Source organism: Melanerpes formicivorus, unplaced genomic scaffold, assembly GCF_026170545.1.
Source record: "Melanerpes formicivorus ecotype bairdi unplaced genomic scaffold, bMelFor1.0.p_v2 SCAF_67, whole genome shotgun sequence".
Classification (NCBI taxonomy): Eukaryota; Metazoa; Chordata; class Aves; order Piciformes; family Picidae; genus Melanerpes; species Melanerpes formicivorus.
Genome location: NW_027142419.1, coordinates 3,605,456 through 3,740,996, shown reverse-complemented (window position 1 = coordinate 3,740,996; position 135,541 = coordinate 3,605,456). Strand labels below are relative to the sequence as shown.

The 135,541-nt window shown below is 54.0% G+C and overlaps 7 protein-coding genes and 1 pseudogene across 13 annotated transcripts; 4 read left to right on the top strand and 4 right to left on the bottom strand.

Annotated features, from left to right (window-relative positions):
- Positions 1-5,795: 5,795 nt before the first annotated feature.
- Positions 5,796-5,948, bottom strand: LOC137453541 (5.8S ribosomal RNA; annotated as a pseudogene).
- An 8,179-nt stretch (positions 5,949-14,127) lies between these two features.
- PPIH (peptidylprolyl isomerase H) lies at positions 14,128-30,377 on the top strand. Of its 2 annotated transcripts, XM_068162837.1 has the most exons (10): positions 14,128-14,228; positions 14,872-14,936; positions 15,846-15,869; positions 16,347-16,391; positions 16,787-16,829; positions 20,791-20,883; positions 24,325-24,412; positions 26,544-26,584; positions 28,698-28,777; positions 30,191-30,377. In XM_068162837.1, the coding sequence occupies exons 1-9, from the start codon at positions 14,163-14,165 to the stop codon at positions 28,764-28,766; spliced, it is 534 nt and encodes a 177-aa protein (XP_068018938.1). In that variant the 5' UTR covers positions 14,128-14,162; the 3' UTR covers positions 28,767-28,777; positions 30,191-30,377. The 2 variants fall into 2 exon arrangements, with proteins under 2 accessions (XP_068018938.1, XP_068018939.1); XM_068162838.1 differs by lacking the exon at positions 20,791-20,883.
- Positions 30,378-35,846: 5,469 nt separating this feature from the next.
- Positions 35,847-45,438, top strand: YBX1 (Y-box binding protein 1). 3 transcript variants are annotated; one of them, XM_068162833.1, is made up of 8 exons: positions 35,847-36,166; positions 36,530-36,593; positions 40,174-40,207; positions 42,061-42,150; positions 42,341-42,643; positions 43,020-43,102; positions 43,199-43,475; positions 45,068-45,438. In XM_068162833.1, the coding sequence occupies exons 1-7, from the start codon at positions 36,010-36,012 to the stop codon at positions 43,443-43,445; spliced, it is 978 nt and encodes a 325-aa protein (XP_068018934.1). In that variant the 5' UTR covers positions 35,847-36,009; the 3' UTR covers positions 43,446-43,475; positions 45,068-45,438. The 3 variants fall into 3 exon arrangements, with proteins under 3 accessions (XP_068018934.1, XP_068018935.1, XP_068018933.1); XM_068162834.1 differs by having other exon boundaries at positions 35,848-36,166; positions 43,211-43,475; positions 45,063-45,438; XM_068162832.1 differs by having other exon boundaries at positions 35,848-36,166; positions 45,063-45,438.
- Positions 43,469-53,329, bottom strand: LOC137453519 (claudin-16-like). Of its 2 annotated transcripts, none has more exons than XM_068162836.1 (6): positions 53,173-53,329; positions 50,543-50,664; positions 49,642-49,744; positions 48,620-48,784; positions 48,295-48,486; positions 43,469-45,052 (listed from the first exon to the last, which is right to left on the bottom strand). In XM_068162836.1, the coding sequence occupies exons 2-6, from the start codon at positions 50,654-50,656 to the stop codon at positions 45,030-45,032; spliced, it is 597 nt and encodes a 198-aa protein (XP_068018937.1). In that variant the 5' UTR covers positions 50,657-50,664; positions 53,173-53,329; the 3' UTR covers positions 43,469-45,029. The 2 variants fall into 2 exon arrangements, with proteins under 2 accessions (XP_068018937.1, XP_068018936.1); XM_068162835.1 differs by lacking the exon at positions 43,469-45,052 and adding an exon at positions 47,493-47,746.
- Positions 53,330-57,913: 4,584 nt separating this feature from the next.
- Positions 57,914-63,594, bottom strand: CLDN19 (claudin 19). Its single transcript, XM_068162830.1, has 5 exons — positions 63,330-63,594; positions 62,057-62,221; positions 61,751-61,838; positions 60,407-60,553; positions 57,914-58,269 (listed from the first exon to the last, which is right to left on the bottom strand). The coding sequence occupies exons 1-5, from the start codon at positions 63,550-63,552 to the stop codon at positions 58,221-58,223; spliced, it is 672 nt and encodes a 223-aa protein (XP_068018931.1). The 5' UTR covers positions 63,553-63,594; the 3' UTR covers positions 57,914-58,220.
- Positions 63,595-65,209: 1,615 nt separating this feature from the next.
- On the bottom strand, positions 65,210-73,617 carry P3H1 (prolyl 3-hydroxylase 1). The gene is made up of 15 exons (XM_068162828.1): positions 73,107-73,617; positions 72,456-72,608; positions 72,057-72,246; positions 71,439-71,570; positions 69,782-69,921; positions 68,308-68,397; positions 68,144-68,196; positions 67,673-67,794; positions 67,382-67,509; positions 67,193-67,288; positions 66,911-67,061; positions 66,319-66,436; positions 66,034-66,109; positions 65,741-65,881; positions 65,210-65,667 (listed from the first exon to the last, which is right to left on the bottom strand). Exons 1-15 carry the CDS (start codon positions 73,590-73,592, stop codon positions 65,557-65,559), a joined length of 2,187 nt encoding a protein of 728 aa, XP_068018929.1. The 5' UTR covers positions 73,593-73,617; the 3' UTR covers positions 65,210-65,556.
- Positions 73,618-73,694: 77 nt separating this feature from the next.
- CUNH1orf50 (chromosome unknown C1orf50 homolog) lies at positions 73,695-79,272 on the top strand. Its single transcript, XM_068162829.1, has 4 exons — positions 73,695-73,837; positions 74,733-74,819; positions 76,857-76,988; positions 77,932-79,272. Exons 1-4 carry the CDS (start codon positions 73,712-73,714, stop codon positions 78,112-78,114), a joined length of 528 nt encoding a protein of 175 aa, XP_068018930.1. The 5' UTR covers positions 73,695-73,711; the 3' UTR covers positions 78,115-79,272.
- Positions 79,273-82,934: 3,662 nt separating this feature from the next.
- On the top strand, positions 82,935-118,554 carry CDC42 (cell division cycle 42). Of its 3 annotated transcripts, none has more exons than XM_068162826.1 (6): positions 82,935-83,010; positions 99,312-99,452; positions 107,689-107,761; positions 109,804-109,913; positions 110,019-110,216; positions 117,135-118,554. In XM_068162826.1, the coding sequence occupies exons 2-6, from the start codon at positions 99,348-99,350 to the stop codon at positions 117,222-117,224; spliced, it is 576 nt and encodes a 191-aa protein (XP_068018927.1). In that variant the 5' UTR covers positions 82,935-83,010; positions 99,312-99,347; the 3' UTR covers positions 117,225-118,554. The 3 variants fall into 3 exon arrangements, with proteins under 3 accessions (XP_068018927.1, XP_068018926.1, XP_068018928.1); XM_068162825.1 differs by having other exon boundaries at positions 82,950-83,032; XM_068162827.1 differs by lacking the exon at positions 117,135-118,554 and adding an exon at positions 115,738-117,098 and having other exon boundaries at positions 82,950-83,032.
- Positions 118,555-135,541: the final 16,987 nt, after the last annotated feature.

The following is a 135,541-nucleotide window of genomic DNA, read 5'->3' as shown; positions in this document are numbered from 1 at the left end:
CTCATCCACAGGCTGCGGCCTCAATCAGAAGGACTTGGGTCCCCCAAGAATGCCGCCAGGGAGGGGGGCTTCTGTATGCCACATCCCACGCCCCACTGTGAAGTGGGTGTTCAGCGCTGGGCTCTTCCCTCTTCAGTCACCGTTACTGGGGGAATCCTCATTATTTTATTTTCCTCCACTGAGTAATATGCTTAAATTCAGCGGGTCAGCATGTCTGATCTGAGGTTGCAAGCCCAAAGCCATAGACAGCCAACACCACAAACGCACGCCTGGCAGCACTGCAGCATGAGATAGCCATGTGGCTGCTCGCCACAGATGCGGTCAAGACAGCGAGCGGGTCTCACCAGCCTCTGCATGGCAACACACACGCATGCAGGGACAAACGATTTTTCTCCCGTTTCAGCGGTAAGCTCCACTGGGAACACACTGAGACCAGGAGCCTCGGAAAAGCACAAGCTGCTCCCTTTTCAACCTGCGGGAACCGCGCAGAATCTCTACACTCGGCTAGGATTGGCTCTCGCCGTTTCTCCACATGCTCGGGATCATTCGGGCTCCCTGCATGCCATGGCAGTTTAAAAGCCGGCAGCAGCTTGCGGGTGGTTCCGTTTCAGCCCGGCTGCTTGCTCGGACACGCGCGCTGCCACACTTTTTCTAAAACTTTCTCCAGTAGGTCCCGTGGGCAGGGCTAGCCATGGTGGTAACTCACCGCAATAACTCCTTTAAAAAGTCAGTCTCGACTCAGACTGAGGGGGAATATAAGCAGGTAGGTAGGTGTCATAAGCAAGAGGTAGGTGTCCAGGCATCTAGCTGCAGATGTGTAATGGGTTGGGGCACACGCCCTCCCCACCACGCGCAGAAATAACAACTCAGACAAACGGATTGCAAAAGTGATGAAAAGTTTAAATAGAACAGTGAGTGCGTGCAGAAAACTAGAAACACAGTGACAAGAGAGAGAGAGAGAGAGACCCAAAAACAGACCCAGAGAAATCCCATCCCCACCTGGGGGTGCACCCAAACCCCCAGGGCTCCTCCTTTCCCCCCCCCACTGCTAGGCTAGTCTCAGCTGGCCAGATCTGAGACTGCCCATCCCCCCGTGGCCTTGGGCCTAACCAGGCCCATGGCCGGGAGATCTCTCCCCCCGTTACCAGGTGGCGAGGAGGAAGGAAAGAGGAAGTGCCAGACCCCGCTGTGAAACTTATAGTGGTGCAAGGGATCGTGGTAGGAAATAACCTAATTTCCCGTGTCCACCCACTGGGCTGGACTTCTGGACACAGGAAACACCCCTGTAGCAGAGGACACCCAGCCCAAACTACGACAAGATGGTGCTGGAGCCTGGCACTTGAGATGCAGGGTAGTGGAGACAGCTCCTGCATAACATGTGAGCAGATCGACTGTCTGCTTAGCCTGCTGGCCGGACTGAAGCAACCTAAGTCTAGGTTGCTAGATTTAGAGATGTAAGCGATTGTAGAAGGGTGACGAACCTGAGTAACCAGGCTCTGCAGGCCCCCCCAGCAGAGGCTGGTTATCCAAAAAGAAGAGGGGAATGGACGCAGGTTCCTCTCAAAAGACACAAGGTTAAACCTCCTTGCCTCCCCTCACCCCCCCCACTGCCCTTGGAAAACAAGTACAGGGCACTGGAGGTTGAGGGTGAGGTGATTCTGATATCGGAGGACACACCATCTGGGGTTTTCCTTGTGGCAAAACAGCCTAAGGTTAAACAGCCTAAGGTTAAACAGCCTTCCCCCGGCATCAGGACTTACTCCCTTAAAAAAAAGAGAAGGGTAATTGTTATTGGCGATTCCCTCCTGAGGGGAACAGAGGGCCCCATATGTCGGCCAGACCCTACACACAGGGAGGTTTGTTGCCTTCCAGGAGCCATGGTTGGAGATGTTACCAGAAGACTGCCTGGTATGGTGCAGCCCTCTGACTATTATCCCTTGGTAGTTATGCAGTTAGGGAATGATGATGTTGCAACCAGATCTCCCAGGGCTATCAAAGATGACTTCAGGGCCCTGGGAGATCTGGTTGAGGGGTCAGGTGCACAAATAATTTTTTTGTCTATACCCTTAGTTGCAGGAGGGAATACCATAAGGAACAGGTCAGCAGCTGCAGTCAACAAGTGGCTTAGAGGCTGGCGCAGTCAAAAGAATTTTGGGTTTTTCGATCTTGAAAAACTTTCTACTGCACCAGGCCAGCTGGTAACAGATGGAGTACATCTGTCCCAGAGGAGGGGTAAGATCAGAGTGTACGAGAATGGCCTGTCCCTCAAAGGGAAAAAGATTCTAGGAAGGGAATTGGCAGGTCTCATAGATAGGGCTTTAAACTAGTTTTGAAGGGGGAAGGGGCTGAAACCAGTCCCCCCAGGCAGGAGTCTGGGGGTGATAAGCCAGAGCTAGGGGTGAAACCAGCAGCCTGGCTGAAGTGCATGTACACTAATGCACAAAGCATGGGCAACAAACAAGAAGAGCTGGAAGACTTGCTGCAGCAGGAAAGTTATGATGTAGTTGCCATCACAGAGACGAGGTGGGACAATTCACATGACTGGAGCACTGCAATTGATGGCTACAGGCTCTTCAGGAGAGACAGGCAAGGAAGAAGGGGTGGAGGGTGACCCTTTACATCAGGAAGGCACTAGATGCCATTGAGCTGGAGATCAGGGACCATCAGGTTGAGTGCCTGTGGGTGAGAATTAGAGGGAAGGCCAACAGGGCTGACATCCTGGTTGCAGTCTGTTATCGACACCCAACCAGGAGGAAGATGTTGATGAGTCATTCTATAGGCAGCTTGAGGCTGTCTCAAGATCGCCTGACCTTGTTCTCATGGGCGACTTCAACTTGCCTGATATCTGCTGGGATCTTAACATAGCAGAGAGGAGGCAATCTAGAAGGTTCTTAGAATGCATGGAGGACAGCTTCTTATACCAGGTGCTGCATGAGCCTACCAGGGGTAAGGCTATGCTTGACATCCTCTTCACCAATAAGGAAGGGCTGGTGGGGATGTGGTGGTCGGGGGGTGTTTAGGGGCCAGTGACCACGAGATAATTGAGTGTTCAGTATTCAGTCAAGCTAAGAGGGGCAGCAAGAAGACCTCCACTCTGGACTGCCGCAGGGCAGACTTCAGGCTAGTCAAGGAACTAACTCAGAGGGTTCCTTGGGAAACAGCCCTTAAAAACAAAGGGGTCCAGGAGAGCTGGACCTGCTTCAAGGAAGAATGGTTGAAGGCGCAGGGACAGGCTGTGCCAATGTGCCGGAAGATGAGCCGCCGGGGCAGACGGCCAGCCTGGATGGGCAATGAACTTTTAATAGAACTAAGGGAAAAAAAGAGGGTGTATCACCTTTGGAAGAAAGGTGAGGCAACCCATGAAAAATCTAAGGATGTTGCTAGGTCTTGTAGGAAGAAAATTAGGGAGGCAAAAGCACATTTGGAGCTTAGACTGGCCTCTGCTGTGACGGAAAACAAAAAGTCCTTCTACAAATACATTAATAGCAAGAGGAAGGGCAAGGACAACCTCCACTCCTTGGTGGACACAGAGGGGAACGTTGTAACGTGAGGAAAAGGCAGAGATACTTAACACCTTCTTTGCCTCAATGTTTACTAGCAGGACAGAATGTCTTCCAGACAGCTGGCCTGCAGAGCTGGCAGAAGGAGCCAGGGAGCAGCATAGTTTTCCTCTGTTCCAGAATGGGGTAGTTGGTGATCTGCTCAGCCGCTTGAATCCCCACAAGTCCATGGGACCAGATGGGATCTATCCTAGGGTGCTGAGGGAACTGTCAGAGGAGCTGGCCAAGCCGCTCTCCATCATTTTTCAGCAGTCCTGGCTCACTGGAGAGGTCCCAGAGGACTGGAAGCTGGCCAATGTGGTGCCCATCCACAAGAAGGGCCGGTTGGATGAGCCAGGGAATTACAGGCCTGTCAGCCTGACCTCAGTGCCAGGCAAGATCATGGAACAGGTCATCCTGAGTGCAATCACACAGCACTTACAGGATGGCCAAGGGATCAGGCCCAGCCAGCAGGGATTTAGGAAGGGCAGGTCCTGCCTGACCAACCTGATCTCCTTCTACGATCAGGTGACCCACCAGGTGGATGTGGGGAGGCCTGTGGATGTAGTCTACCTGGACTTCAGCAAGGCCTTTGACACTGTCCCCCATAGCAAACTCCTGGCCAAGCTGTCAGCCCATGGCTTGGACGTGAGCACGCTGCAATGGGTTAGGAACTGGCTGGATGGCTGAGCCCAGAGAGTGGTGGTGAATGGTGCCACACCCAGCTGGCGGCCAGTCAGTAGTGGAGTCCCCCAGGGATCAGTGCTGGGCCCTGTGCTCTTTAACATCTTTATTGATGATCTGGATGAGGGCATTGAGTCGATCATCAGTAAATTTGCTGATGACACCAAGCTGGGCGCAGGAGTTGATCTGCTGGAGGGTGGAGAGGCTCTGCAGAGAGACCTCGACAGGCTGGACAGATGGGCAGAGTCCAACGGCATGAGGTTTAACACATCCAAGTGCCGGGTTCTGCACATTGGCCACAACAACCCCAGGCAGTGGTACAAGCTGGGGTCAGAGTGGCTAGAGAGCAGCCAGGCAGAGAGGGACTTGGGGGTGCTGGTTGATGGTAGGCTGAACATGAGCCTGCAGTGTGCCCAGGCGGCCAGGAGGGCCAATGGCATCCTGGCCTGCATCAAGAACAGTGTGGCCAGCAGGAGCAGGGAGGTCATTCTGCCTCTGTACACTGCACTGGTTAGGTCACACCTCGAGTCCTGTGTCCAGTTCTGGGCCCCTCAGTTTAGGAAGGATGTTGACTTACTGGGGCTTGTCCAGCAAAGGGCAACGAAGTTGGTGAGGGGCTTGGAACACAGCCCTATGAGGAAAGACTGAGGGAGCTGGGTTTGCTCAGCCTGGAGAAGAGGAGACTCAGGGGTGACCTTATTGCTCTCTACAATTACCTGAAGGGGGGTTGTAGACAGGCAGAGGTTGGTCTCTTCTCCCAGGCAGCCAGCACCAGAACAAGAGGACACAGTCTCAGGCTGTGCCAGGGGAGGTTCAGGCTGGAGGTCAGGAGGAAGTTTTATACAGAGAGAGTGATTGCCCATTGGAATGGGTTGCCCGGGGAGGTGGTGGAGTCACCATCACTGGAGGTGTTCAGGAGGAGACTTGACAGGGTGCTTGGTTGCATGGGTTAGTTGATTAGGTGGTGTTGGATGATAGGTTGGACGCGATGATCTTGAAGGTCTCTTCCAACCTGGTCTATTCTATTCTATTCTATTCTATTCTATTCTATTCTATTCTATTCTATTCTATTCTAAATGGTTCCATCCTGGTGGAGGCCTGAACATGAAACGGCACACACTAGGAGAAGGCCCCCTAGGGAACGATGCCAACTGACACACAATGCAGGGAACCCAGGGAGGTGAGATAAAAGAAGGACAAGGGGAATGGGAACCCCCACCGCTCTTGGCAGACATGAACATGGCACAGCAGCACGGCACGGTACCACTGCAGTACCCACCCGCAGACTGCGTGGGAGTGCTGGGGGGGGCGAGGCTCACACCTCCTCCCCCCACCAGGCTCTCTCTTCCCCCCCAGTGCCCTACTGGGTGTCACTGGACCAACAGGGAACCCTGCCAGGAAAGTTCTGGCAGGACAAACTCCATGAGAGAGGGTGTTCTAGGAGCGGAGAGCTACAGGGTGCTCCCCGAGTCTGCCTTTAGGGGGACAAAGGCCCTCCTGCAAACGGAGAGCCTGCAAGGCAACCCCAGCGGTGCTGCTCGGCAGGTGCCAAGGAAGCAATTGATTGTCAAGTGACGCTCAGACAGGCGTAGCCCTGGGAGGAACTCTGGGCTGCAAGTATGTTCAAAGTGTCGACGATCAATGTGGCCTGCAATTCACATTAATTCTCGCAGCTAGCTGCGTTCTTCATTGACGCATGAGAAGAGTGATCAACCGAAGCGGGACTGGCACATTTTCCCTTTCTGTCCCAGCACCGCTGCACCATCAACTTCACACGCTCGACCCTTCCGTGGCACCACAGCCAGGCAGACAGCAGACAGTGGCCCCCACTCTCCCCGTTTCCATGCGGAGACAGGGGGAGGGACACCCCCAGCTGCCTAACAATCCCCCACCCAGCATGTGCTGGGAAAATGAATGGGGAAGCCCACAGGCAGGGCCTGGGACCAGGACACTCTGGCAAGGGACCAAAGCCAGAGACACCAAGCAACGCTCACCGCCGCTTGGACACTGTAATTCCACCATAACTGGCCTTGGACAAAGGAAGCCAGCGGCACAAGACCACCAAGAGTGAGAGCTCACCAGGGCCCCACTCTGGGGCCTGGGCAAAAGGATTAGGAGGCCTGTAGCAGCAGTGCCATAGAAGCACTGCCTCAGAGGCGTGGCATACCCCTCCACACTAGGGGCAAGTGCCTGGCCAGCCCCCACTGTGGGGGCTTGCCACCCCAGCCCACAAGAAGCCTGTGCTTGAATACACCACTGGGGACGCCCGTGCCAAGGCGATGCACAAGCTGGGCCACTGCTGACCTTGTGTGGGGGCTCTCCAGCCAAGACCAGAACACAGAGAGTGGGGGGCAGCAGAGTGCCCTCCCCAGCCTGGTGGGCCTCCAGAGGACCGTGAGCGTGATGACAGTGGACCTAGCCAGAGGCATCATGAGGGCAACCCCTGCCCCTCAGAAGGCACCCACCCACCCTGCACTTGTCCCCGCATCCTGGGGTCGCACTGAGCTGCCCAGGTCTTTAAACCACCGCCCAGCTTCCTCCATGGCAGGGCACACTGCAAACAAAGGCATGAAATGCTAGGTACCTGACCCTCAGGTGAGGGAAACAACCTTAAGGCCCCATGGGGGTACCTCCCCCTACTTTCACCCTTTGGGAGAGCATCCGCCCACGGGGGCCATGCCCGACGTCCGCCGCCACCACCACGCCCCTGGCCTGGCTCGAAGCCCGGGGTTTCCTTCAGTGACCCAGTGCTGCTCTCGGGAGCAGGGACGTGGCTGGGGACGTCCATCCTGTGCACTCGCAAGGTGCGGGTACGTCACCCTGGATGGCAGACCAGCGCAGGGCCGGCGATGACAGTAGGACATGGTTGGACCAATGGCTGGGTGCCTGCTTGAAGTCACCTGTGCAGACCAGGACAACCCCTTGTCATCCCTGCCCATCCAATGGACAACTGAAATAGGAGGGGTGGGAAGGCTGAGGTGAATGCAGCACCCACATGGGTGGGCAAGTGCGCCCCCTCCCAAAGAACCTGCTGGTCCCAACTGGCCACCCCATGCCAACCCACTTTTCCCTGCATGCCTGCCAAGAGGGGGCTCCCACTTTTCATCTCACCTGTCAGGCATGCAGTGCCCCAGAGGGGGCTCTGGGAAAGGCATGCCTGGTGCCGTGGCCTGGAGGGGGCCTGTGTGCACAAGGCCCCCCAACTTTGGTGCACAGGCATCCGGGTAGGAGTGCTCAAAGTGAAGCTGCCACCACACCACGCAGCATGGTGCACGGCTTTGTCAGCCCTTAGTAGTGATCCTTCAGCAGGTTCACCTACGGAAACCTTGTTACAACTTTTACTTCCTCTAGATAGTCAAGTTCTACCGTCTTCTTGACGGTCCAGCAGGGCTGTGGCCGACCCCGCCAGGGCCGATCCAAAGACCTCACTAAACCATCCAATCAGTAGTAGCAACAGGCGGTGTGTACAAAGGGCAGGGACTTAATCAAAGCGAGCTTATGATCTGCACTTACTGGGAATTCCTCGTTCACGGGGAACAATTGCAATCCCCGATCCCCATCATGAATGGGGTTCAACAGGTTACCCACACCTGCTGGTGGAGGGTAGGCACAAGCTGAGCCAGTCAGTGTAGTGCGCAGGCGGGTCCCAGACATCTAAGGGCATCACAGGCCTATTATTGCTCAATCTTGGGTGGCTGAATGCCACTTGTCCCTCTAAGAAGTTGGACACTGACCGCTCAAGGGTCATGTAACTAGTTAGCATGCCAGAGTCTCGTTCGTTATTGGAATTAACCAGACAAATCGCTCCACTAACCAAGAATGGCCATGCACCACCACCCACAGAATCGAGAAAGAGCTCTCAATCAGTCAATCCTGTCTGTGTCTGGGCCGGGTAAGGTTTCCCGTGTTGAGTCAAATTAAGCTGCAGGCTTCACTCCTGGTGGTGCCCTTCCGTCAATTCCTTTAAGTTTCAGCTTTGCAACCATACTCCCCCCAGAACCCAAAGACTTGGGTTTCCTGGGAGCTGCCTGGTGGGTCATGGGAATAACGCCGCCGGATCGCCAGTCGGCATCGTTTATGGTCGGATCTACGACAGTATCTGATCGTCTTCGAACCTCTGACTTTCATTCTTGATTAATGAAAACATTCTTGGCAAATGCTTTCACTCTAGGCCATCTTGTGCTGGTCCAAGAATTTCACCTCTAGCGGCACAATACGAATGCCCCCAGCCGTCCCTCTTAATCATGGCCCCATTTCCGAAAACCAACAAAATAGAACCGAAGTCCTATTCCATTATTCTTAGCTGCAGTATGCCGGTGGCCGGCCTGCTTTGAACACTCTAATTTTCTCAAAGTAAATGTTTAGGGCCCCGCAGGACACTCAGCTAACAGCATTGAGGGGGCACCAAGAGGCAGGGGAGGCAGGGGCTGGGACAGGCTGGCCAACATGGTGCCCATCCATAAGAAGGGCCGGTTGGATGAGCCAGGGAATTACAGGCCTGTCAGCCTGACCTCAGTGCCAGGCAAGATCATGGAACAGGTCATCCTGAGTTCAATAACACAACACTTACAGGATGACCAAGGGATCAGGCCTAGCCAGCATGGATTTAGGAAGGGCAGGTCCTGCCTGACCAACCTGATCTCCTTCTATGATCAGGTGACCCGCCTGGTGGATGTGGGGAGGCCTGTTGATGTAGTCTACCTGGACCTCAGCAAGGCCTTTGACACTGTCCCCCATAGCAAACTCCTGGCCAAGCTGTCAGCCCATGGCTTGGACGGGAGCACACTGCGATGGGTTAGGAACTGGCTGGAGGGCCGAGCCCAGAGAGTGGTGGTGAATGGTGCCACATCCAGCTGGCAGCCAGTCACTAGTGGTGTGCCCCAAGGATCAGTGCTGGGCCCTGTGCTCTTTAACATCTTCATTGATGATCTGGAGGAGGGCATTGAGTCCATCATCAGTAAATTTGCCAACGACACCAAGCTGGGGGCAAGAGTTGATCTGCTGGAGGGTAGAGAGGCTCTGCAGAGGGACCTCGACAGGCTGGACAGATGGGCAGAGTCCAACGGCATGAGGTTTAACACATCCAAGTGCCGGGTTCTGCACATTGGCCACAACAACCCCAGGCAGTGGTACAAGCTGGGGTCAGAGTGGCTAGAGAGCAGCCAGGCAGAGAGGGACTTGGGGGTGCTGGTTGATGGTAGGCTGAACATGAGCCTGCAGTGTGCCCAGGCAGCCAAGAGGGCCAATGGTATCCTGGCCTGCATCAAGAACAGTGTGGCCAGCAGGAGCAGGGAGGTCATTCTGCCCCTGTACACTGCACTGGTTAGGCCACACCTCGAGTACTGTGTCCAGTTCTGGGCCCCTCAGTTTAGGAAGGATGTTGACTTGCTGGAACGAGTCCAGAGAAGAGCAACAAAGTTGGTGAGGGGTTTGGAACACAAGCCCTATGAGGAGAGGCTGAGGGAGCTGGGGCTGCTTAGCCTGGAGAAGAGGAGACTCAGGGGTGACCTTATCACTCTCTACAACTACCTGAAGGGAGGTTGTAGACAGGCTGATGATGGTCTCTTCTCCCAGGCACCCAGTACCAGAACAAGAGGACACAGTCTCAGGCTGCGCCAGGGGAGGTTCAGGTTGGATGTTAGGAAGAAGTTCTATACAGAAAGAGTGATTGCGCTATGGAATGGGTTGCCCGGGGAGGTGTTGGAGTCGCCGTCATTGAAGGTGTTCAGAAGGAGATTTGATGGGGTGCTTGGTGCCACGGGTTAGCTGTTTGGGTGTGTTGGATTGGTTGATGGGTTGGACACGATGATCTTGAAGGTCTCTTCCAACCTGGTTTGGTTTATTCTAATAAAGGTTTATTCTAATAAAGGCGGTGGCTCGCCTCACAGCAGACTGCCAGCTTGATCCCAAGATCCAACTGCAAGCTTTTTAACTGCAGCAACTTTAAGATGTGCTATTGGAGCTGGAATTACCGCAGCTACTGGCACCCTCCAATGGATCCTCGCTCAAGAATTTAAAGTGTGCTCATTCCAATTACAGGGCCTCAAAAGAGTCCTGTATTGTTACCTATCATCACTACCTCCCCGGGTTGGGAATGGGTAATTTGCGCACCTGCTGCCTTCCTTGGATGTGGTAGCCATTTCTTAGGCTCCCTCTCTGGAATCAAACCCCAATTCCCCATCACCCATGGTCACCACGGTAGGCACAGACAGTACCATCGAAAGTTGATAGGGCAGACATTCGAATGGGTCGTTGCCACCATGGGGGCATGCAATCGGCTCAAGGTTATCTAAAGTCACCAAAGCTACTGGGCAGGCGCAGGTTGGTTTTGGTCTGATAAATACACACGTCCCTGGAGGTCGGCACTCATCAGCATGTATTAGTTCTAGAATTACCACAGTTATCCAAGGAGTGGGAGAGGAGCGACCAAAGGAACCATAACTGATTTAATGAGCCATTTGCAGTTTCGCTGTACGACCCACCTGTACACACACATGGCTTAAGCTTTGAGACAAGCATATGCTACTGGCAGGATCAACCAAGTAGCTGCAACCCAAGGCACATGCGCATACACCCGGCACACCGGCGTGCCCTGCCAACTCGTCTATCTAGAACACAATCCGCCACAGTCCCCCACTCTCTCCTGCTGCTGTCGACTGGCTCTGACCCACAGGAGCAGCATCATGGATGCAGCCATGGTGTCATGGCAATGATGCTACCAGTGGCAGGGAATGAGAACCAGGCACCTTGGGCAGGGCAGATGGCACTGGTGTCCCCTGAGGTGATGGTGCCTCTCCAACCCTGGCAGGCTGGCTCCTCCCACAATACCATGGATAAGGCAGCCAGCACCCACTGACACAGCTAGTTCCTTCATGTGTGCATGCAAGCCACGTGGTGACAGTGTCTGGCTGGGGCTCACCTATCCCCAAGGCTGGTCCTTGGCCACCAGATCTCAGGCATAATTCAGGCAGCAGCAGCAGAAGCGAGCAATACCGACATGCCCGGCAGGGAGAAGGCCTTCTTCTCTTTCCCTGACTTGCCACAGGAGCACCAGGACGTGCTAGAGGAGACAGGGACCTGTGGAGATGGGGCGTGACCCCAGCAAGCAGGACCCTAGCCAGGGCAGTTTGCTCAGCAGTGGGCAGTGGTACAGTGAAATAGCCACCGCTATTACAACAGAAAACCATCAGGACCCCACCAGGGCAGGTGAGGCCTAACGCATAGCTCATCTTTTGGTGCTTTTAACTCCTACTTTTGCAACAAAGCCACTGCTCTCTCAGCTCAGCCAACCCCTGCTGCACGCGGCTGGCACCCATGGGTACCCACACCAAGGACAATGCCAGTGCCTCGCACGTTTTAGGACTCCTGAAAACTCGCGGGGCAGCACAACAGTCACAAAACCAGTTTCAGTAGACAAGTCCAGAACCCTGCCCCAGCACCAGGGGAGAGGGTGGAAACGGGAGGATGTGGTGAGGCACGCACACTGCTGCCAACACCACAGTGTCCCACTGTAACCACTCAGGACTGGGAAGAGGACAACACATCACACACAACGGGAAGTGAATTGGAAAGGAAGACGCCCTTGCCCTGCTGGCTGGGGACCCTTTCAGATGCAACTCAAAAGGCCTCATTGATCACAAGGACAGAAGGAGAAAAGAAAGCAAGCAGAGGCCCCACAGCTTTCGTTTCTGGGACAGCAACAGCCACGCACATCCTCCACCACCCTCTAGAGCAGCCAAACAGGCACGGGGCACAGCATGCAGGCAAGACATCAAACCCTGTGGAGGTGGCCCCTACAGCTGGGCAGCCACGGGTCACCTTCCAATGCACCCGGGGACGCCCCCAGGGTGCGCTACCAGATAGGTGGAAGGGAGGAGTTCGAGGAGCTCATCGGCCACCCAGCTCCACATGAGCAACATTCTTTCCTTCAGAGTCCAAATCAGGCGAGAACTGAGAAGCAGAGCCACGCAAAGCTCAAACACCTCACTCCCTGGCCTCCAAGCATTTTAGAGTGCCGTCAGATGCCAGGTTCGGGAAGCGAAAAAAATACAGAGGACCCACACCTCCCAAAAGCCAACATCGTGGGGGCCAGGCAGAAGACAATGAAGACTCCACGCAGCCTCAGCCACCCAGCGGTCAGCTGCCATCTCACAGGGACTGGCAGGGCAGCTGCCAACCATGCGGTTCTGGCCCACTTCATAGGCTCCAGCTCTTATCTGCAGAGAGGAAACCAAAGGGCTCCAAGGCTCCACCACCTTAGCCCGTACAATCCCATCACCGAGCCCTCCGACACCAGAGAAGCCGCGGGGGCAGGCCCGACATAATGGGCACTCAACCCCCACAAAAAAGAAAGGCTTCACGCTGGCAGAAACAAATGGATGAGGTGATGCCACCTCATCCGTGCCATCCCAGGGCCCTAGGGAGCTGGGGGGACAGCCATGATAGGCTGGTGGAGTCTCCCCAGGGCCCCCCAAGGTAATACAGAACACAGCTGGAGAGAGAGAGATCATCTTTGCAGGCCTCAGATAAGGAGAGGATGAAGAAAAGGTGATAAATTGTGAAGTCAGAAATTTTCTTGAAGACAAGAAAGAATAGAAACTCTAATAGACAATTAAGACTTTCACTAATGAGTCCACCCCTCTCTGAGCATGCATGAACCTCAGGATCAGCTAGTGGACAGAGTGATGGGGAACATTGGAGCATCAGAAGGGAAGGAGGTCAGGGGGATTCAAGACCCCAAAATTTGCCAGAGGCTGGAAGTGCACATGCAGAAGAGACATTTGCAACCATTAGCATGAGCTCCGAGAGACTGATGAAGAGGTTAAAGATTTCTGGGTAAAGTAATGAAATGCATCGATGTGTGCTTCAAACGCTGTAACCAAGCCCTCTTCGGCAGGTGCAGACTTTGCTGGGAGACCCCTCTGCACCTCCCAATCTGAAATCAAGCCTCCCTAAACGTTCAAACCAGTCTTGGAGCATTTGAATCCCAGATTTTCAGTACCAGAACCACCCCGGCTCAGGCTGCTTGGGGCTCTGAGCAACCTGCTCTAGTTGCAGATGTCCCTGCTGACCGCAGGCCGTCGCCCTGGATGAGCTACTAAAATACTTCCCACCCAAATCACTCTGTGCCGCTCCAACCCTCTACAACTACCTGAAAGGTGGTTGTAGCCAGGAAGGGCCTGGTCTCTTCTCCCAGGCAACCAGCACCAGAACAAGAGGACACAGTCTCAAGCTGTGCCAGGGGAGGTTTAGACTCGAGGTGAGGAGAAAGTTCTTCACCGAGCGAGTCATTCGTCATTGGGATGTGCTGCCCAGGGAGGTGGTGGAGTCCCCATCCCTGGAGGTGTTCAAGAAGAGATTGGACGTGGCACTTGGTGCCATGGTTCAGTAATGAGGTCTGTGGTGACAGCTTGGACTTGATGATCCTCGAGGTCTCTTCCAACCTTAGTTATACTGTGTGATACTGTGATACTGTAACCACACAAGGCCGGAGCGCTCCGGGCCCCGCAGCAACCCCGAACGCACGGCGCCACCGTCCCCGGTCCCCCCTACCACCGCCCCCCGGCCCCGCCTGCCGCCGCTCCCGGCCCCGCCTGCCTCCGCCCCCCGGCCCCGCCTGCCACCGCCCCCGGCCCCGCCTGCCGCCGCTCCCAGTCCCCCCTGCCATCGCCCCCCGGTCCCCCCTGCCACCGCCCCCCGGCCCCCCCCTGCCACCGCCCCCCGGTCCCCCCTGCCACCGCCCCCCGGTCCCCCTCTGCCTCCGCCCCCCGGCCCCGCCTGCCACCGCCCCCGGCCCCGCCTGCCGCCGCCCCCGGCCCCGCCTGCCACCGCCCCCCGGCCCCGCCTGCCGCCGCTCCCGGCCCCGCCTGCCACCGCCCCCGGCCCCGCCTGCCACCGCCCCCGTACCGCCGCGTCACTTCCTGTGCCGGAGCGGGTGCCATGGCCGTGCTGGCCTCCAACCCTAACAATCCTGTGGTCTTCTTCGATGTCACCATCGGCGGGCAGGTGGGCGAGGCGCGGCCCGCGTGCTGCGGGGCTGTGCTGGGCTGGAGAGGGGCTGGAGAGGGGCTGCAGTGGAGCGCCGAGGGAGGGGAGGGGAGGCGAGGGGAGCTCTACGGAGTGGGGTCGGCAGGGTGCGTGGCGGGGGAGAGGGGGCTGTAGAGGTTAATTGAAGGTGTATGAGCACAGCGGTTGTGGGGGTGCATTGGGCAGGGTCTTGTAACTGGAGGGGGTTGGAGGGGAGCACTTAAGGGCATGGAGGGGGTCTGCAGTGGCCATCTGGGAGCACTTTTGCAGGGCTGTATAGCTCAGGTTTCTGTAGGGGTTTAATTGGGCAGGTGGGAGCGCAAAGGAGGTGCAGCTGGGAGGGGGAGCGGCCCAAGAGTTCATTGCGCGGCTTGCAGGGGGCCAACCGGAAGAGCTTCGAGGGGTGCAGCAAGAGGGAGCAGCAGGCACCTGTACGGTGATGGGATGCATGGGAAAGGGCTTGTGGTAACTGCTACAGGGGAGGGATCCAGAAGTGTTTTGTGAGGGACTCACAGGGAGGTGAGGGTGCAGCAGGAGGTTGAGTATGGGGAAGAATGCTAGATGTGGACCCTGGTGTGTGTGAGTAGGGCCCAGAAAGCTCACCTGGCCACTGTCTCCCCAGGAGGTTGGGCGCATGAAGATTGAGCTGTTTGCTGATGTTGTACCCAAAACAGCTGAGAACTTCAGGTATGGAGCAGCCAGTGTTCCTGCAGCTCAGCCTGGACCCATGCTGCAGAGGAATGTTCAGGAATGTCTCTGGAAGCAGAGTGACTACTTGCCCCCTGCAAGCACTGCACCCTCTTTGTTCCTCTCTCTGTTCCCAGAGAGGTGTGACCTTGCAGCTTCCTAATCTGCTGGGGGAGTCTGTGTGGCTGGAAGGCAATGGGCCCCTGTTTCTCTCTGCTCCCTCTGTGGAGCTTTTGATACACTTGGTGCATTTATAGAATCATACAATTACAGAGCTGTGGGGGTCGGTAGGGACCTCTGGAGGTCATCGAGCCCAACCACCTGCTAAAGCAGTTATGCCAGGGGCAGGTTGCAAAGGAACACGTCCAGGAGGGTTTGGAAAGTCTTCAGAGAAAGAGACTCCACAACCTCCCTGGACAGCTTGCTCCAGGGTTCTGTCATCCTCCAAGAAGTTTCTTCATAAGTTCAAGTGAGACCTCCTGTGTTCCAGTGTGCACTTGTTGCCCCTTATGCAGTCACTGGCCACCTTCTGCCTTTTATAAGAAGCAGTCCCTCAATACCATGGTGGAGTTCTCCTGGCACTGGCTGAAAGATGTACTGCTTGGACATCCCACTTCCACAGAATACCCATGGAGATACCTTATTCATTGTGAAAGATGGTGCCTGCTCCCCATTCACTTTCTCTCAATATCCTCAGTGTTACATATCTGCCCCTCTCAGCTGTAGAAAGCAAAGAAGTTTGGTTTGAAACAGCAGTGGGGAGGCATTGCTGCCTGTTCCTGTGTCACTGGGGAGGTCCCCAGTACAGTAAGGAAAGCCCTGTACAGTAGGCAATGCATGGTGAGTGAGCCTATGTGTCCTCAGAGTTCATCTCTAACCTCACACTCTGCTCTTGTTTTTGTTTTCCAGGCAGTTCTGCACGGGGGAATTCAGGTGAGTGGGTTAAGGTGCTCTTTTAAGCAGCCTACTCAGAGAAACAGGGCTGGGTGAGGAGGAATAAGGCTCTAAGATTTCTCTTACTACAATAGCACAACCTGCAAGGGTTACAGAAGTCTGCTCTGAGGAAGTTGTGCCAGGCTCAGTCAGTCACAGACAAGGCAGGCTTCCCCTTCTGGCCATGGCTTTGGGCTCAGGTTGCTCTAAAAATCCCTTTCTGCAAACCTCCCTTGCTGATGCTGCACACCATGCTGGGATCCCATGAAGACAATGGTGCACATGTTGTAGGGAAGCATGTTAATGAGCATGCAGAGCCCATTCAGAGTGGTGTCCCTTGTCTTCTGATGGCACCAGGCTGGAGCATTTGGCTGTGTAGCAAGCAGCTGATAACATACAGGGAGCTTCGTTCCTGGAAAGCTTTTGTGTGGGGATAGCCAGTAAGGGGCAATGATTTTCCTTTTTGTTTCCCTGCAGGAAGGATGGTGTGCCCATAGGTTACAAAGGAAGCACTTTCCACAGGTAATTCATCTACTTAAACAGCAGCCTGAGCTAGAGGTGGTTTTGAGAGCTGCCTCAAGGGCCTTAGTGGTCTAAGAGTCATTTTGTAGGTCAGTGATAATGTCATCCCTCTGGGGATTTGTGGGCTTCAGGGATGTTCTCAGATGTGCATTTTGGGATCACTGGGAGGGATCCCCTGTACCTGGTGTGCCAGGTCAGAGATGGTTTCCTGGCATCAGTCACCTAATCACTGTCCCTGTTTGAGCAGCAGGTCCCAAACTACCTGTGGATTGTAGATTGTGGCATTTGTAGACCCTGATAACTTTGGTTGTGCTGCAAAGCAGAGCTCCTTTTTACCACGTTAAGCTTCTTGAGGCATTTGTCTGCTGAGGACTAAGTAGTGTTTTACTTTTTAGGGTTATAAAAGATTTCATGATCCAAGGAGGTGACTTTGTAAACGTATGTACTTCTCTATTCCTTTTACACTTGTACTGTGTGCTCTAATGTGCAGCTCCTTCCAAGGACTGGTGACATCTGTTGGCTCTCAGCAGTGGCAGGAGGTTTCCTCATGGCACTGCTGCCACTTCACTGCAGCAGGGCAGAAAATCCTTGAAAACAAATGTGGAGTCTCAGCTGACCATACCTTCTGCATCCCAAAGTATTTCCTCTCTACAGAGGTGTGGCACCGCATCTGGAGGCTTTCAAATGGCCAAAAATGTTTATACTCTGTTGTTAGAGAATCCTGGAGTGGCTCAGGTTGGAAGGGTTTGCGATGACACCAAGCTGTGTGGTGCAGCAGGCAGCTGGAGGCCATCGAGACAGGCTGGAGAGGTGGGCACAAGCCAACCTCATGAGGTTCAACAAGACCAAATGCAAGGTCCTGCAGCTGGGTTGGGGCAATCCCAAATATCAATATAGGCTGGGCAGGGACTGACTTGAAAGCAGCTCTGAAAAAAAGGTCTTGGGGGTGCTGGGGGAGGAGAAGCTCAGCAGGAGCCAGCAGGGAGCACTTGCAGCCCAGAGAGCCAAGCAGAGCCTGGGCTGCAGCAAGAGAAGTGTGGCCAGCAGGGCCAGGGAGGAGATTCTGCCCCTCTGCTCCACTCTGCTGAGACCACAGCTGGAGCTCTGTGTCCAGTTCTGGAGCCTCTGTGCCAGGAAGGCTCTGGAGGTGCTGGAAGATGTCCAGAGAAGGGCCAGGAGGAGGAGCAGAGGGCTGGAGCTGCTCTGCTGTGAGCACAGCCTGAGAGAGTTGGGGTTGTGCAGGCTGGAGAGGAGAAGGCTCCCAGGAGACCTCATTGTGGCCTTCCAGGATCTGCAGGGGGCCCCAAGAAAGCTGGGGAGGGACTTTGGAGGGTGTCAGGGAGTCATAGGACTCGGGGGTGGGGGGGGTGGAGGGGATGGAGCAAAACTAGAAATGGGGATATTGGATGTGAGTAAGAAGTTGTTCCCCATGAGGGTGGTGAGAGCCTGGCACAGGTTGCCCAGGGAGGTGGTGGAAGCCTCCTGCCTGGAGGTGTTTGCAGCCAGGCTGGAGGTGGCTGTGAGCAACCTGCTGTAGTGTGAGGTGTCCCTGCCCATGGCAGGGGGTTGGAGCTGGCTGAGCCTTGAGGTCCCTTCCAACCCTGACAGTTCTGTGATTCTATGATCTCAGAGCTCATCTGCTCCAACCTCCCTACCACAGGCAGGGTCACCTCTCAACCAGACTCAGCTGCTCAAGGCCTCATCTAATCTGGCCTTAAACACTCCCAGGGAGAAAGCAGCCACAGCCTCCCTGGGCAACCTGTTGCAGAGTCTCACCACCCTCACACTGAACAACTTCTTCCTCAGATCTAGTCTAACCCTGCTCTGCCTCAGCTTCAAACCATTCCCCCTTCTCCTGCCTCCAGACACCCTCAGGAAAAGTCTCTCTGCAGCCTTCCTGCAGGATCCCTTCAGGTACTGTCAGGCAGCTCTAAGGTCCCCCTGGAGCCTTCTCCTCTTCAGGCTGAATACCCCCAGTTCTCTCAGCCTGTACTCACAGCAGAGCTGCTCCAGCCCTTGGATCTGATCTTCTTTGTGGCCCCCTCTGGACTCCCTCCAACTTTGGTTGAACCTCATGCAGTTAGCCCTAGCCCACTTCTCAAGCCTGCCAAGATCCTTCTGGATGCCATCCCTGCCCTCTAGTGAGTCCATTGCTCAACCCTCAAGCAAAAGGACAGGGTCAAACTCCACCCAAAATGGATGTAGAGCCATTTATATCCACCAGCAACAAACACACTTCATGTTTCGTGCATGAGGAGGAGCAGTGACTGGTTTCTGCCTACACAGTGCAGTGTTAAGTCACCCAAACGTTGGCAGAATCCTCAAAGCCGGTAAAGATCAATTCCAAGCCTCCTGGAGTGAGATGGAGGCAGGGAAAAGGGAGGTGACTAAGGGCTGGTGTGATGAGGAAAGCAGAAGTGGTTGTGCAGAAACACTCAGCTGATGGGATGGTTGCTTCTTTAAGCTTATTTGCTGTCATTCCACTGAAAACAAGGAAGTGATCTCTGTTCAGCAAGAGCTGACCTAACAGGAAAATGAGATGTCAGCAATATCCTGTGTGCAGCTCCACACCTTCTGCTCTTCTTGCCTTGCCCTCGCTTCTGTTCCTGGTGTTCTCTGTACTCCACTGAGCTGCCAGCTTCTAGCCAGGCACAGGCTGGCTGAGCAGTCAGGCTGTTCTGGCTCCTCAAGTGGCTATCCAAGAAGTCTGATTTATAGAACTGTAGAATCACAGAATGGTTTGGGTCAGAAGGGACCTCCAGTAGTCACTTAGTTCAGGCCCCCTGCAGTCACCAGGGACATCTTAGCTCAGCTTGCTTTGTCAAGCCTGACCTTGAATATCTCCAAGCACAGGGCCCCAGTTAACCTCTGAGCAACTTGTAGTGTTCCACTGTCCTCATGGTGCTGAACTTGTCCTCACATCCAGTCTCAATCTGCTCTGGTTCAAAGCCATTGTCCCTGCTCCTGTCCCTGCAGGTCTTTGCCAGCAGTCCCTCTGCAGCCTTCTTGCAGCCCCTTCAGGTACTGGAAGGTTGCTCTGAGGTCTCCCTGGAGCTTACTCTTCTCCAGGCTGAACACCACCAGCTCCCTCAGCCTGGCCCAGAGCAGAGCTGCTCCAACCCCCTGATGGTTTATATTGTCCTCCCCTGGACTCTTTCCATCAGGTCTGTGTCCTTCCTGTGTTGAAGGTACCAGAGCTGGATGCAGCATTCTAGAGCAGAGGAACAGAATCACCTCTCCCATCTGCTGGCCACACTGCTTTTGATGCAGCCCAGGATGCCATGTCCACTTCCCATCCACTAGAAGTCCCAAGTCCTTTTCTTCAGGGTTGCTTTTCTATCACCTTCTCCCCAGCCTGTACTGACAATGAGGATTGTCCTGGCCTGGGTGCAGGGCCCTGCACTTGCTCTTGTTGAACCTCATGAGGTTCACCTGGGGCCACTCTCCAGCTTGTCCAGATCCTTCTGGATTACATCCCATCCCTCTGGCATATCCCTCAAGCTGTGTGATGTGCTGGACTCATTGTACATCAGAGGTGGCATCCAGAAGGATCTTGATAGGCTTGAGAAGAGTGCCAGTGCCAACAGCATGAGGTTGAACCAGTCAAAGTGCAAGGTCCTACAGCTGGATCAGGCCAATCCCAGGCACAATCCAAGCTGGGTGCAGAGTGGGTTGAGAGCAGCCCTGAAGACAGAGACTTGGGGGTCTTGGTTGCTGAGCAGCTCCCCAGGAGCCAGCAGTGCCCTCATGCAGCCCAGCAGGCAGCTGTGTGCTGGGCTGCAGCCAGAGCAGTGTGGGCAGCAGGGCAAGAGAGGGAATCTTGTCCCTTGACTCTGCTCTGCTGAGACCCCACCTCCAATCCTGCCTCCAGTTCTGGTGTCCCCAACAGAAGGAGGACACAAAGCTGCTGGAGAGAGTCCAGAGAAGGCCACAAAGATGATCCAAGGGCTGGAGCAGCTCTGCTGTGAGCACAGGCTGAGGGAGCTGGTGGTGTTCAGCCTGGAGAGGAGAAGGCTCCAGGGGGACCTCAGAGCTGCTTGCCAGGACCCGAAGGGATCCTGCAGGAAGGCTGCAGAGGGATTTTGCCTGAGGGTGTCTGGAGGCAGGACAAGGGGGAATGGTTTGAAGCTGAGGCAGAGCAGGGTTAGAGTGGAGCTGATGAAGAAGTTCTTCAGTGGGAGGGTGGTGAGCCTGGCACAGGCTGCCCAGGGAGGCTGTGGCTGCCTCCTCTCTGGGGGTATTCAAGGTCAGGTTGGATGAGGCCTTGAGCAGCTGAGTTGAGACATGTCCCTGCCCCTGGTGGGGAGGTTGTGAGCAGTTGTGGGATGATGATGATGAGTTTAATTTTCTGCAGTAATTGCTCCAGAGCAGTGGCTGGCTGGGCACCTTTCTCTTGCAGGGAGATGGCACTGGAGTAGCCAGTATATACAGGGGACCTTTTGCAGATGAAAACTTCAAGCTGAAACACTCTGCTCCTGGGCTGCTCTCCATGGTGAGTGTAAAATGATGACATGGTGAAGCTACACAGCTCTTCACTTTTCTTAACTTATTTGCCAGACCATAGACATCTCCACCATTAGATCCAAGATCTGAAAGACCTGCTGTGTAACTCCTTGCCAGAAGGCTCCTCAGGGGTTAATGTCTTGAGTGCCACAAAAGTCCTGATCCTGCAGCATCCTTTCTTTGTTAAGGGTTGGAGGGCTGAGGCAGGCTCTGATCAGCTTTTGGGATAGCTTGATTCCATACAGTGGCAAGGGGTGGTGTTTTCTTCTTCCCTGATACCACCACTGACCCTGAGGTGGAAACCAAGAAGTTTGGGGTTTTGAAAGCCATGGCAGTTACTGTGGTAGCTTCCTGTTCATTGTTGTAGGACAAACTACAACCTTTGCATGTTCTCTGGCCATGCACTGACTTCTGCAGTAGAGAACAAGTGGAGCCAGTGTTTCAGTGTTCCTGTCCACAGCTGCTGCTTGCCCACTTCTTCTCAGCTGTCCTGGTCTTCCAACCGTTTGCATGGGGCATTCACTCTGTGGGTTAACCATGAAAGACATCATACAAAGAACACAGAGCTATTGGAGCAAGTCCAGAGGAGGCTGCAAAGATGCTCCAAGAGCTGGAGCAGCTCTGCTGTGAGCACAGGCTGAGAGAGCCAGGGCTGTGCAGCCTGGAGAAGAAAAGGCTCCAGGGGTCCTTGGAGCTGCCTTCCAGGACCTGAAGGGATCCTGCAGGAAGGCTGCAGAGGGACTTTTCCTGAGGGTGTCTGGAGACAGGAGAAGGGGGAATGGTTTGAAGCTGAGGCAGAGCAGGGTTAGACTAGATCTGAGGAAGAAGCTCTTCAGTAGGAGGGAGGTGAGACTCTGGCACAGGCTGCCCAGGGAGGCTGTGGCTGCCTCCTCCCTGGGGGTATTCAAGGCCAGGTTGGATGAGGCCTTGAGCAGCTGAGGATAGTTGGGAGGCATCCCTGCCTATGGTGGGGAAGTTGGAGTAGATGAGGTCTGAGGCCCCTTCCATGCTGAGCCATGCTGTGATTCTGTGATACTCTGATCCTCTTCCAAACATGGCCCAGGCAGAGGTATTGTTACACAGTTAATAAGCAGTGTTCCACAGTGTGGGAGGAGGGATGCATGCTGGCATTACCAGCTTTGTGTTAGTGTGGACATGGCCCTGCAGTTGTTCTGCTGGGCCAAACCATGGCCTGCCCCAGCTGGATCCTTCCAGAGCTGGCTGGACAGATCTTTGTAGAGCTGTTTTCTCAGCAGATGTAAATGCACTCAGATAGGAATTAAATTCCCCATCTTCTTCACACTGTTCCTGATTTGTTATTTTTCCTATCCTGGTCATCACAACAGACACACTTCTTTGTTTTAATTATTCCCAGTAAACCTTCCAAAGAGCAGACACCAGCTGTTGGTTTTGTCTTTTTCATAGTTTCATAGTTTCATTCAGGGTTGGAAGGGACCACAAGGATCATCTAGTTCCAACCCCCCTGCCATGGGCAGGGACACCCCACACTAGATCAGGCTGGACAGAGCCTCAGCCAGCCTGCTCTTAAACACCCCCAGGGACGGGGCCTCGACCACCTCCCTGGACAACCCATTCCAGGGTTTCACCACTCCCATGGTGAAGAACCTCCTCCTCACATCCAGCCTGAATCTCCCCACCTCCAGCTTCATTCCATTCCCCCTAGTCCTATCACTACCTGAGATCCTGAGAAGTCCTTCCCCAGCCTTCCTGTAGGCCCCCTTCAGATACTGGAAGGCCACAATTAGGTCTCCTCAGAGCCTTCTCTTCTGCAGACTGTACAGCCCCAACTCCTTCAGTCTGTCCTCACAGGAGAGGTGCTCCAGCCCTCTGATCATCCTTGTGGCCCTTCTCTGGACACCTTCCAGCACCTCCACATCCCTCTTGTAATAGGGGCTCCAGAACTGGACACAGTACTCCAGTACTGCCTGGGTTCCCAGGACAATGCTGCAGCCAGTAAGTAATGAACAAAATGTTCAGCCTTTTATCAGGAGCATGCTCTAGAACCCAGATTTCAGCATGGTCTAGTGCTGGGCATGCTGTTGGAGAATTATAATAAGGTGGCACCATGGCCCCTGTGCATGTTGGCATGAGCAGGTGTGGTGGTGTGCCACATCCCAGCACAGAGCACTCCTGCAGCTGGCTGTTTGGCTTGCTTTGGGTTGTGCAGCAGTTGGGTAGAAAGGAGCTAGGCTATGCCTAGAGCAACAGCTCTTTCCTGTGAGAGATGAGTCTACCTTCCAGTTTGGAAAGGCTCATGGGGGGACCTTAGAGCAGCCTTCCAGTACCTGATGGGGGCTGCTGGAGAGCTGGGGAGGGACTTTTGACAGGGTTGGGAGTGACTGGACCAGGGGGAGTGGATTGAAGCTTGAGGAGGGGAGATTGAGACTGGAGATTAGGAAAGAAGCCTTTAGAGTAAAGGGTGAGGAGGCACTGGCACAGGCTGCCCAGGGAGGCTGTGGATGTCCCCTCCCTGGAGGTGTTCAGGGCCAGGTTGGATGAGTCCTTGAGCAGCTTGGGCTGGTGGAAGGTGTCCCTGCCCATGGCAGGGGGTTGGAACTGGATTCATAGAGCACCAGGTTGGAAGGGACCTCAAGGATCATCCAGTCCAACATTTCAGGGTAAGAACAGAGTCTAAATGAGCTGGCCCAGAACCCTGGCAGGCTGGGCCTTGACACTCTCTAACGTAGGGAAATCTACCACCTCCCTGGGGAGTTTATTCCAGTGGTTCAAATGGTGAAAACATTTTTTCTGGCATCCAGTTGGAATCTCCTTGGTAGCAACTTGTGCCCATCCCCCCTTGTCTTCACCATGGGACTCTGTACAAAGGGAGTTGCTTTCCTGAGAGCTGCTGGGTACCTGTACGTGGTTATGAGGTCTCCCCTAAGCCTTCTCTTCTCCAGGCTGAGCAAGATCTGTTGTCTCAGAGTTCCTTAATATGCCATGGCTTTCAGTCCTCCTGTCATTCTTGGGGCCCTTCTCTGGACCCGTCCCAGCCTGTCCCCATCCTTCTTGTACAGCAGGGATCAAACCTGCATATGGTGCTCAAGGTGCAGCCTGCCCAACTCTGAGCAGAGTGGGACAATGACATCTTTATCCCTGCCTGTGATGCCCTGATTAAGGCAACCCAGCATCCTGGTGGCTTTCTTTGCTACTGCAGCTCATTGTTCACTCATCTTGAGCCTTTTGTCCACCAAGACCCCCGAGTCCCTTTCCCCAGTGCTGCTCTCGAGCCAGGTGGCTCCCAGCCTGAGCTGCATTCCTGGGTTATGTGTTCCTAGGTGCAAAACCCTATGCTGGGCCTCTTTAACCTGCATTCAGATGGTCTTTAAGCTCCCTTCCAACCCAAACTGTTCTGAGTCTCTGAAGTCTGGACCTGGCCACAGCTGCTGTTTTGCCCTTCTCCCCCCAGGCCAACAGTGGCCCAAGCACCAACGGCTGCCAGTTCTTCATCACGTGCTCCAAGTGCGACTGGCTGGACGGCAAGCACGTCGTCTTCGGTGAGTCCCTGCAGCCTGTGCTGCCCTCTCACAGACGCTCCTGAAGCAGCTTCTCTTCCCCCCACTTATGCCAGCAGAGGTGTCTATGCAGGCAGATGTTGTTGGGGTGAGGCATTGTTTGCATAGGCAGTGCATGGTGTGATAAAGGGCAGCAGAGTGGGTGAAGGGTCTAGAGAACAGGGCTAGTGAGGAGCAGGTGAGGGACCTGGGGGTGTTTAGTGTGGAGAAAAGGAGGCTGAAAGGAAACCTCATTGCTCTCTGCAGCTCCCTGAAAGGAGGGTTTGGGGGGGGGGGGTTGTCTATTCTCCCTTGTCTCAGGTGATAGAATGAGAGGAAATGGCCTGAAATTGTGCCAGGGGAGGGTTAGGTTGGAAGAAAACTTTCTTTGCTGCAAGAGTGGCACAGGCTGCCCAGGAAGGTGGTGGAGTCCCTATCCCTGGTGGTGCTCAAGAAACACATGGCCATGGCACTTTGGGGTATGGTTTAATGGCCTTGGTGGTATTGGGTCATGGTTGGACTCAGTGATCTGGAACAGTCTGTGCCAGGGCAGAAGGGACAGATGAGCAAAGGGATGATTTTCTTCTCCACTGTTGGAGAGGACTGAGCTTTCACCGGGGGTTTTAGATAGTAATTCTAGGAAACCACATCTGCTCATTTTTAACTTGTGTTGCCACTTCAACTTGTAGGGTTTCCAGGCCAGGCATTAGGCTGGTGTCCTCCTTACCACTTCCTCTGAATCTTAAGTAACACTGACATTGTTCATTGTGGGTTTTGTGTCCTTGGAGGCTGTGGTGGGTAGCAGACCACCCTGCTGTGTTCTAGCACAGCTGGAGTCTCAAACCCTACAGAGCTACTCATCACCCTTGCAAGCAGAAAATGTGCTCAGTCTCTTGTGAATGTGCAAAATGTTTTGAGAGGGCTTGTGTCCTTTATTAGTTTAGGGGTAGGTGTGTAGGGGTTTGAGCTGTAACTGGAGTTTAAGAGCTCAGATGGTAGCAAGAAACCAAGAAAACTCCTCCTCCCACCCCCAAAGAGGCTGGAGGTGAATCTGCCAAAGAACAGCCTGGAGTCGGTGTGGAAGTAGGAGAAGGCAATTTGTTATCAATGTATAGAGAGCAGTACCAGGGAGGGGTTCCAGGGGTGAGGCTGAATAGGAGAGTACACAAAAGCAAATGTGGATGGCCTTGTACCTCCCTCGGTGGGTGTGGATTTCAGCCCTTAAGGGAAGCCTGGATGCAGCAGGGAGAAGCCCAGGCCTGGCCACATGGCAGAGCCAGGAGGCCAGCAGTGGCTGCTGGTCCTTTCCAACAGCAAGGCAGGAGCCAAGAGGCAGATGGTTGCCGTGGCCTCCCCTTTATAGTCTTGCTGGACAGGAAGGGGGAGAGGAACAGAGCAACTCAGACCTGGGGGACCCCTCCTTCTGGGAGGAGGAAGCCAAGTCCACCTGGAACAGGTTTCTTTTGTCCCCTGGGGGAAGCAGGGCTCTCACAACCCTTCCCTCCCAGATGGGTGTAGCCCAGCACAAGGTGACAAGCCCTAAAGTGTCCCCAGCATAAGAAGGACATGGAACTGTGGGAGTGAATCCAGAGGAGGCCACGAAGATGATCCAAGGGCTGGAGCAGCTCTGCTGTGAGCACAGGCTGAGGGAGCTGGGGCTGTGCAGCATGGAGAAGACTCTGGGGGTATCTTAGAGCTGCCTGCCAGGACCTGAAGGGATCCTGCAGGAAGGCTGCAGAGGGATTTTGCCTGGGGGTGTCTGGAGACAGGAGAAGGGGGAATGGTTTGAAGCTGAGGCAGAGCAGGGTTAGATTGGAGCTGAGGAAGAAGCTCTTCAGCAGGAGGGAGGTGAGACTCTGGCACAGGCTGCCCAGAGGCAGGTTGCCCAGAGGGGGTGTTCAAGACCAGGCTGGATGAGGCCTTGAGCAGCTGAGCCTATTTGAGAGGTGTCCCTGCCTGTAGTAGGGAGGTTGGAACAGATGAGTTCTGAGGTCCCTTCAACCTGAGCTACTCCAGTAGCTATGAGCTGCACAAGACTTTCAAGGAGGAACAAAAATGCACATACCTGTGCTGAGTGGTGGAGAGCAAAGGTGAAAATGAGCTGTACTGAAGTGGATTCACTTTCTTGTTCTAGGTAAAATTGTCGATGGGCTGTTGGTCATGAGAAAAATTGAAGTAAGTTGAATTTGCCTCTTTGTCTGTGAATGTCCATGTCAGAAAGTAGTGTAGAGGATTAACCTGAGTTGTTCTGTTCTCTCCCACTGTCTGGCTCCAGGATACCAGGGAATAGCAGTGTTGATAACTTCTTAGGGGTTGTCCTCATCCTGGACTAGCAGGCAGTCTGTGGAGGCCAAGGCTGTCAGACTGATCCAGCAGTGCTGCACTCTGGTGGTTGCTGCTTAGTCTCTGAGTGGGGATTGAGAGTTTTTGGCTTTACTTGTAATGCTTTGCATTTGTTCAGGGAGCTGAATAGAAAAAAACTGTTCCATCAGCAACTTAGAGCAGAGTGTGAAGCAGATCCCTTCTGTGCCACTCCCTGGGATTTTGCAGCTGATGCTAAATCAGCACTTCTGTGACCAGCATCTTCAATCAGAAACAGTAACCTCATCTTCTGATGGCCTTCCAGAAGCTAAAGAAAAACATGCTCAGGGGTGGTGTTTGGTACCAGCACTGAGAGTGAGTGTCACAGGAGGATGATGAGTAGATTTAGCAAGTAGCAGTGAGTTCTAGACAGAGGAGATGGGCTGCATGGAGAGGCGTGTGGGCAGCAGGGCGAGAGAGGGCACTCTGCCCCCTGACTCTGCTCTGCTGAGACATCGCCTCCAGTCCTGCCTCCAGCTCTGGTGTTCCAGAGCTGCTGGAGTGAGTCCAGAGAAGGCCACAAAGATGATCAGATCCAAGGGCTGGAGCAGCTCTGCTGTGAGCACAGGCTGAGGGAGCTGGGGCTGTGCAGCCTGGAGAGGAGAAGGCTCCAGGGCGACCTTAGAGCTGCCTGTCAGGACCTGAAGGGATCCAACAGGAAGACTGCAGAGGGTGTCTGGAGGCAGGACAAGGGGGAATGGTTTGAAGCTGAGGGAGAGCAGGGTTAGACTAGATCTGAGGAAGAAGCTGTTCAGTGTGAGGGTGGTGAGACTCTGCAACAGGTTGCCCCAGGAGGCTGTGGCTGCTTTCTCCCTGGGAGTGTTTAAGGCCTGGTTGGATGAGGCCTTGAGCAGCTGAGTCTGGTTGAGAGGTGACCCTGCCTGTGGTAGGGAGGTTGGAGTGGATGAGCTCTGAGGTCCCTTCTAAACAGAGCCACTCTAGGATTCTATAACAGCAGTAACTCCATGCCACACACATGGGGTCACCTGCACAAGACCCTCTGAATCTAGATAGTGGGGCAAACACAGAGCTGACAACTGTGAGGTTGAGAGAACTTCCCACACAAGGGGAAGCATGGTACAACCCATGTGGTGGTAGTCCTCTTGGCCAGGAGCACTGGTGGAAGTGTTGTGGTGCACCTGCTTTGTGCATCACTGCAGAAAAGGGCTAGTTAAAGGGAACCAGAGGCTCAGGAGCAAGGAACCTAGTGCAGCAGAATGAGATTCAGAAGGAGGGTTGCTCTATGACTGCCCTGTTTGCAGCTTCCCCTTTGGCAGGGGCTGATAGGAAAGATGGGGACAGTCTCTTGAGCAGGGCTTGCTGTGACAGGACAAGGGGTGATGCCTTGATACTAAAAGAGGGAGATTCAGACTGGAGAGAAGGGAGACATTTGTTACACTGAGGGTGGTGAAATGCTGATGCAGGTTGCCCAGAGAGGTGGGAGATGCCCCATCCCTAGAACTGTTCCTGGTCTAGCTGGACAGGGCTCTGAGCTCCGCTTTGGTTGAAAATGTCCTGAGTGTGCACTGCAGTGGGGTTGGATTAGATGACCTTTAAATGTCATTTCCAGCCAAACCCATTCTGATTCTATCATTCTGTACAAATGCAAGTTTGCTTTGCATGTGGAGCTGTGATGGCTAGCTTTGAAGATTTAAGCCAGAGCAGCCTCAAGTGGTGTGATGGCTGTGCTCTGTTCCTTCCCTTCCATCCAAAGGATTAGAGTCTGGTCTGTATCCCAAACCTCTGCACACAGACACTTCTCGGCCAAAAGTGTGACAGTGCTTCTGTGCTGCTCAGCTGTGTCAGGGCTTCCCTGTTGCTGATGTTGCACAGGCACCTCTTCTCCAGCCTGCAAGCACACCTGCCACTCCCAGGATTTGCTGTGGTTTTTTATAAGGTTGACCATTAGATGTTTGTTTGTCTCCAGAATGTGCCTACAGGTCCAAATAACAAACCCAAGCTGCCAGTTGTGATCTCTCAGTGTGGGGAAATGTAAAGCAGAGATTGGTAAGTCTTAGTCTTCCCAGGCACCCAGTGCCATCTCCTTACTTCTCTCTTGACTCATTTTCACGTTCATTTGAGCCTGCAGAGAGCTGACTCAGCGCCGTGAGACACCAGAACATGCTTCTGTAACAGCACTAGGTTTTTGTCACCTCACCTCCCTGAACTGGCTTCCCTCTGAGCTGCACAAACATGAAAGGCAGTGCTTGAGGGTCAGATTTTGCAGGTGCAGGCAAGGGGAAGGTGGGGGTGTGGGAGCTGTGCCTTGAATGGGGCTGGGCTGCCAGGGAGGTGCAGCAGGGATCCAGCCGGTGTTACTGAGGCAGTCTGGGGGGTGGGAAGCTTCGCTTTGCCCTGCTGGTTGGTGAGCTCTGGTCGGTACAGAAAGCAGAGCATCTGTGTGTGAGGCAGGTAGAGATCAAGGAGGGAGGCAGGACTTGAGCCTGCTTGCTCAGTACAGCTGCAGGACTGCCACCACAGAAGGGCCAAGAAGCTGCCATGTTACGTGGTCTGAGACAACTGGCACTGTGCTCATCTGAAGGAGGAGGTTCCCAGAGATTGCTATTGTTCAGGCCCTATCTTGGTTAAAGCAATGGGCTCAGGGCAGAGCTCAGGCTAACATGCAGTGTTCCCTCTCTGTTTGCCTGCCCACTTCACTGTAAAAACACAAACATTTAAACAAATCTGTTGAGATTCCAGTGTGTCAGACTGCAGCCTGCCAGAAGTCTGTTCTATTGGCCTTTTTGGGGGCAGGCACAAAACCAATTCCCCACAGCTTTTGATCTTTCATTAAAAATAGTGTCCAAAGACATCTGGAATTGCCCACAAAGCTGTCTTCCCCACTTCCATAAGAAAGTCTTTCGTATCTGCAGTGCAAACTCCTGTCTGATGAAGTGACAACAGGAAACTGAATCATTGTTTGGTTTCCCTGGTGCTTCTGGTAGCATTTACAAGCTTTTGAAGGTAGGGTCAACTTCTTGAACAGGCTTCCTTGCACGTGGGCTGTGCTGATGGGTCAGGTTGTGCTCAGGCCTAGACTTGATATTTGGAAAACACCAATCTCTGGCCAACATCTAACTTGAGACTGGAAGCTTTTCGTTGCTAGTTACGAGGCGAGTGGCACCTTGCTTACTTGCCAGGCAGGTCTGGGAGCTGCCTTTCTGCACCCTTCTGGCAAGATCCATTGAAGCCAGCCAGGAGGAACAGGCACTCTTGGTTTGACCTTTGTAGGTAGATGCATCCTGCCATGGAGACCCAGGAGGGCTCCTAAGTTCTGCTCAGAGTGAAGGTGAGCATGCAGCAATCACACTGCCTTGAACCACGCTGTAGCAGCACCCAGGTCACTGCAGAGCCTTGCTGTTGTATGATGAGTTGCAAATGTCTGTTCAGCACTTTGGACCTCTTTCTTCTCTGTTTCAGTGTTCCTTCACCAGTGGTTAGGCCTCTGCTGGCCCCATGCAGTTCCAGCTCCAGCCAGTTTTTCCACTGTCCCAGTCCTCCCTGCAGGCCACATCTCCACTCTTGACATCCTCCTGCAATGATTTAATAGCTGACATCTATCTGCTGGGGACTCTGGTTTTAAATGTAAATAAAGAGTTTTGTTACATCTGTGTGCAGCATGCATCAGGTCCTGTGCTTGGGAGCAGGTTCCTCTTCAGGTGAGGGTGGCTGGAGCATTCCCAGCAAGGTGCACCAGCCTCAGCTGGTTCTATGGGGAACATTTTCTGAGCCTAGTGTTGAGGGGTACTGCTGCTAGGCCCTTGCAGAATGGGAAAGAAGGGGTGAAGGGAGCATGGCAGGGCTGTGTTCCATCAGCTCTTTTACTCAAGGCTCCCTGTCAGATAGGTTCCTCGCATCCCATAAGCTTAGGAAGTGTGGTTTAGATGAGTGGACAGTGAGGTGGAATGAGAACTGGCTGACCATCAGAGCTCAGAGAGCTGGCATCAGCAGTGCAGCTTAGTTGGAGGCCTGTAGCTCATGGTGTTCTCCAAGGGTCAGTCAGTACAGGGTCCAGTCTTGTTCATGATATTCATCAGTGACCTGGACGAAGGAGCAGAGTGCATGCTCAGCCAGTTTGCTGATGAGACAGAGCTGGGAGGGGTGGCACCCCTCAGGCTGTGCTGCCATCCAGTGAGGCCTGGACAGGCTGAGGAGCTGGGCAGAGGAACCTCATGGAGTTCAACAAGGGCCAGTGCAGGATCCTGCACCTGGGGAGGAACAAACCCTGCACCAGTGCAGGTGAGGAGGGACCTGCTGGGAAGGAGCTCCAAGGAGAGGGGCCTGGGACTGCTGGTGGACAAGTTCACCGTGAGCCAGCAGTGTGCCCTCAGGCCTCAAGAAGGCCTATGGCATCCTGGGGTACATTCAGAAGAGTGTGGCCAGCAGGTCAAGGGAGGTTCTCCATCCTCTCTCCTCTGCCCTGGTGAGGCCACAGCTGAAGTCCTGGGTCCAGTTCTGGGCTCCCCAGTTGAAGAGAGAAAAAAAATCTTGGAAGAGAGTCCAGTGGAGTCCATGAAGATGCTGAGTGGCCTGGAGCATCTCTATGAGGAGGAAAGGCTGAGGGACCTGAGACTCTTGAGCATGGAGAAGAGCAGCCCCAGAGGGGATCTGATCAATACTTGCCAGTATCTAAAGGGCAGGTGTCAAGAGAATGGGGCCAGACTCGAGTGGTGCCCAGCAACAGGGCAAGGGTCAAAACCCCCAGGAGGTTCCATCAGACCCAGAGGAAGAACACCTTTGCTGTGAGGGTGCCAGTGCCCTGGAGCAGGCTGCCCAGAGAGGGTGTGGAGTCTCCTTCTCTGGAGGGATTCTAAACCCACCTGGATGTGATCCTGGGCAGCCTGCTGTGGGTGACCCCGCTTTAGCAGGTGGTGGGGCTGGATGATCCCCAGACATCCCTTCCAACCATGGTGGTTTTGTGACCTTGGGAGTCTCCAGAACCTTTCTATAGGCAGCCTTAGCAAAGCACAAGAAATTAGCATGGCACAGACTTCCATCCCCAAAAGTCTGCTGGACTCTGAAGTGAGTTAGTTGTGAACAAGCATCTGTAAAACCCTCCCTGGCACATCCTGGCACTAGGCTGTTACAGGAATTTACCTGGGGGTCAGGGATGTGGGCAGGGCTTTGGGCTGGGAAGCAGAGAATAGCTGTGCTGGAGGTGAATTCAGGGCTCCTCATTCTGCATGGTTACAAAGAACACAGCCAAGGCTGCAGGCTGGTGGAAAAACTCCTCTCCCAGAACTGGGTTGCAAGCTCAGCTGCCTGCTGGAGACAAGACAGCCCCCCTCCTAGGGCTGGGCTGCAGTGGGGGGTTCCTCATTTGGCAGATTAAGCACAAAGGAGTTGGGACAAATTCTGTTGTGTCACCTGCATGCCTTTCATCCCATCTAGAAACATTCCATCACTGCTTGGGCATCAGCAGTGCCTTGTGTGGGGGCAGGAAGCGCCCCAGGAAGTGAAGTCCATGCACTTAATTTGTGCTTTACCCAGTGCTGGGCAGCAAGCACTGATTCAGTATTCAGTATTCCTAAGGTTGGAAGAGACCTCAAAGATCATCAAGTCCAACCTGTCGCCACAGACCTCATGACTAGAGTAGGGAGGACACTACTGCCCACTGCAGGCTTGAACTCACGACCTTCCCATTAAGGGGAACACTGATGTGCTGGAGGACCAGCCCCACAGGCAAGCTTTGGTGTGCTTGTTTATCTCATGTGACCAAAGTCCTTGAAGTCTGGTCTCCATTCCTGGGATTGCAGAGCTGGTGAGGACACTCATGCTCACTTCTCTCCAGCCCAAGGCATCTCACCTTGTACCTGCAGAACACCAAATGATGAAAGACACACAAAGCACACCCCACCAGCCCTTTCCTGTCCAGCCCCAGAGAGACTTCACAGAAGGCTCTTCCCTGTGAGATGGAGGTTGGAGATTCCCAATAGAGAGCTAAAAACTGGACTCAGATGACTGCTGTCAGAGATGACCAAAACCAGAGAAACTCAGATGCTGGTCCTGCTCAGGAAGTGTGCCCAGATGACCCTTCCTGTGGGGTTTAGGCAGGAGCTTGGCTCTGTGCAGCTCACATTGCTGTGCCTGCTGGCTGCAGAGCTGGGATTTGGGGTTCTGGCTGTGGGTACCCAAATTCACCACCCGTCTTCAACAGGGAATCCAGCTCCTCTCTGGGTCCAGCCTCAGCAGTACTTCCCCAGCCTGATGTACTCACGTTCCTGCAACCAGCTTGTCACCCTGCCTGCAAAGCAGGGGTCACAGAGCTTCCCCAAACTAATTAACACCAGCCAATCCCTTACAGCCTCCCTGAAAGTTGTTCCCATGGTTAATTATATCTGGCTATGTTGCTCCTTGATGCTGAGTGTGCACAGTTTCAGCTTTCCAGCTGCAACCTTCAGTTATGCTGTCTGTAACAAGTCCTCTTAATTCAGTATTCAGTATTCAGTATCACTAAGGTTGGAAGAGACCTCAAAGATCATCGAGTCCAACCTGTCACCACAGACCTCATGACTAGAGTAGGGAGGACACTACTGCCCACTGCAGGCTTGAACTCACAACCTTCCCATTAAGGGTCTTATGCACTACCAACTGAGCCAGTCTCAAGCTGTGCCAGGGGAGGTCCAGGCTGGAGGTGAGGAAGAAGCTCCTCCCAGCAAGAGAGATTGGCCATTGGGATGTGCTGCCCAGGGAGGCGGTGGAGTCACCATCACTGGAGGTGTCCAGGAAGAGCCTGGATGAGGCACTTGGTGCCATGGCTCAGTTGCCTAGATCGTGTTGGGTGATAGGTTGGACCCGATGATCTTGAAGGTCTTTTCCAACCTGGTTAACTCCATTCCATCCCATTCCATCCCATCCCATCCCATCCCATTCCATTCCATTCCATCCCATCCCATTCCATCCCATCCCATTCCATTCCATCCCATTCCCATTCCATTCCATTCCATTCCATCCCATCCCATTCCATCCCATTCCCATTCCATTCCATCCCATTCCATCCCATTCCATCCCATTCCCATTCCATCCCATTCCATCCCATTCCCATTCCATTCCATCCCATTCCATTCCATCCCATTCCATTCCATCCCATTCCATCCCATTCCCATTCTATTCCATCCCATTCCATTCCATTCCATCCCATCCCATTCCATCCCATCCCATTCCATCCCATCCCATTCCATCCCATCCCATCCCATTCCATCCCATTCCCATTCCATTCCATCCCATTCCATTCCATCCCATCCCATTCCATCCCATCCCATCCCATCCCATTCCATCCCATCCCATTCCCATTCCAACCTGGTCTGCCCCCACCAGAAACACAACTGCAACCCCATCATGCATGAGATCAACAGGAGAGAGATTCATCTGAGGATGAGATTAGCTTCTGTGCCCTGCAGTGTTGTGTCATCATCTTCCCCCTCCAAACAACTGCCATGGTGAGTAGTCATCAGGTGGCCCACATTTTCTGCTGTAGGTGCATGGCCCTGACATCCTCAAAGGCTTCACCACTGAGATTTGAAGTTTTCTGCCCAGCTTGGTCCCTCGTGGTAGATTCCCTCTTTGCCACTATAGTTTAACATCACCTTCTCAATGGACATGCTGAGCATTATGCAGTTTTGGTATCATTGTGGTTTCAAGGTCACAGTGATATTGTGGATCCCTTGTGGAATTGTGTTACTGTTTTAAAGCTCTCTCCTCCATTAGCCAAGTTGGAGATCTCAAGGAGAAGTTACCAAGAGAGAGTGGCAAGGCCTGTGTCCATAACCCCAGCTGTGGTCGGCTGACCCTGGCCCCATCCAGGACTCTCACCTGGCTGTGGTATAAGGGGGGAGACCAGGTGCCTGCCTTTTATCTGTCACACTAACTTAGGGGAAGGGCTGGTACGAAGGGGATACGCTACCCCAAAGAGGGTGGAGTGATGGGTCAGCTCCCAGAGACCTTGGTGGTTGTTGGTGACCTTTCCTTCCTCTTATGTAGGAGGAATGACATAGCCAAGGGTAGGGCTGGGCCTCACTGGCCAACCTCTGTATTTTTTAAGTGCTCAAGGGAAGTAACATGGTGGACATGAACACTGGATAATCCAGGAGAGATCATTTGGATTGATGGAAGACGTGGAGGGAAAGAGCAGGTGAAAGGTCATCATTAGAAAAGACTTCCCTTAAGATGAAGAGCACAGCAGTGACACCTTCCTGACTGCCTGGGGACGGGGAGCAGGGCTCGGGGAGTTGCCTCACAGTCTCCCCATCCCTCTGGCAGGGAAGCTATGCTGAGAAGGAAGGATGGCTAATTAAAGACAAAACTTTGAAGAGACCTCACAGCCAGGTCTACAGCCTGCATGGCCCATGAAGAGCCCCTGAAGCCCGTCATCGTGTCCCAGTCGTGCAGGGGCAGCCCAGACCCTTTTCCCCGCCTCACCAGGAGGCACAGGGCTCGGGACCTCTGCCTGCCCCGGGCTGGGAAGGAGACGAGGCTGAGCTGCTCCCCAGGACGGGTCAGACTGGGCCACCGGCAGCCGCGGAGGGAGTTAGGCCAGCTCCCCAGGAAGTTCAAGGCAGTGTTTTAACCGCAGGTTATGGCGTTGGAACCGAGTCCTCCGAGTCTCCGGCTCCGTCATTCCCCACCCTTCATTAACGCTTCGTGAAGCGCGTGGGCTGTTCCGCTCCCCTCTCCCCGTGTTTTTAAAGCGAGGGGAAAGGCTGGCAGGGCGGTCGTTGTGTCGACTGCCGGTAACGACAGGTAACGGAGGTAACGGAGCAGCCGCTGCCACATGGCCCCGCGCATTTCCCCGGCCAGGCCCGTTGGGGGTGGGAACGGCGGCGGCGGCCAACCAGAGCGTGGGGGCGGAGACTTCGGGGAGACCGGTGAGAAAAGCGAGCCTGGCAGCGGCGGCCGGAGTAGCCAATGGGCGCGGGTGGCTGCAGAGAGACAGGTGCCACCACCAATAGAAGCCCGACAGGGGGCGGTGGCCGCGCGAGGAAAAGCCAATGGGCTCTCCAGGCGTTTAACGGGCGGTTCGGGAGGCGAATAGCGTAGCTCGCGGGCGGGGCGCGCGGGGTGGCTAGCCGGTGCGGGCCGCCATTGTGGCCAGTTCGATCGGTATCAGGAGCGGAGAGCGGAGCTCAGCGAGCCCGGAACAGGGAGCAGCCCCCCCACGGCCGGCCTCAGTCACCATCACACCGCGGGAGGCGGCGCAAACAGCCAGTCACCACCACCGTCCGCACCGAACAGCCGCCGCCATGAGCAGCGAGGCCGAGACCCAGCCGCCCGCCGCCCCCGTCCCCGCGGCGGCCCCCGCCGCCCCCGCCGACTCTAAGCCTAACGGCGGCACCGGGAACGGGGGCAGCGGCTTGGCCTCGGCGGCGCCTCCCGCCGGCGGGGACAAGAAGGTCATCGGTGAGGGGAAGGGCGGGGGCCGGGCTGCGGGAATCGGGGCGGGGGGGGGAACGTCCGCGGCGGTCGGGAGGCCTCGGCGGCGGCGCGAGACCCCCCACCTCCTCCGGGCGCCATCGCGGAGGGGCGGCGCGAGCTCCCCCTCACTGAGGGGCGGCGCGCGCTGCCTCCCGCCGGCGCGCGCCCCCTCGCTCGCGGCCATTGGGCGCTCTCCGCCGCCTCTTCCTCCTCCCGCGCGCGCCGCCGGGCCCCGCGTGTCGGCGGATGGGGGCGGGGCGGCTCAAAATGTCCGCCACGCGGGGCCTTTGTGTGCGCCGCCCCGCCACGTGCCGCGCTGACGCCGCCGCCTCTCGCCCCTCTCCTCAGCAACGAAGGTTTTGGGAACAGTGAAATGGTTCAACGTGAGGAACGGTTACGGCTTCATCAACAGGTGAGGGCCCAGGGGGCGCCGGGGAGCGGGCGCGGGGGGAAGACGTTTGCTCGGGCTCTGCAGGCCTGGGGCCCGACGCGGAGCACGTTGCTGGGTGACGCGGGCTGCCGCGGGGCTGGAGGGCAGCGGGGACTTGGTGACACTTGGCAGGATGTGCCGGTGTGTCCTGCCGCTGTCTCGGCAGGTCTCTTCCCGTCGGTTTTTATTTGGCTGTCTCTCAGTGCTTGAGTCTTGGCGAAAGCCCCGCTGGCCTGGTGGCTGTTTTGAGAGGCCATACTTGCTACGTGGTTTTTTTCATGGTGGCTTGAGTTTTGGGGTTGGTTCGGTGGGTGGTTTTATTTTTCAGCTCTTAAGGTCGCAAGAGTCTGCTGGCTGTTAGTGCACAAACTGTTTGCTTAAGCTCCTGCGTGAGGTTCGGTCACATCAGTGCAAGCACACACGGCTGTGAGCACTTGGTAATTGCAAGCACACTCTCTTGAGGAAGCCCTGCAGGTATGGGGAGCAGAGCAAAATGCACGTTTGTACAGCACACGCTGAGTGTACAAAGGAGTCTCAGGAAGTACGTGCCTGAAAGATTCTTTTTATGGCAGTATTTCAAGGGAGAAAGCACTTAAATGTTTGCATAAATACTTAAAGTTGGCCTATCAGCAGAGCTGTCCCGAATGGGTTGTGCAGGGAGGTGGTCGAGGCCCCGTCCCTGGGGGTGTTTAAGCCCAGGCTGGCTGAGGCTCTGTCCAGCCTGATCTAGTGTGGGGTGTCCCTGCCCATGGCAGGGGGGTTGGAACTGGATGATCCTTGTGGTCCCTTCCAACCCCGAATGTTACTATGTAACTATGTAGGTGGACAAGTCCTGGCGTTGTGCTGCAAACCAGTCTGGCAAAATGGATCACTGGGGGGCTTGTTAGTTCTGGAGGCCTCCCCACAGGTTGCTTTGCAGAGGCCATAATCCAAAGCACCTTTCTCTTTACCTGCCTTGTGCCTCACCCACGGTTTCAGAATTTGACTGATGCCCTGGGAGCCTCTCTTAAGGGAAGGAGGTGTAGACACTGGTGCTTCTAGTGGGGGTTTTATTTCAATTTCAATACTGCTGCTTGTTAAAGACCGTGTTACCTTTAAACCCAATGTTAAGGGTATGCCAAGCTGCTTAATTGGTTTTGTGCCAGCAGCTTTTGAGAACTTGACTCTGAGTCTGCAGTTTGCATTCTTTGTGCAGAATTGAGTGTTCAGTGTTGTGTAGTTGAGGTATGCTATAAGCTTTGGCTTTGCTGACTTTTGTAAAGGCGTATAAAGTCATGGGCCAGGAACTCTGCCTCCAGGGAAGGCTTTTTTTCCCCACTTCCTTTGCTAGTGGAAGTGCTCACTAGTGTGAGTCAAGGGAGGAAGCGACAGCAGCTAGTTAAGACATCCACTGGCTTTCCCAGCCATGCATTTGGCAGCTGTTTAATCCCTGAGGTTGCCATTTTTAATGAGAAACCCAGGATGATCTCGTCTTATCAGGAGATTAGAGCCACAGCCTGAGAGCCAAACTGGAGGACATTTCCTGAACTCTGGAATTGCTCTGGCTTGCTGTGAGGGAAGTTTCACTGGAGCTCCTGCCCTTGGTTGTCTTTGCTTCAGCCAGGACTGTCTACAGCTGAAAATAGTTTGGGAATGAAAATGTAGTGTTGGTGTAGTTGCATGTTAACTTGGAGTGTTTCCTGTGGATTTTTAATGTTTGAAGGGCATTTCTGTTCTGAAATGCTGGATTGGAAGTTGAGTGTCTGTCAGTTGTGTTTTGGAGTTAGCAAAACAACAAGTGAATGTGCAGGCTGATGACTTAGTCCTTGCCATAACTGCAGCCACACATTGATACCTGGCTTTGTGGTTAGTGCCCTGCTGGGCTGAACACTGGTGTTTCCTTAGTGTTTGCTTGCCTTCCTAGTATCCTGTAGTGTTATGGTTTAGGTAGCTGAGGGGACAGGTTTAGTGCACAACTAAGCTAAATGGCTTGTTAGGCCTTCAGAGCAGGGCTTTCTTTTGTAGCATTTCAAGTTTTGTTTGAGAAGATCATCACTTCGTGTTACTCCATCCAGGTGGCTGCACTCTTGATGCTTCTAGCTGTGCTTTTGCTGGAAAGCCGTGTCCAGACCATGTGGCAGGTGCTGAGGTTTAAAATCAGCTGATGTCCTTTTTTAATTAACTGTGTGTACCCCCTGAGCTCTGTGACAGTCAGTTGCTGATCTGAAACCCCATTGTCCTCTTCAACGGAAGCCACGTTTTCAGAAGGACTTTAGAACCAAGCATCTGATGATGTGAAGATGTTGGGCAGGAGTGCAGAGCCACACATAGGCATTGTCCCTTCCTATCGCCATTTGTCAGTGCAGAATGAAGGAAGGTGCTGAGCACCAGTACTGAAACCTGTTAGTGGTAAGAGAGAGCCAAGAAGAGTATTTTAGTGGTAAGAGAGAGCCAAGAAGAGTATTTTGGCTGAAGCTGTGCGGGGGCTTCTGGGTGCCTCACTGTGAAGCTTCGGAGGTAAGCGGCCTGGTGATGATCAGCTCGTTCTGCTGTGTGCTCTTTTGACTGCCTTTCTCCAGTAACCTCAGAGGCCTGTAGGCCTCAATTCCCTGAGGAAACAAGGTGCCTTGTTTCCACTGGTGCTGCCCCCCCAAAGCACCATGGCTTGGATGAAGCTTTTGGCAAAGTCTTAGTTATTCTCGTGTTTTAAAGCCAGCGGTAAGGAAAACCTGGCTTTATCTTCAGAGGAAAAAGTAATTCTTTATTGTGTTACCCATAGCTTTAAGCATTCAAGTTCTGAGCCCATTTTCACACAGCCTTCCTTTGCAGTGTGTTTTAACCAGCCATTCTAAGAAGTAAAAGTCACTTTATTACTGTTCAAACCATCCCATGGAGTAAGGAAGCACTGCAGCAAGAGTCACTGGACCTAGTGCAAGATTCGAGGGCTGACTTTGTTGTGAGTGGGCAGCTTGGACACAGTTTCAGCTGTACCTTGTAATTGCAGAACAGAAACTTTGCTGACTTAAGTTAGTGCTGTATTATGGTTGCAGCAGGGTGTTGTGGAAGCTATATCATGGTCATATGGAGGGATGCTTTTGGATCTCTGTAGGTACAGACCCAAATCCTTTATTTGCTGTGCTCACAATTACAGTGTGACTAAGCTGTCTTCAGTGGTCAGCTGGTGGTACTGCTCCCTAAATGAAGGCAATATCAAGGGTGAGAAGGTGTCTCTCTGGAGAGGTCACACGAGTGCCTGTTTCAGAGGTTTCCATAGCTGGTCTCCCACATGAAATGCTACTAGGGATGATTGACTAGGCACTATCAGGTGTTTGATCTTCAGATGGTAGATGTGAGAGAGGAGTGTGTGAGAGGCTGTTGCATGCAACTTCTGGACTCCTCTGTGCTCTGAACCTTGTGAGTGCTAACTCCTTACTTAAATAGTTAAGTAAGGGACTAGCTGAGAGTGGGTTGAGGGGGCTGATGCCTAGAGCTTGACCCCATGTTTTGACCCACCCCAAAGAACTGATTTTATTAATTTACTGTGAATTTCACACGTGAATTTAAATTTTTCATTGTCTTGCAGGAATGATACCAAGGAAGATGTGTTTGTCCATCAGGTAAGATTTCCCTGAAACTGAAGGTTAACACCTCTGAAACTCCATGTGCGTGACCTGTGCAGTGTATATCCTGGGGTATCTGTGAGGACATAGATATGATGAGTTGGGTAGGCTGGTGCTGATGTCTGCACGTGTGCTCAGCTGGCTTGGAGAGGCCTGCTGGATGTCCAATTAAGCTGCCTGGTGGAATTGCGTAGTTGTTAAATGGAAGTAAAGTGAAATGAGAAGCTTGCAGCAGGGGGAGAAATTGCTTGTAACAGGGATGCAATGTCAGTGAGGGTTTTTTAGGCAAAACTTAGAGAATCTGTTGCTTAAGGCTTTCAGTGACAGTCTGCAAACACTTGACTAGGCACTTTGTCCATGTAACAGGTATATGGGCCTAGCTGTCAGGGACAGTGGCATGGGAACCTCTGGGAGCCAGCCCAGGGTGAGGCTGGGCCCTATTTCGTGGGGCAGGTTGGCCTTAGCCCACAGCTTTGACTTGCCAGCCCATGGTCAGCAGCTTCCATGTCTCCTGTTGTGAAGCAACCCGCAAGGAGCCAGTGCATTGTTTTGTTTCAAGTGAGGAGTATTCTGCTGGAAAAAATAACCCCTGGAAAGTGCTTTGACTTGAGTTTGATTTTTGCCAGCTCTGTTCCTTGTTTGTGCCACGTCTGAATTACCTGAAGGAGCACTTGTTTAGAAAGGGTTGTTAGTGATGGGCAGTGGAGAAAGGCCAAGTGACTCCACTGTGTGTGACTGAGGCAATAATACTTGCCCTGAGGACAGGCTTCCAGGCTCCAGTACTCAATTTGCAGGTGGGGTTACCTGTAAATGACCTGAGCTAACGGTCAGACTGGACTGGTAAACGCTCTCTGTGTTTCTAATAGCAGAGTTTGGCAGTGATTTGTTTAATAGTTTTCACAATAAAACCAGTTTTAGGAGTCTAATCTGAAAAAAATCAACTTGCTTTAGGCGTTATGGCTGTGTATACTTTTTGCCATCCTCAACATCAAGCTCTCAGGAAGAGCTGTTGGACTCAGCTGCTGTTGTATAGGCTGAGATTCAGCTGGGAGTTTGCTCAATTCAGATTCTGTTGCTGGTATTCTATAAAGTTGTTACACTTGCTTTACTGTTCAGTTGCAGTGTTTGGTAAGCAGAGTGTGGCTGAGAGCACAGCCTATTGAGTAGGAATTCAGCTGTCAAAAATACAGTCCACTGCTGAAGAGCAGAGAACATTCACTGCTTTCTGGTGATGTCCTTTTAACATGCAGATACAGAGGCTCGTCTTGTGCTGACACCCTCGGAAGTGATCTTTCGGTGTACAGTACACAGCTGAAGTGGGTCTGTGGTTCATTGGTCAATACTGTGGCCAAAGTGATGGTGGTGGAAGCCTCAGGCAGAAATGTTTAATTTATGGCCATGGCTGTGTTTGTGTAGCTTGGGCTGTACAGGGTATGCTGGGTGTGTGGTTGGAAAGAGGGCTCTGTATCAGCGCTTCAGAGGAACAGACAACTGCTGTGGGGGTGTTCAGTGCCAAGCTGGTCGGCCGTGCTGTGGCCAGGCTGCATGGCAGGGGTGGGTTGGTGGGTTGTGCCCAAACTGCTTTATCAGCTTGCAAACAGTGTTCACAGATGTTTCCAGTCAAAGCTGGTGCACATTTCAGATGGGCCAGGACTCCAGTAAGCAGGTGCATTTTATGGCTTCCTGGCTTTTCACAGAGGTTTAATTGCTTTTTCAGGAGTCCAGGTCTTCCTCCAAAGATCATAAATACTCAAGTTCCTTAATGCTTTTTAAAAGAAAATGTCTTCAGTTATGCTAAGTGGCATTCTCATGCTGTGCCTGGACCTAATTCTGCAATTCTCTGTTGTTAGACTGCCATAAAGAAGAACAACCCCAGGAAGTACCTCCGCAGTGTAGGAGATGGCGAGACGGTGGAGTTTGATGTGGTTGAGGGAGAAAAGGTGAGGACGTCTCTGGGGGCTGGGCTGTGCACGAAGCCGGGGCTGCAGGCTCTGCTGCCATGCCTGTGGTGTGAGTTGATGCCTGCTGACAGCTGTGGGGATGAATGGTTCTCCATTGCTTGGCAGTGTGCATGTACATGGTGACTGGGTGTTGAGCCCTGTTCTGCTGTAACTGTTTGGTGCTGTGCAGGGCGCGGAGGCAGCCAACGTTACAGGTCCTGGTGGAGTCCCAGTGCAAGGCAGCAAATACGCAGCAGACCGTAACCATTACAGACGATACCCACGTCGCAGGGGTCCTCCACGCAACTACCAGCAGAACTATCAGAACAGTGAGAGTGGGGAAAAGAACGAAGGAGCAGAGAACATACCAGAAGGCCAAGCCCAGCAACGCCGTCCCTACCGCAGGCGGCGGTACCCACCTTACTATATGCGTAGGCCCTACGGGCGTCGACCACAGTATTCCAACCCTCCTGTACAGGGAGAGATAGTGGAGGTAAGGTCTGCTTCAGCTGGCTGGCTGAGGAGCAGGGTGATGGGATGCAAGTTTTTGTAGCTACTTGGGATGGTTTAGGTAAGGTTTGACAGCAGGACAAAACAGCAGAGTGGATGTTGGTAAACTGAAGGTCTTAATGTTACAGCTTTGAAAAAGGGAAAGGGTTTGAATTTGTGTTGACTTCTCTGTGATTAACTGGAAAAACACAAATTGTGCCTCGTGTGGCCCTGCTTCTGTGCACTGAGAGCACTGCCCACCTTCTACACCTGGAACTTCACCCAACAACCCCCACGTTCCTCCCAACTTGACGAGGGGGGTGTGGCATTTGTGGGCTTCTGCATGTGGCAGAGATAGTTTGTTGCCTCGTGTCTTCCAGGGTGCTGACAACCAGGGTGCAGGAGAACAAGGCAGACCAGTCAGGCAGAACATGTATCGAGGTTATAGACCACGGTTCCGCAGGTATGCTGCAGATCAGCTCTGTCTCTGTAAAACCTTGCCTCGTAGCAGCAGAGGCAGAACATGGCGCTGGTCAGATGCTGCACTGTTAAAGCCTAGTTTGACTTTCAGGGGTCCTCCTCGTCAGAGACAGCCTAGGGAGGATGGGAACGAGGAAGATAAAGAGAATCAAGGGGATGAGACCCAAAGTCAGCAGCCACCTCAACGTCGGTACCGCCGTAACTTCAACTACCGACGCAGACGCCCAGAGAACCCTAAACCACAAGATGGCAAAGAGACGAAGGCAGCCGAACCAGCAGCTGAGAACACGTCCGCTCCCGAGGCCGAGCAGGGCGGGGCTGAGTAAACGCCGGCTTTACCATCGACCATCCTCCGGGTGCGTGCCCCGCCTGGCTGCTCCCTGTCCTGCACACGCTGGGGGCGCTCCTCCTCTGCTAACTGCGCTGGTGGCCCTCGGGGGCAGGCCTGTGCAGCTGAGCTGTGCAGGTGCTGATGGAGCGGGACTGCAGGCTTTCTTGTTGCTGATGGAGTCTCTGTCTAGAGCACTGCTCATCTGAAAAGCAGTCAAGGCTCACAGCAGTCTGTGTTTACCCAGAAACAGTCGTTCCAGTGGTGCTGGTGTGGTGATGAGAGCAGCCAGGAGAAATGGGTCCTGTGGTTGGCGTTGGCTCTGTGAGCACCTGAGCTTTGAGCACTCAGTCCTGAAGAGATAGTGAGCAGCATTGAGACCTTTGGTGTTCACCCCTAGAAAGCTGATAGAGAATTTGCAGGAGCCTATCAGTTTTTATCTAGCAAGTTTCTATTTAAACAAAGTACTGGAAGCAGTGGCAGAGATGGTTCTTTGCGTGGAGTATCTTAGGTACCAGGGGCTGGAGTGCTGTGGTGCTGGTTGTAGCTGCCGCTTGGGGGGGGGGGGGGATGGTGTGAAGGGCAGTGTGAAAACCTTGCTTTTGTTGGGAGGTGGACTGGCTGTGACACAGCCTGTGTCTGGTGCTGTCTTCTGATGGCTAGTTTTGCTCATCTGGGAGTGTTTCCACTGCCAGGACTCACTTGTTCTGCACTTTTCCTGGTTGCCCCCCTTTTCTGTCCTTCCTCTCTCTGTGTCTTCTCACCAGCATTCCTATACCATTCCTTGTGTCCTACTCATCCCTCATTGCCTGGAGGGCAGGCGTACAGAAGGAAGCCATTAGGCTGTGGTGGTGACATTAATGGGATGAGCAGGGAGCTGGGCATGGAGCTTGGTGTGGGCAGTGGCCACAGATCTCCCCCAGCTGGGAGGATTCAATTCTTGGCTTGGGTGCTGCTGGGTTTCTGGTGCAGGTGAATTACGTGATACCTCTCCAAGCTGCAGTGTCTTCTGTGTGCTGGATGCCAACCTTAGTTGTATCCTGAGTGGTTCACACCCACTGGATGAATTGCTAATGCCATGGGCTTGAGGATGGCACTGTGCTGTCACTTGGTTGCTCTGTCTTGTCTGTTGATGGTATTGGAGAGGGATAAATTGTAGTTTCTGTGGTCTGGGCAGTGATGTTCCAAGGGCACACTGTGCTAGGCACAGGTAGAAATCTGCTCTGCAGCTGCCTTCTCAAGGTCTTCAGTTCTTGTGCCCAGCCAGGGGTGCCCTGGAATTCCCGTCTGCATTTGCAGAGCTTTGTGTACCCACAGAGCCTGTCAGAGCAGCACACCACAGGCATCAGGGTTTGGAGGTGGGGGGCTTGCATTGAATTAGAGATCTTCTCTTTCTGGATGACTTTGCACTTCCGTGTTGATGGTGGCAGTTCTGGTCACAGATGGTAGGAGTCTGGTGGGTTGATCTGAGGTCGGTGTCGATCCAGGGTCGGTGTTCCTGGGTGTGTAGGAAAGGCAGAATTCCCCCGTGGGAAGTGGTGACTGCAGACAGCCAGGTTCCCCCTCCTCACACCTTGCCTGATCATCCTTTTGTTTTTTTTTTTCCTTTTTCCAGTTTAGTCATCAAAGAAAAGACATAAGAAACGAAGAAGAAAACGAAATTCCAGCAATAAGAAATGAACAAAAGAATTGGAACTGAAGACCTTAAGTGCTTGCTTTTTGCTGTTGACCAGATTGCTAGAACTCTCTGCATTGTCTATGCAGCATGGGGTTTTTATTATTTTTACCTAAAGAAGTCTCCTTTTGGAAACGACAAACACGTTTTTTAAAAGCCTGTTTTTTCTCAATATACCTTTCAAGGTTTTTAAATTGTTTCATATCTGGTCAAGTTGAGATTTTTAAGAACCTCATTTTTAATTTGTATGAAATAGACACCTGATTTTTTCAAGTCAAACTGCAAGCATCTCTTAATAAAGGTCTTAAGGAGTTAACTGTGTGTGCTTGGTTGTTTTGAGCCCACTCGTGGGGGGAAGGGGTTAATTTAGGGCAATGGCTGTTGGGGGACTGACTGCAGCTGGGGTCAGTCTGGGCTCTCACAGGGGGAAGAGGGGAGGTGCTGTTGTCCATCCAGTGCCTTCCCAAGAGCTCTGCTCAACCTCGTCCCCACAGGGATAGGGCCTCACAAACCTGCATTATGTGAGGGGGCTTGGGAAAAAAACAACCAAACCACATACAGCTCCCAGCCTGGCCACTGGCAGTGTGCTGGGATGCTTGGAACACAGTCTGTGATGTCTTAGCGAGGGAGGGGCTGCACAAGTTCTTGGGGGTGTTGCTCCTGATGTGTGGGAAGGGGAACTAGGGGTTGGGGGGAGCAGAAACCCTGGGAAATGCAGGTTCACATCTGGGCTCGAACATGAGAGCAGCCTGATGGCAGACTTGGTTGTGCACAGGACTGGTTCAGCCACCTCTGCAGGGCCACTCTGCTTCCAGACAGGTGTGGGAGAACCTGGAGCCTTCATGTGGTGAGAGGCTCCTTGTGTTCCTGCAGTGACCAGCCACAGCGCCTGCTGTCGCACTAGGGGGGAAGGAACACAGAGCTGCACCTCGCAGCAACGCCAGTGAGAGCCAGCGGAGCTGCTCTACCAGCATCTGAGCTGCTTCCTCAGTCTGTGGTGCTGTGCTCTCCCAGCACCATTTACCAGTAAGAAGAGCACAGGAGGGTAGGACATGGTTTGGCAGCTGGTGAGAGCTTTCCTGCATGCAAGCTCTGTGCTTGTGTGGTGCAAATGCTACTTCTGTTCTGCCTTGTGCTCCAGTGGCAGCCACTGGACACACTGAGGGCTGGGGTTTGCTTGCTGAAAACCTTCTTGCATACTCCTGTCTGCCCATCCTCCAGGTGGCTCCATCCTTTGGACCACTGACAGCAAACCTCCAGTCCTGCAGCTTTAGTGATCAGAGTTCTTCATTATTTGGGTCCCTGGGGAAAAGTACTGGCCTTGCACACTTGGTAGTAATTTACTAAATGAGCCAGTGCTGATGACAGTGACAGGCTTGCTCCTGTGCCTCAGGACAGAGCAGCTGGCCAGGGGTGTTTCTGTAGCGCACCCAAAGCAGGGAGCCGAGAGAAAGCCACAGATTGGCTTCCATTCAGCTTCACTACAGATGATGTTCCTAGCCTTGCCTGGGGATGGATGGCTTGGGAGGACCTTACAGCTCCTCTGCTGTGTGTAGGTATCTTGGATCCTGCCTAGGCTACCGAAGTGTTGCCATGAGTCTCCTGCACCTTTGCAGGATTGCACAATGTTAGAGGTTGGAAGAAAAATCATGAAATCCAAGCCCTCTGTCACAGCAGCTTCACCGGGGGCAGGCCACACAGAAACACATCCAGGTGGGCTTTGAAAGTCCCCAGAGAAAGAGACTTGCTTCCAGGATCTGCTTGGGCCAGGAGCTTGGTCTGTTGCCTCTTGGTGCCACAAACCTCATTTTGGGGAGCTTCCCTGCAGGGGTGTGGTTTCTGCGGGCTAGCCTTTGGGTGAGAAGCAAGAGATGAGCACAAGCAGGAAGCAGTCGGTGCCTGCCGGCAGTGAGCCTGGGCCCTGCTTTGTTTTCCTAATGGTTTGCAAGGCAAAAAATAATTCCCTTGGAAAACAGAGCTCCTGGGCTGTGTAGGCTGAAACCCCCAGCTTTGCAGGCAGAGCATCTCCCTGCCTCACCTCCGTGTGCTCAACCTCTGTTGCTGCAGCGTTCTTCCGCTGATGCCTCCGTGAGGTCACTAGTAAGTGTTGCAGGTTTCACAGGACCTCCTCCCGCTGCCGGGCTGCTCAGCCTGGGGGAGGTTTCCCGGCCGGGCCGCTGTGTGTGGCCAGGGCTGCCAGGCACGTGGAGTCAGTGTTGCTCCAGAAATGCTTTCTGTGAAACCCCTCCCGTGTCAGAGACACTCCGTTGTTCTCAGTGTCCCGACAGCTCCCCCGGGGCAGTTGGGGTGTCTTAAAGCAACACTTTTTCTGGAGTTTATGTTTATGAAACCCGGCTCTAAGTGGGGGAAAACACCTTCTGTGGGTGACTTCTGCAGCCCCTAAGCTTTTCTGCAGCCACTGATACTACAGCTGACACAGATCCCAGTTCAGGTAGTAGTGCTTTAATGGGGCCAGGCAGGGTGGAGAGAGTGTCCAGCAGCAGGGCTGACTGCGGGGGGTGCTGCTGCCCATCACACACGCGAGTCCATGGCGTACATCTGGCTGGTGGCTGTTCGGCCCTGGGGCTGTGCAAGCCTCTGGGGTTGCCATTGGCTGCTGGGATCTGCCAGAAAGGAGTGGGGGTTGTGCTGTGCCTGGCAGAGCAGGGAGGCTTGGGGGGTGCCACAGCAAGGGGACACTGCAGGAGAGATGAACTCAGCCTGCCAGCACTGTGGGGTCGACTTCCACCAGTGGGATCGGGCATCAGGGGTGGAGATGATGTCTGGTGGGGCATCACCTGCCGTGTGTCCCTGATGGTGGGACCAGATTTTCACCAGTGTATTGTTAACAGCCACTGGCTCAGGCTTTGGCTGGTCACAGTGATACAGCTCCAACATGGCTACTGCTCTGAGTAGTCATCAATGCTACTTCCAGGACCTCAGGGTCCCAAATTTCTATGCCCCCTTCATGCCCTTAAAGGCCTTAGCAGGGCATTACTCAACCCAGTCCTGCCTAGTATGACCCAGCCTTCCCTGCCAAGGAGCAGAGGCCAGACACACAGGAGTTCCCTTGATCAAGCTGGACCCTCTGAGCTGGTTCTTCACCCCATGTGCATTCCTGCAGGGCAAAAGTCTACTTAAGGTGGGATGAGGTGGGACAGAGCAGACTGACCTGTACAGGAATGGAGGCAGCAAGTTAGCAGGATGGAAGCCACAAAGCAGCCTGTGGAGCCAGCCATCCCCAGCCAGCATGACCACCCAAAGTCGTAGTGGACGCCCAGGAATATGTTGCGTGACACCAGCATGGCCCTCTCCACATAGACATCTACCGCGTACCACACAGAGCCCACAAGACCCAGGACACCTAGGAGGAATGAGGCTAGTTAAGAAAGGGCCACACAACTCCTCCCAAGCTCCCCAAGACCCATCTGGGGCTGCCCCTAGCTGCTGGCATTCCCCCCAGTCCCTATCGAACATGAATTCCCCCAGCCACGCACTGCCAAAGCCAAGGATGACACCAGCCCCGTAGCACATCTTCAGTTTGACACAAGGATCTTCCTTGAGGAACTTGATGCAGTCAAGCCCAAGAAGCAAGGTGACCAAAGCCAGGCCAGCCAGGAGGTCAGCTGTGATCAGCAAGGTCCGTGTCACCACAATCTTCACTGGGCAGAGAGGGGGAAAAAAACAGCAGGCTGAGGAATGGTCAGAGGAACTGGTCTCCCTGCTTCAGACTGCTGCTTGTGTGCTTGCTCACCATGGCTGTAGGAGATACCTACACTGGGACTCACCAACTCCATGCTTGCCACATGCCATATGCAAAGTGCTCCAGGACTTCACAAGCCTGCTTTTAGCCCAACTCAAGACACCAAGCAGCTTAAGGTGCAGAAGTCAGCACACGTGGCATACTCAGACCTTGCACAGACTGAGCAGAAGATGCTGCTGTCCATACTGGGTTTTTTCCCTCCAAGTTGTGCTGCTGGTGCTTTGAACAGCATGGAAAATCAGAGAGCTGGTGTGGGTCACACTACCTTGGAAAGCCTTTTCCCCAAAGCACTCCCACTGAATGCACACTGACTCTTGGTTCCTCTCTCCCCAGCCCAAATCTGGGTTGTCCCATGTCATCACCTTGTACAAGAGTTCTGTGCAGTGCCTGATGTGCCCTGTGCAGATCAGGACAAATATCTATGCCATGCTGTGACTCTGTAGGCTGAGGACTCAAGTCCTTGGCTGGTGAGAATGGTCCTCACTCCTGCATGCAGTGTTGGTGGGGTTGCAAATCCCACCACGCAATGGGAGACAGAAGCTGCACCTGGGCACAGCTTCATGGGTCTGTCTCCTGCTTGGTGACTGCTTGGCAGAGAAGGCTGTGCCATGGGTTGTTGAGCCATGCCGATGGGACAGGAGACCAAGAGAAGCCTGACCTGCATTGCTAACTACTGTGATGAGGATCATCTTGAAAAGCAAAGAGTGAAATTCAGCTGTGAAGTTCAAGAAACACTTCTAGGCCGTGCCAGCTCACCTGGGTGGTCAGCCAGGATGGAGTCATACTGGTCACAGGTCCTTACCCCATCTTGCATGTTGGTGACACACTCCCTCCAAAGCCCCCGGCATTTGTGACTTACCTGGAAGCAGGAGAAAGGCAGTCAGGCAAAAAGCACCAAACCCCACCCCAGTTCCCCAGGAGTACCCCAGCAGAGCAAATCTTCAGCCTCTCCTCACTGCAGCTGGACATGTCCCTATGACTCTCTGCCCCAATTACAAGAAGGATCTGGAGGTGCTGGAAGGTGTCCAGAGAAGAGCCACGAGGATGAGCAGAGGGCTGGAGCTGCTCTGCTCTGAGGACAGACAGAGTTGGGGTTGTGCAGGCTGGAGAGGAGAAGGCTCCCAGGAGACCTCATTGTGGCCTTCCAGGATCTGCAGGGGGCTGCAGGAAAGCTGGGGAGGGACTTTTGAGGGTGTCAGGGAGTGATAGGACTGGGGGGGATGGAGCAGAACTAGAAATGAGTAGATTCAGACTGGATGTCAGAAAGAAGTTCTTCGCCATGAGGGTGGTGAGAGCCTGGCACAGGCTGCCCAGGGAGGTGGTGGAAGCCTCCTGGCTGGAGGTGTTTGCAGCCAGGCTGGAGGTGGCTGTGAGCAACCTGCTGTGGTGTGAGGTGTCCCTGCCCATGGCAGGGGGGTTGGAACTGGAGGAACTGATTGATGTCTGTTCTAACCCTGACAATTCTACTCACACCTTGCTCTCTGTCTCCTTCTGCTTCAGCACTTCTCACTCTTCCTAATCCTCCAACTCAGGTAGAAAGCAGTGGACTTGTCCCATCATGTTCCCTTTCCATGCCCATGGAGACATGGTGCAACCCCACGGATGTTGAGGCACCCACCTCGCTCCCAGCTCCTAACTTTGAAGTTGTTCTGCTCACCTCCAAGCTGTCATCAGCATTCACCATCCAGCAGTCGGTGCATGTGGCAAGGAGCAGGAAGAGGGCTGAGAGGAGAGCAAGACTGAAAGCCATCATCTGCAAGGCTGCACTCATGGGGTAACCTGCAAGGGCACAGAGACATCCTCCCACCTCAGCTCTGGCCACTTCCCAGATCCCTGACTCACAACAGACAAAGTGCACCTAGGCCAGAGTGTCCCCTGGATCACTGTGAGTCATCTGGGCTCCACCTCATGGTCCTTCTGCTGCCAAAATGCTCAGGTACCCTTAGGCAAGGTTGGTGCACCAGGTTTGCCTGCAGACACAGCCTATAGAATTCTTTGAGTCCTGTAGCGGAGGTGTGGGGCTCCTCTCTCACAAACAGACCATTGCTGTTGTTGAGCCAGTTACCATCCCACCTCAGAGCAGTGGGCATCCTGTCTCCAAAACCTGGACATGAATGTCTCTTTGCTGTGGTTTGCAACCCAAGATGCTAAATATTTTACCACCTGAAGTTCCAACTGCTGTGACAGCCCTCAGGGCAGAGGAGTTTCCAGAGTGGGTTAGTTGAGGGGACTGGGTGGGTCTCTGAGGTGCAGTGGTTAATTATTGTAGGGTCCTGACTCTTCATCACTGTGTTTGTGACCTTGAGCCAGATGCTTCCCAACATGTGGCATGACACAGACTTCCCTGTGGTCCCCATATTCAGTGTGCAGCACCTCCCACCACATATCCTCTTGGGATGTTGCTGGGAGCAGAGCTACCACTCACCCCACTTCTGAGCATTTCCATCAGCTTTACTCATCACAGAATCCTGGCGTGGCTCAGGTTGGACAACACCTCAGAGCTCATCTGCTCTAACCTCCCCACCACACACAAGGACACCTCTCAACTAGACTGAGCTGCTCAAGGCCTCACCCAATCTGGCCTTGAACACCCCCACAGAGGAGACAGTCTCAGCCTCCCTGAGCAGAGTCTCACCACCCTCCTACTTAAGAACTCAGCTCCAGTCTAACCCTGCTCTGCCTCAGCTTCAAACCATTCCCCCTTGTCCTGTCTCACACACCCACATGCAAAGTCCCTCTGCAGCCTTCCTGTAGGATCCCTTCAGGTATTGGCAGGCAGCTCTGAGGTCCCCCTGGAGCTTTTTCTTCTCCAGGCTGAATAGCCCCAGCTCCCTCAGCCTGTCCCCATAGCAGAGGTGCTCCGCTGTACCCAGGGTAGCTTACTAGCAGCACGGTATTGCAGTATATTAGAGGTTGGAAGGGACCTCAGGTCCCTCAGGTCCAACTGCCCTGCCAAAGCAGGATCACTTAGGGTAGTCCATACAGGAATGCATCCTGGTAGGTTTTGAAAGGCTCCATAGAAGGAGACTCCACAGCCTCTTTGGGCAGCCTGCTCCAGGGCTCCAGCACCCTCACTGTAAAGGACTCGATGATCCTTGAGGTCTCTTCCAACCTTGGCGATACTGTGAGACTGTGAAATCTTCTATGTTAAAGTTTGAACCTTTTGTTATTTGCCTTACTACTGTGCACCACTGAAAAGAGCTTGGCCCCCTCCACTTGACACCCACCCCTCAGATATTTATACACATTGATGAGATCTCCTCTCAGTCTTCTCTTCTCCAGACTAAACAGCCCCAGGGGGCTCAGTCTCTCCTCATAGGGGACATGCTCAAGTCCCCTAAGCATCCTCGTGGCTCTTTGTTGGATTCTCTCCAGCAGTTCTCTGTCTTGAACTGGGGAGCCCCAAACTGGACACTATTCCAGGTGTGGTCTCACCAGTGCAAAGTAGAGAGGTAGAAGAACTTCCCTAGACCTGCTGGAGACACCCTTCTTGCTGCACCCCAGGATGCCATTGGCTCTCTTGGCCACAAGGGCACTTTGCTGTCCCATGCAGAACTTGCTGCCCCCCAGCACTCCAAGGTCTTTCTCTGTGGAGCTGCTTTCCAGCAGGGCAGCCTCTAACCCGGCCTGGTGCCTGCTGTTATTCCTCCCCAGGGGCAGGACCCTGCACTTGTCCTTATTAAGCATCATGAGGATTGCCTGCACCCAGGTCTCAGCCTGTCCAGCTCTAGTTGGGTGGCAGCACAGCCTGAGGGGTTTCAGCCACCCCCCAGTTTTGTATCTTCAGCCAACTTGCTGAGGGTGCTCTCAATCCCCTCGGCCAGGTCATTGATGAAGCAAAACTGGACCCAGTACTGGCCCCTGGGGAACACCACTGGCCACAGGCCTCCAAGTTGATTCTGGCCCACTGATGATGACCCTCTGAACTCTATTGTTGAGCCACCTCACTGACCAGCTGTCTGTGCCACATCTCCTTTCCAACAGCCTCTTAAACCCAGCTTACAACCTTTTTGAATCTCCTGAGCTAACTCTCCATAACTTTGGATTTTTCCACTAGGCCCTGGCTGTTTTGGAGCCTTTGAAGAAAATCTCTTTGGACATTTGAGTTACATGAGAAGGAACAAAACCCACCTACCCACCCACCCACCCACCCACCCACCCACCCAACCACCCAACCAACCAACCAACCAAAAAAAGCCGTAAAGAAAGCAGCCCTCAGCCCCCAGTCAAAGCAGACCTGGATCCCACCAGGGATCAAAAGGGGCTTGGGGGGAGAGGCAGAATTACCTTCACCACAGGCTCATCCTTGCTGGGGTGGGAAGATGGCAAAAGTCTTTGTCACCAATGACTGGAGCTGGAGATACGGCTCTTGAAGACTTTCAAATACTGATGGGATTTGATCCTGACCCACCTGATGGAGCTGGGGAATGCAACACCAGCCAGGGCCTGTGCTGGGGTATTTAAGGTTTTTCCAAGGCATGTCAGATGGGCTTTGTTCTCCACAGCCTGATGGGCATCCCTGTGGTTACAACGGTAATGGGCTGGAAATGGAGCCTCTCCAAAAACACCACGTGGGGAAAGCCGTGGGAGCCTGCCGGGAGCGCTCCCCAGGCGGGCGACTCTGCGTCCTGGGGGAATGTCCCAGCTTGGTTAATTAGACCTTTTAATTGCCTCCTAGGAGTGAGTGGCCTAAGATACGTTGGGTCCCCATATAACTGAGTCAGAAGGGTGGAAGTGGCTGGAGAAAGAAGTTAAAATGAGAGGAGCATCCTTAAAACCCTTTGGCCAGGCAGCCAATAATTAACACTTCTTTTATTCCCCTGATGTGGAAAACAAGAGATCATGATTGCAGTGCTGCAGGTAACCTGTCAGCCTCTGAGGGCATTTATGTGACCCTGGAACCTGGTATGCCATCTGCCTAGCACTTGGCACTGCCCTAAAAACTTGAGGTTTGTTGCCTGATCCCCTACTGTTTGGGAGAAAACCCTACTTTTGCTGTCTCTGTCTCACAGACCCTGCAGTCCGTGCACCCTGCGAGCACCCCCAGCGCCAGCCGTGCCCCGCGGCGCTTGGGCATCGCTACCCCATCCTCTCCTGGAGCCACAGAATCATAGAATCAAAGGGCTTGCAGGGGACCTTTAAAGGTCCCTAGCTGTCTAGTCCAACTCCCCTGCAGCTAGCAGGGACATCTGCAACTAGAGCAGGTTGCTCAGAGCCCCAGAAAACTCCCCTGCAGTGGTTCCAGGGGTAGGGCATCCCCCTCCTCTCTGGGCAGCCTGGGCCAGGCTCTCACCTGTGTCAAACATTTCTCACTTCTCTCCAGTCTGAATCTCCCTCTTTTAGGTCCCCTGTCACAACAGGCCCTGCTCAAAAGTCTGTCCCCAGTTTTCTACACAGTCCCTTTTAGCACTGAAAGGCCACCAGAAGGTCTCCCTGGAGCCTTCTCTCCAGGCTGAACTACCCCAACTCTCCCAGCCTGGCCTCCCAGCAGAGGGCTTCCAGCCCTGCCAGCATTTCTGTGACCTTCTCTAACCTGCTCCACCAGGTCCCTGTCTGTGCTGAGGACTCCAGAGCTGCCCCAGCACTGCAGGGGGGGTCTCAGCAGAGTGCATCAGAGGCAGAATCCCCTCCCTGCCCCTGCTGACTACAATTCCCATTAATTTCCATTCCATTAATTATATTTCAGAGATACACTTGGGGGTGGGAGGTGGGGGGGAGGGGTGGTGGCGTGTTCAGGTTTGTTTTGGTTCAGTTCTTTCCTGGATAATCCTGCACAGCACTGAGCTGTGGGCGTGAGCTGTGGGGGCTCTTGGCAGTGCACTGTGCGCCTGGCGAATCCTTAAGGTTCAACCCCACGCAGGGCCATGGGTGCCTGATGGGTGCAGCTGCTGCAGCATGAGTTTGGGTTATCCCCTTTTCACAGATTCACAGATAAAGAGTGTGCCAGGCTGGAAGGGACCCTCCAAGGTCATCTTGTCCAGCCCCCTGCAGTCAGCAGGGGCATCTCCAGCTAGAGCAGGCTGCCCATAGTTTCATAGTTTCATTCAGGGTTGGAAGGGACCACAAGGATCATCTAGTTCCAACCCCCCTGCCATGGGCAGGGACACCCCACACTAGATCAGGCTGGACAGAGCCTCATCCAGCCTGGTCTTAAACACCCCCAGGGACGGGGCCTCGACCACCTCCCTGGACAACACATTCCAGGGTTTCACCACTCTCATGGTGAAGAACCTCCTCCTCACATCTAGCCTGAATCTCCCCACCTCCAGCTTCATTCCATTCCCCCTAGTCCTATCACTACCTGAGATCCTGAGAAGTCCTTCCCCAGCCTTCCTGTAGGCCCCTTTCAGATACTGGAAGGCCACAATGAGGTCACCTCGGAGCCTTCTCTTCTGCAGACTGAACAGCCCCAACTCCTTCAGTCTGTCCTCACAGGAGAGGTGCTCCAGCCCTCTGCTCATCCTTGTGGCCCTTCTCTGGACACCTTCCAGCACCTCCACATCCCTCTTGTAATAGGGGCTCCAGAACTGGACACAGTACTCCAGGTGGGGTCTCACCAGGGCTGAGTAGAGGGGGAGGATCACCTCCCTCGACCTGCTGGCCACACTTCTCGTGATGCAGCCCAGGATCTGATTGGCTTTGCGGGCTGCAAGTGCACACTGAGAGCTCCTGCTGAGCTTTTTGTCCACCAGCACCCCCAAGTCTCTCTCTTCAGGGCTGCTTTCCAGCCAGTCACTGCCCAGCCTGCATTTGTGCCTGGGATTGCCTCGACCCAGATGCAGGACCCTGCACTTGCTCTTATTGAACTTCATGAGGTTGGCCTGTGCCCACCTCTCCAGCCTGTCAAGGTCCCTCTGGATGGCCTCCCTTCCCTCCAGCTGTCTGCTGCCCCACACAGCTTGGTGTCATCAGCAAACTTGCTGAGGGTGCACTCAATGCCACTGTCCATGGCACCCACAAAGATGTTGAACAAGACAGGTCCCAGGACTGATCCCTGAGGGACTCCACTTGTCCCTGGCCTCCACTGGGACATGGAGCCATGGACAGCCACTCTTTGGGTGCAGCCATCAAGCCAGTTCCTTATCCATCTAGTGGTCACCCATCAAACCCATGTGTCACCAGTTTGGAGACCAGGATGTGGTGTGGGACAGTGTCGAAGGCTTTGCTCAGGTCCAGGTAAATGACATCAGTTGCTCGCCCCTCATCTATTAATTTTGTCACCTGCTCATAGAAGGCCACCAGGTTGGTCAGGCAGGATTTGCCCTTGGCAAAGCCATGCTGACTGCTCCCAATCACCTCTTCACTATTCTTTTGAGCGAGTAGTGACTCCAGGAGGATCTGCTCCATGATCTTTCCAGGCACAGAGGTGAGACTGACTGGCCTGGAGTTCCCTGGTTCCTCCTTCTTGCCCTTTTTGAAGATGGGGGCAATGTTTCCCCTTTTCCAGTCTGTGGGGACTTCACCAGATTGCCCAGGGCCACATCAAGTCTGACCTCAAATGTCTCCAGGGATGGGGCCTCAGCCACATCTCTGGACAACCTGGTCTGGTATTTCACCACCCTCATGGTGCAGAACTCCTTCCTGATGTCCAACCGAAACCTGCCCTGCTCCAGTTTCACGCCATTGCCCCTTGGCCAGGCCCTTCTGAGCAGTCCCTCCCCAGCCTTCCTGTAGCCCCCTTCAGATACTGAAACACAGCAGTCTACAGCCTTCTCGTCTCCAAGCCGAACAGCTCCAAATCCCTCAGCCTGTCCCCATAGCAGAGGTTCTCCAGCCCTCTTTGTGGCAGGTCATCTTTGTGGCCTCAGCCAGACCCTCTCCATCAGGTCCATGTTCTTCGTGTGTTGGGGTCCCATGGCTGGACACAGCACTGCAGGTGAGGTCTCACCAGAGCAGAACAGAAGGGCAGAATCATTTGGTAGATGGAAGGTTCAGCACTTTGGCCCAGAATGGTGAATTAGCACTGAAAACACCCAAGAGCTTTGTGAGCTTTCATTTCCCAACAGTTATGACCCAGGAGTTTATGGTACTTGGATCTCCATGACAGGTGAAGCTCTGGTGTGACCCCCAAGCAAGACAGAGCTGCAGCTGTGTGCCCTGGTGACACCCATGAAAGTTTTTATTTGCTGTTCATCAGCACAGTTGGTTTATTACATACCAAATGAGTCTGCTTTGCCAGGTCTCAAGTGAGGCTGCCTGGAGGTTGCAAAGGCTCAGGGAGAGATGTGGATCTGCCAGTAGTTGGATAATTAAAGATTGTTTTCCTGCTTAAGGAAGATGAAAATCAGAGCTTGTCCCCCACAGTTTGTAAAACCCAGGAGGCAAACGAATGGTGCTGCCAGAATGTCCCAAACCTGTGTGTGCAGGGATTGCTGCTGTGGCTAAGGGGGGAAAGGAAAAGAAATAAAGATGTTCTTTGTTTGGGTCACCTCCTGGAGGTGGAGAGGACTCTGGATGCTGGTGAAGCAGGGTAACAAACAAGAATGAAGATACATGAATAAACCAGCAAACTCCTGGGGCTCAGTGCTGGGGCCAGACCTGTTTAACACCAGTGACCTGGACAAGGGAACTGAGTGCACCCCCAGTAAGTTTGCAGACAACACAGGGCTTGGTGGGATGTTGATCTGCTAGAGGGCTGGAGGCTCTACAGAGGGATCTGGCCAGGCTGGATTGATGCACCAGGGCCAATTGTATGACATTTGGTAAGGCCAAGTGGTGGCATTTCACCCTGTGAAGGGACCGAGTGGTGGCTGCAAGCAGGAGATGCTGGGTCCAACCCTGCTGCGTGGGACACCCAGGCTTTTCCAGGGATTTCACCACAAACTGAGGGATTTTTAAGGCTGCATCCACTCTTTTGAGAGTGACACATGGGATGAGACTCAAGACATTGATCTGACATCTGCCCAGAGGTAGCTCAGCAAGGGTGAGAAGCTCCTCTGGGCATCAGCTGCGGGAAGTGCTGAGACCCAGCAAAGGAGCAGTTTGTGGGTGCTGGAAGGGGGAGAACAAAGAGATGATTTTGGAGCAATGCCAACGATTGGAAATATTTTAATCCCACTGAGTCACAATTTTTAGTACAAATAACTGACCCAAAAATGCATTTAGCCTCCCCCAGACCCATTCTCCTGCCCATGCCCACAGAAAAGTTAATGTCATCTCCTATTAAAAGCCTTCTGGGCAGTGCCGTGGTGTGAAACGCCTTGGGACTGGTTTTTTGCTGTTACAGAGCACGAGTTTCCTTCCCAATCCTCACTGCAGCAGCTTTGGGGGTGTTTGGGGAGGGGAACCCCATCAGCTGGGTGCAGGCACCCGAGCACCCAAGGGGCATAGCCAGGCTAGGAGCTCGGCTCTCCCCTGACAGCTGAAGACAGTTTGAGAGGGGGTCTGCGATTTAAAAGAGAAAGAGGCTGTTAGTGCCCCTGGGCAGGGAGACATCAATCCCCAGCTGGAAACGCTCTAGCTTCCCCTGCCAGCAGAACAGCACCCATGGCAGCGCTGTGGGCATGAAACAGCACAGAGGAAAACAAAGGGAACTAGAGGAAAATGAAGCAAAATAAAATAGCAGAAAGTAAAACAGAGGTGGAAAAAAAACAAAATAGAGGGGAGGAATCAAATAAAATAGAGGAAGGGAAGTAAAGTAAAATAAAACATAGTAAAATAGAGGAAAATACAAATAGCAGAGCAACTTGAAATCAAATTGAGTAAAATCAAACTGCAAAAGTCAGCTCCTGCGGCTAACAGGAATTTGGAAACAACAACAACAACAACCAACATTAAAACCCCCACCAGCAGTTGGCCTCACTCCCATGCCGGGGGCAGGTTAGGTGGCCCAGCACAGGCAGGGCAGATGGAGGTCCGGGGGGCTCATGGGCTTGGGGGATTTGCAGCTGGAAGCAGAGCTCCGGCCCGAGTAGAGCCGGCAGCGGCGGTGCAGGCGAGGTACGAGGAGGTGGAGGCAATGAGCATGTCCGCAGCTGAAGTCTCCAGTGCCTGCTCTGGGCTCCTGGCAGAGTTTGGACACAGCAGGGACGCCGCAGAGCTCACGGGTCAGTCCCTCTGCACTCGAACAAACTATGCTGGGCAGCAGAACCAAAACAACCCCTGCTCTGTGTGCACAGCCCTGTTTTTCCTGCTTTAATTTGACCAACACTTGCTTTCACAGCTTAACGAGGCCACATACTTGTGCCAGGTGAGAACTAAGCCCAGGGCAGGTTTTAGCTCAGCTGGAGCAACCAGGCTTAAACAAAGAATTAAAAACAATGTTTAAAACAAACAGGGATTGGAAAAACACCTGGCTTTCGGCAAGCACTGAGGCAGGGCCCAAAGAAACCTCCCTCTGCCCAAACCAGGGCACAGGGACACTGGTGTTGGGCTGGATCAGGTGGAGGTGGGCAGCAGCTTCATCCCAGGCAAACCAAGTGCTGGCTTGGCACCCCAAAACATGGGGTGGGGAGTGGGTGTCCCAGTACAAAGCGCCGCTGTGAGGCACCCCCCTGCAGGACCGGCAGCGTGGGCAGTGGCGGCACCTGGCTGCTCTGCTGGTGGACATGCTCCAGCCACCCGCGCCCTGGACATCCCAGGTGTGGCCGGTTTAGGCGGTGCCTTTAAGAAAGGGACAGCTGCTGGAACACTCTGGCTGAGTGTTTTGAAAACAAGATATCCTAAACTAATTTCACTGGTAGATTGGTAGAATGCAACTTTAAGTTCAGTCTGAATCTCAGTCCCAGTTCTGTCTGTCTTTTCAGTCTGTCTGTTTTCAGTCTCTGAGCAACAGCTGCTGGATGGAGTTAACCTTGAACTAACAGATGAGAAACTAATTCTTGCATATGCTTTGAGCTAACAGAATTTCCTCCTTCATAATTACCTTTGCTCTCGCTCTCACCCTTTTTAAAGAAAAAAAAAAGGGAGGTAGGGGGAGAGAGGGGGCACAGGGGGGGACCCTCCTGGCTGGAGGGAAAGCTTTGCTCTGTATTGCGTTCTTTGCTGTGTATTTCTGTATATATTGTAAATACTGTACACTGTGTATCTATCCATCTGCGTTTCATCCTGCTTGTAAATACAGCTTATTTCATTTCTGCTTCTCTGACTGAGCTAGCCGTGGTTTCTTTGTGGGGGGGGAGAACTGAACTTTCTCTCACCACCACATAATTTATTGGTGCCCAACGTGGGGCAAATTGTGAACCCACTGAGCTAAGAATATCTCACCTAAGTGTTTCCAGCCAACATCAAGGCAGAGATGCAACCTACCAATGGGCTCGTGACACCAGAGGAGGCCAGCATGCCCAGCTAGAGGCAGCATGGCAGAGATGTGTATGGGAGCTGGGACCCCCAAAACCCCCTCCCTGCTTTAGAGGACAGTGCTACACAGAGTGCTGAAATATGGAAGATGAGGAGGAGAACAAGAAAGGTCTCATGGACCATCCAGGGACCAGGCAGGGTGGGAGTGCCAGGGTCTTGCCTGGTTTTGAGAGGGGAGGGAGGCACTTGCTGGCAGGAGGCAAGGGTTGGGGATTAGACGTACTCCCGAGCCGTGGAAGGCTGCGACTGCCGATAGTACTGCTGGCCTTGGCGGGCCTTGGCGGGACAGGAGCAGCACAGGAGAGACCCCCCGAGCATGGTGAGGCTGGCAGCACCCCAGCCGATAAAGAGAGCTGAGCCAAACTCATACCTAAGGCAAGAGAGAGAAGGGAGCATCAGGATGAGGGTGCAGAAAAGACAGAAGACCAAAGAATGCTTCAAGACTGCAATAAGGCCACAAGTTGGATGCTGTCTCCTTTTCTCTCCAGCCATCCTCACCTTTCACATTGGTTAGAGCCAGCTACTATGGTTCACAGAATCCTGTCAGGGTGAGGGTTGGAAGGGATCTCTGGAGATCAGTCAGTGCAACCGTCTGCTAAAGCAGTGGCATGCACAGCACGTTGCTCAGGATCACATCCAGGTGGATTTGCAATCTCTCCAGACAAGGAGACTCCACAACCTCTCTGGGCAGCCTGCTCCAGGGCTCCAGTAACCTCACACCAAAGAAATTCCACCTCATCTTCAGATGGAACCTTCTGGGTTCCAGTTTGTGCCTGTTGCCCTTTTGTCCTGTCACTGGGCACCAGTGAAAAGAGTCTGGCCTCATCCTCTTGCCTCCCACAGGTCCTTTAGCCCTTGCTGAGCATTGAACAGATCCCCTCTGGGGCTGCTCTTCTGCAGGGCTAACAGCCCCAGGGCTCTCAGCCTTTCCTCCTCACAGACATGCTCCAGGCCGCTCAGCAGCTTTGCAGCCTCTGCTGGCTTCTCTCCAACAGTTCCCTATCACCCTTTAGCTATGGAACCCATACTGGACCTGGGATTCCAGAAGTGGCTTCACCAGGGTAGAGAGGAAGGAGAACCTCCCAAACCTGCTGGCCACATTCTTCTTAATGCACCCCAGGAGAACATTTGCCTTTTTGGCCACAGGGTCACATTGCTGGCTCATGCTGAACTTCTTGTCCTCCCAGATCCTTCCAGAGCTGCTTCCCAGCAGATCACCCCTTACCTGTGCTGGCACAGGGGGGTTGTCCCTCCCCATGTGCAGAACCCTACAGTTGCCCTTGCTGAACCTCATAAGGCTTCCTCTGCCCACCTCGCCAGTTTCTCTGTGTTTTAATCCTCCCTTAGGCTGAAATTCTGTATGAGTGCTCTTGCTCTGACCCTCTGTAAAGTCAGGGTGGCACCACCTACAGCTTTACCACCAGGGACATGTTCTCCAACATGGCATGTGTGAGGCTGAAGAGGTCCCACCCCATGTGGCACATCTGCCTAAGGCCCCACATTGCCACAACCTGCAAGGGACAAGATGAGGTTTGGACAAAGAGCATTCCAGGAGCTGGGCTCTCACCTGGCGTTGATGGGGACACTGCTCTCTCTGAAGAACTCGTAGGTCACCTGTGTTGCATACAAGGAGACTGCAGCCAGCGTGCACAGACCTGCTCACAGAATCACAGAAGAGGGTAGGTCGGAAGGGACCTTTAAAGGTCATCTAATCCAACCTCCTTGCAGTAAGCAGGGACATCCTCAGCTAAACATCAAATGCTGGACATGAACACCACCAGCCATCACCAAAGCTCTCCCCTTGCTCCATCAAACAGCTTTTAGAAGGCATTTGAGATTTTACACATCAGAGAGACACCTGGAGCTGCCTTACCAGAGAGAACAAAGAGGACACCTCCAGCAACAGCAATGCGGCTCTTGGTAACAGGATCCTCTTCACCTACTTTGGTGCATTTCATGCCCACCACGCTCACGATGATGCCAAAGAAGCCCAGCAGGAGAGAAATCACCATGAGAGCCCGGGAAGTCTGGATGTGAACTGCAAGGGGTGGGGAGAAAAGCTGCTCACCAGCTTGTGCCAGTCTCTGAAAACAAGGTCACCTCGTCCCACGCTGGGGACCAACCTATCCTTAACCCTGTCCTTACTGCATGGCTCCTGTGTCCCCCCTTCCCCACCTCCATTCCAGGCATTACCCCAATGCCTTCCCTGACCTTTCTCTCTGCCACACTCATCCTCACACTGATTTCCTGGACTGGGAAACACCTCACCCACAAGGTCCTCAAAAGCCACAAGAGTGATGCAGTCTGGCGCTTGTGATGGCCTCATGGAACAGTCAGTCCCCAAACCTGGAGCTTGAAACCCCAGGGGTGGGAGCAACGGGGCTCCAGCCCATGAGGAAAAGAGGGGCTCAGACACAGAGTGGGGATAGGGGCCAAGGGGTGGCTCAGAGCTACGGGGTGGAAGGGGAAGCCTTGTACCCACAATTATGGCAATCAGTGAAGGGGAAAAGGGTGTTTAGACCCTTTTGGGGGGGTTTAAGCACATCAGATTTGCTCAGACCCATGGCTGAGGGGGGTCCCTGACCTGCTGGTGGCTCAGACTATTGAAGGGGCATGGAGGTTCAGACCCATGGGGGCATTCAGATGTGTGAAGTATACAGACCTGTTGTGGGGGATTCAGAACCTGTTGCAAGGCTCAGAACCACAGGAGCTGGGGGGTCAAATTCATAGAGCAGCTCATATCCATATGAGGCAGGGGTGAAACCCATAGGAGGGGCTCAGACCCATGGGGAGTGTTCAGACTCTTTTGAAGGGCCAGTCAAACCCATACAGAGGGGATCCGAGCAATATGGAGGTGTGTGTTTCATCCCCGCAGAGGGGCTTAGACCTCTATAGGGACTCGGACCCACAGGAGGGGCTCAGCCCCATAGCATAGATTTTCAAACCCAGGGAGAAACTCCAATCTAATCAGGGGCGATCAAACCCGTAAGAGGAGCTCAGCCCCTTACAGGCTGTGGGGGACTGTCAAACCCGCAGGGGGGCTCTGCCTTGCCGGGACAGAGGGCAGCTCGGACGCCCCGGGGAGCCCGGACGCCAGCCGGGGCAGCGCTGACCCGGGGGAGCAGCGGGACCCCGTCCGTACCCACCGTCGAGAGAGAGAAGCGAGTCGTGCAGGCGGCACTGGACCTGCCCGGTGCTCTGCGCGGCGCAGCTCATCCACAGCCCCTCGTGCAGCCCCACGGCCGTGATGATCGCGTCCCCCGCGTACGAGCTCTGCCGCCACTGCGGCAAGGCGGCCGCCGCCAGCGCCGCCACCCAGCCGCCCAGCGCCGCCAGGTACCCGGCCAGCTCCCGCGCCCCGCCGCCCATCGCCGCCGCCGCCGCCCGCAGCCCGCCGGCGCCCGCCGCCACCCCGGCTCCACCCCGGCCACGCCCCGGCAGGACTGGAGGGGCTGGGGGAAGGAAGAGGCGAGGGGCAGCTGCAGGAGGGGTCGGGGGATTGGGTATGGGAGGGGCAGATCGGGGACCAGGGCGGGGAGATTTGGGGCCGGTGGAGGGGGAAGGTTTGGGTCCTGGGGACTGCCCTGTAGGGCACGGGGCGGGTTTCGGCCCCAGCGGGTCTTGAGGGAGATGGGGACCACCCCCCCCCCAAGCAACATTGGAGTGAGATAGGAAAATGGGGGACCCCATGGGAGGCAGGGAAGAGGGGCTGGGGGTGGTGGGCCCCAACCGCACCCGTGCTGCCCTGCACCCCCGGACCCCGCCTCCAGAGCTGCAGAGCCCCGGGGGTGGCTGCAGGAATTCAATACGAGCATGGGGAAGGGGATCATGCCCTCTGCACGGCCGGGCCTGGCCCTCCAGGCACACTACCCATGGCTCAACAAGAGCCTTCATTGATGGCAGGATGCCCCCCCGCAGAAGGAGAACACAGGGTGTGGGGGGACACGTGCCACCACCCTGGGGACACCAAGCAAGCAGCAGCCCCAGGACCTGGCAATGGTTAACCGCCCCGGCCTCATCAGCAGTCTGCTCACGCACGCCGCCGGCCAGGGTTGGACAGCACAGTGGTGGGCAACCACCACCGGGACCATCCATTTGTCTGGGAGGAACCACGCACCAGCACCCTCCTCTCTCCTCCCCATGCTGAGCAGGACCTGCCCTACACTCTCTCCGAATATTCTGGGGGTGCAGAGCCCTACAGTGTGGGCCAGGATTTATTTACTCACATTCCCTGGATGGTTATGGTAATGGCCAGGGCTGGACAGCAGTGGGAACAATCTGATGCCCTGTTCCAGGGTGCCACCATGCTCAATGTCCTTCTTGTTCAAGGACAGCTCCCTCCTGCCTGAAGTCATGGGTCCCTCCCCACGCTCCAGGGGATGCTGTAGGGTTCATGTAAGTGTTGCAGTACCCACAGGACCTGCTTGCCCTTCAAAAAGTCCCCCTTGTCCCACCATAAAATCATAGAATCATGGAATGTTTGGGGTAGGAAGGGATCCAGTCCAACCCCTGCCAGCCAGCAGGGACATCTGCAACTAGACCTCACCTGGAATGGCTCCAGGGCTGGGGCATCTCCCACCTCTCTGGGCAGCCTGAGCCAGGCTCTCACCACCCTCAGTGTCAAACATTTCTCCCTTCTCCCCAGTTTGAATCCCCATCTGTGAGTTCAAACCATCACCCCTTGTCCTATCACAACAGGCCCTGCTCAAAAGTCTGTCCCCAGCTTTCTGCTTGGCCTCTTGAAGCACTGAAAGGCCACCAGGTGTCCCTGGAGCCTTCTCTCCAGGCTGACCAAGCCCAACTCTCCCAGCCTGGCCTCAGAGCAGAGGGCTTCAGCCCTGCCAGCACTGCTGTGGCCTTCTCTGGCCATGTCTCTCCTACACTGAGGACTCCAGAACTTTCATGGGGTTGCAGGGATGCAAACCCCTCAAGTTTGCAAGGTGAAAAGGATGCAGCCCAACACTGGACAAGAGCCAGTGGTGGTGGGAGGACAGCAGACTCCAGTTCCCATTCAGCAGGAGACAGCTTAGAAAAACCCCTCTTTATTCACCCATTTTCTGCAGAAGGCACTTAAACAGCTGCAGGTTCAGCTCAGCAGATAGGCACATGCCTGCTACTCAGCATTGGATCTTCACCCCTAAGAGCATCCCTCCCTTGTCCCCCATGTGACTCCACCCACAGTCTCCATGATAGTCCCAGGTCACCTCTGCAGGGGGGATGCTGAGTGCTGCTGGAGTAGAGCAGGACATCCCCCAACTCCCCATCCCATATTGTCTGGGGGCATAGGGAGGATCCCTGCTGGCATGCCCATGGCTGAGTAGTCTGGATCTGTAATGCTGGTGTCACTGTCCATGGCTGTGTCCCCATGAGATGTCACAGCTCATCCTTCCCCACATAGGCTGGCAGCTCCTGCTCTGGCTCCTGCAGATCCCCCTCTTCTGTGCTGAAGAGCATCTTCACCAGGTCAGCTGCCTGCACACGCTCCTGTGGGACAGACCCATGGCAGTCAGCATGGCAACAGCACCCTGAGCCCTCCTGCTGCCGGGAGGGAGCTTACCCGCTCGCTGTGCCGAGGGTCCAGGGTGAACCAGAGGGCAATGGCACAGCGCTGGCCCTTGGTGACAGCTTTCACTCCATGAGGGTTCTCTGAGCCAGAGGAGAAGGCCACAGCACGGCCGCACTGAGGCTGCACCTCAGCCTGCAATGGATGGGAGACCTGGCTCAGGATGCAGCAGGTGGGTGAGGGGACGAGCTCAACTCAGCTTCATCCCTCGTAGTGGCACAGAAGACAGAGCCAGCAAGAGCTGGGCTGGTGCTGCACAAGGATCCTCAAGGAGCTGAGCCACTTACAGTCTCAGTCTTGGCATCCAGCTCGGTGAAATAGAAAGCTCCTCCTTCAAAGTCCCCATTGAGGTAGAGGATAGCACTAAATGAAGCAGAGGACAAACGGAGGCGACAGCCATCACCACAGCTTCAGCAAGCCTGTATGTCTGAAGTTGCCCCAACCATTGCAAGTGCCAGAGGCAGCAGAGCCCAGGTTGGGCTGTTTTCCTACCCTGCTCCTCTCAACCCAGGTGCCAGCAAGTCGTGGTGTCCTCAGGTGGGGAACCTCTGCCTGACAGACACCACTAGTACCTGTAATCCCGGAAGGTGTAGGCTGGGGGCTCCTTCACACACACCAGAGCCTCTGCGTTGAGTATGCAGTTGTCCACGTGCACCTCGTGACTGTTGTCGCTCCGGCCTTCTTGCTTCTCTAGGGTGAAACAAGACCTGGCACATCAGGACCCCTCTGACCTTGCAGGACCAGGGTCTGTCCCCAGGCACCATGTGTTTGGAGGTGACAAGAAAATCAGTCGTAACCTAAAGCCCTCCTACTTGCTGGAGCATGGACCATGAGAGGCTATTTGCATAGCACAAGTCTCTGTTGACTTGTCCCATGGCCTCCCCATGGTCCTCCAGCCAGCCTCTCCCAGCATCTGATCCTAAATGCTGAAATCCAGCACAGCAAGAAGCCACTGGAGGCAACCCACAGAGCTGCTCACGATCCCAGAGTGGGCTCACAGACAAGCTCCTCACATCTTCCTTTAGGGAGAAGGAGCAGCAAGGAGGTCTCTTTGGAAAGGTCCAAGAGCAGACCAAAGCAGCTGTTGGAGGGGACCCAGACAGGACAAGAGGCCATAGGAGACTTGATTCTCCTTGGGTTGTGCTCCTCCAAAGCCATGCTCACCGTCGATGGCTGTGCGGCACACCAGGTGGGAGTAGGAGAAGTGGAGTGGAACCTCCAGGCGGAAGTAGGACTCCATCATGTGCCGCACCTTCTCCGTCACGTTGTAGTAGAGGTAGGCGCTCAGCAGGGGCACCTTGCCCTCCTGGCCCAGCTGTGGGGGATGAAGAGGACACAGGCCTCAGCCCCAGGCAGGTTGGGCAAGCAGGGGCAGCTGCCTGCCCTCAAGCCCTGCCTTGCTGTCTCCATAGCCTGCTTCTCTCTCCTCCCCACAGCCACTGTAACCTTGAGGGCCTTGAGCACGGTCACTCCATAGAAGGTCTCACTGGGGGTGTGAGGAGACGTCTTCCCACGATAGCCATCCCCAGCAGAAGCAGCTGCCTGCAAAACTCCACTGGTGTCACTGGTCTGGCTTCCAGACCACAGGACGGGGACCCTTCAACAGCCCCTGTGCCATCCCATCCCTGTGCTCACGTTGGTGAGGCTCCGCAGCGCCTGGCATTCCTCGGCAGACAGAACCCCATCCACCACCACGCGCTGGGAGCCGTTCAGGGCCTTGGAGTTCATGGTCACGCTGGCTCCTTTGTACACCAAGGGGCCACCTGTAGCACAAATGGGATCAGGACACAGGGATAGGTGCCAACAACCCTGGCATAGAGTGGTGATGGGAGCTGTGATCCTGCCACCACCCATGCAGAGGGAACGTGAGTTGGTAGCAGGGGACACAGAGGCCTCCATCCCACTTTCTCTCCTGGCCCTATGCACCTTCTCGGATAAACTTGCTCATATCAGCAGACTCCTTGGACTTCTCCTCCACCAGTGTCTCAATCTCCTTCATGAGGTTGCCAATCTCTTCTGAGATGCGTGCTGCTGTCTCCCGCTCCACCCTGGGCACATGGCAGCCATCAGCTCTACTGTCCCACTGCCCCCACGTCAGGAACAAGGGGCAGCAGGACAAGCTGTCTCCAGAGGCAGTGGCAAGGCCCAAGGCTGGAGAGAGTTATCACAATGGAGCCTTCAATTCAAGCTGCTCAGAATCAACTACCCATCCCCATCACCCCCAAGCACTGATCCAGAGCAAAGTTCTGCCCTCCAGCAAGATCTCCTTGCCCCAACACCAAAAACCCTCCCTGGCAGCAGTTTCATGGTCATGGCCTTTGGTCCAAACTCTATGGAGGAACATCCCATTGTTCCTGCTGTTGGGAAGGCTTTGCCACGAACTTGGGGAACACTCACTTTTGCTTCTCTTGCAGCCTTTTTGGTATTACCTCTTCAGGTGTCCATGTGTCCTGCAGCCAGAAAGAAAACATCAGCAACTGGATGAGGATCCAGCTGGGAAACGAATCACTCAGCCTGTTGCCTTCTGGCCCCTGTGTCCAGCCTGGTCCAGCAGCACTCACCGGGTCCACGAAGGGAATGCCGAAGACGTCGTAGCTGAAGAACAGAAGCTCCTTCTCCATCAGGCTTCGCCGGCGGTATGCCTGGATCTCCTGTGGTGGGCAGGGCAGAGGGATGGGGTGAGGGCACAGCAGGAGGGCTTTGTAAAGGCCCCAGGCAAGGACAGGAGGGTGCAGGGTTTACATCACTCCTACAGTCCTTGTGCCAGACCTGTGTTTTCAGTCCCTCAGACAGCTGGAAGCAAGTGGCTTTCCCCATTCCATGTGGACAGGGAAGAGTGAGGCACATGCATGCCTCCCCTGCAGGAAGCTCTTCAGAAGTTGATTCCCTTCCCCACCCCAGCTGATGCAGGCAGAGACCTCCATCTCCATCTACCATTTCCCAGGAAGCACCTGAGCATCTGTGTGCAGCTATTATGAAGCCAAGTCCTCTAATTTTTAAGTAACTCACTTCAGCTGCAGAAGCCTGGCAGAGGTGGGCTCAGATTTTCCTGAAAAGCCTGTCTGCCTCTTGCAGATCTCTCCCACAAGAGCTGACCCATTTGTGCAAGCCATCAGGCCTGCCCAGAATCACAGAACATTAAGGGTTGGAAGGGACCTTGAAATATCATCCAGTCCAACCCCCCTACCAGAGCAGGATCGCCTAGAGCACATCACACAGGAACAGATCCAAGTGGGCACAGTGAAAAAATGTCTCCTCCTGTTCCCATGGAACTTCCTATGCCTCAGCTTCCACCACTGCCCCTTGTGCTGGCATTTGGCATCACCCAGCAGATGGTGAGCTCTAGCCTCTTGGCACTCACTCTCCACATCTTTATCAACATGAATGAGGTCAGACCTTAGTCTCCTCTGCTCCAAGCTAAAGAGCCTCAGCTCCCTCAGGCTCTCCTCATATGGATGTTCCACTCCCTTCATCATTTTTGTGGCTCTGAGCTGGACTCTTTCAAGCAGTACCCTGAGGTACTTCTTGAACTGGCCCAGAACTGGATACAATATTCCAGATGTGGCCTCACCAGGGTAGAGTAGAAGGGCATGAGAACCTCTCTGGACCTACTAACTATGGCCCTTCTAACCCACCCCAGAATGGTGTTGGCTTTCTTGGCCACAAGAGCACATTGCTGGCTCATCCACTAGGACCCCCAAGTCCTTTTCCCCTTCACTGCTCTCCAACAGGTCAGTCCCCAACCTATACTGATCCAGGGGGTTGTGCTTTCCCAGGTGCAAGACTCTACACTTGCCCTTGTTGCACTTCATTAAATTGCTTCCCTTAGCCAAAGATACTTTGCCAGTGGTGCTTTTGAGTTTCTTCTCTGTTTTCCAACTTGTTTGATCTTGCATCCATCCATTCCTCTCCACTTTGCCACCAAAGGGTGGCTGGACCACAGCAAACACAGCCACAGTAGACCCCAAGACCTCTGCAAAGGGCCCCAAGGAGGGGAGATGTCGCTGCAAAGGTTTATCCCAGCAGGTGGCTCACCTCTCGAGGCTGGATGAGATCTGCCAGGTTTTGACCCAGGACAGCAGTGTAATAGGCCAAATTCTGGCTCATCACCTCGTCACTTGGGAAGAAGAGCAGGTAGGTTTTTGCACATTCAATGGCTTTTTCGTAATTCCCATCTGCAAAGAGAAATGGGCTGGTGAGGAGACATCCCAGAGCATCAGAGCAAACATGGATAGGAAGGAGAAACGAGACAAAGTCCTTGCTGCTGTCCAAACGGTGCCCCAAGTGGGACAGATAGCCTGGAGCACAGGGAGCTGCTGCTACCAAGGCAAAATGCAGAGTTTGAGGCACTCTCCTGCCTCCAGAAGTCCCCTCACCAGAAACCAGGGCTACTGCTTGGGTGGTTTCCTCGCTTGGAAAACATCTTGGAGCCTATTTTCAGGCAGCAAAACCCAACCATTTGCAGGAAAACCTGCAATTTTCAGCCACTTGAGTGCCCTGACCCACTTCAATCTACAGGACTGCAGCTTTTCAGTCTTCTCAGATTTCATTTTGGGTTTCTTTCCTGCTTTTGGAGAAGTTTGCACAGGAACAGTTCTTATTTTTCTAAGAAGGTGAATAGAAAATAAAATTTGGTACATTTACAAGAGGTGGATGGCTGGCAGGAGCACAAACAAACATCCTTCTCTAGGCTGTTGCTTCATGGGGAAAGGGAAAATGTCCAGGAACAGAGCATCTAGGCTGACATGGAGGGTTCTTGCCATCAGGAACAGCAAGAGCCAGATCAACATTTCGGGCTGGGTGCACCTCAGGAAGTTCAGCAAGGTGAAGTGACACCTTGTGTCCCCTTGAAGGGGACACAGTCTCAAGCTGCGCCAGGGGAGGTTTAGACTCGAGGTGAGGAGGAAGTTCTTCACCGAGCGAGTCGTTCGTCATTGGAACAGGTTGCCCAGGGAGGTGGTTGAGTCATCGACCCTGGAGGCGTTCAAGGGGAGATTGGACGTGGCACTTGGTGCCATGGGCTAGTCATGGGCTCTGTGTTGATAGGTTGGACTCGATGATCCTCGAGGTCCTTTCCAACCTAAGTGATACTGTGAGACTGTCCTCCTGAGGTATCACTAAAGACTGGGGAATGGATGGGTTTAGAGCTGCGCTTGTGGAGAAGGACTTGGAGATCCTGCTGGAGGAAAGACTGGACACGAGCTGGCAACGTGCACCCGCCGCCAGAAAGGGAACTGTATCCTGGGCTGCATCCAGCTCTGGGGTACGCAGCGCAACAAGAGCACGGGCTTGTTAAGAGTGTGTCAAGAGATAAAAAAGTGGTCAGAGGCTTCAGGGAGACCTTACTGCAGCCTTCCAGTACTTACACAGGACTTAAAAGAAAGATAGGGATGACTTTTAGCAGGGTTTGCAGTGACAGGACAAGAGGCAGTGGTTTTAAACTTTCTGTAATGCAGCTGGTGAGACACTGGACCAGGTGTGGATGCCCCACTGCTGGAAGTACTGAAGGCCAGGCTGGACAGGGCTCCAAGCGATCTGATCCAGTGCGAGCTGTCCCTGCACCTCAGGTTGGGCTAGATGGTCTTTGAAGCTCTCTAAACTGCTCTCCGAGTCTCTCGAGTTCTGCCTGTCTGTGCAGAGCATGCTGTCCAGCACCAACAGCCAGCAGAAGGTGGGGCAACAAGGTGCTTACTGTTGTAGTAGGCAAACTGCAAGTAGTTGAAGTGTGAGGGCAGGAAATCCTCCAAAGGCTTCTCCCGGCCAGGCTGTGAGGCCAGCTCCGTAACACAGCCCTGCTTGCAGCTCAGCACCTGCATGTAGTGATCTGGGGGAAAGAAAACCCAGGTCACTACTTGTGACCACCCAAAGGCTTGTGGACAGGACCTTGATGGGTATCCTCTCCAGCCTCCTGCTCACAGTGGGACTGTTGCCAGCTTTTCAGTGGTAGAAACTCTCAAGGATGATGGCTGCCCGCCTCTGTGAGACCAGTGGTGGGCTGCACCGCACTCCGGAGATGCAGTGGCCATCCTCTTCCCACCCTTTCGTCCTGGCACCCCTCTGCTGGCCTTCTCTGTTGCTTCATATCCTCCTGGAATTTAAGGATTCCTGGGCATTACCCCCAGTGCTGGGAAGAGGCAAACACCTCCTGCCACTTACTGGCCATACTCCTCTAGATGAAACTTAGGATAGATAGGATTTGCTCTCTTTGGGGACCCACCTTCCCCCGGGGCCTTTGGGTATCTCTTTGAGGGCCACCACACCCCAGCATTGTCCCCTTCTCTTGAAAGAACAGAGCATACATGGCTCCCACCTGTGATGGCCTGGAAAAGGTCTGCGTTGTACTCCAGGTAGTTGTAGCCCTCATAGTCGTAGGGCCCCTCACAGAGCGCGCGGCACTCGGCATCTGCCACGAAATACTCCTGCAGTGCCTTCTCCAGGTGCAGGACGGCAGCAGCAGGCTGCTCCTCGGTGTAAAATCGGACACCCAGCTGAAACTCACTCTGCAGAGGAAGGAGAAATGATGGGGGGAGCTCAATGCTGCATTCCCTGTGATGGAGCACCTGGGGTGCCACAGGATAGGGATGGAGCTCCTGCACTAAGGTGGCATCTCATGAGCTTGAGGACCCCACAGCTGTGGTGTGACCACCCCAGGTCCAGCAGCAGAGGGATGTTTGGGAAGGGTTGCCCAAGGCAGGGGAGGGTGTCTCACCATGTGGGGTTTAGCCTCCAGGTCAGTGAAGTCCTCCTTGCGGACGCCTGCCATGGCTTGGTAGTACTCCAGGTTCTGCCTCATCTCCTGGTGTCCGGGGTTGGCTATGAAGAAGGTGTGTGCCGCTGATGCCGCCTTTGCCGGCCGGTTCATCTGGGCAGGACAGGAGGCAGGGAAAGGGTGAGACAGCTCCCACTCCATGGCACGGCACGGCACGGCGGGGGGATCCCTGCTCCTGGGGCATCACAGCCGGGGGGTCCCGCAGCCAGGATGCGGCAGTGACGGGGCGGCTCCGGCAGGCTCCGACGTGGCACTGCGGCGGCGTGTAGGAGGCGAGGGGAAGGATGGGCAGGACCCGGGGCCGCCGTCCAAAATCCCCCACCCCGCTGGGGAGGATTCCGGACCCTTCCTAGCTTTCAGGACCCTCGTCCCCACCAGCAACCTCCCGCAGCGGGATCGCCCCCGCCCAGGTCTCTCAAGTCTCGTCCGAGGCCTCGCTCCCTGAGTCCCGAGATCCCTCCGGGCATCGCGCCCGCTGCAGATCCGCCCGCACTGGGATACCTCATGCCTTCCCTCCCCGAGATCGCTGCCGGTCCTGTCGCCCTCGGAATGCCCTGAGCCCCGTCCCCAGCTCCGTCGCCGGTCGCGTACCTTGAAGTAGGCGACCTGGAGGTAGTTGTAGGGGCTGCGCTTGCTGAACTCCCGGTCCAGCTCGTCGCCCAGCCGGTACCGGGAGGGCGCCGGGGGCCCGCAAGCCCGTAGGCAGGCAGCGCGGCGCAAGAGCCCCCGGAAGAAAAGCAGGTCGCTAATCGCCGATCCGGGATGGGTCTCGCTTCCCTCCGCCGGTCCCGCCGTGGCGTTGGCGCAGTGCAGGCGGCACCGCACCAGCCGGGCGCGCAGGGCCGCGCGGGCCCGCAGCGCCCGCTCCATCTGCAGCACCACGGCGGGCCAGTCGCCCCGGGAGTACGCCTCGGCGCCGGCGGCAAACAGAGCGTCCGGGGGCTGGGCCGGCAGCGGGAGATCGGCCGGTCCCGGCTCCGATCCCGGCTCCGGTCCCGGCTCCGGCGGCGTCGCCGCCCGCGCCAGCAACAGCAGCGACGATGGCAGCAGCAGCAGCGGCAGCACGGGCACCGCCATCGCCGAGCCCCGCGGACTCGCCACCCCCGACCCGGGCAGCGGCGCCCGCCCCGCACGCCGAGCAGCGCGCGCCGCGGCTCCGCCCCGCAGGCGGAAGGGGAGGGGCTCGGCGGCCGGTGATGGCGGCGGAGGGCGGTGCGGGCGGCGCCGCTCTGGGCCTGGCTCTGGTTCAGGGCGGCGCAGGCCGCGCCGCCCGCGTCGGGGAGCCTGGGGACCTGGTGGCTCTGGCCCGGCAGGTTCAGCAGGTGAGGCTGGGCCGCGGTGGCGGGGCGGGGCGGGCAGGGCCGGGGCCGTGCGGGTGCCCGGGGTCCCGCTCCCTCCCAGCCGTCTCCAGGAGCCTCGTCAGCTGGCGGCGGCCCGGATGCTTCCCAGCACGTCCCGCTGCGCTCCGTGGTCCCCGGCGTCCTCCCGGTGGTCCGCAGTGCGCCCCGTTTCCTCCCTGTACTTGCTTGCAGTCCCCAGTGACCCGTACAGCCTCCCGTGGTACTTCTGTGCCTCCTGCTGTGTCTTGCTGCCCCCCTAGAAACTCCGGGAACACCCCGCCAAGCTCCCAGTCCATCCCAGAGTGTCCTGCTGCCTCCCGTGTGTTCTGCTGCACTTCGTGTTTCCAGGAGTGTCCTGCTGCCCTCTGTCCCTGTCCATCCCAGTGCTCCCTGATGAATCTATTCCATGGCAGTGATTCCCAGTCCCCCCCAGTTCCTCCTGACAAGTCCTGCACCTCCCAGTGCCTCCCAGCCTGCTCTGCTAGTGCCTTCTGCATTCTAGCAACGTCCTCCTCTAGTGTGTCCCCACCTTCTCACGCCAGCTGAATGCTTCTCTTTAAGCCCTGCTGCCTCCTCCCAGTCTATCCTGCTACCTCTTGGTACACCCCAGTTCTTCCCACCATGTCCTCCCTTCCATTGCCACCCAAGGTGCAGGCTGCTCACAGTGCCTGGCCCTTGCTCCATGGCTGTCACCCCGGTGCCCAGGACTCCACGGCTCTCCACAGCCACACGTGAGGCAGCTGCTGCACCACCCACAGCCCTGTTCCGGCCTGGAGTGGGGCCATGGCTGCTGCTTCTCCAGCACAGGCTCAGCGTGGCAGGGTCTGAAGGGCCACAGCTCTTGCCAGTCCTGCCCAGAGCTTGCTGTTCCTCACAGGGGGAGGAGTTCATCCGAGCCAATGCCTGCAGCAAGCTGACTGTCATCGCCGAGCAGATCCGGTCCCTGCAGGAGCAGGCACGGAAGGTGAGGATGTGTCTGTGGCCTTGTCCTTGGAGTCACAAGGGCACTGATTGCTCTGGGGGGCAAGGGACCTTCAAAATGGAGTCCAGTCCCCTTCAGCCAGCAGGGACATCTGCAACTAGACCTCACCTGGAATGGCTCCAGGGCTGGGGCATCTCCCACCTCTCTGGGCAGCCTGAGCCAGGCTCTCACCACCCTCAGTGTCAAACATTTCTCCCTTCTCCCCAGTCTGAATCCCCATCTGTGAGTTCAAACCATCACCCCTTGTCCTGTCACAACATGCCCTGCTCAAAAGTCTGTCCCCAGCTTTCTGCTTGGCCTCTTGAAGCACTGAAAGGCCACCAGGTGTCCCTGGAGCTTCTCTCCAGGCTGACCAAGCCCAACTCACAGCAGAGGGCTTCCAGCCCTGCCAGCACTGCTGTGGCCTCCTTTGGCCCTGCTCCAACAGCTCCCTGTCTGTGCTGTGCTGATGACACCAGAGCTGCACCAGCACTGTGGGGAGGGGTGCTGAACAGAGCACAGCAGAGGGGCAGAATCCCCTCCCTGCCCCTGCTGCCCACCCTGCTGGGGATCAGCCCAGGTCAGCCCAGGGTTGGGCTAGTCAGCACTTGCTGCCAGCTCCTGTCCAGCTTTTCACCTGTCAGCACCCCAAGTCCTGCTCCACAGGGCTGCTCTCCAGCCCTTTTCCCCAGCCTGGATTGATACCAGGGTTTCCCTGATGCTGGTGCAGGGCATTTTACTTAGCCTGGCTGAACCTCCTGAGGTTCACCTAGGCTTACTTCCCAAGCTTGTCCAGGTCTGTCTGGATGGATTCTGTCTCTCAGGTGTGCCAACCACGCCACTCAGCTTGGTGTCACTGCATACTTGCTGCAGGTGCACTCAATTCCACTGTGCCTCACTGATGGAGATACTGAATGGCACTGGTCCTGAGGCTCACCTGGACCCTCCATCTGGACATCAAACCATTAAGCATTGCCCTCTGGATGTGACCATCCAGCCAATTCCTTTCCTACATCTCTCAGTTAGAGAGGATGTAGTGGGGAATGGTGTCACAAGCCTGCTTGTGAGCAGAGGGAGATGAGCATGTGGCTTAACTGCCAGAGGTTTGGGAAAAGCTGGAGTCTGGATGTGACTGATGGCCAGGAGAAGAGAAGGTTCAGTGGAAAATAGGAGTTCATTGTCTGGTATCAGCTGGAGACAGGGGGTTTGGTTTTGATGCTTTCTTCAAGCCCTTGATATCTCAGGAAGGCATCTGTTGAGGGGAGGAGCAAGGGTGGCTCAGGTGTCAGGCAGGACAGAAGTGGCTCTGCTTTTGGGACAGGTGACAGCTGTCCCTGCAGGGTGTGCTGTGCTCCCAGCAGGGCTTGGCACAGTGGGGTGCCAGTGTGGCTCTGAGCCCCTGGGAGGGGTGAGCTGTTGCCTCCCAGTGGGCTTGGCTTTTGTCCTGGCTCCTTTGCTGGAGCAGGTGGCCCCAGCACTGCTTGGCTGCCCTCTTCAACTCAGCCTTCACCTTTGGGGGTGAGTGGGAAAAGACCTGCCAGTCACTGCTGCTGGCCTGCTGCCCTCAAGGCCACTGCGTCATGGAATTGTTAACTGGTGGAGATGGAGCTGGGGAACAGTCAGCTGGTGGACCTGGGGAGAAGAACTCTCCTTTGTTCCTTGTTCCCTTCCCTCGGGGACCACAGCAGGGAAGCCCTGAGGGTCTGGCAGCTGCATATGGAAGTGAGGAATGAGTCCAGCACATGGTGGGGTCAGGCACAGAGGTAAACCTGGGGCTGTGGTGATGAGGTCCTTGATGCTTGGAGGGGCTCAGGGGCTCTGAGGTCCAGATGACAGGGGAAACTTGGAGAAAACTTCTGTCTCTTTGGAAGCCTCTCTTTCCTGGGGCAAGTAAAGATGTGTCACTTGAGAGCCAGATGTGCACTGGGGAGGACAAGGCCATGCAAGCAGCGAGTCAAGTGACATCTCCTGAGCTCCTGAGAGGCCACAGCTTGTTCTCATTTTATTTCAAGCGTGGAAATGTTTCATTTGGTGTTGTAGGTTCTGGATGAAGCTAACAGAGATGCTGATCTGCACCACGTGGCCTGCAACCTCGTGAAGAAGCCAGGAAACATTTACTACATGTACCGGCGGGAGAGCGGCCAGCGGTACTTCTCCATCTTGTCTCCTAAGGTGGGTGGTTACAGCCCCCGAGGAAGCAGAGAGGGGGAAAACCCCACACTGCTGGTGCCTGGACACTTCTGAACCTCAGCAAAAGCACCAGCTTGACCACTTGGCTCTTGCTCAGTTGGTATCTGCTGGTGTAAGAGAGATATTAGGGAGCTCTCTTGGTGGATGGTGGGCAAGAAGACCTTTGGTGCCTGGACCTCAACTCTGCTTTTCGATCCCTGCAGCTCTTTCCCTGAAGAGCTGCAAATGTGCTCTGAGCCCTCCCTGTCTGGTATGGCTGTCTGGCAGGATGGTCTCCTCCTCCTCAGCCCAGGGAGTGAGTTTGCAGCTCTTGGAGGTATCCTTCTTCCAGCCTATCCATTTTCTTATGTGCAGGGTGATGGGTTCAGAGCAAAGCACTGACCACATAGAGGAGCCCCTCAGTTCAAGAAGGACCTCAGGGAACTGCCTGAAAGAGTGCAGCCACAGAGCTGCTGCAGGCAGCAGAACAGCTCCTGTGAGGACAGCTGAGGGAGCTGGGGCTTGGAGCTGGGAGCAGAGCAGCCTGTGGGCTGCCCTCGTTGCTGGGGATCAAGATGTGCAGGGCTGGAGCCAGGCTCTGCTCAGGGATGGCCAAGGACAGCACAAGGGGCACTGGGGGCAGCTGGAGCAGAGGAGGAGCCACAGGAACAGGAGGGGAAACTTTGTCCCTGTGAGGGTGCCAGGGCCTGGAGCAGGCTGCCCAGAGAGGTTGTGGAGTCTCCTGCTCTGGAGAGCTTCCAACCCCTCCTGGATGTGTTCCTGTGCCCTGCCCTAGCAGGGGGGTTGGACTCAATGAATCATTTTGAGGTCCCTTCCAGCTCCTAACAATCTATGATTCTGTGAGCTCTCTGCAGGTCAGGGAGATCTTAGCACAGCTTAGCCCCAAGGGAAGCTGAGAAGTGCTGTGAATCTCTCCTTTCTCCAGGAATGGGGGACCAGTCCTCACGAATTTCTTGGTGCCTATAAGCTGCAGCATGATATGTCCTGGACTCCGTTTGAGGACATCGAGAGACGGGATGCTGAACTTGACGTCTTGGACAAGCTGCTGAGCCGGCAGGCAGCACTGCCCCCGTGTGTGGAGCCCAACTTCCAGGGCCTGACCCAGTGACATCAGTGACCACACGGGGACCTCCCGAGCAGAGTCCCTGTGTGAGTACACACAGTGCCTGCATGCTGCCAAAGGCAGGGCAGGGAAGGAGACCAAGAAAACAAAAAGCTGTTGCCACCAGTACTTGCTCTGTGCTTTAATGAGACCAGTTCTGCAGTCTGGATTTTCTAGGGGCTTGGAGTAATTTATTTCTTTGAATTAAGCAAAGCTGAAGCAAGAGGCAGATAATAGCAGGTGGAGTCAAATCCAGGAGGGCTTGGGGCAAAAATGCTTGGGGCAGATGCAATAATGCTATAAAATATGTCCTGCTTGGCTGGTGTATCTCCTTATGGCTGCCTGTGGTAGGTGATGATGTCAGGGCTGGATTTTGCCCCTCATTAAAATGTCCATATTTAGGAAGCTCTGGGGCTTGGCAAGAGGGGTCAAAGCCCCACACAGAAAGGTCTGTTGTGACCCAAGTCTGTTGGTCTCTGTTCCAGCTGGCCTGAACCCTTAAATCAAGCATATGTGACCTGGAGCTCTCTTCTCTGGGATGAGCAGAGGGCTGGAGCACCTCTCCTATGAGGACAGACTGAAGGAGTTGGGGCTGTTCAGTCTGCAGAAGAGAAGGCTCCGAGGTGACCTCATTGTGGCCTTCCAGTATCTGAAGGGGGCCTACAGGAAGGCTGGGGAAGGACTTCTCAGGATCTCAGGGAGTGATAGGACTAGGGGGAATGGAATGAAGCTGGAGGTGGGGAGATTCAGGCTAGATGTGAGGAGGAGGTTCTTCACCATGAGAGTGGTGAAGCCCTGGAATGGGTTGTTCAGGGAGGTGGTCAAGGCCCTGTCCCTGGGGGTGTTTAAGCCCAGGCTGGATGAGGCTCTGGCCAGGCTGATCTAGTGTGGGGTGTCCCTGCCCATGGCAGGGGGGTTGGAACTGGATGATCCTTGTGGTCCCTTCCAACCCTGAATGAAACTATGAAACTATGAAACTATGAATAGTGTCCTCAAAAGTGCCAGGCAGGCCTCAGGTGCTCTTCAGAAAGTGCACATCTCACACTCCTTGTGCATTCCCCTTGACTTTGTGTGGTTGAGCTGTGAGGGTGCAGGGACACTGAATGCCTCTGTGCCAGAGCAGCAGAGAAAATAAATCAGTGTTGGTCTCAGCTGCCACTCTGAGACAGCCTCTCTGTCCTTGTCTGCATGGCAAGCAACTCTTTGGCTTTACCACGGAGCCTTGGTGGTCTGTGGGGCTGGATGGATATCTGCAGCCTTGCAATTTCCACTAAGAAATGGGGAGAGGCAAATAGCAGAGCTGCTGAGGAGATGTCTTCCCTCTGCCCAGCTGCACAGCTTCTCTGTGAGGAGCCAAGTTGGGATGGTACTGATGGAGAAGATGTCCAGGCTGCATTCTGGCATGTAATGTCAGGTCTGGCCAGATTCTCCTATGGCTTATTCACCTTCCTGAGATGACCTTACATGTTCTCTGGGCAATGCAGATGCATATTGGCCATAGCCTCCTCCTCCCAGGTCCCTCTTGACTCGTGCCTTTCTGTCTCAATGTCTGAACCTACTGCTGGTGCTGCAGTGACTCTTTGCTCAGAGTCCTGCACCTGGGAAGGAAGAATCAACTGCAGCAGGACAGGTTGGGAGGTGATCTGCTGAAGTGCAGTCCTGTGGAGAATGACCTGGGAGTGCTGGTGGGCAGCAAGTTCTGCATGGGACAGCAATGTGCCCTGAGGGCCAAGAGGGCCAATGGAGTCCTGGGGTGCATTCAGAGGAGTGTGTCCAGCAGGGAGAGGGAGGTTCTTCTCCCCCTCTACTCAGTCCTGGTGAGACCTCACCTGGAATATTGCAACCAGTTATGGGCTGCCCAGTACCAGAGGGACAAGGATCTATCTGCTGAAGAGAGTCCAAGGGAGGTCTACAAGGATGCTGAAGGGCCTGGAGCACTGCCTGGTGAGGAGAGGCTGAGAGCCCTGGGGCTGTTTAGTCTGGAGAGGAGAAGGCTGAGAGGGATCTGATCAATGTTTATCAATAGCTGGGGGCTTGGGGTCAGGAGGGAGGGGACAGGGACAGCCTCTGCTCACTGTGCCCTGGGATAGGACAAGGGCTAATGGATATAAACTCCAGCACAGGAGGTTCCACCTCAACGTGAGAAACTTCTTCACTGTGAGGCTCCCAGAGCTCTGGAGCAGGCTGCCCAGAGAGGTTGTGGAGTCTCCTTCTCTGGAGCCTTTCCAGCCCTGTCTGTGTTTCTGTGTGACCTGTGCTGGATTCTATGGTCCTGCTCTGGCAGGGGGTTGGCCTCGAGGATCTCCAGAGGTCCTTTCCAACCCCTAACATCTTCTGTTCCCTTGGGGAGCAGCACCAGCACTGGGTCTTGCCATTGCTGCAGTTTGTTCCCTATTCAGCAGGGCACAGCCTCTTTTGCCATCTCTGATCTCCCTCTACCTGCTGCAACACCCTGGCAGGTGCCTTTAAAGATGCTCAAGGCTGCTGGCAGCGCCAATTCCCTGTGGATAGAGCCCTTCTCTGCCTGGATCACAGAAGGATGGGAGGCTTGAAATAGCTCCCCAGCAGCCCCTGGGATTTTTTTGTCTTGGATTTTCTTCTCCCAGCTCTTCCAGGTGCAGTAGCTCATCCCAACCATGGTGTGGTTTAGCCTCTGGTTGGCAGAGACCTCGTCCTTGGAGCCAACATGGGACATTTGAATGGCCTTTTCCCAGCTCCCCCTCCCTCACTTGGAGCACAAGGGCAGGTTAAAAGCAAAGTGTTATTGTTATATTAATTGACTTGGGTATAAATTCCTTATCACAAATGTCTAATTTCATCACCCCAGCTCTTGTTGCATGTTATTAAATGCTTCCTCGGAAGGGAGAAAGTTAATTACTGCATGGGCTTTGCCATGGTACTAATTACAGCAACACTGGAGATCTTCCTGTGTTGATTTATGCTCCTCTGGGAAGAGGAGATCCTTGCCCCAGTTCTTGTCATTAAAATCTGTACAATGCCACGTGCAAGAGGATGGAGGGGATGTCTGCAGCTGGTGAATTCATGTGCACTGGTGGCATCTCCTGGGTGCTTTCCTACATCCCCAGCACCCCACAGCTCCCTAGTGTCCTGCAGTTCTCTTGTGTGTTGGCAAAACCCAAAAGTGCAAAACCACTCTTGCTGTGTAGTTGTCTGGAAACACGCAGTATGAGGAGGCCATGGAGTTGGTCTGCTTGTGCTGGGCTCTCTGCACTCTGGGAAATGAGGATGTGGCTGCTGAATGGTCCCACTGCAGGTCAGGGTGGCAATGCTGCAAAGGAGGAACTGTTCCCCTGGGACAACTTGCCCAGCATTGCCATCTCAGCTCATTTTTGATCTAATTGAACTCAAAAGGCTGAGGCATTGTCAGAAGTGCTTGGAAGGTGCTGCTGTGGAGCTGAGCATCCTGTGGAAAATGGGAAAGGATGGAGCTTGTGGCAAAGAGATGAGCTAGAGCCATCTGCAATCCTTGCAGTGAGGATCAGCTGCTGGAGAGCCGAGGAAGTAGTGCTCAGTGCCGGACTCCCTGAGTCCCTCCAGGTTCATGATCTTGCCTCAGCTTCTACTGAGTTACTGCTTTTATGGGTTGTTGGCTTGACAGGGCAGGGGTTTCATCCAAAAGTCAGCTGGGAATTGTCAGCAGAACATGCTGCTGGAGGGCAGAGGTTGTCCACAGAGGGCTATGAGCTGTGTCTTGCTCCAATGTGTTTTTCAAGCCTTTCATTTCAGCAAGTGTGTGCCCCCTGCATGGAGAAACAACCATGTGGGTAAGGCAAGACCAAGGCAGAGCCAGAGGCTTCAGGGTAATGCATTGCCTGAGTAACAACCTTAAAAATCAGTGGTCACCTGCAGGACTTTGTTTCCATTTGTGGTTTCATCTGGAAGATGAGTTTTGAAGCTACTCTTCTCCCTCTGGTGTTCCATGAGCGCTTGGGGCAGCAGTGTACATCTGAAGGCAATAGGTAGCTCCAAAATCCCCAGGGACAGACAATCTTTGCAGGACAAGACAGATGGGCCTCTGACAGTGCTAATGTTCAGCAGAGCAGTTTTTGCTGCTGGATAGGCCAGGGCTTGAGGACAAGGACTAGCAGAAAAGCGCTTCGGTGCTTTTGGCGTCCCATCTTGGGTGACTCCTAGGACTGTGGCCCCAAAACTGGCAGCTCCTCCTGGATTCTAGCAGCCAAATAACCCTAAACAGGTTTGCTGTTTCAGCCCAGATTTTGGTTCCTGCTTTTGGATTGGCAGCACCCAGAGATTCTCTTCCTGTGTTCTTGATCCCAAAGGGTGTTTATTTTAGGTGAGAGGTTTAAGGGGATTTGGTTTAAACATTCGATGTACTGTGGGCTTGTCTCCCAGACAGGAAGCATCTCTCCACAAGAGGAGTTGGGGCTCTCTGGCCTCTTTTGTTTCAGCTTCAGGCAAGAAAAAAACCAGAACAAAAACTGGAGGGAATTTGGGGATGGTGATGCAGGGTTACATCTTGTGTGGGAGGCTCTGGGTGCTTCCGTGTGCTTCTGCAGCCCTGAAATGTAGGCAGATGGGCGCTGGTGCGAGGTGAGGGTTCCCTCAGAGCCCGGGGTGTGGGCACAGAGGGCGGCTGCGCCCCGCCCCGCCCCGCCCCGCCCCGGGGGTCTCCGCTGCCGGCCAGGTGCCCACAAGCACGCGGCACCCTCCCGCGCCTCGCCTGCTCCCGCAAGCCGCGGGCGGGGCCGTGCCGGCCGGGCAGCGCCCCCTGCCGGCCGCGCCCCGCTTCTACCCACCCTCGCCTACTGGCCACCGCCCCGCCCGGCGTCCTTTGCGTGGTGACGTCACGAGCGTCCTGCCCCTGTGCCTGAGTCGAGGAGACCCCGCAGCGAGCTGCCAACGCCCGGCGGAGACTCGGAGGTGAGCAGCCGCTGTGTGCCGGGTACGGTGCCGCCGCGACACCCCCCCCCCCCAATCTCTTCCCCCTTCTCCCCCTCATCATCGCTGGCCTATGCCCCCGCCGTGCGGGAGGCCTCCTCCTGGGCCCGAGGGGTGTGTGCGGGGCCTCCCCGGGCATCCGCCGGTGGGGGGATGGCCTTCCCGGGGCCGCGGGCGGGGGGGTGCGGGCTCGGCGGGGCTCTCCCCGTGGCTCTCCCCGTGGCTCTCCCTGTGGCTGTTGCCTGGGGGGCTTGGCGCCTGCGGGATCGGCCTTCTCGGGGACGGCTGTGGCAGGCCGCTGCCGCTACCTCCTCCTCCCCTCCCCCGCTTCCTGGCGCGGCGGGTGGGGTCCCGACCCTCGGCGCGGGGAAGCTGCGGCAGGAAGCCCTCCTGTGGCATCGGCCGGGGCCCGGGGCTGGCTCCTGGCGGCCACTGCCCTGCCCGCGGCAGGGAGGAAGCCTCGAGGGTCGGCTTGTGCGGGGGGAGGGGGGCGGGAGGGGGGCGAGCTGCGGATGAGGCTCCCGGGCCTCTTCCAGGCGAACAGCGCCGGGCGCCGCGGTAGGTCTGAGCCGGGGCGGGGGCATAGCTCAAGCTCTCTGCGCTGCAGAAAGTCGGTTCCTACATAAAAAAAGAAGAGCTGGGAGGCGCTTCGTGGCTGTTGCCTGCTTAGGTGTGAGCTTACCCGAGAATCATAGAATCAACCAGGTTGGAAGAGACCTCAGAGATCATCGAGTCCAACCTATCAGTATCATACAGTGCTGGTGGTGTGCCTGGTTTCAGCCAGGGCAAGAGCCGGTGCAGCTTGGAGGGTTGGTGCTGCCGTGTGCTTCCCGTTTGAGGTCTCGGCAGGATGTACATTCTACAGCAGCACCTGACCTGGCTGTGTTTGTAGGGTTTGTTCCAGTGTCCTGGACTTGCTGAAGTTGTTTTTCCCCATACGTGGGTAGGACTGGCACAGCTGGCGGCAGCAGTGGGAGCCGCTGGTGCAGCTGGGCAGCTGTGAAGATAGCAACCAGTGTGTCAAGCCTGTGCTTCATGAAGAGTTGCAAAACGGACAGAATTCTTGTTGCCCTCTCTGGGTACCTCAACCGGTGGAGCCAGAGCAGCTTTGCTGTCCTCGTGTTACAAAAGCATGAGGAGGACAAGGCCTTAATGAGGAGGCCATGTTGGATGACAAGTGGGCGGTCAGAAGTAGCTTGGTCTGGCCATCTGTGATTGTCTGATGTCTATCTGTGTTTCTCCTCTCCTAGCAAAGGAGGTGCTAGCTCTCTGCATTCAAAGTGTTAAATAACAGTGCTTCAAATATCCTTGTTTTTTGGAAGGGTATTTAAAGGCTGGATCAAGCTCCTCCCTTTCCTAATTGCAATAACTCAGTAAAGCACTCAAAGCTTCTCCCTTTCAGTTAGCAAAAGGATCTTATGCAAACCCGACTGTAGATAGAAAGCCTTTGTATTCAGCTAGTTATGTGTGGGAAACGTTCTGGTTTGTAAACTGTTCCTTCTTGTTAGTTGGGTTGTGAGGAAGGCAGGAGAGGCAAATGTGTATCCGAGGCAGGTCTGCGGGCTGCAGGTAGGACCTGATTCTGTGCGTTGTTAATTGCAGAAGTGACTTTCTGTTTGAACTGTTCCCTTGTGTGCTTTGGTAACAACGAGGAAAAGACTTTTTAAGTCTTGGCAAGGAATAAAAACTGCAGTGATGGCAAGATACAACATGTTTGCAGTTTGCTAATGTTCTAGGCAGAAATGTTAATCGTTAGGTTTGCATATTTTGAACTTGGTTATTCCTGACCTGCAACTGATGCTCTTAATTCATTATCTGCTCTGCTGTGGAATGGGCTGTTGGCCTGAAACTGATGACCGGTTTGGGAGGTTCCTGATGCTTTCACTGTTTAATAGAAATGTTCAGGAAGTGTCTAGGGTGTCTGAAATGGAGACTGTAGATCTTCTGCTAAAAGAAAAACAGTAAACAGAAACGGAGCCCATCTGAAGCTGATGAGCATCCAGCTGCACTTACTTTACTGTAGAGCATGTGAAAGGCTGATCTCGATGGGAAAGCTCCTTCTGGATGAAATGCAGCTGTAGTACTAAAACGAGTTTTCAAGTCTTGTGAGCATAGACAGACAGGCATCTTAGCTGAAATGTTTTTGACAGCTCTCTGTTACCCTGCAAGCTTCAACGTGAGTGCAGCTGGCATAGTCCTGCTTCTGGCTCCCGAGGGCTCATCCAGCACCTCAGTGTGCAGTGCTGCTGGTGAGGTGTGGGGCGTTTGCTGCCGAGACCCATGCTCACAGCTTGTGTTGCCTTGTGTGTCCTGGCTTTCCTCTGCATGCCTTTTGTGGTCAGCTGAGCTTCCATGCTTTCACTGGACTCAAGTCTTATGAATTGCAGCGGTCTGAGCTTGTGTAGTAGCAGCCTGCAAGGAGAAATTGTAGGGAATTCATTCTTCAGAAAAGAGCTGCAGCTTGTTGTAGAAGATGAAGGTGCTGTCAAATTCAATGTAAGTGAAATTGGTTTCTGATACTCCAGGTAGCAGGCAGCTCTCTTTAATTGCTTCTGCCTTGGCTTGACTTCATAATGCTTAGTGCAAGTGATAAACCCCTTCTCTTTTTAGTATTTAATATGTGACACATAAACCAGCTTCCTGAGCAGGTAATCTTTTTATGCTAAGTTTTAAAAGGCAGTTAAGGCATCTTTACACTTTTGCAGTGTCTTCCTTCAAGCCCTGTTTAGAAGAGCTTACACCAAGGGCATCAATCCGAAAGGATTGCCCCTAGAAACCCTTTCGCCACATCATCTCCCTGGCACAGTTATCCTTCCAGAGTATATCTGCTGTTCAGCTGCCTCTAGGAGCCCTTTCTACGTCTTTGTGATGGTGTACAGGTGGATGTCTGAGAGAAGTGACAGAAATGGCATTGCAAGGTATTCCCAGCTTCTGGTGGGGATCCTTCAGGTTGTTGATGGTGGAACAGCTGGATGTGTTTACCCAGCCCTGGGTGTGCAGCAATCTTAAGCCAGTGAGTACAAGAAGCAGAATGTCAGCAGTGGTGGTGGTGTGTAATTCATGTTTGGAATCTTCCCTTCAAGTTTCAGATAATGATTGCAATGTTAAAGAGTTTTAAAACTTCAAAATACTGTTTGGCCTGCTCTGAGTAGAGCAGCTGTCCTCTTCTTGGTGTATTGACTCTTCTTCTAACAAGTGGCATTTTATAAAGAGAAACAAAGAGCTAGTTTAGCAAAAGCTTTTGAAAGCCATTGTTCAGTTCTAAGTGTTTGTGCTGGTAATTCCTCCATTGCTTCTGAATGTTGTGGTGGCATTCCTAGCAGGAGAGATGATCTGAGCACTCCTCTTCTGTCCAGTGGAAAATCAACCCCAAACCTTTATTCAAAAAGTAATGTGAGGGGCTCCTCTGAGCCCCCTGCCTGGAGGCAGCGTGCGGATGTGAGCTCGTCTGTGCCGAGAGCGCTGTGCCGGGGTCAGGTGGCCTGGTGTGGGGGCACGGTGAAGGCTTTTTATCAAGCTAACAGGGCAAAGTTAAACTGCAGAGTAAAGTGGGTCCAGTCCAGGCCTAGAGACAGACTGTTGGGTATGACTGGAGGGGCTTGTTGTCAACTTGTGGCAGACTACCTAAGGCTGCCAGAATTGTCTTGGTTTGTAACAAGCTGGTTTGAATTGCTTAGCTCTTCTCAAGCTGGAAGATGCTTTCCTGTGTGTTTGGCCAATGATGAGCGTTCTGGTTTTGGGGGGAGCAGGGGAAAAATGCTCTTGCAGCTTTGGATGTAAGGCATCTACTGCTTCACCAACTGGTGTGGCTGCCTTTGGGTGGTAAACAACTGCTGCAAAAGGGCCTGTGGGAGGTTGGTGCTGGGTTTGGATTCGATAGCAATCCTGCCCTGGTTGTGGTTCACCTTGGTGCACTTGAGCAGTGGCCTCCAGCTGAATGACTTTTGGTTCGTGTCCAATGTTGCTGAGCTAAAAGCTTAGTTCCTCTCAGAAGGATCCTCCTCCATGTCCTGCAGTGGGGTCTGTACTTCTTTTTGACCTTCTTCTGGATTTACCTACTGCTGAGAAGCTGCCAGTTGCCTGCCTGGCCACAGTCCTGGTGCTGTGGTTGTCTTGCTTTCTGCTGTGCCGGGAAGGGCACTCGCAGCTGCCCAGGTTTCTTCCACTGGCTAGGTGAATGCTGGGCAACCTCCCCTGCCTCAGTTCTGGTGTTAGCAAGTTACTGGGTTAGTCTTGATAGAAACATCAAGGTAGCTAAGTGTTTGGGAGAGGTTGCTTTTGCAGTATCTTTTTAACAGAGCTTTCTCTCTTGTGCTTAGCCCTTAACATGCTGCATCCTCAAAAAGCTCTTTGAGCTGTGTGCGTGGAGCACCCAAAACTGTCTCCTCTCTGAAGCATTATGGAAATGAGGAGTGATTTGTGCTGGCAGAGTTCTTATTGTGCAAAAATATGCCTCAAAAGAGAGGAGCTTCTGCCAGTGCCTATCCCTGTTAAATGCAGTTGACCATGGGTTTGGAGAGAGAAAGAGTGAGTGCACACTGTGGTTCGGAGGGGTGTACAGAGGGGAGCAGAGCACAGCTCCTGTTTTTAACTATTAACAGCTTAAAACTAAGCTAACAGAGACAGGGGGTTCAAAATGTGATATTAAAGTACTGAACAGGATTTTGTTACATGGCAGAGTAGAACAACTTGCTTCAGGGTGTGAAAGTGAGGGCAGTAATGTAAGATTCAAAAGCCTCTGTCAGAGAGGGACTTGATGGAAGCCCACACGCTTGCCAGTGTTTAATCTGGGGCAGGTTTTCCCAGTACTGACAGCTGGTTTTGACAGTGTAACCTTAAAGAGAGTGAGAACAGCAGGGCTGATACGTTCTTTTCTGTTGGTGATAAAGTCGAGGTGGCTGTTTGGAGCTCTGTAGTGGGCCCAGCTCAGCAGTGCCGCTGCCAGAGCAGGTGTGGGCATGGTTGGACCATGGTGTAACTGCTGGGGCAGCAAAGAGCCCACTGAGTGATGTCCTGCCTGACCAGCCTGCGTGGGGGTCTTTCTTGGCTTGAATTCAGGACTAAAAGGGGACAATGTGGCTTTCCTCTTCTGTTCTTTGAAGTTAGAGAACTTGAAATGTTGGTACTTGAGGTGCAGGCTTCTGAAATTCCCCTGCCTGTCTGTCTTTGTGTCAGATCTTGTGTGCGTCTCTGCTTTGCCAGCTGTGAGGAGCCTTCACACAAAGAGCTCTCAGCAGCTCTCAGTTTCCACAGAACTTGCATTGCCTATGGAAGATAACAGCTGATCTCACAGTTAGGTGCTGAGATCTTGCTTTTTCCTTGGGATGTTGTAGTGACTTGTCCAGAAATGAATGCTGCAGAGTCACAGAGGTGTTTGGATATGTACAAGCTCTGTTGAGTGGCAGGCTTAAGGATGCTCCATGATCCCAGGCATATTCTTTATCTCAAGCAAGGATTCCCCTGCTGTTGGGGGTTTCAAGAGCCAGCATCAGCCTGAGAGCTCACTGAAGCCTGCAACGGTGCTGGTTCATCTGCACTGGGGATGGTGACCCCATCAGCACATTTCTGTGGGCTGCCTCAGTGTTTCCTGTCCCTGAGACTGTGGGAGTGGGCAGGCACACAAGACACAACCTACCAGTCCTACCAGTGTGCTTTGCTGCAGATGGAGACCTGCTGGCTGCAGATCAGAGTCTTGACTCGAATTCTTGTCTTGACACCAACTTGTAGCACAGCTGAGCTTTCTTTGCTGTGTGTTTCACAAGCAGCAGTGCTGGTTAGTGGAGATGGTTCTCCCCTGTGGAGTGCAGGTTCTGAGATATTTAGAGAATTGTCTGACTTAGGCAATGATAGAACTGTCTCTGTTGGAAAAAACCTCTAAGATGGAGCCCAACCCTCAACCCAACAACACCATACCCAATAAATCATGTTCCCAAGTGCCATCCACACATTTCTTGACCACCTCCAGGGATGGGGACTCCACCACCTTCCTGGGCAGCCTGTGCCAGTCCCTGGCCACTCTTGCAGCAAAGAAAGTGTTCCTCATCTCCAACCTAACCCTCCCATGGCACAAATTCAGGTCATTTCCTCTCATTCTATCACCTGATACTTGTTAGTGGCATCTTATTAGTAAGGATATCTCTAAAGATCAGTAGCTGATGTTTCTTCTTCCTTTGCTTTTTGCCTTGGATTCATGATTTGCCTTGTTACAGGGGAGTGACCTCCTGTGCTGATGTGTGATTCGACAGCCTCTTTAAGCTCTGTTTAAAAAAACAAGTTCCCAGGCATTCAGCTCAGCTTGGAAGCTTTGGGAGTAAAATTACTTGTGTGTGGAACTTGTGTGCCTACAGCAGCTCAAGCTGTGGGGAAGGTCATGGGAATGCTGCTTTTGTAACTGCTCTTGCTTTCTGTGCCAAAGAGTGTTTTGGGGGTTCAGCTCTTAATCAGAGCCTGGCTTCTGCTCATGCAGCCCAGCAGGTGAACCATAACCTAGGCTGCATCCAGAGGAGTGTGGACAGCAGGGCAAGAGAGGGGATTCTGCACCTTGACTCTACTCAGCTGAGACCCTGCCTCCAGGTCTGGTGCCCCCAGCATAAGAAGACACAAAGCTGTTGGAGTGGGTCCAGAGGAGGCTGCAAAGGTGATCCAGGGGCTGGAGCAGCTCTGCTATGAGGACAGGCTGAGGGAGCTGGGGGTGTTCAGAGACCTTAGAGCTTCCTTCCAGTACCTGAAGGGATCCTACAGGAAGGATGCAGAGGGACTTATGAGGGTGTCTAGAGACAGGACAAAGGGAAATGGTTTGAAGCTGAGAGCATGGGTAGACTGGTTCTGAGGAAGAAGTTCTTCAGTAGGAGGGTGGTGAGACTCTGGAACAGACTGTCCAGGGAGGCTGTGGCTGCCTTCTCCCTGGGGGTATTCAAGGTCAGGTTGGATGAGGCCTTGAGCAGCTGAGTCTAGCTGGGAGGTGTCCCTGCCTATGGTGGGGAGGTTGGAGTAGAGGCCTCTTCTAACCTGAGCCATTCTTGGACTCTCTGATTCTGTTGCTGTTTTGCATCATGGATTTGTGACAGTTGCCAGTGTACCAAGAGGAGGCCCAAGGTCTTTAAGGCTGACAGCTGAACTCCTGTGGTCTCTTGGTTAGTGGTTTGTGATCTTTGCAGAGAGCTGTAGCCTTGGTGTGCTCAGGTGTTTGCTGTGCCAGGGGGTGATACTGGCACGCCTTTAGATGCTGCTCCCTAAATGCTGGTCGGCAGCTGTGGTAGGGAAACAGGAGAGCTCCAGCAGTGGTAGCTCATTGCCTCTGGTGCCCCTGATGTGGGGGACTTGGCACTTTGGAAAGCAGAAGTGTTTGTTTCTAGTAGGGGTAGAGGAGATGGCAGAGGGGCAAGGGCCTTGAAATGGATGTGAGGAACCTGGGAACAAATGCTCCACTACAGCAAATGCATTGCTCAGAAATGGGGGGTTATTTTTTATGTAAGATAAATGGCAGCAGTGTGGAAGAGTGGAAGAGGTTAGCAGAGATCTTGAGTCAGACCGTGTGGAAGCTGTTACTTTAATTGCGGGCTCCTGAGTGCTTTGGCCCCCGGGAGTGAGGTGAATCACCTTGCTGTGAAATGACATTGGGGTGGGGCAAAGGGCTGCTGCTTGTTTTCTCGCTGTGGGGAGCAGGTTCTCGAGCAGTGTTTGTGCCAGGCTGGTTCGGCTTTGCTGCCACAGTAAAGGTGTTTGCTGTTGAGCATCCTGAAACGGCTCTCGGTGATCAGCTGGCAGCGGCAGGCTGCCTTCAGCCCGTACCTGTGATGCAATGGCAGCGGTTTCAGTCCTGGCTGAAAGGGGAAGTCGTGCTGCTGCTGAGGCTCGGCAGGAAACTGGTGCAGGATGTGCAGATTTGACAGCTTGCTTTTCTATTGGCGAGGAGAATCATTTTAACCTGAGGACAGACTGCAGCACCTGAAAAATCAGAGGCATCTAAACTGGCTTGAAGGCTTATGGGTTCTACTTCCAACTTCACATACAGCAAGAGTTAAGGCAAGAGCCTCTTGGTTTAGGAGGGGAGACAGGTTTGTGTGCAGAGACCCACAACATATTACCTCTTTCTTCATTCTGGAGCAGGCTGCCCAGACGGGCTGGGGAGTCTCTTTGGGTGACTTAAAAACCCTGTCCTGAGTGACCTGTCCTGAGTGACCTGCCCTGGGTGATTCTGCTTTGGCAGGGGGCTTTGGCTCAAATGATCTCCAGAGGTCCCTTCCAACCCCTGACATTCTGTATTGCAGTGATACAGCTGCTGGAGTATCTTGCAGCTCCTCTGCATTCCATGCAGACCACAGACCTCAGGAGCTCCCATGGTAACTCCACCTTTGGTCTGCTTGCTGTTAAAATGAAAACTTCAGCTTCTGCAAGAGACCTTGTGGTGTTGGGATGCCTTTGGCGTAGCATTTGATGCAACCTGGGTTTGGTAAGTGGGGACCTGCCATAGCTATCATAGATTTCTTCAGAGTTTGGTGCTCTCTTCATGCATGCACAGACCTGTGTGAAAAAGGTGACTGATTTCTCTTTGGGAAGGATCTACCCAGCATCCCACCAGTGATTCCAGTTACCTCTTCACTGCTTCCATCTCTCTTACTGCTGGAGACTGGAGAGGGACTTTTCATAAGGGTGTCTAGAGACAGGACAAGGGAAATGGTTTGAAGCTGAGGGAGAGCAGGGTAAGACTGGAGCTGAGGAAAAAGCTCTTCAGTAGGAGGTTGCTGAGACTCTGGAACACGTTGCCCAGGGAGGCTGTGGCTGCCTCTTCCCTGGGAGTGTTCGAGGCCAGGCTGGGTGAGGCCTGGAGCAGCTGAGTCTAGTTGAGAGGTGTCCCTGTGAAAGGCAGGGGGGTTGGAGTAGATGATCTCTGAGGTCCCTTCCAGCCTGAGCCATTCTAGGATTCTCTGACTCTGCTGTTGGGGATCAATCCTAAATGCAGATCATCTCTTTTGCAAAAGTGGAACTGAACTATAAAGCAACTTTCTGTGAGCTTGGCCAGCTCAGTGTGCAGTGGGGCCCGACAGAAGTTACCGAGCTGTGTAATCCCCAATCCTCCAGGCTGCTGCTGAGTTCTGCGAGATCCTGCTGGTGTGGTCATGTACCAGACAGCTTAAAAGTCGATAAATATTAGGAGTCTCATCGCTTAGCAGGTACTTTACTGAAGTATTTGCTTACAACACAGAGAGGCTTGCAAAGTTAAATCAGTTCGTTGCTGTGCTTGAGGTTTTTTAAGGAAGTCTTTTGCTCTTGTTGAACAGAACCGAGTTCTGGTGACTTTAGATTGGATGTTAGGAACAAGTTCTTCAGAATGAGGGTGATTGAGCACTGGAACAGGTTGCCCAGGGAAGTGATTGGGGCCCTGTCCCTTGAGATATTCAAGGTGAGGCTTTACAGGGCTCTGATGTAGTGGAGGATGTCCCTGCTCCCTGGAGGAGGGGTTGGACTGGATGACCTTTGGAGGTCCCTTCCAACCCAGGTGATTCTATGACTTGCATTACACTCCTAGTCTCTGTCAGCCCTAGAAAAGTCAGTAAAAACACCTCATAAAATCCCCAAGCAGTTTATTAGAGTCTAATCTCCACGTGGAATGGACTTGACCAGATGTCTCCACATCCACTCCCTGCACCCAGGTGAGGGTGGCTGCCACAGCCGAAGCGTGTGGTAGTTTTGACTGTCTCAATTCAGTATCAAAAGGTAAAAGATGTCTATGAAGATAGGGTGAGGGGAGCCCTTCAGCTGAGGGTGTGCTCCGATGGACTTTGGTCCTTCAACGATGTGGGGCTGAGGGGGAGCTCAGTGTGGGAGATGTGGTAGTTGCTGCATAGGGAACTTCTGGTGTTAGTTCAGTGATTTTGATGGTAAATATTGTCAGCTTCTTCTCAGAGCAAGACCTGGGCCTCTCCAGGTCCTGTTGTGCCTTCCAGCTTCTGTCTTATGCTCTGCAGTGAGGGCTTGGTTTGTGCTCTGGTTTGCTTCCTCTACCAGAAAGCTTCAAGGGCTGGTGGGAGAAGGTGCTGTGAGGTGTGAGTTCAGAGCCTTGTGCCCACACTCCACTGCAGGGTGCTGCGTGTTGGGGTCAGTGATGTGCACCAGGCTCACCCTGGGGGAGCGAATTGGAGGTGGCAGGGAGCAGTGCTTCTGTAGGAAATGCCCTCCAGCCGCCGGTGTGCTCTGCTCTGCACAGAGCTGCTGGCTCCCTGCAGGAGCCAGAACTGCCTGCACGGCAGTGATCTGCCTGCCAGGCACCTGTGTTCAGCCTGTGCATTGTCTGAGCCCCTGCCAGAGGACCACAGCTTCTGTCCCAGAGGCCCTGTGGGGATGTGGCTGTGTCAAAGGACAGGAAGAAGGCGGAGGTTTGCTGTCTGCTTGTGATCTGCTTTCTGACACTGTGCTCTCGGGGGGTTGATTGCTTGCTGCTCTCTGGAGGAATGAAGTTCAAAGAGTAGAACTACACACTGGCCTTTTTTTTCCCCCCACTAAACCATTTGTGAGCTCTTTGCACAAGTGCATATCCAGAGTGCAAACATTTATAGCTAAGCATGCTTTGCTTTGCTGGGGTGAGCACAGGAAGAGCTTTGGAGTCGGTATTTTCCCCTGGTGTGCTTCCCACACTCTGGAAAGGTTGTCTCAAAGGTGTGACCTGCAAATGGACCAAAAAAGGAAAGACAAATCGTTGTACCAGGAGGGGAGAAAAGGAGGTGGAGCAGGAAAGGAGGGGAGAAATTCTGAATGGAGGAGGAGGTGTCTGCCACAGGAGGTCAGGCTGGAAAGTGAGATTGGGTTTCTCTAGAGGGCTTAACCTGGAGCTGGATGGGATCCTCTTCTTGTTACAGCACTTGGGGTGAGCAAGGACAGCTGGGGCATGGATTCTCTGAGCCTGGATGGGCAGCAGAATGAATTCCAGCTGGAACTGAAGTGAGCAGAGGGTTTGTCTCATTAGTAACTGCGAGGAGTTAACGAAGGCTGCTGCCTGTGCTGTGGGGTGACACAGCTGAATGGCTGTGTCTGGGCAAATGCCCCCCCCCAAAAGGCAGGGAGGGTGCCCTGTGGTATGGATAAGGCTGGGAAGCTGGTGAGATGCTGGTAAATTGAGGCTGACTTGAGCTGGTTATCTGGGGCTTGCTGCCTGTGTGGATGGGTGACTGAGCCCCTTCCCAGCTTTGTTTTGAGCATGGTGTGGGCCTCAGCTGCTCTGTTCCCTCAGCTGCTTGCTTCCTGCTGAGGGTTTTAATTTTGATTTGTTACAAAGAAATGTGCTCTCTGTGATCAGGGCAGCAGGGTGGCAGGGCAGGGCTGTGTGAGCACCTTCCTGGTGGAGACAGTAGTGACCAATACCACGTTGCTATAAACATCTGGGCACAGAAGCTGTCTTTTGGAATGGAAACAATTGCTTTGTGCATCAGAGTAAATGTGTGTTTGTTCCAGGGGCAAATTGCAGAGCTTGTGGTGTTAATGTTGCATGGCTTTGCTCTGCTGATCATCCTCTGTGAAACTGAGATTTCTGGTGCAAATCAACCAATTCTGTTCCTCTGGTAATTCTGAAATGTGCCAGAGAGCAGAGAGCTGGTGACAGTGCCTGCTGGCTCTGCAAATCTGCATCTCTGGATGTTGGAAAAGGATCTGTACTAGTGGTGGTGTGAGATGGTGGTAAACCAGACCACAGGATCATAGAATCATCAAGGCTGGATCACTGAATCCAGTCATAACCTGGCCACCATGGCCACTAAACCATGGCCTGAAGCACCACATCTGCAGCTTCTTGACCCCCTCCAGGGATGGTGACTCCAACACCTCCTTGGGCAGCTTGTTCCAGCCCCTCACCACTCACTCACTAAAGAATGTTTTCCTCATGTCCAATCCAAACCTCCCCTGGCCCAGCTTCAAGCTGTTGCCTCTCATCCTGTTGCTGTCACCTGGGAGAAGAGCCCAACCCCAGCCTCACTCCAAGCTCCTTGCAGGGAGGTGTAGAGAGCAGTGAGGTCTCCTGTCAGCCTCAGGCTGAACAACCCCAGCTCCCTCAGCCACTCCTTGTGTGATGCCCTGCAAACCCCTCAGCAGCCTTGTTGCTCCTCCAGCCCCTCAATGTCTTCTGTCCTGTGGTGCCCGGAGCTGAGGCCAGGGCTCAAGCTGTGGCCTCACCAGGGCTGAGTGCAGGGGCACCATTACTTCCTTACTCCTGCTGGCCACACTGGTTTAATCCAGGCCAGGATGCCTTTGGCCTTCTTGGCCAGCTGGGCACACTGCTGGCTCATGTTCAGGTGTCCACCAGCACCCCCAGATCCTTTCTAGCCACTCTGCCTCAGGCCTTGAAGCATCGCTTGGGGGTGTGCAGGACCTGACCCTTGGTCTGGTGCAAGCTCAGGAAGCTGACCTCAGGTCCTTGTGCTCTGTCATGTTGTTACTAGGCAGGGGAGTTTTGGTAGTGTCAGCTTTTGATCTGTTCAGGGGTTCTGCCCTTGAGGGCAGGGCTGTGGTGCCAGTTGCTGCACAGAGGCAGAATCACCTGGCTTCTGGAGATGGAATCTCCTTTGCATTGGGAGTGAATCCAACAGTGATTCCTTTTGGCTAATTGGATTGATCAGGGTGGAGGACACCTTTGTGATGACAAGAGGGAGACTCCTGAATTCTCACCCCCAGATCCTTTCCCACCTGGCTGCTTTCTGGCCAGATGCTGGTCGATGTCCTGCTCTGAGGAGCAGCTTTTGCTGCCTTTTCCTGAAGCTGGCTTAGTGTGGATCCTGCCCTGTGGGAAGGTGTCACCTTCCATGTGTTGCTGTTAGGACCTTGGTTCTTATCAAGGTAGGTCTGTTAGGAACAGTGCTTGTTAGCACTGCAGCTGGCTTTGTCAAAACCTTTGAGCATTGTTGCAGCATCTGGAGGAAAGCTGCTTGTGAAAGGCTTACTCTGAATTGCTAGCACTTGCTTTTCCTTGTGAGTGTGGCAGTGTGATGTACAGGATCAAATCATCAGCGCTGGTGAAGGCCCTGGAGAGCAGGGCTGTTCAGGGAACTGGGGTGGTTTAGTCTGGGAGGCTGAGCAGAGACTTCCTTGCTCTCTACAGCTCCCTGGAAGGAGTTGGAGTAAGGTGGCGGCTGGTCACTTCTGCCTAGCATCAGGTGATAGAAGGAGAGGAAATGGTCTGAAATTGTACCAGGGGAGGGTTAGGTTGGAGATGAGGGAAAATGTCTTTGCTGCAAGAGTGGTCAGGGATTGGCAGAGGCTGCCCAGGGAGGTGGTGGAGTCCCTGTGCCTGGAGGTGTTCGAGAAATGTGTGGATGGCACTTGGGGAGAGAGTTTCTTGGGCACGGTGATGTTGGGTTGATGGTTGGATGATCTTGAAGAGCTTTTCCAACCCAACCCATTCTGGGATGCTGTGACTTTGGTGCTAGCTGTGATCTGAATCCTCCAAACCCTGGAGCTGTGTCATACTTCTGGAGAGGTGAGAAGCAAAATCACAGAATCCTGGAATTGTTTTGGTTGGAAAAGACCTTGAGGATCAAGTCCAGCCACCATCCACCACCAGCAGGGCCTGAATGCCCAGAAGTCCCCACGTGCATAGCTCAGCAGAGATTGGTTTGGGTTTCTTTTAACCCAGTTACCCAGCACTGAGAGCCATGGTGCACCCTTGCTGCACTCAAGCTGCATCACCGTTCTCAGGGCACATCTCCTGCAGCTGCTGTCTCAGCCTCTCCTGCAGCACCAGGCAGGGGAACTCAGTTTGCAGGCCTTTGCTGCTATAAATAAAAGTACTTCCAAGAGTCGAAAGGCAGTGGAAACTTTGCCACTGGGCTTGCTGGAGGCAGAATTTCATGCCTAGGTGTGGATGAGTGACCAGAGGCCTGGTACTGGCAGCTCTCCTTGGCACTAGAAGTCGCTGGCTGAGGTTCGGAGCAGGCACCCACATCGGATACTGCTTTGGTCCATGTGCTAATGTCTGTGCTGGGACCATGTTGCAGTAGCCAGGTGCATCAGGGTTTTGCCATGCCTGGAGAGGCATGGGTTTCCCTGTGGAGCAGTGCCCCAAGCTGCTTGAAGATCATCCAGTTCCAACCCTCTGTCATGGGGAGGGACACCTCCCACCAGCCCAGGTTGCGCAAGGCCTCATCCAGCCTGGCCTCCCTCCCTAGGGAGTGAGCATCCACAGCCTCCCTGGGCAACCTGTCCCGGTGTCTCCCCCACCTCACTCTGAAGAATTTCTTCCTAATCTTCAGTCTAAATCCACCCTGCTGTAGTTTAAATCCATTGCTCCTTATCCTGTCACCACAGGCCCTTGTCAAATGTGCCTCCTCAGCTCTGGACCCCTTCTAACAGTTCCATGTCCTTGTGCTGAGAACTCCAGAACTGGTTGGAGTGCTGCAGGTGGGGTCTCAGCAGAGCAGAGGGGCATCATCCCCTCCCTTGACCTGCTGGCCATACATCTTTTGGTGCAGCTCAGGTCACAGTTGGCCTTCTGGGCTGCCAGTGATCATTGCTGATTCATGCCCATGCACTGAAAACAGGCTGGGAAAGCCTAAGGATCTTTTTAGCACCTTTTAAGTAATGAGGCAAAATTGCACTGGAGATTGGAGCAATGGAGTTTCCTCAGTCCTGTTTCCCAGGGTAGAAAAGTGATACAGGCCTGGTGGTGTGTGGCAGTTGTGTGCAGTGGGAGGGGTCTGGCTGTAGGGAGGGGGTTTTGTGTATGTGAAAATGAGCAGCTTCCTGTGGGCCCTGTGATGGAGGGAATCCATCTACCAACTCCTGTGGGAATGGCAGAGTGGTGGGGTTGGAAGGGACTTCCAGAGATCATCCAGTTCAACCCCCTGCCAGAGCAGGGTCACCCAGGGCAGGGCACACAGGAATCCAGCCATGCAGGTTTTGAAAGTCTCCAGAGGAAATGCCACAACCTCTCCAGGCAGCCTGCTCCAGGGTTCCAGCAGCCTCACACCAAAGTGTCTACTCATGTTGAGGTGGAACCTCCTGGGTTCCAGCTTGTACCTGCTGTTGTTTGACCTATCCCTGGGCACTGCTGAACAGAGCCTGGCCCCTTCCTCTTGACCCCCACTCCTCAGTTATTTATAGATCCCCTCTCAGCCTTCTCCAGCCTAAGCCACAGGTCTCTCAGTCTCTCTTCTCATCAGAGATGTTCAAGTCCCCTGATCATCCTCATAGCCTCCACTGGACTCCAGCTGGTGGCCAGGCACCAGTGGTGTGCCTCAGGGATCAGTGCTGGGCCCCATCCTCTTTAACAGCTTCATTGGTGATCTGGAGGAGGGGATGGGGTCAGTCATCAGCAAGTTTGCAGCTGACACCAAGCTGGGAGCAGAGGTTGGTCAGTGAGAGGGCAGAAGGGCTCTGCAGAGGGACCTCGACCGACTGGGCAGATGGGCAGAGGCCAACAGGATGGCATTCAACAAGTCCAAGTGCCAGGGGCTGCACTTTGGCCACAGCAACCCCAGGCAGAGCTACAGGCTGGGGGCAGAGTGGCTGAGAGCTGCCAAACAGAGAGGGACAGCTGCCTGAACATGAGCCAGCAGTGTGCCCAGGGGGCCAAGAGGGCCAATGGCATCCTGGCCTGCATTAGGAACAGTGTGGCCAGCAGGAGCAGGGAAGTCATTGTGCCCCTGGACTCTGCATTAGTTAGGCCACACCTTGAGTCCTGTGTCCAGTTCTGGGCTCCTCAGTTTAGGAAGGACATTGAGAGACTTGAAGGTGTCCAGAGAAGGGCAACAAGGCTGGGGAGAGGCCTTGAGCACAGCCCTGTGAGGAGAGGCTGAGGGAGCTGGGGTTGCTTAGCCTGGAGAAGAGGAGGCTCAGGGCAGACCTCATTGCTGTCTCCCAACTCCCTGAAGGGAGGCTGTAGCCAGGAGGGGCTTGGTCTCTTCTCCCAGGCAGGCACCCAGCAGCAGAACAAGAGGACACAGTCTCAAGCTGTGCCAGGGGAGGTTTAGGCTGGAGGTGTGGAGAAAGTTCTTCACTGAGAGAGTCATTTGCCATTGGGATGTGCTGCCCAGGGAGGTGGTGGAGTCCCCATCCCTGGAGGTGTTCAAGAGGGGATTGGATGTGGCACTTGGTGCCATGGTCTAGCCATGAGGTCTGTGGTGACAGCTTGGACTCGATGATCTTTGAGGTCTCTTCCAACCTTGGTGATACTGTGAGACTGTGACTCTCTCCAGCAGCTCCCAACCCTTGCTGTGGGTGGGCCGGGCTCCAGCCAGCTCCCCAGTGCCGCCTGCCGCCGTGGGGCGCCGCGGGAGGTCTGAGCGCTGCTTCTCTTGCAGGTCGCCGTTGGAGTTGCGGTCGCGCAGGCTTCAGCGATGCAGACGATCAAGTGCGTGGTGGTCGGCGACGGCGCGGTGGGCAAGACCTGCCTGCTCATCTCCTACACCACCAACAAATTCCCCTCCGAGTACGTCCCCACGGTGAGTGTGGGGCTGGCTGCTGGCCGGCCTGGCTCCTGCTCCCGGCTGGCCTTGGTGGCCTGCGCGCCCTGGGACCTTTCTCACCTCCTGCTTTCCTCCTGGGGGCCAGCTACAGCATCCCCGAGCAGGAACGATCGGCGTTGGCTGCGCTGCTGCTCCCTCCCTTTGGTGGTAGCTGCTAGTGCTGGGCTGCCTTTCCTCTGCCTGCTCACGTCCTGCTGCGTGCTGGTGGCCTGCAGTTAGCTGTTTGCAGTTGTCAGGACTGTGAAGTGGGGCTCCCTAGCTTGCACTCTCGGTACTTGGCACATCTGTGTGCTTAGGGAGGGTGGGATTTTGTGTTGCAGGAGTGGTTGTTGACTGCAGGTCACATTTTCTGATGCCAGATTTTGGTTTGAAACCCAAAGGTTGCCCAGTGAGTTGAGTGGTGAGAAGCTCAGCTAGGTATGAGGAACACCTCTGGGTTTGGGCTGTGCAGGCTCACTCGTTCATGCTCCCAAGTGCTGGCTCACTTTGCCTGTAGTCCTCGACTCTTTTTGAGGAACCTTTTGGTGTTTTACAGGCTCAGTTTTCTGAGACACTGAGTCCCTTGACACACCTGAAGTTTGCTGACTACCTGGGAGGCCTGTGCACTCTTTCCCAATCTCAATATTGCAGATGGAGGATCAGCTCCCTGACACTGAGGGGCTCTGGTGCTTTTTAGTGAGCTTGCTGCGAGAGTCTTAGACATCTGGGTACATTTTTTTACTAGATTTCTCTGGTTTGGACCCAAAAAGACAGTACATGTACATCTTCAAGTTTCCCTAGGTACCTCCAATCCAGGCTGGGTGCAGAATGTGTTGAGAGCAGCCCTGAAGAAAGAGACTTGGTTGCTGAGAGCAGTCAAGCCAGGAGCCAGCAGTGCCCTCATGCAGCCCAGCAGGCAGCTGTGTGCTGGGCTGCAGCCAGAGCAGGGTGGGCAGCAGGGCAAGAGAGGGAATCTTGTCCCTTGACTCTGCTCTGCTGAGACCCCACCTCCAATCCTGCCTCCAGTTCTGGTGTCCCCAACAGAAGGAGGACACAAAGCTGCTGGAGAGAGTCCAGAGAAGGCCACAAAGATGATCCAAGGGCTGGAGCAGCTCTGCTGTGAGCACAGGCTGGAGAGGAGAAAGCTCCAGGGGGACTTCAGAGCTGCCTGCCAGGACCTGAAGGGATCCTGCAGGAAGGCTGCAGAGGGATTTTGCCTGAGGGTGTCTGGAGACAGGAGAAGGGGGAATGGTTTTGATCTGACGGAAAGCAGGGTCAGACCGGATCTGAGGAAGAAATCCTTCAGTGGGAGGGTGGTGAGACTCTGGCACAGGCTGCCCAGGGAGGCTGTGGCTGTCTCCTCTCTGGGGGTGTTCAGGGTCAGGTTGGATGAGGCCTTAGCTGAGTCTAGTTGGGAGGTGTCCCTGCCCATGGTGGGGAGGTTGCAGCAGATGATCTCTGAAGTCCCTTCCAACCTAAGCATTCTTGGATTCTGATTCCAAGCACATTTGAAACTGGAAATGTGTTGCCAAGAGGCTGAAGTGAAAGAGTCAGTCATTGAAGGGGGCCTACAGGAAGGCTGGGGAGGGACTTCTCAGGTTCTCAGGTAGTGATAGGACTAGGGGGAATGGAATGAAGCTGGAGATGGGGAGATTGAGGCTGGAGGTGAGGAGGAAGTTCTTCCCCATGAGAGTGGTGAAGCCCTGGAATGGGTTGTGCAGGGAGGTGGTTGGGGCCCCAGCCCTGGAGGTGTTTAAGCCCAGGCTGGCTGAGGCTTTGGCCAGGCTGATCTAGTGTGGGGTGTCCCTGCCCATGGCAGGGGGGCTGGAACTGGATGATCCTTGTGGTCCCTTCCAACCCTGACTGATACTATGATGATACTGTGATCTTCTCTGCTGTTACAAAAGCAGCTTTAAAGAGCAGATAGCTCCTCAGAGGTGCCAGCTAGCTCTGCCTGGTGGCTCTTTCAGAATAGCTGCTTCTTGTTTAAGATGCCTTCTCTTTGTGAAAAGAATTTGCAGGGAACTTGATTGCCTGTCACAGGTATTTGCTTTATAGCTACCCAGAGATCTTCAGCTTGCCTGGTTTGTTAAGACTGGGACAGAATTCCACAGGACAAGAGCTTGGGTTTAGTTGTAGGTCTGGAGCTAAAGATGAAAGGACTCCCAAACCTGGGAGTGTGGCCATTGTTAGGAAATCTGAGGGCTGTGCTCAAGGCATGGAGGCCTGAGTTCAGCCACTCTCATGGAGGTCCTCTGTTATGGACTGGTAGGGAAGAAGCTCCTGTGGAGTCTGCTTTGTGGTTCTCCAGTTTTTGAGAGTATTCTGCAAGGCTCCAAAGACAGCTGCACCCCATGCTGAACCTGTGGAAGGCTGCTTGCTCTGTTTCAGCTGGTTGTGGTCAAGACAAAGTGCAAGTGGCCAGTGAGTCCAGGCTGTGAGTGGTTCCATATGTCTTCCTAGTGCAATGACCCTAAGTGGTGTTGGAAAACCTGGTAGTCCTAAAATGTGTTTTGAAAGCTTGGGAGTTTGCTGACCTGCAGAAGGTGGTGCTGCCCAGAAATCCCTGCTCACAAGCACTGTGGAAAAGCTACTCAAGGGAAGCTACTGAGCAGTGAAATGCTCCAAGGTGTGCTAAGGCTGACACCAGGCAGCTTCTAAAGCTGTTCCTTGTTTCTGAAATAACATTGCATAGAATGGCTCCAGTGGGAAGGGACCTTGAAGATCATCCAGCCCCCTGCCATGGCAGGGACACCTCCCACCAGCCCAGCTTGCTCAAGGCCTCATCCAGCCTGGCCTTCAACACCTCCAGTGAGGGGACATCCACAGCCTCCCTGGGCAACCTGTGCCAGAGTCTCCCCACCCTCACTCTCAAGAATTTCTTCCTAATCTCCAGTCTAAATCCACCCTGCTGTAGCTTAAATCCATTGCTCCTCATCCTGTCATCACAGGCCCTCATCAAAGGTCCCTCCTCAGCTCTCCTGTAGCCTTTTTCAGCTGCTCTAAGGCCTCCCTGGAGCCTTCCCTTCTTCAGGCTGAAGAGATCCAGCCTATCCTCATAGGAAAGATTCTCCAGCCCTCTGATCATCTTTGTGGCCCTCCTCTGGACCCTCTCCAGCAGTTCCATGTCCTTAGGCTGGGTGCTCCAGAGCTGGAGGCAGTGCTGCAGGTGGGGTCTCAGCAGAGCAGAGGCAGAGAATCCTTTGACCATGTGTGTTTTGATTTAGCCCAGCACACAGGTGGTTGGTTGGACTTCCAGCATCCATTGCTAGCTCATGTTGAGCTCCTCACCCAGCAGCACTCCTCAGTCCCTCCCTGCAGTGCTGCTCTCAAGCCACCCAGCACCCAGCCTGGATTTTTTTCTTGAGGTTGCCCCCACACAAATTTGCCTCTGAACTCATAGTTGAGGAACTTGCTGTTATGGGGATATCAGAAGCCTGTTACGCATCTTGGGTATGGCCTAGGGGTGTACATCAGAGTCTGGAAACTACTAAGTAGCCTCTAACTTTTGGCTGATGCTTCTAGTAATAAATGAGCAAAGCCATAGAGCAGAGAGCATTGTTCCCAGAATGAGAGCAAGCTGTCTGGTGTCAGCAAACTGTCATGGACCCAGAATGCTTGTGCCTGAATGAGAACCCTAGAGGAAAAAACGTTTAAGCTGGAAGAGAGCCTGGAGATAAAGTTCTGGTTTTGAGAGCCCAGTAAATAATGCTGGTAGTGCAAGGCCAGCAGGGCAACCAACACCAGGAACCCAGCAGCAGCTGCTGCAAAGTCTTTGGAGAGGGAGGTGCCACCTTGCTTGGCCAGCAGTCCAGGGCACAAAGCAGGAGGTGAAGTGTGGGATGCTTTAGCAGGGTCTGGCTGCACGTGGAGCTGCTGCTGTGAGCTGGCTGTGCTGTGACCCTGCAGGGCTGGACTCCTGCAGCAGCCTGGCCAAAACACCAGGGGAGGTTGCAGCAGCTCAGTTTCTTTCACTTGCCTCTGCTTCATATCCTTTTCTCCTTTTTGAAGCTATTTCCCAGTGGGAGGTGGGTTCCATACTGGTGCAGCACCTGCTTTGGTACCTGTGTGGGCTGTCCATGGACAGGCAGTGGCCATGTTTGTGTGAGGGCAGGTCAGGGGAGTCCTGTCACACATCCCCCCTGGCTTTCACAGCCTGCCTGGCTGTGGCAGGAATGGAAACCTCTCCTTGGGTTAGTTCTTGCTCTGTTTTTTAGGCTGTTTGGCATAACTGAGGATGGAATTTTCTGTAGGTGTTGCTCTGAGGCTGTCTGGCAGGCTGCTCTGAAGCCCTGGCCTCCTGAGGGCTGAGCCTCAGAGCAGCAGTGACAGTACCTTAAACATAACCAAAACCATCCCAGTTTAAAGAGTATGCTGCTTGACCTGAGGGGCAGCTTCAATGAGTCCTGCTGACTTCCTGGTCATGGGGTGAAACGAGGGGGTGTCTTTGGGGTGCCAGACCCTCTTCTGACATCTGAAAGGGCAAGCACTCGGCCAGCGAGCATGGAGTGTGCTGCTTCCTGTTCCCTACACAGCACTGGGTGAGTTCTCAGCCTCACCTGGCCTTTAGAGTCTTGGAAGCCATGGCACATTGAACATGCTCTGTGAAGTGTCTTCCACTCTCCTTCAGCCTGAAGATTGTGTGTGAAGCTGGACACTCTAGGGGCTTCAGTGAGGTAGTCTCATAGAATGTGTCAGGTTGGCAGGGACCTCAGAGCTCACCGTCTCCAACCTCCCCTCCATGCCCAGGGACACCTCTCAACCAGACTCAGCTGCTCAAGGCCTCATCCAGCCTGGCCTTGCACACCCCCAGAGAGGAGGCAGCCAGAGTCTCACCAACCTCCTACTGAAGAAATCTTTCCTCAGCTCCAGTCTAACCCTGCTCTGCCTCAGCTTCAAACCATTCCCCCTTCTCCTGTCTCCAGACACCCTCAGGCAAAGTCCCTCTGCAGCCTTCCTACAGGCTCCCTTCAGGTACTGCAAAGCAGCTCTGAGGTCCCCCTAGAGTCTTCTTCTCTCCATGCTGAACACCCCCAGCTCCCTCAGCTGGCCCTCATAGCAGCCTCAGGCTCAGTGCAGTGGGGACAGGATTGGCTTTAGGGCCATAGACATGAGTGGTGAAACTTGGAAATCTGGAGTTCAAACCCCAAGCTAGCCTTGTGCTTCCAGCTGCTGTTCCTAGGGATACCCAGGTCCCTTCTCAGCTACTTTCTCAGGTGCTGTGAGTTGTGAAAGGCTGAAAAAATCAGTGTGGTGTCAGATAGTGCTTTAAGCAGGGCAGTCAGGTGGCAAGGAGATGGCTCTGGGCTCTGGAATCAGTTTTGAAATGCTGTCTCCCCAGTCTGGTCCAGTTTGTAGCAGGAATTTTTCAAGGACCTAAGCTACTGAAGCTCTGTTCATAGAAGCATATGACCCTTTTCCCATGTGCCCTCCCTCCTCACTTCCATTGGAAGCTTTTGAGATGGGGGCTGGCCTCTTTAGTGTGAAGGTTTTGTGGCAAAGCAGAGCTTCCCTCTTATTTGGAGAGCTCAGCTTGCTCCCCATGCAGCTCAATATTCAGGGGCAGGATTGTTTTTAGTAGTGGGAAGGAGTTTTTGCCAGAGGTGCTTTCTCCAGTGTTGTCCACTGCAGTTCTGAAGGTAAAACACCTACTGAAGGGAGGATACTGACCTCAGACAGCTGGCTGTGGGTAGGTTGTCAGGAAAAGACCTTTGAGATCACCAAGGCCAGCATGGCCTGAAGCACCACATCTGCAGCTTCCTGACCCACTCCAGGGATGGTGACTCCAACACCTCCTTGGGCAGCTTGTTCCAGCCCCTCACCACTCACTCACTAAAGAATGTTTTCCTCATGTCCAATCCAAACCTCCCCTGGCCCAGCTTCAAGCTGTTGCCTCTCATCCTGTTGCTGTCACCTGGGAGAAGAGCCCAACCCCAGCCTCACTCCAAGCTCCTTGCAGGGAGGTGTAGAGAGCAGTGAGGTCTCCTGTCAGCCTCAGGCTGAACAACCCCAGCTCCCTCAGCCACTCCTTGTGTGATGCCCTGCAAACCCCTCAGCAGCCTTGTTGCTCTTCTCTGGGCACCCTCCAGCCCCTCAATGTCTTCTGTCCTGTGGTGCCCGGAGCTGAGGCCAGGACTCAAGCTGTGGCCTCACCAGGGCTGAGTGCAGGGGCACCATTACTTCCTTACTCCTGCTGGCCACACTGGTTTAATCCAGGCCAGGATGCCATTGGCCTTCTTGGCCAGCTGGGCACACTGCTGGCTCATGTTCAGGTGTCCACCAGCACCCCCAGGTCCTTTCTAGCCACTCTGCCTCAGGCCTTGAAGCATCGCTTGGGGGTGTGCAGGACCTGAGCCTTGGTCTGGTGCAAGCTCAGGAAGCTGACCTCAGGTCCTTGTGCTCTGTCATGTTGTTACTAGGCAGGGGAGTTTTGGTAGTGTCAGCTTTTGATCTGTTCAGGGGTTCTGCCCTTCAGGGCAGGGCTGTGGTGCCAGTTGCTGCACAGAGGCAGAATCACCTGGCTTCTGGAGATGGAATCTCCTTTGCATTGGGAGTGAATCCAACAGTGATTCCTTTTGGCTAATTGGATTGATCAAGGTGGAGGACACCTTTGTGATGACAAGAGGGAGACTCCTGAATTCTCAGGTGTTCAGAAAGATGAACTCCAGAGCACTCAGGTCCTGTGAGGAGCAGGGCCTTCACCAGGTGTCTTTGTGAGGACCTGCTTGCTGTGTCAGAGCAAGCATGAAGGCTGCCATCTCTGTGGCACCGTGTGAAACCTCCTGGCAGCTGCAGGCAGGGGCAGGTGCAGTGGTGGCCATGCTGTGCCTTTGCTGCACACACCTGTGATGCCATAACTGAATGGGGAGATGCAGGGGGACCAGGATGTAGTCTAGCTTGACCTTAGCAAGGCTTTGGACACTGTCTCCCTTAACATCCTTGTGAGCAGGCTCAGGAGGTGTGGGACAGAAGAACAGACAGAGGTGGATTAGGAACTGGTTACAAAGCAGAGTCCAGTGGTCAGTGGTGCCAAGTCCAGCTGGAGAGCAGTGGAGTCCCCTGGGGATCAGTGCTGGGTCCAGTCCTATTCAACATCTTCATCAATGACATTGATGAGGGGAAAGACAGACAGACAGAGTGTGCGCAGCAAGTTTGCTGAGGATACCAAGCTAGGAGGCTTAGCTGAGACACCTGAAGGCTGTGAGGCCATTCAGAAACTTGGGCAGGCTGAGAGCTGGGCAGAGAGGAACCTGCTGAGGCTCAACAAGGATGAGTGCAGAGTCCTGCCCCTGGGCAGGAAGAACAAACTGCAGCAGTTGAGGCTGGAGGAGATCTGCTGGAGAGCAGCCCTGGGGAGAAGGACCTGGGAGTGCTGGGGGACAGCAAGCTCTGCATGGGACAGCAATGAGCCCTGGGGGCCAAGAGGCCAATGGAGTCCTGGGGGCATTCAGCAGAGAGTGGCAGCAGATCCAGGGAGATTCTCCTGCCCCTCTACTCAGTCCTGCTGAGACCTCATCTGGAATGTTGCATGCAGTTCTGGGCTGCCCAGGCCAGCAGGGACTGGGATCTGCTGGAGAGAGTCCAAGGGAGGCTCCAAGGATGCTGCAGGGCCTGCAGCACTGCCTGGGGAGGAGAGGCTGAGAGCCCTGGGGCTGTGCAGTCTGGAGAGGAGAAGGCTGAGAGGGATCTGATCAAGGTCTATAAATATCTGAGGGCTGGGGGTCAGGAAGGAAGGGACAGGGACAGGCTCTGCTCAGTTGCACTGTGATAGGACAAGGGCCAATGGATGGAAACTGCACCACAGGAGGTTCCAGCTCAACATGAGGAGGAATTTCTTCCCTGTGAGGATCAGAGAGCCCTGGAGCAGGCTGCCCAGAGAAGTTGTGGAGTCTCCTTCTCTGGAGCCTTTCCAGCCCTGTCTGGATGTGTTCCTGTGTGACCTGTGCTGCATTGTATGGTGCTGCTCTGGCAGGGGGGTGGACTGGAGGATCTCCAAAGGTCTGTTCCTGCCCCTAACATCCTCTGATCCTCTGCTCCTATGACCTCATGGAAACAGCTTTAGCATCCCTCTCAAACTGAACTACGGTCTTAACAGCATTGGAAGTCCAGTAGCTTCTGTTACCATGTCCAGCTGACTGTGGGACAAATCTGAGGTGCCCTGGCAAGGTGAGTAGCTGCTGTTCTGCATGGTGGCTTACTGACATCCCCTGAGATGTGCTTCTCTTCTTCCCAGGTGTTTGATAACTATGCGGTCACGGTGATGATTGGAGGAGAGCCTTACACCCTAGGCCTCTTTGATACTGCAGGTGAGACATCAAGTGCTTGTCATTTTAACTGCCCAAGGCTGCTGTGGAGCTGATCTGACCATGAAGGCATAACCCACACTTTGCTCTTTATGATTCTTCTGTCTTGACCTGTGGGGAGTTGCTAAATTGAGTTGGCTTCCAAAACCAAACCCCCTCAGAACCAAACAACTTCCTCCCCTCCTGCAACCTCTTTTTAAAACTGTTTTATTTTGTAACACTGGATAGCAGGTTTCAAACTTCCACCTCTAATCGACTTTGTAAGTGGAGGAGGTGGGGTTTGTGTCTTTTAGATGAAACTGAGGAGAAAATCGTGTTGAGTCAGCTGGATTGTGTGTGGGCTTTGTGTGGCAACCAGCCTGGGCTTTCACCAAGTGCCAGGGCAGAAAGACTTTCAGAGCATCTTAGGTGTGCAGGTGGCCTGTGTCTCTCAGGTGAAGTCGAGATGTGTGGAGGTTCCTAGGCCCTCTCACTGTGTTCTTTATAATGGAAGCTGCAAGCCCCTGTTATGGTTATTGGGCTGGTTTCTGTCTCCTGCTCAAACAGCTGCACCCATTGCTCTGCACGGGTGAAAATCTAGCAAGGGAGGGTAGAAACTGGTCCAACTGCTTGCCCATAATAGCACCAAAGTGGTGTGGCAGCATCTGGCATTGTAATCTGTCCTCCAGAAGAGTTCCTCCTGAGAACTTGGTTGATAAACTATTCACTAGAACTTCATCTGGCTGTTTCCAGCTGTGTTCGTCCAGAGAAGTGGTCAAGTGTCTTGCTTGGCTACTGAAATGATCTCCTGCTTCAAATGATGCTTTAGAGCCTCAGTTGCTTCACTTGTTCTCCCATATGTGATCTTCTGTGTTGGTTATTGCAGACTTCCCAGTTCATATGAACTGGATAAGGAATAGAGAAGAGAGGCTGCTTCCTGACACCCAGGTTGCTGCAGGGACCAGTACTTAGCTGGGTCTCAGCTATAGTATCCTGGTACCTGCACAGGTAGGAGCTGTACGAGGTCCTCCTCTGTTTTCCTGATGAGGTCAGGCCTCTGGACACTGGTGCAGGGGTAGCTGTGTGTATTCATGTCCTGCCTATCAACATGAGCCCATCTAGTGCTTCCCAGAGCTTACCAAGGGGTTGCATTTGGGAATAGAAGAGCTTTCTGTTCAGAGCTGGGGGGGTTGCTCTTTAAAGGTCACCTGCTTTTTGCTAAGTAGCAACCAGCACGAGTTACAGACCTCAGGTGGATAAAGCCCTGGTACTGTCAAATCAGGAGTGTTTGTTTTGAGGCATTTAGAACAAGGATTTCAGATTTGCTCACTACCCTGTACAGCAGCTCCTTCAGCACCAGGTTTGCTTTCTACAGTGCTGCTGAGTTGAGAGGAAGGGGAAGTTTGAGCTCAGGTTTGGTGGGGCAGTGCTAGTAGTGCCCTGCAGGGATTACCTGCTCTCTTTTGTACTCAAAGGGAAGAACTTTTATGAGCATGGCCCCCACTAGGACTTTGGTGTCTGTTTAGGGAATGCTGCTGGGGCACACTCTGACCTGGCACAGCAGCATTCTCCTCTTCCTGCTTGGAGGGCTTCTCTTAGTGTTCACAAGCACAGGTCAGAATGTTCTGTGGTCAGGACTGCCTTATTTTTTTCCCTCCTCTGACTGCAGGGTTTTTGCAGGGTAATGAACTTTGGTGGCATAATACTTTTAATGACTAGGTGCAGAAGGCCTCACCCCTAAGCAGTTCTTATCTATAACCAGATCCATCTTCTGCAGTTCCATGGTTACAGTGGAGGAAAGTGTTCTGCAGGCCAAGGGTGCTTGGGAGCCTGCTCCTTCCAGGCTTCCCAGCTCTCCTGGGGCTTTAAGCAGCTCATTGTTACTGAAGGAATTCTGTAGCTGAAAACTAAGCTCTGAGAACGTTTGGGTTTGGGGCATGCTGTTTGATTAAGTTAGGATTAATGACAATGATGCCATTGTGCTGGAATATGCCCCCCAACCACCTGTGAGGGGCGGGGTGGGACTGGCTGCTCCTAATGCTGCCTTCATTTTTCTCCCCTTCTAGGTCAGGAAGACTATGATAGATTACGACCCCTCAGCTATCCACAGACAGATGTATTTCTGGTCTGTTTTTCTGTGGTATCTCCTTCTTCATTTGAAAATGTGAAAGAAAAGGTCAGTCAAACCCTGCCTGAAAATGGCAGAGCTGCAGTGATGACAAACACAGGAGGAGTTACCTTGGGTGGTTAGTAACAAACACTCTGTCTTCTCTTTCTTTAGTGGGTACCTGAAATTACTCACCACTGTCCAAAGACTCCTTTCCTGCTTGTTGGGACCCAAATTGATCTAAGAGATGATCCCTCAACAATTGAGAAACTTGCCAAGAACAAGCAGAAGCCCATAACTCCAGAGACGGCCGAGAAGCTGGCCCGGGACCTGAAGGCTGTCAAATACGTGGAGTGCTCTGCGCTCACGCAGGTGAGGGCTGGCTCTGCCCCAGCTGGGAGGGCTCACTTCTTGTTTTGCTTTCCAGGTATGGGGAAAACCAGTGCAATATGGCTGTGAAAGGATACGAGCTGTGTTTCTGCTGGTGAGACAGTAGCCTTCTCTTTGTTGTTGCGAGGCACAAGGAGTTGGCAGCAGTAGCAGGACAGTGGGTGTGGTGTGAGGATCGGGCTTAGAGGGGCTGTGCTCTGTGGTGGCTTTTGCATGGGAGGAAAACAGCTATTGGAACCTAGAAGGTGTGTGATGAACTTTTTCTGGGTTAGGACACAGTGCAACTCATTGCTGAAGCAACCAGGCAAAGAAAAAACTTCTCCAGAAGTCAGTTCTGGTACTTCCAGGACTCGAAGCCTGCAGAGCAGAGAGCTTCTTGCTGTGCAGACAATGGTGAGCTGCATCCTGCAGCTGTCTTAAGGTGGAAGTTGTGTTGAAAGAGGATAACCATGAAGTAGTTCTTAAGACATAGATGTAGTGATGGTTGTGAGAACTAATTAGTGAACATAATTCTAAAGCCATCTAAAATAGCTGAGTGGAGGCCAGGAAGTTTGATTATGCTTTCCCTTCAAGTTATGTATATTAAGGTGGGGTGGATGGGAGGCATCATCTGGGTAGCTGGCAGCTTGCCTTGGCTTTGAATGACCTGAGAGCTTTAATCTTGTGTGCCTGCTCCTGCAACACTGACTGTGACTGTGTGAGACTGCAGCTTTTTAATGATTTCCTTAATGCTGCTCTATAAAAAGTTGTCCCTCCCTGATGTGGATGGAAGGAGGAGTGCAGGGTGGTGGAGCCCTCTCTTTAGTTCTGTTGTGCATTTATCTCTTCAACACAAAGCTTTATTGCTGAGCTGCCTGAAGCTGCTTATTTGGCACCTTTTGCCCAGACTGCATGTTGATTCTTCCAGTTGGGATCCTGAGCCATTTTTGTAACAAAGCTTTGCCTGAGTATTGGTGAGAAGGAAGAGCCAGGACTCTGGCACTGGAGGTGTTGTTTTAAGGCATACTGCACTTCATCCTAGGAGTCCTGGATCAAGCCCTGGCTGTGCTTCCCTGCTGCCCACATGCAAGCTGAGGGTTATTTCTGCTTGAGCTGTTAGATCTGTTCAGTTCCAGAATGTCATTGCAGATGGTGTCTGGCAGATCATAGAATCATAGAATTGTTAGGGTTGGAAGGGACCTCAAGGATCATCTAGTTCCAACCCCCCTGCTGTGGGCAGGGACACCTCATGCTAGATCAGGTTGCTCAGAGCCACATCCAGCCTGGCCTTCAAAACCTCCAGGGATGAGGCTTCCACCACCTCTCTGGGCAATCTGTGCCAGGCTCTCACCACCCTCATGGGGAACAACTTCTTCCTAACATCCAGTCTGAATCTACCCACTTCTAGTTTTGTTCCATTCTCCCCAGTCCTATCACTCCCTGACACCCTCAAAACTCCCTCCCCAGCTTTCTTGTAGCCCCTTTCAGATCCTGGAAGGGCACAATTAGGTCTCTGCAGAGCCTTCTCTTCTCCAGCCTGAACAAGCCCAGCTCTCTCAGTCTGTGCTCACAGCAGAGCAGCTCCAGCCCTCTGCTCATCCTCCTGGCCCTTCTCTGGACACCTTCCAGCACCTTCAGAGCCTTCCTGTATTCAGATCCTGAATGCCGCTGCTAACTAGGCTGCAGAAGCTGCTGGTTGGATCAATATGTACTAACACCTTTTGTCCTTTACTTGCTCACCCAGACCCTTTCATCTGTAGCCTTGTTTAGTCTGCTCAGATTGCATGGAAGCCTTGCAGCTAGCCAAGGGCTGATGTGATTACAAATCCCAGTGTTTATCCACTCTCTTTATTGAACAGACTAAACTGTATCTGTTGCAGAGAACCCTTGGAAGCTCAGCCTGTCAGAGTGCCAGTGCTTGTGTGCCCATTGATGGTGTTAGGAACCAAGAGTAAGGAGGCAGGAGGGTTCAGAAGCCTCCTTAGAAGACTACTTGGTGTGCATCTAGCTCTGTTCATATTCTTCCAGTTGTTGCCTCCCTTCAGAAGCATCTCTCTGCTCAGTCTATTAGCAATGGCTGTCAAACAGAAACGTGGATGATCTGTGAGCTGGCAGCTCACTAAGCACAGAAGTCAGCTGGCTTTCTTAGCCACAAGGGATGTTTTCTAACCTGCAGTTGGTTTCAGTTGAAATGAGACTCAGCTGAGTAGTTCAACCTCTCTTTACCCTGACTTCCATGTACACACTTCCCCTCTGCAAGCTAGGATGAGGTTTTTTTTCCCTTCCCAACTAATTTACAAGTGACTTTGCTACCCCAGTAGCAAGTAAGCAGTATGTCACAGAGCCAGCACGTGTTCCTGGGGGGAAGCAATTGCTTGTCTGTCTCTGTGGAAGAGTTGATGTTGCTGGGTGAGCCAGAAGTGGCTGAGTTTGTCTGTGAAAACAGAATAGCTTTTCCTCCCTGAGCCTGGGTGATTGCAGTGCTGGGGGTCTCCCTTTCCCTCTGGTTGTGGAATCTCTCTTTGTGCCCAGAGCAGTGCCCAACAGCATTGTCCCAAGTAGGAGGCATTTTGCCGTTGGGGAAGGGTGATTGGCAGAGAGATTACAGGTGAGTGATTGCCTCTGTTACACTCAGGAGTCAGCTTTCTGAGTGGGCTTTCTGGAATTCAATGCTAGCACCTAACATAAGAGAGACCTTTGGATTCATTTCCTTTTTTGCCCCCTGATGGAGGGCTGGCAGTGTTACACTGTCAGGTTTCCAGTGTCTCACTCTGGCTGTGAGTGAGGGGAGTGACAGGAGCTCAGCCACTTCCTCAGAGCAGCCTAGGAGCCTTGCTGCTTTGACTGGAGGATGGAGGTCTGTGTGCCAATGCTGTCACACATGTCCCTTCCTGTGGTTACTCTCCCATCACCAGTCCCATCTTTACAACAGTTTTGTCTCTGCCCTGTGGGGTTTTTCCTCCTCTTCCCTTATCCTTACTCTTTGTTTGGTCCTCCAAAACAAACCCTAAAGTTTCTTTTCTAGGCAAACTGATTTCTCTTGTGCACTAGGAAAACAAGAGAGGAGTTCCTGAGTAGGAGCAATCAGGAAGCATGTTTCCTTGGCTCTTGTCATGCCTGGGTTCTTACTCTTAACACCACCTACCTGAGTTTATACTGCAGCCTTATTCTTGTAGAGAAGGACAATGCAGTTAGTGCTTAGCCTTCACATGCCACATGGAGAGAGGCTTTGAGGCACCCTCAGCAAGTCTGCCCAGATATTAAGCTGTGTGGTGCACTGGGCTCATGGGAGGAGAGGGATAGCAACCAGAAGGATCTTGATAGGCTTGAGAAGGGTGCCAGTGCCAACGGCATGAGGTTGAACCAGTCAAAGTGCAAGGTCCTACAGCTGGATCAGGCCAATCCCAGGCACAATCCGAGCTGGGTGCAGAGTGGGTTGAGAGCAGCCCTGAAGACAGAGACTTGAGGGTCTTGGTTGCTGAGCAGCTCCCCAGGAGCCAGCAGTGCCCTCATGCAGCCCAGCAGGCAGCTGTGTGCTGGGCTGCAGCCAGAGCAGCGTGGGCAGCAGGGCAAGAGAGGGGATCTTGTCCCTTGACTCTGCTCTGCTGAGACCCCACCTCCAATCCTGCCTCCAGCTCTGGTGTCCCCAACAGAAGGAGGACACAAAGCTGCTGGAGAGAGTCCAGAGAAGGCCACAAAGATGATCCCAGGGCTGGAGCAGCTCTGCTGTGAGCACAGGCTGAGGGAGCTGGTGGTCTTCAGCATGGAGAAGAGAAGACTCCAGGGGGATCTCAGAGCTGCTTCCCAGTACCTGAAGGGATCCTGCAGGAAGGCTGCAGAGGGATTTTGCCTGAGGGTGTCTGGAGGCAGGACAAGCGGGAATGGTTTGAAGCTGAGGGATCTGGATCTGAGGAAGAAGTTCTTCAGTGGGAGGGTGGTGAGACTCTGGCACAGGCTGCCCAGGGAGGCTGTGGCTGCCTCCTCTCTGGGGGTGTTCAGGGTCAGGTTGGATGAGGCCTTGAGCAGCTGAGTCTAGTTGGGAGGTGTCCCTGCCCCTGGTGGGGAGGCTGCAGCAGATGATCTCTGAAGTCCCTTCCAACCTGAACCATTCTGTGATTCACATGGGCATTACTTCTCTGAAGTCTCCAGCTGTTTTGTCAGCATGGGTTGCAACTAGTTTACCAAAAACCCAAAGCAACTATGGGAACTCCCCAGGCAGCCTCCCTGGGCAGGGGGCACAGAGTGGTTGGACATGGGCCTTGCCTTCTGTTCTTTCAAGTGCATTCTTGAAATTCATGATGGATTTAAATGCTTCCAGATGGCACTGCCTTAGAGAGCTCCCATGTATGTGCTGGAGATCTCCCATGTATGTGCTGTGGTAAAACAAGGTTAAAGGCCTTCTGAAAGGGATCTCTGCAGTGCAAGCTGTGAGGGAGAGTCCGGCGACACCGCAGCGATGTCAAAGCTGAGTCGTGACAGTCTGCAGCTGTTTGCAGCAAGGGCTGCAGGCTTTGCTGCTTGTCTGTGGCTGGGGGAAAGCAGTTCCTGTGCATTTAGGAAGGTTGCACTCCTGACAGTAGATTTAGGCGAGTCCAGTTGGCATGACCCAAGCCAGGTTTCACCGCTGGTGCTGTGGCCCTGGCAGGGCTGTGGCAGCGGTAAGGCTGCGGCCTGCCCCATGTGCTTGTGGCAAACCCACCGCATGCTTCGTGCTGCACCGATCCCAGCAGGCTCCTGGCAGCCCTGTGACTGCTGCTGCGGTGTTGGATCTTGGCTGTTTCAGTCCCAGCACTGTTTCTGTCTCGCCCTGGCTCGAGTGGTTTAATTGCTTTGGTGACTAAGCTGAATAACTGAGAGGCACTGAGAGCTGCTGTGCTGGTAAGGTACTGCATCGCTTCAGAGAGACTGAGAGCCAGTGGCTGAAGATGATGGTGGCTTACCAGAGAGGTACTGCTTCAGTCCCAGATCATGTTGTCCAGCCATCTGGAGATCCTCAGTTATTCAGGAGCTGAATTCACAAAGCAGAGGGGTGGTTGGAGGCATTGCTGCACAGGTGGTTGGGAGCAGTAAGTCTGTGTGTCCAAGGGGCTTGCTTAGCCACCAGGAATGATTACCACCGGTTTGCCTGACCTCTTGGCTGGCCGTGGCTGCTGGGACAAGCTGCTCTCCACTGTGTTGATTGCCCTGTAAAGTCCCCGGGTCTGTCTTCAGCAGTTAAGTGGAAACCACCCTCTCTTGTGCAGCCCCTCTCACCCCTGTGTTCTTGTCACTTGTTGCTGGCTTTGCCTCTGCCTTTCTGGGGGTTCATTTGGTCTAACCTGCTCCCTCACTGCCTCTTCCATTGACTTCTGGGTCAGCTAAACGAGATTTCCTCCTGGGATCTACTTTGGTTTTTTGCAAAGTAAATCTGGTTACTGCCTCTGTGAATTCAGCCTGGTCTGTCCTCAATGCTCTTTTTATCTGCTTGTTTTTCTCTAATCCTCTAACCTGGCTGCTGTTTTCTCTCCTCCCCTCTGTCTTGTAGAGAGGTCTGAAGAATGTGTTTGATGAGGCTATCCTAGCTGCCCTCGAGCCTCCGGAAACTCAGCCCAAAAGGAAGTGCTGTATATTCTAAACTTTCTCCTTTCCCTCTTGCTGCTGCTTCCTCTGTCCCACTACTGTAGAAACCTGGTTAAAAAAAAAATGAGTCAAACCACCTTGGTTGAAAGCTGTTGTGCCTGCTTACCACCTTAGAGCAACCTCGGTCTTAGCTCTTGGACTGAAATCAATTCCTAAGCTCTTAGTGAAACGTTGTGACTGTGGAACACGAACTGGACTCGCTTAACTCTCTGCTGCTTGGGTTGCCAGATGTGGGTAGCTTTATAATTCAGGCTGCTGGGGGAGAAGGATCTGGTTCCATCCTAATTTAAAGAAAGATCAAAAGAATAAGTTGTGATGTTTGATCTTCCCGAATCCAACTGGAAGAACCCCTCCTGTGTTTTCTCAGTTTCTGCTTGTGACTCTTGTTAACTGTATTTGCATGACAAAAGTACATGGACTGGTGATCTGCAAGTGATGCTGTAACGTGAAAGGTTCTCTGGTTCTCCTTTGTGCAGTGAGATGTGTTTCTGTTGCCGTTGCTTTGGCTGTCTGTGCTGTAGTGGCTATTTGTCAGTCCCTGGGGGGAAGGAAATCTCAATGTACTTGCTACTGCTTTCTGAACTGTTAAAACTTGCTCTCTCTAACGTGGTAGACCTCTCCATTTCAATACTAGATTCTTAAAGCCTGTTCTGTAAGATGTAAAGCTGCTTCTTCCTATCATGCTCTGATTTTTATTGTTTTAAGGTGAAACCATCGATTGTAGCTTGTCTTTCAATTTGGAAATTAAAAATTGCAGTTGTTTGTATAAGTGACTGATGAAGCTTTCTTCTGTTCTGCTCTTCCTGGCTTCAGTTTCACACCTAATGCAATGTACCGGCCCTGCTTTGTACTCTCCCATCCTGACCTCTCTGATAACCATGCTCAGCTTCTGGGCTCCACCTGGCTGCTTCTCGCTGCGGGCCGGAGCGCTAGCGGAGCCATTGACCCTTGCATGCTTGCCTTGTCTCTCCCCTCCTGGACAGAAGGGGTGTGCTCCAGATCCAGCTCCTCATTGGAATGCAGCCCTTTCTGCTTTGTCATTAGCATGTGAAACCTGTTAGCAGCCAACTAATCGCAAAGATTGCCTTAAGGAGATGACTGACTTGCGTGTGGCTTCTTGTAAAGTGGCCTGGTCTGGTCTGCAGGAGTCATGGACCTGGTCAGAAAACGCTCGGCGCAGCTTGGGCAGAGCCTGGCTGAGCAGAGCAGGCTCTGGCTCAGCTCATCAGTAGAGGGATTTGGGTTTGTTTCTGTGAAAACTTAAAAATGAGCCTGCCCCTTTCTCTCTTTGCCCCTTTTCAGAAAGGCCTAAAGAATGTATTTGACGAAGCGATATTGGCTGCCCTGGAGCCCCCGGAGCCGAAGAAGACTCGCAGGTGTGTGCTGCTATGAACGTCCCTCCACAGCCCCTTCTGCAAAGCTGGTGTTCAATGTCCTACTAAAAGCAATGTTTAAATCAAACTAAAGATGCAGATCTGAAAATTTGTTTTTGCAATAATGCCCTGCCCTGCACTCCCAGCTGCCCCCCCGTGTGAGGTGAGAATGTTAGTGCTCCCGCCCCTCCCCCGGTCAGCTAGGTAATTCGGAGTAATTCGGTATGACCAGAAGACACTGATCAGTACTAGGGGGTTCTTTTGTTTACTGTTTCTATTTTTTTTGTTTGTTTGTTTTGTTTTGTTGGTGTTCAAAATCCAGGCATGCTTCTGATGACCTTTTCTGTAACAGACTAATTCTAGGCTGTCTCACTGAGAGCCTTGTCCCTCCTGCTAATCTGGCAAGACTTGGTTCTGGTTTCGCAAACTCACAGGGCTGTGCTGCAGCCAGCCAGCAGCCTGGGTATGAGCAGACTTCAGTACTAAAGATGAATACAGGAAAGTAAAATGTCCCAAGCTGGTGCTCCTCCAAGGAGGGGTGTAGAAAATCCATCTGCATCTCCTCTGAAGTTGCCTTGTATCTCTTCCCCTGGCTATCCCTGTGCAGGTTATGAATTTCTACACCATCCTCTAAGTTATGAAGCCTTAGGAACAGGAGAGTCCTTGTCTCTGGATGCACCATCAGACTTGAAACTAGCCTGCCAGTCTCTTCCTTAACCTTTGACATGATAAGCTTTTGTCATGTGATTAAGAAATAACTGCACCTTTTTAAGCTTGCCCAACTGATTCAGTTGGCTTTTAACAAGTCCACCTTCTGCCAGTCCTTAACGATTGGAGAAGCTCTCAGCATGCCCAGCCAGCAGAGCGCTGTGTGAACGCTCTGAAGCCACCTGCTGGCTGAGGGTTTTGGAGCTGGCCCCTGTTGGTGCACCTTTGAATGGCTTTGGCATGCTTCAGGAAGGGGTGGAAAGGTAAACCTGTGCCAGCAGGAAGGAACTGCAGGGAGTGGTTTCTAGTGTTAGTGTGGCACCACGTAGGGACCAGAGAAGGGAATCCCTTGTTTGGCCTCTTGCTCCTATGTAACCTTGAAGCTGTAAGAGGGGCTCCAGCCCGCTGAGGCTCACGTGCAGGCTCTCTCTGCAGACTCTCTGCAGTGTCCTGGGGATTTTACCCAAGAGAGATTTTTGGCTTCCAAATTAAAAAGTATTTTAAGACTTAGGGAATCTTCTCCATCTTCCAAAATTCCAACTTCTTGTAGACTCATTAGTGTTAAACTGATGCTTTTTTGTGTCTAAGTTCTTTGTATATGCATTCTTTTCAGATGTATTAAACATAAAGTATCTTCACAAGCCTGCCTGAGGGTAGTTATTTCCCTTGTCTTTCTCTTGAGCCTGAAGGAGTTGTCAATATGGCTTTTATTCCTCTCCTCCTTGCAAGTCAGTTTGTGTCTTTCCTTAAGCCTAGAATGGCTCAGGGTGGAAGGGATCTCAGAGATCATTTACTCCAATCTCCCTGACATGGGTAGGGCCTCTCAGCTAGACTTGGCTGTTCAAGGTCTCATCCAATCTGGCCTTGAACACCTCCAGAGGGGAGACAGCCACAGCCCCCCTGGGCAGCCTATTCCAGAGTTCACCACCCTCCCACTGAAGACCTTTTTCCTCAGCTCTGTCCTACCCCTGCTCTCCCTCAGCCTCAAACCATTTCCCCTTGGCCTGTCTCTGGACACTCTCATGCAAAGTCCCTCTGCAGCCTTCCTGTAGGATCCCTTCAGGTATGAATCCTGTCAGCTCATCCTTCCCTCATGTCTGCTGGTGGCCTCAGTTCTGTCAAGACTGCTCTGGTCTTTGATGTCTTTACTCTCATATCCAGCTCAAGAGAGGGCCTGGTGGTCCTGGACAAAAAGACTGCTCAGTGTTGTGCACGTTCCCAAAGCCTGACAGTTGGCTGTGGCAGCTGATTGGCTCTTGGAGCTGGTTTGCTCCCTGTTCAGGGGCAGATAGCAAAAGCCCTTTAGGGACAAATGACATCATACCTGTATCCCTCCCACAAACACAGGGAATTTATGACACCTTGTTAATTTTTCAGAGAGATGGTGGAAGTCTGCTGCTGTGGTGCATAGCTTGTGTTAATTATTGGGACCCACTCCACAGAGCCTTGTTACATGTCAGTTGTAGTTTAAGAAGCTGACCTGTGGGTGCAGTGATCCAAAAGATTAGAATAGAAATGTGGTTTCACTGTTTTTAGTGATTAGTGCTGCTGTTGAGCTTTGGAGTTTAATTGCCTTCTCCTGTGGGAAGGCTTAGCCTGAGGCTCCCAGCTGACAGTGCTGCTGGTACTGGGAGTGCCTTGTGGCAGCTCTGTGTCCTTAGAGCAGACCAGAACTAACTTCTGTACTTTCTGATAGCTGACCCAAATTCATGTGTCTAAAGCCAGCAGTCCACCTGGTGTCCAAGACATTGCTTGCATGAAATCAGCCAGAAAACTGCCTCTGAAGTGGAGGGAGAACCCTGTGAGACTTCTACAGGCAGCAGGGTCACCCTGTCGAGCCTTTGGTGTCTCTCTCCTGTCCTTGCATGGCTTGTCTGCAGCCCCCTGGCCCCTCTGCACATGTTTATGGCAGTCACCTCTGCCAGTCCTTTCATGCAGGGCTGTTGGACTGAGCAATAAAGTCTGTGCTGTTAAATTGGTGCCATGAGGTTACCCTTGGCTCTGGGGGGAATCCTGGAGGTGCTGGGTGGTGGAAAACCAACATTTTCAAAGAGCAGTGCTGCTTCCTTCCACTCTGTTACATTAGTTTTGCAGAAGTCTGTCTGCTAGCACAGACCCAGCCCAGTCCAGAGAGATGGTTTAAACCAGCTCAAAGAGCTTACTTTTCAACAGTGTCTTTTAATGTGCAGCTTAGTGAGGGCTGTCTCAAGCCTGGTGTGTGCTCTGTGTGCCAGCTTAAGTGGGTTTCTGGTAGGAGCTCCTTGGTGTGCACAGGCATGCAATACAGGGGCACAAGCAGGCAAAGCTACCAGCACCACCTTCTTCCCCTCCTGGGAGTCCCCTTTCAGCTGGCAGGTTTGAAAGCAAGGGTGGGAATAGCTGGCACTGCTCTTGGTGCTAGTGTGGCAGGAGGATGAGCTGGGATTGCTTTGTGCTGCTGAGGGCTCTCTGAAGGTGCAGTCACAGCTCTGGGCTGTGAGGGTTCTTGAGGTACCCCCACAGCTCCCTGGCACAGAGACTGCACGAGGGCTGGGCTTGCTGCTTAACCAACTGCTGCACCTCTTAGTGGTGCTGCTTGGTGCTCTGATGGGAGCACCTCTGAGAATGCTTGGAGTTGCTCCAAGGCCTGCAGGCAGCATGGGCACAGGAGAGCAGCTACTTGCTTTAATGGCTGCCGCTCACAGCAGGCTCTTCAGTAAATCTTCCCCTTGCTCATGGCACTGCCACTGAGTGTCACTGCCTGCAGGTTGGTGGTTTCTGGGTTTCAGCAGTCTCCTCTGAACCTCCAGCTCCCGATGCTGAAAGCAGGTAGTGGAGCTCTTGCTTCTGTCACTACTCTGAACAAGTGTATCTGGAGCAGCTGCTTGTTGTCTCTGGAGCAGACACAGCCCTTTCCCTGCCTCGCTTTGACACCATCCCTCACATCAGCTCCAGGGAGAGGATTAACCACTAACTGCACAAAGATGTAACATCTTGCAGGGCACTTTCCTGCTGACTTGGTGAACCCCACTGCCTATTTTTCATGGTCAAGCTGATGCCAAACTGACTGCAAGGGAGGAAAGCAGATCTAGTGTAGAGGCTTAGGGAGGAGGTGGGAGCATGCAGGCAGTCTGAGCAGCTCAGCTGTGCCCGGTAAACACACCTCTGCTGTGCTGGCAAGTGCCATGGGTCAGTTTTTCTTGCTGTGCTGAGTTGAAAGATGGAAGTTGAGAACTTTTGGCTAGGTAGGTGAGGACTTGATGTCCTGCCTTATGTAAGGGACATGCATGAACAATCTGGAGCAAGAGGCTGGATTCAGGGGTTGGTTACTGGTGAGAGGAGTGTAAGTGCTTCCCAAAGCAGGAGCTGGCTTGGGGCACACCCTTCGGCTCTGTCCCTCCCCCACGCTGTGGGAGCTGATGAGCTAATCCTCTTCCCCTAGCTCCTGGTGCATGGCTGCTGGACCTCACACTGCTGTGAAGCTTGTGTTAAGCTGGTGGCTGTCTTTTCTCTTCAAGCTTCCCTGTGCTGTGCCATCACAAACATGCTGGAGATGTGAGACTTTCTTCATGCCCTTCCTTGGCTCTTCCCCTGTGAGGAATGGAGAACTGCTGTGCCTAGGCAGAAATGTGCTGCTGAGCAACATGTGCAGCTGGGGTCTTCTGAAGTGTCTGGGAGAAGAGTGGGACAGCCCTGCAGCTTTCCCAGGAGGGAGTTTATCTACCTAACCATGTTCTTCCTTCCTCTCTCCCTTCCTCTCCATCCCAGTCATGAACTAGTTCCTGCTGCCACCACTGTGCATTGTACTTAGGTGTGGCCTTTACTAAAACATGGGTAGGGAGTGGTGTAAGGAAAGATGATCACATGTGGCAAGAGCTCTGAGGGAAGGACTTCTTGGAGCAACTCCCATCCTCACCACACTACTGAGTCACCCAGGCTCCTTAGTTTTTATTCATGGCATTGCCTGAACTGGGGTACACCATCAGCTGCCCATTGCCTGGTGGTCCTCTTTGCTGTGCAGTCTCTGCTTGGGTACTCTCTGCTCTGCCTTCCTTAGGGCAGGCTTCCAGAAGGGAGATCTGACAAGGTGCAGCTGCTTCATGTCAGATCAGAGCAACGTGGAAGCCTCCAAGTTGCTGTACTTGATGTGCTCCATTTCATATCCCGGAGTGCTGGTGGAGTGTGCTCCTTGGATTTGTACTGGGGAACATTTAAAGGGATCTTGTCCTGCAGCAGGGAGCGGTGCCTGGGTCTTTGAGGCCCAGCTACAGTTAGTTTGAAGGGCCCCCAAGAAGCAGGCAGTGTTGCTGCTGGGTATGGTTTCACTTGGCAGATCTCTCCTTCCACCTCTGCTGTTCACTGCTATACACAGCTAAAAACAGGCTGATGATTTTGGCCTGTTCCCAAGAGGCAGCAGAGTCCTCTCTTACTTGGCCACCCTCTGGGTCTCATTTTGCAGCTGGTAGCAGCTGCCTCTGTTTAAAAACAGACTTTGAGTGGATTTGTGAGAGCTGTTGTGTCAGCACTGCCCCTGACCCAGCCTTCCTCTGCCTTAACTTACAGAAACCTCTCTCACCCTGCAGCTGCTTCACAGGGGGGCCTGTGCTGGGGAGGTGCCTTGCTGTGCTCTCTCTTGATGCCCATTGCTCTGCTTCCTCTGAGAAACACTCCTTGCTGTTGCTGTTCCTCACCTCAGGACTGCAACTCACTGGGTACCCAGAGACCCTCTTTGATATTGAGTAGTAGAACAGAGAAAAGCGTGCAAGAGGGAAGTACTGCTTCAAAAACTGTCATGAATAAACCTGAGGTAATGAAGCTGAGGATAGATCAGCCCTAGGTGGCATGGGGAGGAGGCCCCCACTTGCAGCAGGGTTACTGCTGTTGAGTTTGTCACCTTGCTTCCCGGGGTGATGTGTCCCTTTCATGAGTTCAATCAGTTCTGAAACCCAGCCTGGGATAAAACAACCCCTGAGTGGCTGGCTGGCTCCAGCCTTGCTGTGAACTCCTGCCCTGGATGACTTGGCCTGGATTATGCAAGAAGCAGGTCCCTGGGCACAGCCTGGAGCTCCTGGGGAGGTCACTGGGCTGGAGGTGCTGCTGCCCTGGGGAGGTCACTGGGCTGGAGGTGCTGCTGCCCTGGGGAGGTCACAGGGCTGGAGGTGCTGCTGCCCTGGGGAGGTCACAGGGCTGGAGGTGCTGCTGCCCTGGGGAGGTCACTGGACTGGAGGTGCTGCTGCCCTGGGGAGGTCACAGGGCTGGAGGTGCTGCTGCCCTGGGGAGGTCACTGGGCTGGAGATGCTGCTGGGCTGGAGATGCTGCTGCCCTGGGGAGGTCACTGGGCTGGAGGTGCTGCTGCCCCGGGGAGGTCACAGGGCTGGAGGTGCTGCTGCCCTGGGGAGGTCACAGGGCTGGAGGTGCTGCTGCCCTGGGGAGGTCACAGGGCTGGAGGTGCTGCTGCCCTGGGGAGGTCACAGGGCTGGAGGTGCTGCTGCCCTGGGGTGGTCACTGGGCTGGAGATGCTGCTGCCCTGGGGAGGTCACTGGGCTGGAGGTGCTGCTGCCCTGGGGAGGTCACTGGGCTGGAGGTGCTGCTGCCTTGGGGAGGTCACAGGGCTGGAGGTGCTGCTGCCCTGGGGAGGTCACTGGGCTGGAGGTGCTGCTGCCTTGGGGAGGTCACAGGGCTGGAGGTGCTGCTGCCCTGGGGAGGTCACTGGGCTGGAGGTGCTGCTGCCCTGGGGTGGTCACCTGCCCTGGCATAAACACAAGGGCAAGACCACGCTCCCACTCTCTCCTCTGCTCTTGTAAGCTGGTTTCTCACTGGAGTGAGGTGGGACAGAAATACCATCTCTCATGGGCTTAGAGCAGGATGAAATGCCTGGATAAAAAAGAAGTTGGCTTTAGCTTGGCCAGAACAGCCTGGATGAGGGCAGGAAAATTAAACCTCTGGCACTGCAGCAGGGTTTCTCTCAGCCTTAGAGCACTTCCTTGGCTCTGGGTTTTTTGACCTGGCCTCATGCTTGCTCTACAGTTTCCCTGGAGGTGCAGAGGAACACAAGTGGTGTGTTTGCCAGACCCTCTCCTCCAGGGGTCCCTGGAAACTAGCAAAGTCCTTATCCTAAAGATGTTTTGGGCTCAACTCGTCAGGGCCGTTTCACAGCATCACTGATGAGGACTAAATCCGCACAGTCCCTCTGCGCTGGGTGCTGTCACGCCCTTGGGGCCCTTGGCGCTGCACCTCGGAGCTGAAGGGCAGCGAGTGCCGGGGCGCAGCTGGGCAGGCAGCGAACGGCCACGGAGGCGGCCAGGCCCGCCCGGCGCTCTGCTCCCTGCTGCCCTCTGGTGGTCGCAGACGGAAGGACCGAGAGGAGGCATCGCCGAGCTCCTGACGTCAGCCTCTGCAGCCAGCCCTGCCCGGCGCGCCCGCACCGCGCCCGCACCGCGCCCGCACCGCTGCTGCTGCTGCGCCAGGCGTGAAGCGGCAGCCGGCACGGGGGACTTGGCGCCAGCAGTGCTCCGGGCCTGCTGTGGGGCCTGGCGCATGCGTGGTGCTAATGCAGCTGCTGTGGGACTGAAGGACGTGTGCTGCGAGGGTCCCACGGCTTGGTGGCTGGGGCTTCAGGGTGAGGTGTTGGAGTCCTGGAGCAGGAAAACACAGGCTAAAAGCTGTACAGCAGCCGCTGGGGCTCTCTGTAACAGGTGGGCTGGAGCTCTGAAGCACAGTTTGAACCTGAGCCAGCAAAATGGGCACTTGCAGGCCAGACAGCCAGTGGCAGCCTGGGCTGCAGCCAAAGCAGTGCGGCCAGAGATGGCAAAAGGGGATCTTCCCCTCTGCCCTGCTCTCTGAGACCTCACCTGCAGTGCTGTGTCCAGCTCTGGAGCCCCAACACGAGAGAGACATGGACCTGCTGGAGCAGTTCCAGAGGAGGCACAAAGATGATAAAGAGAACTGGAGAACCTCTTGTGAGGGAGAGTTGGGGCTCTTCAGCCTTGAGAAAACTCCAGGGATACCTTTGAGCTGTATTTCAGTATCTCAAGGGGACCTACAGGAAGACTGGAGGGGGACTGCTTAGAAGGATGGTAGAATGAGGGCAATGGTTTGAAACTGGAGCAGGGCAGGTTTAGGTTGGACATCAGGAGGAAGTTCTGTACCATGAGGGTGGTGAAATACTGGAGCAGGTTGCCCAGGGATGTGGCTGAGGCCCCATCCCTGGAGTCATTCAAGGTCAGACTTGCTGTGTCCCTGGGCAGCCTGCTCTAGCTAGGGGTGTCTCTGCTGACTGCAGGGGAGTTGGACAAGCTGACCTTTGAGGGTCACTTCCAGCCCTATGCAATCTGTCAGTCTGTGACTATCACCTTTCATCCCTTGCCATCAGCATTTGTGCTGGGACAGGCTCCATAAATAGAGCACTGAACTGGGCACTTAGCGAAGCTCCTGACATTGAGTCGTGCACATGTGTGAACATACCTCTGAATTCCCAGCTTTTCCTTGCTCTTTAAGAAATGAGGACCCAGCTGAGTGCTGTGTGGTGCAGGCTGTGGGGGCTGCCTGCACACATGGCAGCTGTGTGCACATCTCCTGCCAGGCTGCTGCTGGCTGCTCCTCTCCAGCTCCAGACATGCTCATGTGAAAGCCCTCCGAGCCCACAGCCCAGCAGTGTGCTGGTGCTGTCTGTGCTGTCACTTGCAGACCCTGGCTGGAGCTGGATGCACACTGCAGGTGAGTGTGGCTCCCCCCTGCCAGGCTGCCCCTGGGCTGCATGTGCCCCCTGAGTGGATGCTTCCCTGGCTGCACCTAGAGAGGGAATGAAAACATGGGATGTGTGCAGGCAGCCTGCTGACCGCTCAGCAAATGCTGCTGCTGGGAAGCCCAGCTCCTCTTTCCTGACTAGAAGTGGTTTCTGCACAGGAGGTCTGGGACAGTGATCACTTGCCAGTGAAGAACATCAGCTCCTTGTGTCCTGGGGTGGTTTCTCCCCAAAGCATGGGGAGAGGAGAAGGTTTGTCACATTCACAGAGAGGGGAACACTTAGTTCTCCAACACCTTCCTTGAATTTAGCATGGGATCTAGGCTCTGGGGTGCAAGCTCTCACAGAGGCAGGACCTCCTGTGCTTTGAGTGCCTTGGTTACAGCTAGAGGGAGTTTACCCAAGAGAAACTCTTAGCTCTTGACCCTTCCTGAAGGTTTTGGGAACATCAGAGAAGTGGGGAGGGAGGTACCCATGGCATGAGCTGTGGCAGCCGTGAAGCAGGTAGGTATTGTGCCCCCTCCTTCATGATACTCTGCCAGTTTGAAGGTGTTTCTCTTCCTCATCAGTTGAGAGCCTTCAAAACATCCTGCACCCCTGCTTGGTGGCTAGTCCTGCTCTGGGGCATTTGCTTCCTGGATCTTTTCCCTGTCACAGTTTGGTAGTCAAGGGCAACTGGAGATGCCAACATTTCCCACACCCCCCAGCACAGAGGTTTCTTAGTTGTCTGCTGGCTTTCACCTGCCTGTCCCAGTTCTGGGCTGTGTGCCTCAGAATCACAGGAACATTTTGGTGGAAAAAGACCTTTAGGATCACTTAAGTCCAACTGTTAACCCAGCACTGCCAGGTGCTAAACCATGTCCCTCAGCACCACATCTAAACAGCTTGAATCCCCTCCAGGGATGAGGACTCCACCACTGCCCTGGGCAGCCTGTTGCAGGCATTGGCAACCCTTTTGGCAAAGGCAGGAAGGCTGCTGAAGTGGCTCTGGAGAGCAACTGGAGTGTATCAAGCTCTGTCTAGGTGGGGGGAGGAGGAATCGGTTAAAAGCTTGTGGGTAAGAAGGGACAGGCTGAGAGGAGTGACACTGCAGTTGGTGTAGCCACCTGGTCAGTGGATCAAGGAGGCTTTCTACAGACAGCTTAAAGCAGCCCCACAGCCACCTGCCCTGATGCTCATGAGGGCAAAGAGGGCACTGCCAGCCAGTATGCTGATGCCACCAAACTGGGAGCAGTGGCTGACACCCCCACAGGCTGTGTGGAATGAAATCCAACAAGGACAAGGATACAGTCTGGCACCTGGGAAAGAACAGCCCCAGGGACCAGGATAGGTTGGGGACTGAGCTGTTGGGAGGGCAGTGAAGGGGAACAGGTCCTGGGGCTTGTGGTGCACAGCAGGATGCCCCTGAGCCAGCAATGTGTCCGGGTGACCAAGAAGGCCAAGGGCATCCTGGCATGGATTAGAAGGGCTGTGCTGAGTAGCGTCAGAGAGGTTCTTCTGCCCCTCTGCTGCCCTGGTGAGGTGTGGTAGTGTGAGGGTTTGATCCTCCCACCACATAAAGCAGACTTAGAGAAGCGAAGGGAAAGCTGTGTTAAAAGCAGAATGAAATGCAATGAATATATACAAAATACACAGGATTGACAGTAGATCCAAAAATGTGCAGGAAAGAAGGTAACAGAGACACAGCCTCCCCAGGAGAATCCCCCCGGGCTCCCCCAGGCCCCTCTCTCTGCTTTCTTGTCCAAGGCTAATGGGAGGGAAAAAGGATTAAGAGGGAAATGGATTTTAAGGGCAATTTTGTTAGTGCTAAGCTTTGTTAGAGAAGTTAGGTTCTTATCTCGTCAGCCCAAGGTCAGCAGCATGGACTCCAGCCAGGAAAGAAGAGAAAAGCAGAACAGGCTGAACTCAGGCTGAGTTCTTCAAGTTACAATTCTACTGACCTGCCAGTGAGATTCGTTTGGAATGATCTTTGTGTTTCCTTTTTACACCAGCGCATTCAGCTGGAGCAGTCTGTAGCTGTCCTAAACACAAGCCTAAAACTGACACATGAGGCCACATCTGGAGTATGGTAGGGCCCAAGGACCTCAGGGAACTGCTTGAGAGAGTCCAGCACAGAGGCACAGAGCTGCTGCAGGCAGTGCAACATCTCCTGCGAGGCTGAGAGCTGGGGCTGGGAGCAGAGCAGCCTGAGGGCTGCCCTCAGTGCTGGGGATCAAGATGTGCAGGGCTGGAGCCAGGCTCTGCTCAGGGATGGCCAAGGACAGCACAAGGAGCACTGGGGGCAGCTGGAGCAGAGAAGCTGCCAGGGGAACAGGAGGGGAAACTTTGTCCCTGTGAGGGTGCCAGGGCCTGGAGCAGGCTGCCCAGAGAGGTTGTGGAGTCTCCTGCTCTGGAGAGCTTCCAACCCCTCCTGGATGTGCTCCTGTACTCTGCCCTGAGTGCTCTGCTCTGGCAGGGGTTGGACTGGATGAGCTCTGGAGGTCCCTTCCAACCCCTAACATTCTGTGATGCTGTGATTTCAAGCATCCTGATGTTTGCTGTAAAGGCCTCATAGCAAGGCACAGGCAGTCCAGGAGGTTCCTGCAGTGCATTCAAGATAAGTTTCTGACACAGATGGTAGAGAGTTGTGCTCCTGGACCTTGCTGCTACAAGCAAAGCAGGTCTGGTTGGGGATGTGAAAGCTGGAGGCAGCCTTGGCTGTAGTGACCATGAGATGGTGGAGTTCAGGATCATGAGAGGAGATGGCAGGGTAGTCAATAGGATTGCAACCCTGAACTTCTGGAGAGCCAAATGTGACCACTTCTGACACCTGCTTGGAGGAATGCTGGGGGTGAGGACTCTGTCAGGCAGGGGAGTTGAGGAGAGCTGGTCGATACTCGAGCACTGCTTCCTCCAAGCTCAAGATGAGTGCATCCCTGGGAGCAAGAAATCCAGCAAAGGAGGCAGGAGACCTGCATGGAGCACAGAGCTTCTGGTTAAAAACCCAGCTGTAGTTCCTACTCTGTGGAAAAAGGGACTGGCACTTGGCAGGAACAGAACTGCCAGAATATGTAGGGATGCAACGAGGAAAGCTGAGGCCCTCTTGGAGTTAGATCTGGCAAAGGGTGTAGAAGACATCAGGAAGGGCTTCTTCAGGTACACCAGCAGGAAAAGGAGGCCTGCTGGAAAATGTGGGCCCACTGCTGCATGAAGTGGGTGGCCTGGTGATGGTGGATTCAGAGAAGGCAGAGCTACTGATTGTCTTTTTGCCTCAGTCTTTACTGCTTGGCCAGTCTTCAGGAATCCCTGTCTCTGGGAGAGACAGGGTAAGAGAGAAAGCCTGGAGGAAGGAAGACTCTTCTGGTTAAGGAGGACTGGGTTTGAGATCACCTAGACAAGCTGGAGACCCACCACCCCATGGGCCCTGATGGCATACAGCCACAAGTGCTGAAGGACCTGCCTGATGTTGGTAAGCTGCTCTCCATCATGTTAGAAAGGGGGTGGGGAAGAGAAGTGCCTGGACTGGCATAGCCCTGCTTGGTTCCGTTGTTGACTTGCAGTGAGGGGAAGGTTGACCTCTTGTGGTGCTTTCCCTGTGCAGCTGCACTCATGGACATTGTCACCTCATTCATCCCTCCCTCAAAAGGGACTGGACTGAAGCTTGAGGAAAGGAAATTTAGACAGGAGATGAGGAAGAGATTCTTGAGAGTGAGGCTGGGGAGACTCTGGCACAGGTTGCCCAGGGAGGCTGTGGCTGCCTGCTGCCTGGAGGTGTTCAGGCTGGATGAGGCCTTGAGCAAGCTGGGCTGGTGGGAGGTGTCCCTGCCCATGGCAGGGGCTGGAGCTGGATGATAGGTGACTTTAACCTGCCAGATACCTGCTGGGAGCTTAACTCAGCAGAGAGGAGGCAGTCCAGAAGATTCCTGGAGCACATGGAGGATGGCTTCCTGACGCAGCTGTTAAGTGAGCCTACCAGGGGCCAGGCTCTGCTTGACCTGCTGCTCTCCAGTAGGGAAGGGCTGGTGTGAGAGGTGATGGTGGGAGGCTGCCTAGGGTGCAGTGACCACAAGATAGTGAAGTTGTCAATATGCAGGGAGCTAGGGAGGAGCACCAACAGAACCTCCACCTTGGGCTGCAGGAGGGCAAACTGCAGCCTGTTTAAGAAACTTATTTGTAAAGTCCCCTGGGTGCCAGCCCTCATGAGCCAAGGGGTCCAGGAGGGTTGGAGCTACTTCAAAGAGGAGCTCTTGAGGGCACAGGAACTGGCAGTTCCCATGTGCCATAAGATGAGCCGGCGGGGAAGGCGACCGGCCTGGATGAGCAAGCAGCTCCTGGAGGAGTTAAGGGGGAAGAGGAGGCTGTATCACCTTTGGAAGGAGGGGAAGGCTTCTCCAGGTATGTTCAAGGAAGCTGTTAGATTATGTAGGAATAAAATTAGGGAGGCAAAGGCCCAGCTGGAACTGAAGCTGAACACCTCTCTGAAAGGCAGTGAACAGCATTGTTACAAATACATCAACACTAAAAAGAAGGGCAGGAAGAACCTGCACTGCTTATTGGACCTGGAGGGGAGCACTGTGACTGAAGAGGAGGACAAGGCTGAGGTTCTGAACACCTTCTTTGCCTCAGTGTTTAACAGCAAGTCAGGAGGAGTTCAGGAGGAGTGGCCTCCGGAGCTGGGCGATGGGGTCGGGGAGCAGTGTAGTGCCCTGGTAATCCATGAGGAATTGGTTGGGGACGTGCTGAGCCCCTTGGACACTCACAAGTCCATGGGACCGGATGGGATCCATCCTAGGGTGCTGAGAGAGCTGGCAGATGAGCTGCCAAGCTGCTCTCCATCATTTTCCTCCAGTCCTGGCTCACTGGAGAGGTCCCAGAGGACTGAAACTGGCCAAGGTGGTCCCCATCCACAAGAAGGGTTGGATGGAGGAGCCTGGAAGCTCCAGGCCTGGCAGCCTGACCTCAGTGCCAGGGAAAGTGATGGAGCAGATTATCCTGGGGGCAATAACTGCACCTGAAGGATGGCCAAGGGCTCAGGCCCAGCCAGCATGGATTTAGGAAGGGCAGGTCCTGCCTCTCCAACCTGATCTCCTTCCATGCCCAGGGGACTGCCTGGTGGCTGTGGGGCAGGCTGTGGATGTGGTCTGCCTGGACCTCAGCAAGGCCTTTGCCACCATCCCCCACAGCAAACTCCTGGCCAAGCTGTCAGCCCCTGGCTGGGACAGCAGCTCTCTGAGCTGGGTTAGGAACTGGCTGGAGGCTGAGCCCAGAGAGTGGTGGTGAATGGTGCCACAGCCAGCTGGCAGCCAGGCACCAGTGGTGTGCCCCAGGGAGCAGTGCTGGGCCCTGTGCTCTTTAACATCTTCATTGATGATCTGGAGGAGGGCATTGAGTCAGTCATCAGCAAGTTTGCAGCTGACAGCAAGCTGGGAGCAGATGTTGGTCAGTTAGAGGACAGAAGGGCTCTGCAGAGGGACCTTGCCAGGCTGGACAGATGGGCAGAGGCCAACAGGATGGCATTCAACAAGTCCAAGTGCCAGGGGCTGCACTTTGGCCACAGCAACCCCAGGCAGAGCTACAGGCTGGGGGCAGAGTGGCTGAGAGCTGCCAAACAGAGAGGGACCTGGGGGTGCTGATTGACAGCTGCCTAAACATGAGCCAGCAGTGTGCCCAGGGGGCCAAGAAGGCCAAGGGCATCCTGGCCTGCATCAGGAAGAGTGTGGCCAGCAGGAGCAGGGAGGTCATTGTGCCCTGTACTCTGCTTTGGTTAGGCCACACCTTGAGTCCTGTGTCCAGTTCTGGGCTCCTCAGTTTAGGAAGGACATTGAGAGACTTGAAGGTGTCCAGAGAAGGGCAACAAGGCTGGGGAGAGGCCTTGAGCACAGCCCTGTGAGGAGAGGCTGAGGGAGCTGGGGTTGCTTAGCCTGGAGAAGAGGAGGCTCAGGGCAGACCTCATTGCTGTCTCCAACTCCCTGAAGGGAGGTTGTAGCCAGGTGGGGGTTGGTCTCTTCTCCCAGGCAGGCAGCCAGCACCAGAACAAGAGGACACAGCCTCAAGCTGTGCCAGGGGAGGTTTAGGCTGGAGGTGAGGAGAAAGTTCTTCACTGAGAGAGTCATTGGCCATTGGGATGTGCTGCCCAGGGAGGTGGTGGAGTCCCCACCCCTGGAGGTGTTCAAGAGGGGATTGGATGTGGCACTTGGTGCCATGGTTCAGTCATGAGGTCTGTGGTGACAGCTTGGACTCGATGATCCTCGAGGTCTCTTCCAACCTTGGTGATACTGTGGGACTGTGTGATCTCTGAGGTCCCTTCCAACCCAACCCATTCTGTCATTCTATGGCTGGGGGAAAGCCAATGTGACCTCTCTGGAGACGTTCACAACCTGCCTGGAAGAGTTCCTGTGTGACCTCTCTAGAGGATCCTGCTCTGGCAGGGGGGTTGGGCTGGATGATCTTCTGAGGTCCTTTCCAACCCCTAACATTCTGTGATTCTGTGACTCCAGTCTTCAAAAGGACAAGAAGTAGGGCACTGGACACAGCAGGGCAGTCATCCTCGCCTCAAGTTCCTGGAGAAGTGCTGGAGTAGCTCATTCTGGAGGTCACCTCTAGGCATACAGAGGTAAAGATGTGGCTCTGGGCAACCTGATCTAGTGTGAGGTGTCCCTGCCCATGGCAGGGGGGTTGATCCTTGAGGCCCCTTCCAACCCTGATTGAGAGAGCTGGGGCTATTTAGCCTGGAGAAGGGAAAACTGAGGGAGGATCTTGTCAGTAATTGCCTAAAGGATGGGTGTCAGGAGGATGGGGCCAGGCTCCTTTCAGTGGTGCCCAGTGTCAGGGTAGCAGGTACAAACTGGAACCCAGTTCCACTTGAACATAAGAGAAAGCTTCATTCCTTTGAGGGTGACACAGCACTGAAGCAGAGGTTGAGAAGTCTCCTCTGGAGCCTTTCAAAACTTGCCTGGATGTGTTCCTCTGCAACCATATCCAGGTGGACCTGCTTTGGCAGAGGGGTTGGTCTAGATGATCCCCAGAGGTCCCTTTTAAACCCCCACCACTCTGTGATTCTGTGAAGAGATTGCTCCTAGTGCCCAAGCTAAACCTCCTCAGGCACAACCCAAAGATGTTTTCTCTTGTCCTGCTGCTTGTTCCTTGGGAGAAGCAGCTGCTCCCTACCTAAATGCCTTCTCCTTTCAGATAGCTGTAGAGAGCCAGAATGTCTGCCCTCAGCCTCCTCTTCTCCAGGCTGAACAAGCCCAGCTCTCTCAGCTGCTCCCCACAAGATCTGTGCTCTGGACCCCTCTGTCTGAGCGCTGGTGTAGGGTGGGCAGCAGCTGCCCCATGAGCTGCGCACAGAGCTCGGCCAGAGCAGCAAAGTCAGAAACCTCAGCCGAAGGGAGGTGAGCACCTGCGTGCATGGCCTGGGGGCTGGTGTCTGCCAGGAAAGGTGAGGGACTGCTTGGGCCCTCAAGGAGCATTTCAGCCTTCTCACCAGCCCGCCTCCGTGCCCTGCGTGGGCTGTGGCGGGTGGAGAGAGGATGCTTGGACATCTGTAGGACCTCACAGTGTGTGAAAGGCTTCTGCTGTAAACATGGTCTGGCTTCTGATGTTCTGCTGGGGAGTGTCTGACTCAGGCACTGCTTTTAGAAACTGCTGAGGCATCACCCTGGCAGCCAAGAGGCTGTTGGTGGTGTCCTGGAGACACAAGGGAGGGCCCTCTGGTGTGCTGCTGCGCAGATGGGGAGACTGGGCCTGCACAACGCAGCTGTGGAGGAGAAGCCGAAACGGGGGGAGGCAGGAGGTTCACAGATGGCAGGGGTGTGGGTGGCTGTGATGTGGTTGCATGGCCACTGCTGGCTGCTCTTACACAGAGTTTAAGAGCTGTTGGCTGGCTTGCCCTGGAGCACAGCATCCATGGCCTCATCGCAAGTGGTGGCAATGCTGGGATGTGCAGGTGGCTGCTGAGGTCACTGCTGACAGCTGGGACACTTGGCAACCCAGGAGGTGGTTATGGCCAGTCCCTGGAGGGGTTCAGCCCTGTTTAGGAGTTGGAGCCTCCTGTGCCAGCAAAGGGTGAGTTCATTCAGCTATGAGCTTGTCCTGGCCTGGGGTCAGATTGTGGCAGAGGATGGGTTCTGCTGAGCTCTCCAGGCACAGTGCATTGCCCTGTCACAGGAACTCTCTAAACTGGAGGTGCCATGGGTGTGACTGGTGTGGCACTGCAGCCTTCATGGCTCTGGAGCTTGTCTTGTGGTGAGCCTGAGGATGCTCTCCAGCTCTGAAGCACCAGAAGAAGCCTTTTCTGTGATGCTGGCTTTCTCTGCTCATGTTCCACAGGAGGCCCAGGGCTCTGGAGGCAAATCAGGCAGGGATTACAGTGCTGTGGGCACAGGACTGGGAGCACTTCTGGTGTTTTTGGATTTGGGGGCAAAGAAATGAGCCCCCCAGCTCTCCTGGGGATGGGCAGCTGCATGTGTATCTCAGACAGATAAACCTGGGCTGCTGTCAGTACCTGAGCTCCAGGAATGGTGGGAGGACACCTGACACTGGTGGGACACCAGCAGCCATGAAGGCTGACAGGAGTCTCCACCCTGCCTGTTGTGTAGAGCACCTACAGTGCCTGGTGGTGCAGGGTAGGGCCAGCCCCAGTACAGCAGGGAGTTAGCCTCTGCTGCCTGGGCTGGGCTCGTGTGGGGGCAAGGCAAGAAGGAGCTGTGGCTGAGTCCCTGCAGAGCAGGGGTCTGTCCTCTGCTGGTGCTCCCTGGAGGCTGCAGACTTTTTTTCCCCTTTTTCCTTTGAATTAATGAAAAGAAAAAGGAATGGGGAGAGGGGAAAAATGAAAAAGGAAGCAAAGGAAGTCAGTGATAGGCAGCAGGAGGTGCTTGGGAGCCTGGCTCTGAGTGATGGTTAAAGCCCTGTTAAACGCTGAGCTGCTCTGCACAAGGGATTTATCTTCCCTTCTTTGGCACATGCTGGTCACCTGCTCTGGTGTGTGCTGCCACAGCAAGAGGTGCTCATGTGTCACCTCTGTGCACTGGGAGAACACATGGGGATGGAGTCAGCTGCAAGAAATGATCTGCAATTTCTCCCTTCTGCTCAGCACCTGTCTCTGTATGGCTCCTCTCACCCAGGCAGCCTTCCCCTTCCTCTGCTCATGGTGACTTCCCCTGCAGGCAAGTCCAGCATCTCTCCACAATGTCCAGAGATGGAACAAGAGGCAATCACAGGATCAGAGGATGTTAGGAGCTGTGGAAGGGACCTCTGGAGATCCTTGAGTCCAACCCCCTGCCAGAGCAGCACCATAGACTCCAGCACAGGTCACACAGGAACACATCCAGACAGGGCTGGAAAGGCTCCAGAGAAGGAGACTCCACAATCTCCAGTCCTATTCAACATCTTCATCAGTGACACTGATGAGTGCCATAACTGAATGGGGAGATGCAGGGGGACCAGGATGTAGTCTAGCTTGACCTTAGCAAGGCTTTTGACACTGTCTCCCTTAACACCCTTGTGAGCAAGCTCAGGAGGTGTGGGACAGAAGAACAGACAGAGATGGATCAGGAACTGGTTACAAAGCAGAGTCCAGTGGTCAGTGGTGCCAAGTCCAGCTGGAGAGCAGTGGAGTCCCCTGGGGATCAGTGCTGGGTCCAGTCCTATTCAACATCTTCATCAATGACATTGATGAGGGGAAAGACAGACAGACAGAGTGTGTGCAGCAAGTTTGCTGAGGATACCAAGCTAGGAGGCTTAGCTGAGACACCTGAAGGCTGTGAGGCCATTCAGAAACTTGGGCAGGCTGAGAGCTGGGCAGAGAGGAACCTGCTGAGGCTCAACAAGGATGAGTGCAGAGTCCTGCCCCTGGGCAGGAAGAACAAACTGCAGCAGTTGAGGCTGGAGGAGATCTGCTGGAGAGCAGCCCTGGGGAGAAGGACCTG

Excerpts from the sequence above, each read along its gene's own strand:
- PPIH (XM_068162837.1), top strand. The coding sequence starts at position 14,163 with ATGGCCGTGCTGGCCTCCAACCCTAACAATCCTGTGGTCTTCTTCGAT. Across the intron at positions 20,884-24,324 it reads CTCCTGGGCTGCTCTCCATG|GCCAACAGTGGCCCAAGCAC; the intron begins GTGAGTGTAAAA and ends TTCTCCCCCCAG. Across the intron at positions 26,585-28,697 it reads TGGTCATGAGAAAAATTGAA|AATGTGCCTACAGGTCCAAA; the intron begins GTAAGTTGAATT and ends GTTTGTCTCCAG.
- YBX1 (XM_068162833.1), top strand. The coding sequence starts at position 36,010 with ATGAGCAGCGAGGCCGAGACCCAGCCGCCCGCCGCCCCCGTCCCCGCG. Across the intron at positions 36,167-36,529 it reads CGGGGACAAGAAGGTCATCG|CAACGAAGGTTTTGGGAACA; the intron begins GTGAGGGGAAGG and ends CCCTCTCCTCAG. Across the intron at positions 40,208-42,060 it reads AAGATGTGTTTGTCCATCAG|ACTGCCATAAAGAAGAACAA; the intron begins GTAAGATTTCCC and ends CTCTGTTGTTAG.
- LOC137453519 (XM_068162835.1), bottom strand. The coding sequence starts at position 50,656 with ATGAGTGCAGCCTTGCAGATGATGGCTTTCAGTCTTGCTCTCCTCTCA. Across the intron at positions 48,785-49,641 it reads CATCCTGGCTGACCACCCAG|TGAAGATTGTGGTGACACGG; the intron begins GTGAGCTGGCAC and ends CTCTCTGCCCAG. Across the intron at positions 48,487-48,619 it reads TGTCATCCTTGGCTTTGGCA|GTGTCCTGGGTCTTGTGGGC; the intron begins GTGCGTGGCTGG and ends CATTCCTCCTAG.
- CLDN19 (XM_068162830.1), bottom strand. The coding sequence starts at position 63,552 with ATGGGCGGCGGGGCGCGGGAGCTGGCCGGGTACCTGGCGGCGCTGGGC. Across the intron at positions 61,839-62,056 it reads TGTCCTCTTTGTTCTCTCTG|GTCTGTGCACGCTGGCTGCA; the intron begins GTAAGGCAGCTC and ends TTCTGTGAGCAG. Across the intron at positions 60,554-61,750 it reads AGTGTCCCCATCAACGCCAG|GTATGAGTTTGGCTCAGCTC; the intron begins GTGAGAGCCCAG and ends CTCTTGCCTTAG.
- P3H1 (XM_068162828.1), bottom strand. The coding sequence starts at position 73,592 with ATGGCGGTGCCCGTGCTGCCGCTGCTGCTGCTGCCATCGTCGCTGCTG. Across the intron at positions 68,197-68,307 it reads GCATTCCCTTCGTGGACCCG|GACACATGGACACCTGAAGA; the intron begins GTGAGTGCTGCT and ends TTCTGGCTGCAG. Across the intron at positions 65,882-66,033 it reads TGGATGCCAAGACTGAGACT|GCTGAGGTGCAGCCTCAGTG; the intron begins GTAAGTGGCTCA and ends CATCCATTGCAG.
- CUNH1orf50 (XM_068162829.1), top strand. The coding sequence starts at position 73,712 with ATGGCGGCGGAGGGCGGTGCGGGCGGCGCCGCTCTGGGCCTGGCTCTG. Across the intron at positions 74,820-76,856 it reads TGCAGGAGCAGGCACGGAAG|GTTCTGGATGAAGCTAACAG; the intron begins GTGAGGATGTGT and ends TTGGTGTTGTAG. Across the intron at positions 76,989-77,931 it reads TCTCCATCTTGTCTCCTAAG|GAATGGGGGACCAGTCCTCA; the intron begins GTGGGTGGTTAC and ends TCCTTTCTCCAG.
- CDC42 (XM_068162826.1), top strand. The coding sequence starts at position 99,348 with ATGCAGACGATCAAGTGCGTGGTGGTCGGCGACGGCGCGGTGGGCAAG. Across the intron at positions 109,914-110,018 it reads TTGAAAATGTGAAAGAAAAG|TGGGTACCTGAAATTACTCA; the intron begins GTCAGTCAAACC and ends CTCTTTCTTTAG. Across the intron at positions 110,217-117,134 it reads AGTGCTCTGCGCTCACGCAG|AAAGGCCTAAAGAATGTATT; the intron begins GTGAGGGCTGGC and ends GCCCCTTTTCAG.